Below are 144179 nucleotides of genomic sequence, written 5' to 3'. Positions count from 1 at the left end.
GGCTGTCAAATCCCATTTGAATTGCTCGATGAAACTTAAATTTCACACTCGGAATAACTTTTAGCCTTCTTAGTCTTCAATCTCTTGCTAGATTGGCAAATTCATTTTGGTTTTTCCCCTGATAATGGGTGAGTTTTTGTTTATAATGTCTTGAGGCATTAATGCCCCAGAATAAATGCCTATGCGAGGCTTAAATGTCTCATTTGGATATTGGAAGGGGTGAGCAAGTGATCATCCTACTTTTTTTTTTAATAATTCTTTTCATTTAGCATTTCACGTTGTTTTTTAGGAGTTAATGGCTTTGTAGAATGTTGGGAGTCATCGGATAAAGCCTCAACCTTACTAATTACCCCCTATTAAATCATAATCAAATGATTGTCTGATAGTAATTAAATTTTAATTATTTTTAATAAATCAGATTGACTTATAATTTTGTGGGTATCTGTGCCTTAATAAGGCGCAACTGAATAAAATATTTAAAAAATAATTTGAATACAAAAATTACCAAAATACCCCTATAAACTTTTAAAGGTATTTTCCATTGTATTTATCATACTATTTTTAATATTATATTTTTTTGAGAGCTAACTAAATGTTCACAAGCTTCAAATTTTAGATAAATATGATTTATAAAAAATTATTAAAATTTAAAAACTATAGACAGTAGATGGACAAACCTAAAAAGAACAAAAAAAAAAGAAGTTAATTTTGTGTTTTTAAAGATCTAGATCTCAATGCCTACCAAATAAAAGTTCTGGATTCATTACTGCTACAAAGCCTTTTGCATGAAATTGTCCCTTAATCCTTCAGATGGATAGAGTATTGTTAGGCTCACGTATCGGGTAGCCTATGCTGAGCAATTTAATAGTCATACGGCATGGACCAGATATTTAATCAAGGAAAAGTTTATATAAGGGGTCAACCTTATACTGTACAAGAAGGCGCACCTAAAAAACCCATTAGACACCAAAAAAACACATTAGAGAAATTGATCATCTTGACTTCGAGATTCATAGACATTAAAACAAAAGGATTTCTAGCCCTAAAAACTAGTTTATCTTCTAAAAAATTATCTGGACCGTCCATTTTCAAGATTTTCAAATGTTTATAGGTCTGTTTGATTGTCGCCATTTCTAGTACTTTAAATTGCATAATTGGGGGGCAACGATATATTTCCATATCATCCCATATCATCGCAAGGCTTTGTGGTATTGCAACTGCATTTTCGGCATAGTATTGAGGTGCACCTTACTTTAATCAAAGGCTTACGTGTTGCCCATGGTGACATGCCTAAATGCAAAAAGACCATGAAAGAAAATCCACAACAGAACCTATCAAGCTCTGGTGCATATTTATTAGTTACTTTCAACTTAGGGCCTATACATCATATTGGGCCCTACAATAAGTTAGGGCCTATACATCGTATTGGGCCCTAGGATAAGTACTATGTGTCAAGCAATTTAACGTCATGCATCAAGAATGATACATATGTTATTTAAAAAAAAACCTGACTAAGCTTTTCTCATATTAAGTGGTACCCCCGTAACATATCGTCAGTTTATATTCTCATGTGGCAAGAATCACAAACCATGTAGTTTAACATCAGGTGGCAAGGATGCTATATCATTCACATATTTAGCTTGGACTTGATACATGCAAAATGCATAAACATATAGAAAATATAAAATCATAAATCTTAATGAGATTTGTGCATGTTTGTAGGGCGCCTTTTATGTGAGGGCTATGATGTACAGTTTAGGTTCATATATTGAGGAGCACCACGTACTTTAGCCAGATGTGATTGACAGTATACATATGTGAGTTACATGAAGTCAACTGACCTTATGACTTTGGCATTTCAATCTTCTTTTAGGACCTAGTATTTAACACAGTTCGTCACACATATCTGCGAGCTTATGTGACTAATTTGAGATCATACATCATTGATTGTATGCCATGCAGTTTAACATCAGGCAGTATGACGATTACAATAAATTACATATAGAATTATCGTTCTCAAAATTTCCTCCATATGTTGTATATTCCTGACATAAGTTGTTTGTTAGTACCCTCATTACAAGAATTAGAATATATATAATTTATAGTAAAGAAAATGAACGGATCCCAAATAGTTGAGAAAAGACTCTAATGATAATTTAAATAAGGAAAATTAGCAAGTTGGATGTTGTATATGAAGCCATCACTAATGGATATATACATACCTTACCTTTAAACAATTTGACATAAGTAGCTTCTTTAATTCGAATGTAACTTCGAATAACTTCAGGCCACTCTGCCATATTACAGGAAGGACTGCAATTGCAGAGACCCCGCAAAATGAGATCACTCACAATTTTATTTTTATACTGAAGTATTACAATCGAATTTTAGACTTATTAAGCTCAAATTGAGACACAAACAATGTTGATTTCAATAGTTAAATAGTATACTCATCAATGCCTAAGTCCTACGTATTCAAACAATCGATGCCAATGGTCCATTCATTGCTACATAAAAATTGAACAACAAGGACAATCCTTCTTATGAACTAAGTAATAAAACTAGTGGATATTTCAACCACAACCAACAAAAGGGGGAAAAAAAGGAAAAAAAAAAGAAAGTATAGGACAAGGAAGAGGCAGCAAATAGTGTGGATTGAATATGATGCATCAACGGCCACCAGATAGTAGAATTTCAGCACATGCAGATGAACTAGCAGAGAACTCATCATGGAAAGAAAGATTTGAGTAAAAATAGTCATCATCAATTTCTTTGCTTCTCACCACCATATCATTAGGAGAAGGGTCAGGAAAGGTAGTGTCTCCACCTAAATATTGCAAAACCTGCCTCATGGTTGGCCTAGAACTAGGCAATGGGTGTGAGCACAACAAGCCCAACTTGAGCACCATTACCATCTCCTCTACCACATAGCAACCACCAAGCCTAGGATCACACACATCCAAGATCCTTCCTGCCTTGAAGCATTTCCAAACCCAATCAACAAGCACAAGTTTCTGAGGAGAGCTTTGCACCTCAATAGGCTTACGACCACACGCCACCTCTAACAAAAGTGCGCCATATGAGAAGACATCTGACTCAGTCGTGGCTCTTCCGATTCGAGCAAGCTCTGGTGCCATGTAACCTAATGTCCCAACCACTCGAGTTGTTTGTGAAGTGTCACCATGCTCATATAGCCTAGCAAGGCCAAAGTCCCCTAACCTTCCATTCATATCTGCGTCTAATAATACGTTGCTGGCTTTCACATCTCTATGTATAATTACTTGTTCCCACTGTTCATGAAGGTATACTAATGCGGAAGCCACGCCCTCGAGGATGTTGTGTCGTTGCTCCCACCTCAAAATTGGGCCAGTAACATCAAACAGGAGCTTGTCTAGGCTTCCATTTGGCATGTAGTCATAGACTATGAGGAACTCACCGTTTTGTTTGCACCATCCATGGAGTTGCACTAGATTCCTATGGCGCAGTTTCCCTATGCTGGAGATCTCAGTTAAAAATTCTTTCAGCCTTTGATCTGATTCGTTTGCAAGTCTCTTCACTGCAACTTGTAAGCCTGAGGTTTGCAACACTCCTTTGTAAAGCTTGCCAAAGCCTCCGATGCCTATGAGCTCTTTGTCCCCTTATCGAGCTCCTTGTATGAGAACCCCCTTATGGTTGTCCTACAAGGAATTGAGTTAAAGCCTTGTTGATGATTTACTAGTCTTGGGATATGAAGGAAGAAGACGGAGATCTAAATCTTGAGGTCTGTCATTCATTCTGGAGCTCCAGCCTAGAATGTAATGGCAGCTGGACCAATTTCCCGTGCTAGAAGAGAAACCCACATACATGAACTCTTGCAGGATCATAGTGAGATCAATCTCGACCATTTCTTCCAATTATCACTAGAGGAGATAACGTCACATTGAGCAACTTCTCCACTCCATCATACTCTATCCATGCTTGAATTGGCTCTTCACTTGTGAGATCCAATGCATGTTTAAGTGTGTTATGACCTTCTTCTGTGTAATAAGCTGAAAGCTCAGACGCATTGGATGTCAAGCTATTAAGATCAATACCTACATGTTGGCCGTTCTTGTCATCGAACTCCACATTTTGAACTGTGTCGAATTCTACTGCAAAGACATGGTTTTGAGGGTCGCCATTGCTTGATTTATAAAAGAGGCCAAAATATTGGGCATACCTGGCTCCTGGAAACTGGGTCGAAGGGGAAATCACAAAAGCGAGGCCTGCAGCAGGGGTGAAGATCGGCCCAGTAATGGCAAACACAAAATAAGTGGAGAAAGAAGAAACCTTGCCTGATGAGGTGTTCTTGAACCTTATAGGGTGAGGATAGAAAGCATGCCCAATTACTTGAAGAGAATTGTCTGTCAATTGTAGTGCTCCACTCTGTATTATCTCTGCATCACCATTCAAGCTCAAATTTGACCTATGGAAGCCTGAGAAAGTGAACCCAAAATTATCAGAGTTTGTAGAATTGAAGAAGTTAAGAAGAAAGAGCAGTAGAGCTTGAAACAGCAGTCCTACTCTCATTGGCTCAATTTCATAGCTGCAAGAACTTCTCATGTTGTGAAAGGTGGAAGAGGAAGCCATAGAAGAGGAAGGAATAGAATGCATTCTACATTTAAAGAAAAGGACTGTGATTTAGTATTTGTGGTTGTGCCTCCCTCCTTGTGATGTGAATGGAGGTAGATGAGATGTAAGATTGGATATGGCATCTATGCATGTGGGTTTTGATGATGGTTTTGTACGTCCCCAACTCCCTCTCCTCCACGGCAGCACCTTAGTTGATGTTCAAATAGTGGAGCCACTAAAAGTCTATTCTTGTGTGACTTTCACATGGCTTAAGGGGTGGGCCAAAAGATAAAGTGAACACACTTTCTAATGCCAGTAAGCAGTTTTACTGTGGCTTGGGTTTCCAGCTTCTATTTTGAAATTCTAGTAACCATTTATTTTCTTTTTTTGTGAACAGTGAATGAGTCCATTCTATTTTCCCCAAGACTATGATGGGTGTGCTACCAAGCCCAAGTGTTCTTTGTTGCACCCCATCCACACCTGCAAATTTATATTCATCCTTCTCTTTCTCTTTTTGGTTTGGTAGATGATGAACAAATATAATTGGAATTGGAAAGCACTTAGGGGTGGTAACGGTTTGGGTCGGGTCCTGATCTGGCCGGACCCGGACCCCGACCCGATCATAAAAATAAAATATCTATGTGTTCAATTACATTTAAATATATTTCATATATTGGGATCCGAAAAATATTACCGAACCTGGACCTGGACCTAGACCCAACCAATCGAATTTGGACCCGGACGTAGACCTGAATAGTGTTTGGGTCCAAGATTTGGACCCTATCCCGACTCGCGTGGGTCCAATTTTTTGACCCATATTCGGACCCAGATCGGGTATACCCCTTGAGTTCTGGGTTTGGTCTGGGTCCATTTTCCACCCCTAAAAGTACTAAAATCTATATTCGGAAAGACTCAATTGTCCCTGGTAGGAATGAAACTCAATATATCATGTTGTCTCACCCCATCATCCTGACCACCTAGCATTAAGGCCATTGTTTTTTTTTTTAATAGGCAGATCGACGAGGAATGTATCTTCTAATCACGGTATAAATGAAACTTAAGACGTCATGTTGTACTGCCCTGCCACCCTGACTACCTAGAGCTCATTCCCAAACTAAACGTATACTTAAAAGAAATTTATTCACGGGCCACTACATGAAGTTTCCTACAGTTCGTTAACTTTACTTCTTCAACATTGCCTATTTGTCATATACAAACAAATGGCACGATGGGGTCAGCCATTCCTCTTCTCAAAGTTTGTCTGCCGACTTTTATGAGGGTCATTTAATGGAGGAATCACACACCAAAGCCCCATGCTATTGAAATCCGATAGTTGGTGTTGTAAAAGCCATGTAGAAAACTATGAGACCCATTATTGATGGTTGCCCCAAAAGCTTTTTTAAATCCTTAAGAGGCCTTCGTTAAGGAAACCCATTATCGCTGTTTTTATTCACCATTTATGCGAAATGTTTTAGCTTGATAATATTTAATGTTGTAAACAAGAGTAATTTCGTTGGTTTCCAGGTGGGGCAGAATGGTCTTTATATTTCTCATCTACAATATACAGATGATACATTAATTTTCACAGACGCAAAGAAGGAGTAAATTGAATTTCTAGGCAGGTTTCTAAGGTGTTGTGAGGTGGCAGTAGGTTTAAAAGTGAACATTGCAAAAACATCAATGGTGGGTGTTACTTGCAATAGTGCGCTGACATAGGAACTTGTATTGTTGCTTGGAAGCAAGTGGACAAATTTCCCATGACTTATCTGGGACTCCTAATTTATGATTCTAAGTTTCCTATTTCAGTATGGGATAGAGTGATTCAATGAACTCAGACTAAACTGGATCTATAGAAGCCAAAATATTATCACTAGGGGGAAGAGTGACTTTGGTTAAATCTTGCTTAATGTCTCTGTTGAAGATGCCAACAGGTATTGTTAAGAAAATTGAGAAGATGATGTTGTGTTTTCTATGGGGGTCTTCTGAAAAGAATAGGAAATATCATTTGTTGAGATGGGATAGAGTGTATACCCCTAAAAGTAAAGGAGGTCTTGGATGAAGCCTTGCTAATGAAGTAGTGGTGGCAGAATTTGTTGTGTAAGGATCAGCTTTGGTGTAAAGTCCTACTTGAGAAATATGGTAGTGACAAATTTGGAGTGTGGATTGGAGGTGGCAGAAGGAGTGCATCTAAATCGATTTTTTTGTAAAGATATTTTCTTGTTCAAAACATACTTGCATAGAAATATTAGGTGGTATGTGGGGAATGATGCTAAAGTGTCTTTTTGGCATACAAAATGGTTAGGGGATAAGCCTTTGAAGTCTACTTTCCCTGATCTGTTTGCAAAGGTCTATTTTCCAAATGCTTTGTTATATGAATCTTATCAATTTGTTGGAGGGCAAGTGGCATGGAATGTCCAGTTTCCTTATAATAGATGTAATGAGTTTATAGAACAGGTTTTGAGTTTATTTTTATCTCTACAGGAGGTGGTACTGTGGGATTCTATTGAAGATGAAGTGATTTGGGAGCATAGTAAAGATGGCGTCTTTTCGGTTAAAGGAATGTATTATCTCTTGTTTCACGATCGTCATAGAAGGTCATTGTCTCAAATTTCACAAATATGGAAGTGGCCTATTCCCCACAAAGTTCATTGCTTTATTTGGTTGGCAAGGCAAAATAAAGTTTTGACTGTGGATAATCTCACTAAAAGAGGAAAAATGTTGCCAAATGTCTGCCTTATGTGTAAGGAGGATGGGGAGTCAAACTTGCATTTGCTAATCCATTATCGATATGCAACATACATTTGGAACCAATTCTTTGGGATTTTAGGTTTAATTACGGCTCTTCCTCAAAGGGTTTTGGGCATCATTTCTCAGCTGGCCTTTTTGGGTTTACCAAAATTGGGGGCAAGGGTCTGGAAAATAGTGAATGGAGCGTATGCTGGGAGGTGTGGAAAGAACGGAATGGGCATACTTTTGAAGGAGTTGGTCTATCATGTGATTGTCTAATTCAGCGTATTTTTCATATGATTTGGTGTTGGCTGTCTGTCATGGAGGAAAGGAGAGGTATTAGTGAGATTGATGTGTGAATTAATTTAGCCCATCTGATAGTCTTTAAGAGGGTAAAGACTATACCAGTTGGTTGTTGGATGCCTCCGCTACAAGGCTGGTTAAGGCTAAACTTTGATGGCAGCTCCCTCAGTAAACCGGAAAATGCAGGGATAGGAGGTGTGGTACGTGATTGGAATGGATATATTGTTATTGCCTATGCTGGACCTATCGGAATTACCACAACCAACATGGCAGAGTTTAGTGCCTTGATCAAAGGATTACTCCTTATTAAAGCCATGAATTTGGGTCATGATATTGTAGTCGAAGGTAACTCCCAAAATATGATTAGGTAGTGCAACAAAGATCAACGAGTTCCTTGATTGTTATATTCGATTTGGGTCCAATTGGTGAAACTGGAAGGAGAGTTATTTTTATCATTCCATCACGTCTATAGAGAATCGAATAGTCTTGCTGATGGTTTGGCTAAAAGACATGTGGCTATGAAGTCCTTTTTTATTTTAAATGATGTAATGAGTGAGTGATGTAACTGATTTTTTAATCATTAATAATAACTAATAGCATTTGTCAAAAAAAAAATAGAAAACCATGAGACATGTCTTTTTAGGAAAATTCAAGTTACAAAAATAAATATGTGCTAACATTTTTCTTTTGTTGATATATTAACGGTGGGAATGAAGGCTGACACTAACATACAAGAATTTACACAAAAAAAACGTGAAAGCCCGTGCATTGATCCGACAGACTATAAATATGAACTCACTTTAAAATAGAAAAAATATACAATGAAACTAGTTATCTTTGGTACAAGATCTTCGCAATTAATCTCGACCATGGGATGTAAAATTAAAGGGTTGCATGTACTACATTGATCCATATCAAACTTCATAAGTAAATTTCTCGAATTCGGTGACACACCCAAGCTATTAGATTTCATATCGAACGATTGTAAGTAATTGAGACATCTTTGTATAAAAAGTAAATGGTCTCATTATATACGATCTTCTTAAAATATAACAATTTGGAAAATTAATAATAATAAGAAAAAGCATACCAGTTCTTTAAAAAAAAAAAAAAATGAAAAATATGATGTCCATTGATTCGAGCATGCGTCGCGTCGATGAAATCTATTAGTTGAACCATGTAGATTCCACCGTGGCCCCACGACCTCTACCGTCTTACTGAGTTGGATGGTGCAGCTCTCATATGGGAATGCGGCTGCCCGCACAGAAAACGTGTTCGAGGGGAAAAAAAAAAGCACAGGAAGACGCATACGGATGCATATGAGGCGAGTTATTTGGGCAGGGCCAAAAATCATTGAAAATTTTAAAAAGAAAAAATGCAAGAAATATTAAAAATTAAATAAAATAATAAGGATCAAATCGAATAAAAAACAAGCTAGAAGGTGACAATTTATCTTAATTTTTTTTATATAAAATATGGTTTTAATAAAATTTGATTTGTAGTTGAGGAAATTTTAAATATCCAAAAAGAGTATAAAAATAGGGCATATAGCAAAAAAAAAAAAAAACTCACGAATCTTTGTCAATAATATCCAAATTATATATAAAAAAATTTGTACATCAATATCATATTTTTATAATGTTTTTAGAAATGTCTTCTTTTTTAATATATCCCAAGTTGCACCAAGTAACTCAAGGTAACTCGACTTGCCAAGGGAGTAAATACGAGTAACTTGGTTGAACCTGAGTGGACTCGGCAGAGTTTCAAAACACTTATATAAGAAAAACATTAGTAATATTATTGACATCAATTACATAACAGATTTTTTTAATTGAGAAGTATAAACTCTCACCTAATATGCATTGACATGTACATATCCTTTTTTTTTTTGGAAATTGATTTTGGAAAAGTTTCTATAAGTTTGCTATCTTTTACTATAAAAGTAAAGTACACCGCAAATATCAGTGTTCCAAAGTTGTAAAACCATCCAATTGATTATCTCGACCTCAAGATTTATGGATATAACGAAAAAACAGAATTTCAAGTCTTAAAAATAGTGCATCTTATAATAAGTTATAAGAACCGTTTATTTTCAAAAAAATTAAATATTTATAGATCTTATCGATCAGTATTATTTTAAAATTTTAAAAATTAAAATTGAACATTAATTTCGAAACCATTATAATGTTTTCAACATCAGAACTACATATTTTTACAAAACTTAAAAATGCACCTTACTTATACAGTATAAAGTTCGCACTATATACAAACCCCACTCTTTTACTTGCCCAAAGATACCAACTCGAAAACCCAAAATCTAGATTCCACAAGATAAAAATTGAGCCTAATTTTGTGCTCAGAGGTATGACCAGTACGCAAATGGCTACCCTGATTGTCTTTTTCAGCATGAGCCAAATACCCAATGAGACAATTAACTTTTTCATTGCCCTCCTAGAGAAGGAAGGACAACCAGACAATTCATGTTTTCATGTGGCATTTGGTTGAACTGTACGACACGTCTTTTGACACACGCCCATGAACAGTTAGGGCTTGCAATCGGGTCAGTCGACCCAAACCAGGCAGGTTGAGTTTTTTGAGCCGCAGGTCTGATACGGGTCTAGAAGTTTGGACTAGATGGTTAGGTCGGGCTAGTCCATCTAGGACCTAATCAGGTGGATCAGGTTCGACCTGTTTCAATTTTTTTTATTGTCTTCCATATGTTTCATGTATAGGTCCAAAAGTTTGGACTGCATTGTTGGGTCGGATTTGGTATCTAGAACCTAATCAGGTTGGGTCAGGTTCAACCTAACCCAATATAATCTATATATTTCAATTTTTTTTTATTTTTTTATGTTCATGATTGCATATCGTATTTTAATTTTAATTTTTTATAATTTCAAATTATTTCAATTTTTTGACGTGTGCTCTTTAAAAATAGCAGAATCCAATAAAAATATAAAAAAAAATATTTTGTGAAAATAAATTGATCAAAATACCCCCAAAAGATTTCATGTGTATTTTGGTTAATTATGTAATGCGAATTATTTTTTTATATTTTTATTATGTTCGGTTTGATGAGAAGAATTAACGCCTAAAAATTCACATGATAGGAATTTGTAGAAAAACAATTAAAACTAAAATATAAAATGAGATCGTGTCCGTCAGATCAATCGATATTGAATATGAGCCGTTAGGCTCATATGTAGCTATAGGCTCACTGGTCTACGCTATTACTTTCCATATATATTGAGAAATGCTAGTGTGTGTGTATATATATATATATATATATATATAAAAGGTTGAAACCTTAAAAATGTAGAACAAAGACCTCAAAAATCCATAGAAAAAAACTGCTTTAATGTTGAAAAACCCTCTAATTGGTCATCTCAACATAGAGATGTATGACTATGAAAAAACAAAAAAAAAGATTTTTTGTCCCATAAATAGTGCATCTTACAACGCATTATCTAAATCGTCCATTCTCAAGATTTCCATATGGTTATAGATCTACTTGATTTTAACCAAATATTGGAGTTTAAAATTTTATAATTAGATATAAAAATAGGTTTGAAGATAATCTTAAAAATATTTTACATCAAAATTATATATTGTGATAAAATTTGAAGGTGCGCCTTAATTTGGGTGTGGTTTGTTTAAAGTTGCAACCTTAAACAATCAAATTAAGGCGCACCTCCAAATTTTTTCATAGGTGTACTTTTGGTGTTAAAAATTCTTAAAATGGCTTGAGAATCTATTTTCATCTCTAATTATCAAATCTTAAACTCCAAAATAGCTCAAAATAGATAGATCTATAAATACTTGAAAATCTAGAAACTTGATGGTCCAGATAATATATTGCGAGGTACACTATTTTTTGAACTCAAAATCTTTTTTTCTTTTCATATCCATGCATGTCAACGTCGAGATGCATGGATACAAGGGTTTCAACATTAAAACCACGTTTTATGATGGATTTTTTAGGTGCACCTTAGTTCTACTTTTTAAGGTTGCAACCTTATATATGCCTTTTCCTTATTGGATTCATAATCGCCATGGTTAAGATCAGTTATTCAAAAGTCGGCGAGTCGAACCAGACTCGTTTGATTCGACTCGGGAACCGAAAGACGCGATCCGATTCCAGTGAAATACCGAAAATCGCCCAGTTCTAAAGAAGAACCGACGATTCCATGTCGTAAATCGCCATGTGACGTCATGATTCTCCCGATTCTTCGATTCATGACGTCATGGCCGACAGATTCTTCAATGGGTTTTTTTGTAAATTTTCTTTAATGGGCATTTTTGTAAATTTTAGATTCGACTCGGGAACCGGTAAACCCGATCCTGTTCAGTTGAAATACCGAAAATTGCTCGATTCTTCAAGAACTGGCAATTCCATGCGGTAAATCTCCATGTGGCCCGCCGATTCTTCAATGGGCATTTTTGTAAATTTTAACCAGTGAAATACTGAAAATCGCCTGATTCTTTACGGCATTAAATCGCCATGTGGCCCGCCGATTCTTCAATGGCCATTTTTGTAAATTTTCTTAAATGGGTAATTTTGTAAATTTTAACCAATGAAATATCGAAAATTTCCCGGTTCTTTCCATGCCGTAAATCGCCATGTAGCCCGCCGATTCTTCAATGAGAATTTATGTAAATTTTAACCAGTGAAATACTGAAAGTAAATTGTGAAATACTGAAAGTAAATTTTAAAAAGCACACGTACCTTAAGGTCCGTACACCTCGTCACGTGACTCTCATCACTTGGCACGCGTTACCCTCGTTAACTACAAAGAGGTATTTATTCACTACAACTTCCTTCTACCTCTTCGATGTGGGATAATGTGAAGGTATTAACTTGAAACATTAATATATTTTATATTTTGTTTGCGCTTTTAATATTATTAAGTCGCATGTGGCTTACTGGTTATAAAAGCGTGGGTTTCATTCTTTTTGGGATGAAAGAGGGTTCTTTTGTCAATTATTTTTCTTATCAATTTTATTTTTTTGAGATCAAATTTTTTTCTTATAAATAGTTTTCTTGTCAATTTTATTTTTTTGAGGTCAAATATTTTTCTTATATAAAAAATGAAAGGTTTTTTTTATCAATTTCGGTTTTTTTTAAAAAAATTTATTATCAAAAAAATGAAAGGTTTTTTTTTTATCAATTTCGCTTTTTGTCAAATTTTTTCCTTATCAATAAAATAAAAATTTTGTTATAAAAAAAATGAAACGTTCTTATCAATTATTTTTCTTTTTAAATTCCTTTTTTTTGTCAAAAAGAAAAAAGTTTGTCACAAAAAAAAAAGTAATAAAAAGTTATTGTCAAAAAAAAAAAAAAAGTTCTTATGAAAAAATAATAATACAACAAGTATTTTTGTCATAAGAAAAAAATGAAAGGTTTTTTTATCAATTTCGCTTTTTGTCAAATTTTTTTCTTATAAAAAAAATGAAAGGTTTTTTTTATCAATTTTGCTTTCTGTCAAATTTTTTTCTTATCAATAAAATAAAAAGTTTTTTATAAAAGAAAATGAAAGGTTCTTATCAATTATTTTTCTTGTCAAATTTTTTTTTTTTGTCAAAAAAATAAAAGGTTTTTGTCAAAAAAATAAAAAGTAATAAAAAGTTATTGTAAAAAAAAGTTCTTATAAAAAAAAAAATTAATACAACAAGTAATTTTTGTCAAAAAAAATGTTCTTGCTAAAAACAAAAAAAAAATGTAATACGACAAATATTTCTTGTAAAAAAATAAAAGGTTTTTGTCAAAAAAACTAAAATGTTCTTAAAAAAAAATCATTCTTTATTGTAGTCCATGTATGATTATATACTTCATCCATAATAGTTTTATGATTTTTATTTTGTGTAATGTAATTTAATGGTTAAAATAAGTTCATGCAGAGAAAAAATATCTCAATATTCACATATTGATGAAAAAAATGAAAATTAATAATATAGCACATTGAATTCTTATTGGATTCCTAAAAAACAATATTTATAATAAATTTTAATAATTTTTTTATACTTTTTTTACTTCTTAATCCGACCGATTCGGTCGATTCCTGATCCGGATCGTCGATCCACCGATCCGGGTAGATTTTAGGGTGCCCGATCCAAACCACCGATCCGTTTTTTAAACCACTGGTTAAGATTATTGACTTCTAAAGTTTTAGACCTAAATTCGATCTATAAGATCGATTTGAAGGGATGACACAATCAACAAGATGCATCAGCTGACGCACCAAAGACACCGCAGGCAGATGATCTAGAGATTTTAAACTAACTCAATCTATTGCAGAGAGATTTCAAAAGAAAATAGAAGGGGAAAAAGTGGCAAGAAATTCAATTCAAATTGCACAACTCTCTATATTCTCCCTTAGTCATATCGAAAATTAAACTCTGTGGGAATATTAGAACTCTGCAGCTGTTGCGTCTCTTACAGATTAAGAAAAAATTCCAATCAACAAGGCCGGTACTGTTACATTTCCCTAAAGCAAGAGGATGCTCTTCCAATATTTCATGGACAAACCCGATCCAAGTTTATTACCCCCAAATCAACTTTTGAGTTTCATGTCGATTCGCTTGTCGTGGATGGAGCCACAATCCTCATTTATCCGGGCCTTTGCACATTCACACTGTATTGAGCATGCAGAAATGGCAAAATATCAGCCGCAAATAAACAGATAGTGCTTATGCATAATTAATAATATGATTGATGATTGTACTAAATCTTGTCCACCACACTTCTTCCAGATTAGGATCACTTTGCTTTACTCTAATTTCTGTATCACCAACGAAGCAAAGCCGACTCTAATTTCTGTATCACCAACGAAGCAAAGCCGAGAATCGCTCACTATTTCATTCAGTGTTTGAAGAAATGGATTGCCATACTGAATCGTTCATTGGCTAAGCCGGGCTGCATATGTAATTTTTGTTGGGTTTATGTCGCATTTAAATGCTTTATTATGAGTGTGCATTGAAATACTTTTATAGCGAAACATAAATTCAGTGGGAGTGAGGCTCCTCATAGACCATACTAAGCGAATGATGTTTGTTTACATCGAACTGTGCTTATCGATCTAAGCCAATCGGTTGGAAAACCCAAGGTACTTGGGCATAAAAAATTAACCGATGAGGATTTTGGGTTAGCACTTGATGAGGTCGGAGCTTATGCCTAGATGAGTAGGTTGAGGGACTGTGTGATCTTTGTGTATGATGGTAGGCCTACTGAGACAGGGGCTAAAACCTCATCTATGTTCCATCACACGGCATGCATATCGATAGGTCGTTCGGGAAAGCCAAATATCCACCTTTAGGTAAAGCATATGCATGTGCGAGAGATACTCCTATGCATCATAGAGTTGTGGTCGCATCAGGTCGTGGTAACCTTAACTCGTCTTTGGGAGAGAACCTGTAATCCACATACTGGGATTGCGACCCCTTGATTCATCAGCCTGACTTTGGTGATCCGGTAATGAGTCCCTACTTGGACTGTGGGTCATGGGAAATGCTGGGTCAGTTCGACAAAGCTAGTGTGGTTTGTAGTCTACAGTTAAATGTGGAGTACCTCATAATTACAGATTGAATTCTTAAAATCATATGGATCATTTTCCCATCATATTAATTTAATTGTGTTCATTTTATTATTGAAATGATTTTAGTTTTATTTTTTGAACTTTTATAAAGTTTGCAATATTTTATTTATGATTTTTAGACTTATAAAAGTACAATTACTGATTTTACAAAATGGTAAAATTCAAATATATATATATATATATATATATATATATATATATATATATATATATATATATATATATATATATATATATATATATATATATATATATATATATATATTAAATTGTTTTATTTAAATTTAAAACTATTTATAAAATTTCATGGGGGCCCAAAGTGCACATGGGCCCACCATGTGGAATGTGGGTGGGGGCCCACATGTGGTAGGCCCTACCTTTTGAATTTTTGTTATTTACTTTGTGTTCAAGCATTTAAGATATGGTAACTTTGATTTGTGGCATGTAGTCAAATCTTGGAAGGGAAATATTGACCGTGGCTTACTTTGTTTTATAACAAGTTTGCTTTAAAGGGATATGGTCAATTTGAATAGATAGTAAAAATTGACCTTATCTTATTTATATTTGGTAGTATTTATTTACTTTATAATTTTTGACATATCCTTATGGAATATGTGAGATGGATCATGCAATTTTATGGAATGCATGATATTTATTTTATTTAAATATATTGATGGGAAAATGGTTTAAAGAAAAGGGGTTAATGGTCCAAGCACCTTCCAATATGTTGATGGCCCATCTATAGAATGAATGGCTCAGATCTCTCACCCCACAAGTCACATTGATCAACGGTCTAGATTCAATTTCATAATAGTGGCAAACTATAAAAAAACCTTAAGAAACCCTGAGCCTAAATATTTGATATAAATAGGGGTGCTCTCCCCCGCATCTCTACACAACCTCTCTCTCTGTCTCCTAATCTCTTGCTCATCTCTCTCTCTTAAAGGGGCATGCGCCACTCTCTCTCCTCTATATTTCTCTCTGTAACTTTCTCTCTCCAAAACCCTAGGTAGTATTCTCTCTCCTCTCTAGAACTAAGAAGAAACTAGGGGTTGAAAAAATTAGAGGGAGCCTAAGTTAATTTTGGGGGTTAATGTTTAGTAGAGATTTTAAATGTAGTTATTTAGTTTGGTTGAAATCAGCTATCTTGGTTCGAGATTGAAGCTAGACTGTAGATCTAGTGCCATTGGATATGGTGACTTGATGTGGGATGTAAAAAGCCCGATTGAGGTAATCTTCGGCATCTTTTCTTTTATTTGCTTGCTCTTTTATTTTATATTCTCAAGCACAGTATTAAGTTGTATGAATGACATCAAGTAGTTGAGGTTTATTTTATTGATGCGCTATTTATTTTTGGAATATCTATTGTTTGTCATAAGACCATCTGTGAGTGATCTTATTGCCAAAAACATAAGGGGTGATTATTATTAAAAAAAAAAAAATTGTATTTCCCTATAAAAGATCACATAGGTCTTTTTTTTTTCATTGGTCTTAAAGCTAGTTTTACTTGATTGCCTTTAGGAGTATTTTCTTATTTTTTGCTTGAGAATATAAATATATGGCTGCTCGTACCTTATCTCAGAGATCCTAAAAACCCAAAGGTTTGATGGGACCAACTTTGTTTCATGGAAAAGAAAAGTCAAATTTATGCTCCATGAGGAAAACTTGCATAAGGTACTCTTTGAGGACCAACCTCGTCGTCCAATTGACGACTCATCTCAAGTCATTAAAGATGAGTACACTAATTGGAAGAGGAGGAATCTGAGATGCAAACACATTCTTTTATTTACCATAATTGACTCATATGCTTCTGAGTATGAATCAATTTATACTGCAAGTGATATTTATGATAAACTTGAAAGAGAGTATGTTAAACCCTCTCTCATGAAGAAAACTATAGCTATGAGGAGGTATAATGAATTAAAGACGACATAAGGTACCAAGATTGCATATAATGTGCACGTGTTTCGTGAGTTAGTTAGAGAGCTAGAAGACACAGACATGAAACCTAATGAACCTATGCAAGTGATTCATCTTATGAATTCACTTCCTAATTCATGGGAGACCTTCATATCTTCTATCTCAGCTAGAAGAAAAACACCAAAACTGAAGGAGTTCATCACTACAATCAAAACAGAAAAGGAGAGGAAAAATTCAAGGCAACTACTGACAACAACTTCAAGGGAAGCCATGCATATGGTAAAATCTTTACCTTCTTTTAAATTTAAGAAGGGAAAGGGAAGAAATAATTTTGAAAAGAAAAGAGATTTCAAAATAAGAGATTTTGGAAATAAAGGAGCAAAGAGAGAGACTCGAACTTACTTTATTTACAAGAAAGTGGGTCACATAGCCAATAATTGTCGATTTAACAAATCTGGAAGGACCAATAAGGAATTGGCATGTGTGGTTTTTTAGTCTATGCTGACTGACCCCAAGGGAGCCTCTTGGTGTTTTGACTCGGGTGCTACGACCTATGTCACAAACTCAAAGGATGGTTTCTGTTCTTTCACTCCTATGGGGCCAAGACAATAGCATATTTACAATAGCATATGATGAAGTGCTTGGTTTCGGTTCCTAAAATGTTTATGGTTGGATTCATAACCACTTTCATTGGGAGAAAGTGGTGGTCAAAATGGGGAAAGATATGATCATGACTGGAAGACTTGTAGATGGGTTATTTACTATTGAAATAAAAGATAATATTGCTTATGTCTCGTCCCCTAATTAATTGGATGTTACTCTATGACATATGAGGTTAGGACACATTAATATCAAACGAGTTGAAAGATTAAAAAGGGACAAAATTCTTCAAAATTATAAGGGAGATTTATCGAAAGTGTGCGAGTCTTGTGTGTAGAAAATTAATAAGGAAAAATACCACCAGGACAAAAAGAGCTACTAACGTATTGGAAATCATTCATAGTGATATATGTAGACCTATGAATGTGACCACCAAAAGCAGAAAAAGATATTTTATCTCTTTTATAGATGATTACTTGCGATATGGCCAAGTGTACCTTATTCATGCAAAATCAGAAGCCCTAGAGAAATTCAAAGAATATAAGGCCCAGGTAGAGAATCAAATCAACCTGAAAATTAAAGTCATTTGAACCGATAGAGGAGTGGAATACTCATCTGACCTTTTCAAAGAATTATGCATTAAAAATGAGATCATCCATCAGTACACCATACCTTATACTCCTGAACAAAATGGTGTAGCTGAAAGAAAGAATAAGACCTTAGTGGAAATGGTAAGGAATATGATAGAGCATGCAAATAACTCATTGGAGTTTTGGGGAGAAGCCGTATTAACGGCATACATATTACATCCTTAACCGGACTTGCACAAAAGCTACCCCACTAACTCCTCACGAAATTTTCACAGATCGTACTTCCCTTGAACACCTGAGAGTTTGGGGTTGCTCAGCCCATGTCCGTATCCCACATCAAAATAGAACCAAATTGCAACTCAAAACGGCTAAATCCGTTTGCATTGGTTCCTCAGATATGGTAAGCGATATCGATTCTACAACCTTGAAACAAGTGCAATTATTGAAGCCGCAATGCTCACTTCTTTGAGGAATAGTTCCTTGAAGCAAGGGTGAGTAAAAAACTAGCCGACTTTTATGAGAAGGCCCAAAACAATGATGTAGTTCGAGACCCTGAACCTGAAACTTCTAAACCAACCCAACTTGATCCTGAACTCCCTATAGAAAGTAAACCTTTACCTGAACCAAGACGAAGTAACCGAGTCAGTAGACCACCTCTTTACTTAGAACAATTTATCTACTTTGGAGAACATTTTGATAAGGTTGGGGAAGATCCAGATTCAGAACTTAAAACTCACCGTGAAGGCCTGACCTGTCCTGAAAGGGAATACTGGGTAGAAGCCATGAAAGAAGAGTATGCTTCCATTAACCAAATCCATGTATGAGAATTAGTACATCTCCTTCATAAACGTAAGGCCATTGGTTGTGAGTGGATTTTCAAAAAAAAGTTGAACTCTGAAGGGGAAAATAAAAATATAAAAAGCTAGATTGGTTGCAAAGGGTTTCACTAAAAAAGAAGGGATAGATTATGAAGAAACTTTTTCCCCTATTGCCAAATTTCCATCCATCCAAATCCTTATAGCCATTGATTCAAAAGTCGACGAGTCAAACTGAACTCGCCCGATTCGACTCGGGAACCAGCAGACCAGTGTCAGTTCCAGTGAAATACCGAAAATCGCTCGGTTCTAGAGAAGAACCAGCAATTCCATGCCGTAAATTGCCATGTGATGTTATGATTCTCCCGATTATTCAATTCATGACGTCATGGCCGGCCGATTCTTCAATGGGCATTTTTGTAAATTTTTAAAAGTACATAAACCTAAGGTCCGCACACCCCGCCCCGTGACTCTCCTTACTTCACACGAGTTATCCTCGTTGGCTACAAAGAGGTATTTATTCACTACAACTTCCTTCCACCTCTTCGATGTGGATAATGTGAATGTATTAACTTGAAATATTAATATATTATATATTTTTTTTACGCTTTTAATACTACTAAGTAGCACGTGGCTTATTAGTTATCACGTGCCTTCTTAATTATTTTATCAAGTGCTTTTTTGTCAAATTTATTTTTTTGAGGTCAAATTTTTTTCTAATAAAAAAAATGAAAGGCTTTTTTTTTTATCAATTTCACTTTTGGTCAAATTTTTTTCTTATCAAAAAATGAAAGGCTTTTTTATCAATTTCGCTTTTTGTTAAAAAAAATTCTTATTAATAAAATAAAATGTTTATTATAAAAAAAATGAAAGGTTCTTATCAATTATTTTTCTTGTCAAATTTATTTTTTTTATAAAAACATTAAAAATAATAAAAAGTTATTATAACAAAAAAAAATTTATAAAAAAATAATAACACAACAAGTATTTTTTGGCATAAGAAAAAAATGAAAGGTTTTTTTATTAATTTCGCTTTTTGTCACTTTTTTTCTTATCAAAAAAATGAAAAGTTTTTTTTTATCAATTTTACTTTTTGTCAATTTTTTTTCTTATCAATAAAATAAAAATTTTCTTATAAAAAAAAATGAAAGGTCATATCAATTATTTTTCTTGTCAAATTTTTTTTTTTGTCAAAAAAATAAAAGGTTTTTGTCAAAAAAATAAAAAGTAATAAAAATTTATTGTCAAAAAAAAAAGTTTTTATAAAAAAAAATAATACAACAAGTATTTTTTGTCAAAAAAAATGTTCTTGCTAAAAAAAAAAAAATGTAACACGACAAACATTTCTTGTAAAAAAATAAAAGGTTTTTGTCAAAAAAACTAAAATGTTCTTATAAAAAGACCATTCGTTATTGTAGTTCATGTATGACTATATACTTCATCCAAGATAGTTCCATGATTTTTGTTTTGTGTAATGTAATTTAATGGTTGAAATAAGTTCATACAGAGAAAAAATATCCCAATATTTACATATTGATGAAAAAAATGAAAATTAATAATGTAGTACCTCGATTTCTTATTGGATTTCTAAAAAACAACATTTATAATGAATTTTAATAACTTTTTTAGATTTTTTTTAGAGCTTAATCTGACCGATTCGGCCAATTCTTGATCCGAATCGCTGATCCACCGATCCGGATAGGTTTTTGGGGTGCCCGATCTGGGCCACTGATCCGTTTTTTAAACCACTGCTTATAGTTATAGCTGCCCATTTTAACTTTGAGGTTCACCAAATTGATGTCAAAACACTCTCTAAATGGGGATTAAGAAGAAGAAATTTACATAACCCAACCTGAGGGATTTGAGGAGAAAGGGAAAAAGAACCTAATATGCAAACTTAATAAATCCCTTTATGGCTTGAAATAAGCATTGCGAAAGTGATATGTAAAATTCTAAGATACCCTTGCTCTTGCAAGGTTCTCCACAAGTGATGTGGTCTTTATATCGTTATATGTAGATGATATGTTAATTGTTAGTAGCTCAATTACTCTAGTAGTAGAGCCACAAAATTTTCTTGCACAATACCTCGATATGAAGGATCTTGGAGAAGCTTCATATGTGTTGGGCATTAAGATAATAAGAAACAGGTGAAAAAAACTATCTAACTTTTCCAGGCAACCTATTGTAAGAGGATACTAGAAAAGTTTGATATGAGTATGTGTAAGCTCATGTCTACCCTAATTGACAAAAAAACGAAGCTTAGTAGTAAGATGTGTCCTACCGAAGACGTGGATATAAGAGCCATAGAGAGAGTGTCATACAGGAGCTCAATTAGATCCCTTATCTATGTCATGATGGGAACAATGTCTGACTTGTCCTTCGTCATGAGTCTGGTGAGCCGTTTCAAAAGTAATCCAGGAGAAGAACATTGGAAAGCTGTAAAAAGAATTCTCAAATATTTAAAGAAGACCATGAACCATGCGTTCACATATAAGGGGGGAGCTGAAATAGTAATAGAGGATATTCAGATGCAAGATATCTCGCAGATTCAGATGATGTGAAGTCTACATCTGGGTATGTGTTTATGCTTTGGAGGAGGTGCGGTTTCTTGGAGGTCAAACAAACAAGATATTGTGGCCTTTTCCACCATGAAATCCGAGTATGTGGCATGCTGTGTAGCAGTCAAAGAGGCCGTATAGATTAAGAAGTTTATTAATCAATTTAATTTTCATCCTGTACGTTGTGAGGTAGTGCTAATTTTTTATGACAACACTGCGGCTATTTGTGTTTCTAAGGAGCCTCGATTTCACAAGAACTCCAAGCATATTAAGCCTTATTTTTATTACCTGAGAAATGAGGTGAGATTGAAAGAGATCATGATCAGCTACATATCTACAGATTTGATTATTGCAGGCCCTCTGACTAAGGGAGTTGTCCCTAATGTTTTTATAAAACATGTGAGAGAGATGGGGATCACAGAAAGTGAGGAAGATAGAATGTAAAGCCTTCAAAGGCCAAGTGGGAGATGTTGGGTTTATGTAACCTTTAAAGGCCTTATGAGTGTGTATTGAAATACTTTTATAGTGAAACATAAACTCAGTGGGAGTGTGGTCTGTCGAGGACTATACTAAGCGATTGATGTTTGCTTATACTGAACTGTGCTTACCGATCTAAGTCAGTCGGTTGAAAAACCCAAAGTATCTGGCCATAAATAATTAACCGATGAGGGTTTTAGGTTAGCCCTTGATGAGGTCAGAGCTTATGCCTAGATGAGTGAGCCGAGGGACTGTGTGACCCTTGTGTGTAATGGTAGGCCTATTGAGACAGGGGCCAAAACCTCATCCATGTTCCATCGCACGGCATGCATATTAATAGATCGTTCAGGAAAGCTAGATATCCACCTTTGGGTGAAGCGTATGCATGTGTGAGTGATAGCCCTATGCGTCATAGAGCTATGGTCGCATCAGGTCGTGGTGACCTTGACTCGTCTCTAGATGATGACCTATAATCCACAGACTAGGATTGCAACCCCTTGATTCATTGGCCTGACTTTAGGTACCCGTTAATGAGCCTCTGCTTTGACTGTAGGTCATGGGAAACACTTGATCAGTTCGATAAAGCTAGTATGGTCTGTATTCCATAGTTGAAGGTGGAGTACCCCGTAATTACAGATTGAATTCTTAAAACCATATAGATCATTTTCCCATCATATTAACTTAATTGTGTTCATTTTATTATTGAAATGATTTTTGTTTTATTATTTGAATTTTTATGAACCTCTCATTATTTTATTTATGATTTTTGGACTTATAAAAATACAGTTATTGATTTTACAAAATTGTAAAAATTTAAACATATATATATATATATATATATATATATATATATATATATATATATATATATGTTATATTTAAATTTAAAACTATTTATAAAATTTCATCGGGCCCCAAAGTGCACATGGGCGCACCATGTGGCATGTGGGTGGGGGCCTACATGTGCCATATAAGGGTGGCACGCCCAACCTTTGGATTCTTGTTTACTTTGCGTTCAAGTCTTTAAGATGTGGTAGATTTGTGGTATATGGTCAAATATTGGAAGGGAAATATTGACCATGACTTTGTTTGTTTTATAGCAAGTTTGCCTTAAAGGGATATGGTCAATTTGAATAGATAATAAAAATTGACCTTATCTTATTTATATTTGGTAGTATTTATTTGCTTGATAATTTTGACATATCCTTATGGAATATGTGAGATGAATCATGGAATTTTATAAAATGCATGATATTTATTTTATTTAAATATATTGATAGGAAAATAGTTTAAGAAAAGGGAGATAATGGTCTAAGCACCTTCCATAATATTGATGGTCCATCTATGGAATGGATGACTCATATCTCTCACCCCACAAGTCACCTTGATCAACGGTCTAGATTCAATCTTATGAAAGATGTAAACTATGGGAAAATCCTAAAAAACCCTAAACCTAAATATTCACAATAAATAAGGATGCTCTCCCCCATCTTTACACAACCTCTCTCTCTCTCATCTCTCTCTCTCCTAGAGGGGCAAGCCCCACTCTCTCTCCTCTATATTTCTCTCTCTAACTTTCTCTCTCCCAAACCCTAGGTAGTACTCTCTCCTCTCTAAACCTAAGAAAAAACTAAGGGTTGAAAAATTAGACGGAGCCTAAGTTAATTTTGGGAGTTAAGGTTTAGTAGAGATTTTAAGGGTAGTTACTTAGTTTGGCCGAAATCAGCTATCCCGGTTCGAGATTGATGCTAGACTGCAGATCCAGTGCTATTAGATGTGGTAACTCGGTATGGAGTGTAAAAAGCCAGGTTGAGGTAATCTCTGACATCTTTTAGTTTATTTGCTTGTTCTTTTATTTTATATTCTCAAGCACAATATTAAGTTGTATGAATGACATCAAGTAGTTGAGGTTTATTTTATTGATGTACTATTTATTTTGGAATATCTATTATTTGTAATAAGACAGAGTGATCTTATTGCCAAAAACATAAGGGGTGATTATTATTAAAAAAAAATATATATATTTCCCGACAAAAGATCACATAGGTCTTTTTTTATATATATGGATTGGTTGAGATGGACTGATCTAGGAAAAGGATTTTGTTTTGGAGCAAAATTTTTTTAAAATGTGATTCGTTGTTTTTAAAAAAACTCTAGTGTTCTTTATGAATTTATCTAAAACAAATGACATTGATCTTCTTATTTCTTCAATCGTGGTTTAGATCAAAAGATTTTTTATATGGATTGATTAGAACAACGAGAAAGGATGAATATGAACCAATAAAAAACCGGAAATTCGTGGCTTTGATTCCTTCACTTCTTGGTTCTAATCTCAAAATTTTCCATATAGATCTAATAGAGGTTTAAAATAAAAAATCTGTTGAGTGAGTGTGGTAATTAAAGGACTTATGAGTGCTTATAAAATGAAATGATATAATAGCATATGAACTCAGTGAGAGTGTGGTACCTCGTGGACCATACTAAACAAACGATGTTTGCTGATATAGACTGTGCTTGAAGGTGAAGTGCCTCAGATTATTTATTCCTAGGCCATATGGATCCTTCTCTCCTCTAATGAATTTAATCGTGTTTATTTTATGATGATAAGCTTTTAAAATTATTATTTGAATTTTTCTAGATCTTTGTATATTTTATTTATAAAATTTGGATTTATAAAAATGGATATATTGATTTTTAATGTTTTAAATATTAAAGTTAATTTTAAAATCATTTATTGATTTTTAAATACTTAAAAATAGCATTGGGGGCATTGTGTAGATGGCCCACCATGCCCTAAATTGGTGGGAACAACAAAAGCTACTACATAAGTGGCACGCCCCAATTTTTGGAGTTTCCTATTCTCATGGGGTGGCACGCCCCACTTTTAGGGAGTTCCTATCTTTTATCGGTTAAGTGGTTAAAGAAATTTGAATGAATCTTTTAAAATGGCTTGTGAATATTTTTTTTTTTTTGTTAAAACACAATATTATGATTTGTATTATTTTATTTTATTTATATTGATCGGATAATGGTCAAAGAGGGAAATAAAGGTTCTAGCACCTTGGATGGCTTATATGGCTCAAATCTCTAACTCCACAAGTCACCTAAGATAAACGGTTCATGTTTAATCTCATAAAAAATGCAAGTCAAGAAAAGAAAAGCCTTAAGAAACTAATATTTATCTTTCTACCTTATCTTTCTATCTCTCTCTTAAGAAAGCTTCTCTCTCGTATAAAAGTCCAAATAAGCATACCCCACTCTCTCATCTTTGATCTCTCTCTTCTGATAGAACCTAAGGGTTTAGGTTATGAAGTTCTTCCCTCTCTTATCTCTTAACTATAGATTTATGGAAAAGAGTTTTAGGGTATAGCAAAAAAGAATCAATATCTCTCAAACTAGGTTGCTAAATGAATTCACCTTCATCTCTCAACTATAGATTTACGACTAAGGGTTTAGGGTATAGCAAAAAAATAATCTATCGCTCTCAAACTAGGTTGCTAAGGGAATTCACCTAGGATTTGAGTTCGAGAGATCAAAGGGGTTTATGTTTGTGACTTGGCCTAAATTTGTTTTTCCGGTTGAGATTGAAGGTTGATAATTGATTCCTTGCCATTGGATGGTGGTGACTTGGTATGGGGTGTAATAAGCCCAGTTGAAGTAATATGGCACTCTCCTTTTGTTTCTTGCCATATTTAATTATATCGTTTTTATATTCCCAAGCATAAAAATTACGGATATTTTATTTGTTTAAATAAAATAGATTTAATGGCATCAAGGTTTTTAAGATATTGGATTTGTTAGTTTAATTTTCTTTGAAGCAAGTGTTATTATAATAAGATTTCTTATAAGTGATCTTTGCCAAAAGAAAAGAAAAAAAAAAAAGAAAAAGGGATAAAAAGAAGAAATAAATAAATAAATAATATATATATATATATATATATATATATATATATATATATATATATATATATATATATATATATATATATATATATATATATATATATATATATATATATTCACCAGCAAGATCGCATTAGTCTTTCTTTCAAAATCTGCCTCTAATTTCACACAAAATGAATGAAAAATAAGAGAGAAGCATGAAAACTGGTGGATCAAACATCAATAATGGCAAAGAAACTGGAAATTCATAGCTCAGATCCCTTGATCTTGGGGTTTTAATCCAAAAATCTTTCCACACAGATCTGATACAGAGTTGAATACATAGAAATGCCTCCGATGTCATAGAAAATGGGATGCAAAAGATAAATACCCAATTTTGCAGATCAGGAATCAAATGGGAAAAATTTGTCAAAACTCTCCTTCGATTTATATAGTTGAAAATGAGAGAAAAACGTGTATGTGGTCATATTTATGGAAAATCACGTATCCTCCAAGGGAATCAACCATGGTTCGTCACTTATCCCAATCTGGATAGGCGCTTCACAATCGATTTGAATCAACAATCTTTTAAACTCTAGCTTTATTTAAGGACCCGGTTTCTATGCTTCCAAGCCTGCATACATAGAAATGCAGGCCTCTTAATAAATCTATTTTTGAGATAGATTTTAAGACTTAATTTTAAGGATATGTAATCTCCAACATGGAGATCATGAGCATGAATAAATAAATAAATTTTTAAAAGTAGGAATAATAATTCTAGTAAGAAAACAATTGAACCGTTAGTTTCTTTTGTTTTTAGATTAAATACCTACTTGCATCTATCTTTAAGATAGATGCTTAACACTTTTTCGACCGCATATATAGAAATGCAGTCTAATCTGCATGAAACAATTTTCCTTTATGTAATACCTGTAATACCAAATATGAGAGGTAAAATATAGTGGGACTAGTTATTGGCATTATTATAAGAAAAAAATATATACAAGATCATTTATCTGTAGTATAAGGTGGTTACAGTTAATCTTGACCATTGGAAGGCTGCATTTATTCCATTAGCCAAATTCAAACTTAAAATAAAAATTCGTATTTTGTGACACACCCAACTATCAATTTTCATGTCGGAAGGTTATAAGTAACTTGGCCTCTTTCTACCAAAAGTGAATGGTCTCATTGTGTACAATCCTTTAGTATATTATATAAAATATTGTGTATAACCTCCTCTCTTTTCTAACCAAAATTTCATTCCTCATTGTATGGAACATGAGACCAGGGAACTTCAAAAGTAATTTTTGTTTCCTGAATTGCTGGGTTAACCTCCCACCTCCGGTACATTGAAGTCGTGAATGGTATAAAAAAACATCCAAACAAAACCTTGAGTCGAGGAAGGCTTCCACTGTTGAGAGAATCTGATGCATAAAATACTAAGCATATGTCAAAACCGAAAATAAAATTAAACAGCACCTATACCTAACTTTGGAATAACTGTTGGAAAAACCGTGTAATCTAATCAGTTTTGGTTTTGATCGTTTTTTGTAATCGAATCGTATTTTACAAAAAAGATTCAAAAAAATGTATATAAACTTTCAAAAATAAGGAATTTGGTTTGTAATGTAATTTTTTAATATACTTTACATTATGATAAAAATTTTAAAACAAATTGATCATTAATACTCACTTTTATATTTTCCCATCTTTTTCACAAAATTTAAAAGTACTCCTAGGCACAAATCTTTCAACGTCATTTGAATGTGTTTTGTTTTAATCATTCTTTATATGCTTTTCATATTTTAGTATATTTGGTTTTTGTATCTTTTTTATTTTTTTCAACACTTTTTTGACCGTCCGAGACTTGTCCCGTTAGAATGGTTGAATCGGCCGGTTAACCGATTAGACCGATTAAACTGCTTTCGGGCCCATATCCGGTTAACCGTTTCGGTTCGACTTTGCGAACACTGCTCGCAATATAACGGTATGTACATAGTGTATAGCATTGGAGATATAGAGCGACCATCTCTTGTCCATGCTCGTCATTTGAAGGTGGTTCTTATCCACCATATGTTGATGGAAGTGGACAATGGGTGATGGCTAGCCAGTGTGTCCTATAGTGCACAGATACACCAAACATGTATGGTATTCTCAAAAAAGATGAAACGACAATGCATGTAACTCAAAAAAGAGAAGGAAAAACAAGGAAAACTGGCAAGGGATACAATGTCAAAGGCCAAACCGAGGCAACAAGAGACAGTATGAAACGAACCTGTAGGCAATGGTTATCATCGCCCGGCCATGTAAGACAGCAAGGACTGTGGTGACAAAGGCACTACGCCCCCTCCTGAAGTAGGATATAAGCGCAAATGGTCCTCATCATATCCTCTCCTACTAGCATTAACCTCCCCCAACCCCAGCTCAGGCAATGGAGCATCCCCATCAAGCACCTGCACAACCTGCCTCATGCTAGGTCGTCCCTCTGGTGCTGAACTCGAGCAAGCAAGCCCAAGACGTAACACTGCCCCCATCTCACCCCTATCGTACATTCCCCTCAACCTCCAATCCCCCGCCATTACAATCTGCCCCTTTGCATGGCACTCCCACTCCCACACCCACTCTACCAATACCATCTCCTCCGGGGGGGCCTTGGCCTCGATTGGCCTTCGCCTGTCAGCCACCTCTAAAAGGAGAGCACCGTAAGCATAGACATCAGTCTTGGTAATCGATCACCCTGTGCATGTAAGCTCGGACGCAAGGTACCCAAGGGTTCTTGCAACATGAGTGGTGTGTGCATTAGCCCGAAGTCACCTAGTCTGTGGTTCAACAACGAAAGATAATGAGATTTTTTTCTTAATTTTAGTGAAAAATTATAGATGATAAATGATTCTATAAGACCCTCTCTCATTCATGCGTGTAGGACCCCAAAGGATCACCATTAAATTTGGTATGGATCTCTAAAAAAGTCAAGTCTCACACTCAGGTAATAATTTTTATAAAGATCTATACCAAATTTAATGGTGATCCTTTGGGGTCTTATACTCATGAGTGAAGAAAAGTCCTATAAGATCATTACTCATTATAGATACCCCCTTTGACTTAACTTTCTAGGCATCCTCATTTAAAAAATAACTTTTAAACAATACCACTAACTTCAAAACTATTAATTTTTGCATTGATGCCTCGAGTAAAAAATTAATTATTTAAAAATATAAAATGCCCCGTGTAAACGCATGATTTTTGCCCTCCTCTCTCTCAAGGAAAAAAAAAATTGTTGGCAACTTCAACAGGGATAAGAAGTCATACCTGAACATGACGTTGGGCTGGCGCAAGCTAGTAACATCATGTGCCAATTGACTTCAAGAACTTAGGTTCTAAACAATCAAATTAGAGCCTACTTTCAAATAGTATTGAGAAATACAATGTTAATATTGGAAATCTTTGTGAGAGTTTTAAAATATATTTTCATCTTTAATTATAAGATTTAAAGCTTTAAAAAGAGTGTAGATCGACATATTTATGAAAACTTGAAAATCTTGAAAATTGTCAGTCCAAAAATGTGTTACAAAATAGACTATTTTTCAAGCTTGAAATCCATTTTTTCTTATGCTCATGCATCTTGATGTCGAGATGATCAATTTGAAGATATTTGAGCATCAAAACAACATCTTCTAGTGAAAACTTTGAGGTAGGCTCAAATTTGATTGTTTAGAGCCTTGGCTCTATATAAACTTTTCCCTTTGAATAAATGAGAGAAATATGGATTTAGTGGGGGGTATTTTTGTCTTTAAATTTATTTTTTTGACTTGGAAGAATAGATGCAATAAAAAATATTGAGGACAAAAAACAAAATAGTAACCCAGCTTAGGCTCAAGCGACAAGGACCCTTAAAGTTTTTTTGAAATGATTAATTGCTTTGATTGATTTTATTTTTTTTTGTTTTTTAATGGTGGTCAGAGTTTAGGCTCTTGTGACTAAGTAGGCATGAATGATTTTCTGATTTTTTTTTTTAATTTTATTGGACTTTTGAATGACAAAAACAATTGATGAAAATTGAGACATGTATCTCTTTGAGAATTCTCTTTTTCTACCATTTTGGAGTTTTAGTTGGCCATCTTGATCTTGCGGACGAAGGAGATTTTTTTTTTTTTTTTTTGAGTTTCTTGAAATGGAGGTATCCATTAGGAAGATTTCCCTTTTTTTTTTTTTTTGTTCTTTTTTCTTTTTTTTTTACATTGCTGGAATTTGAAGGGTAATTTTGGACTCCGGAAAAAGAGATAGAAGGTTCTAGAAGCGTTCTTTAAATTAAATAGGGCCGCTTCCTGATCTTCTCAATTTAATCTTCAAAAGATTGGAATGAGAGCTTTGAAAGTACATATTTGAACAAGATTGGAAAAGTTGTTCCAATTTAAATCTTAATTTTGGAAAGGTGTTTCTCAAATCTAATGATTTGTAGTCTTTGAACCATTAAAGGTTGGCTTCACAGCCGTACTTCCACATCACTCATTACTTCTTTTTTTTTTTTTTTTTGGGTGAGTTAGTGTCAGAGAAAGCCCCCTATCCGAATTTTCATTAATATTATTTTATAACTTTATAATAGAGCAATTGCGTTAAATCATGTAATAATGAAAGATAAAAAAAATCTGGGAGACGACTGCACCAAATTGTTGTACTTGCAAAAGCCGATGCCCTCTTAGCTAGACCATAAGCTACCGTATTCGTCTCGCAAAAAACCTGAACAATAGACTACATATGATGTGAAACCCTTGAATCATTTTCTATTTGTATCAGGAAACAGCCTATCTAGATAACTAAGAGAATATCTTCCTCAAGAGCCTGAAATTCTGCATAATTATTAGAAGCAACTCCAAAATGTTTAGTGAACGCTACCACAAATCCACCATTGTTATCTTTTATGACCCCATCCCCTCCTGCGAAACCAAGATTGTACAACAATGCACCATCAATATTCAACTTATAATATTGATCCTCACGAAATAGCCATATAACTGGGACCAAGGATTTTGGCTTTTGCTTATTTACGAGTTGGTAACCATGGCCCCTCGGTAGTTATGCAACATGGTCTTTCACCAAAGGTATTTTCAAGGCTAATCCTTCATGTCGCTTCCGGGGTTATCCTTTTAGCTCGTCGTGGTTTCAGACAGTATAGGAAAAAATCGAATCGGAACGGTTAACTGGACATTGGGCCAGAAGCAATTGGCCTAACTGGTAAACTAGCCGATTCAACCGGCCTAACCAGACAAGTCCTAGGAGGTCAAAAAAGTATTAAAAAATAAAAAAAATAGAAAAAGATTTAATATAGCATGATAAATATATTTAATACATGATTAAACAAAACACATCCAAATGAAGTTAAAAATTAATGAAAAATGAATTTCAAATAATTAATTTGTGCCTAAGGATATTTTTAAAATTTTCTAAAAAATAGGAAAAATATAAAAATAAGTAATAATGGCTAAAAAAATTTCAATATTTGACAAAATGATTAAAAACATTAAAAAAATACATTACAAACAAAATCCCTATTTTTTGAGATTTTATATAATTTGGTTTGAATTTTTTTTAAATGTACCTGTAGGTTCACCAAAAGCGGCCGAAACTGAAACCGGCTCCGATCTAATTGGGCGGCTCCGATCTAATTTGGCGGTTCCGATATGAACCTTCCAAATTTTCCTACACTGGTTTTAGAAATGGTTTTCTATAACAAAAGAATTGATAAAACTGATGTTTCTTTTAATCGAGTTGACATGAAGCAACTTGTGATGAACTAGGACAAGCTATAGAGTGATACAAGGTGATTCTTATCACGTTGAGGTTTGTATAAGGTTTCAACCTTGTACCATTGTGGTAAGGTGCACCACAAAACTATGCCGCAAATGTATTTTCAGTGCCGCAAACCCTTGCGATGATGTAAAAATTTGTTGTTTCCCCAATTATAAAATTTGAAGTTCCAGGAATGGTGAAAATCAAGCAGGTATATAAATACTTGGAAATCTTGAAAATAGGTGGTCCAAATAATGTGTTAGAAGATGATGTATTTTTAGAACTAGGAATCCGCTTTTTTTTCGTGCCGATGAATCTCGAGATCGAGATAATCATAATTTGACGGTTTTCCAGCATCAAAACAACCTTTTGTAATGGGGTTTTTAAGTGCACCTTATTGGTACAGTATAAGGCTGACACCTTATATAAATTTTTTCATTCTTATAATGCTATCACGTCACGTGGGCGAAAGGGGAGATGAAACCACTTAAGGATTCATTGTATTTGATGAAGTCCACTCTCTCGTACTTCTTTGCTCATGTGAGCTTTCACATTGTAACAGAGGTTAATTTTGAGGCTGATGGGTGGTGTTCACCGATCATTGTTGGTGATTGTATTGTCTCTATATTTCTTTGTCTTGTAATGAAATTCGTCATTAATATTAATAAAAATTAACAATCTAGCCCAGGAGGTAGAATTAACGTCTTCATATGGGCTAAGTTTATTTCCGTCTAGAAGGAGAGCGATCCAAAGTGCCATTGGTTGCTTGCTTGCTTAGGCGTTAACATTGGTCCGACCATCCTTTTTGAAATGGGTCACGTTTATATAAGGTGTCATCCTCGTATTATTGAAGTAAGGTGCGCCTCAGTAAGGTGCGCCTCAAAGCTATGCCGAAAATACAGTTTTAGTGCAACAAAGCGTTGCAATGATACCAAAATGGATTTTTTTTTTCCCTTAATTATGAACTTTAAAGTTTCAAAAATGGTTACGATCAACAGATCTATAAATATTTAAAAACTTTAAAAATAGACGGTCCAGATAATGAGATAGAAGATGAACTATTTTTAATACTAGAATCCCTTTTCTTTCACGGCTATGAATATCAAAGTTGGTATGCTCGTTTTGAGGTTTCCCGGCATAAGAACAACCTTCACTAGTGGATTTTCCTATGTGCACCTTACTTGTACATTAAAACTTTATTTAAACTTTATTTTTCGCACGAGCATCCCATGGGGAGTACTTCATAGAGGTTTGTATAGGGGTGAGATCAGATCGGATCAGGGCCGGATCTGACCAGGTTAGGATCCAGATCCAAATAGTATGCATCGATCGGATCTGAGTTCAAACCGGATCCTAAATATTTGGATCCATATCTGAATAGTTTACATTAGATTCGGATCCAAAATTAGATCCAAATGGTATACATCAGATGCGGATCCGAATTATATATATGTTATTTTTAAAAAAAAATTACATATATAAAATAAAAATTTACCATTAAAAAAACGGGTTGGATCTGGATTTGGATTCTTTGGGATTCTGATATGATTCGGATAGGATCCACCTACACCAGGATCCAATCTAGATTTCAATTCAGATCTGACTTTTGGATCTGGATCTAAATTTAAGATCCAAATTTTGGATCCATAACCGGATCCATATCATCTGGAACCTGAGTTGTAGATCAGGTCAGGATAGGGTCAATTCTCACCCTAGGTTTGTATGTTGGCTTTGCAGACCTGGGCGTATGAACACATAGCCAACATGCTTTGACCTCCTGCAGTTAATGCGGTTGCTTGTGGGTGGCTTTACACAAGTAATACCTACACCAATCTCGTCCCAATAGCGCTCATGTTTGATTCTGACCGCCTCATATTCCATTGAGGGTCACATACGCACTGTCGTCGAGAGTTAAAAGACATTGCTCTTTTTTATTTCCTTCTCTTTCTCCCTCTCTCCTAAACTTTGTCTCTCTTCTAAAAACGATGAGGGTGTTCTTTCTATAACTATTTTCTCTGCATCTTCGCTCTCTATAATCTCTCTGCTTTTGCCTATCTCTCTAGCCCGAGGGAACCGAAAACCCATTTTATTCGATTTTTTTAAATAGATGTAGTTCCTCATGTGTCCTCTTTTTGCATCCCAAACACGTTGAATTTCTAATTATATATGAAGTAAATTGAAGGTTAAAAAAAAAAATCAGAAGGACCTTTTCAAATTTTTACATTCATTTATTTATGGAAAAAGTTTATATAGAGCCCAGGCTCTAACCAATCAAATAAGAGCCCACCTCAAAAATTTCATTAGAAGAGGTTGTTTTGATGCCCCAAACGTTCTCAAATTGATCATCTTGATATCAAGTTTTGGATATAGTGCATCTTGTAACGCATTCCTGATCCGTCAATTTTTAAGATTTTTATAAGTGTTATAAAAAATGGATTGCCTGCGGAGTCGTTCATTGACTTAGATGAGCCGGATGTGTGATTTTTATATGGATCAGTCGAGCCGGACTGATCCGGTAAAAACATCTTGTTTTGAAGCCAGAAAGTTTTTTAAATAAGACCACGTGTTTTGTGAAAAAGCCCTTACCGATGAATTAATATAAAACACATGATATTGATCTTTTCTTATTTCTTCAATCGTGGTTTAGATCAAAAGATTTTTGTTATGGATTGATTAGAGCAGCGAGAAAAGACCAAAATAAACCATTTTCAAAAAACCAGAGATGCAAACCAAGAAAAATTAGGGTTAATTCAGCTTGAGACAAAAAAAAGAAAATGAAAAACCCGGAATTCATGCCTTAGATTTCTTCACTTCTTGGTTCGGATCTTAAATTTTTTGACATTGATCTAGTAGAGGATCCAAAATCCAAAGGCTGCCTCTATTTTCGCACTCAAATTAATGAAAATTGCAAATCAAACATCAATAAAGGGAAAGAACCTGAAATTCATAGCCCCGATCTCTTCAATTTGGAGTTTGAATCCAAAAATCTTTCCACGCATACCTGAGAGAGGATCGAATATGAATAGAAATGCCTCTCATATCGTCGAAAATGGGATTTTGAGAGAGAAATACACAAAATTGCAGATCAGGCATCAAATGGGAAAAATGTATCGAAATTTGTACCACTAATTTGCTCGATTTAAATAATTGAAATGAGAAAAAAAATTGTCGGGTAATGCAATTCAAGACAATCAGCCATGGTTGTCACTAATTTGCCGATTCTACGAGACAATCGGCCATGGTTGTCACTAATTTGCCGATTCTACGAGACAATCAGCCATGGTTGGTCGCTAATCGCAATCCGGATTATGCAATTCAAATCAGAATTGACGTTTTTTTATACTCTGGTTTTATGTAACCCCATGACTTTTCAAAGCCAAATATGAAAAATCAGGCCAATTCCAGATTCCTCATACTATACAGGTACGCCAAATATATAGTATGTATCTCAAAAAAGATAGACGGATATAGCAATTAACTCAAAAACAAAAAAATAAAAAAACAAAAAACCAAAAAAAAAACATTGTTACAGAATGAAAGGGCAAAACTAGGCAAAACGAAACATAATCAAACAAAACTGTACACAACGGTTATCATAATCCGGCCCTCTCAGACAACAACGCTAGTGGTGACAAAGGCACTCCGCCCCCGGTGCTCCCTCCGGCCCTCGACTCGAATGACCCTTGATCCGTCGACAAAGTATACGAGTGCACATAGTCCTCATCGTACAGTCTACTGCTAGCATTATCATTATTAACCTCCCCCAACCCCAGCTCAGGCAATGGAGCATCCCCATCAAGCACCTGCACAACCTGCCTCATGCTAGGTCGTCCCTCTGGTGCTGAACTCGAACAAGCAAGTCCAAGACGTAACACTGCCTCCATCTCACCCCTATCATACATTCCCCTCAACCTCCAATCCCCCGCCATAACAATCTGCCCCTTTGCATGGCACTCCCACACCCACTCTACCAATACCATCTCATCCGGGGGGGCCTTGGCCTCGATTGGCCTTCGCCCGCAAGCCACCTCTAAAAGGAGAGCACCGTAAGCATAGACATCAGTCTTCGTGGTCGATCGCCCTGTGCGTGTGAGCTCAGGCGCAAGGTACCCAAGGGTTCCTACAACATGAGTGGTGTGCGCATTTGCCCCGTGTTCGTATAGTCGAGCTAGCCCGAAGTCACCTAGTCTGTGGTTCAACAAAGAAAGACAAAGAGGTTTTTCTCTCTCAATTTTAGCGAAATTTATAGGTAACTTTTAAACAATACCACTAACTTCAACACCACTTAGGCTCTATTATCTACAATGAAGTTGGGTGGGCACAAGCTAGTCTAGCACATCATGTGCCAAATTGACTTCATTTGATAAATGAGAGAAATATGATTTAGGGGGGGATATTTTTTGTCCTGAAATTTAATTTTTTTGGCTTATCGGATAGGTACAAAGATAAATAATATTGAAGTTATTGAAGTGATTTTAAAAGTGTCACGGCATATCCTATCCAAAACACATCCAAGCTAGCTTCAATACAGTAAATAACACAAGAAAGATTGAAAGCATACCAGAACTAGGGAAATCATAAAAGTGCTTTAATCTAAACAAGCAAAAACCAAATCATTCAGCTTGCTCATACAAAAAGAAGATGGAATTGAAAGATTCAAGACTAACCTTCCATTCATGTCAGCGTCCAACAATACATTACTCGCCTTCACGTCTCTGTGCACCACCACCTGCTCCCATTCCTCGTGCAAATACAAGAGCCCAGCTGCCACGCCTCTGATTATCTTGTAGCGCTGGGCCCATTTCAATACAGAGCCTTCTTCTGGCTCGAAGATGTATTTATCAAGGCTACCATTTCGCATGTAGTCATACACAAGCAGTAGGTCGCCCCTTCGTCTACACCACCCCTGGAAATAAAAAGTTTCGAAAATCTTTCATAACGGACGATAAAGCAGTAGAGGCCGTCATCATTATATTGTCGTGTAGCTCTTATAATTAATATATGAGCATAAAATGGAGAAAACAGATCATAGTTAAATTTGTAAAATGACACATTGCTTGGTATTTAAGAACTACGGGCATATATGGAGGGAATTTTTATTTATCAAAAAATTACTAATTTTGAATTTCTGGTGGATGTAAACTAAGTTATTTTGAAAAATTAACAGGACACCCTTCTGAAGGCTGTCATATGGACCACAATGGCACCGTTATATGGAGGTTGTTATCGTGCTTGTTACTTTCAAGGCAACGTTTTTTATATTCCATCATCGTTACTGAGTCGTTAACAGGTCCGTGCTAGCCATTGGGCATTCATGCAAGGCCTACTTTCGGGCTTGGTTCAACCTACATGCCAGTAAGGCTGGCAACGGCCAAGATATGACTGGGCTAGCCTTGGCCCTGGACCAGCTTTTGACTGCATATCATCAAAAAATAACAAATAAAATAAAATAGGGTCTTGCCAGGCCGAAGCGGGCTGGCATTGGTCCTAGCCCAGGCGGGGGCCATAGTTTGTGGCCAAGGCCCTACTTTATTTTTTACAACTGGACCGGGCCCCCAACCCACTGCAAGCCCTTCATGTCAGGGCTTGTGAGCCAAGCCCAAGCTAGGCCAAGAATTTTCGGGTTGGACCTGGGCTAGGCAGGCTCTGGTCCAGTTGGACCAAATTTTTTTAAAATATATATTATACATAAAAATAAAGAATTGTATATTATGAAACCATTTTTCTTTATTACAAAGAGGTCACAATTATTTTTAGCCTTGGATATTAAATTGGATGGCTTGAGGTGCCACGAAGTTCAAAAAAAATTTAATCCTTTTTGTTTTTTGGGTAATTCAATGGGGGACGATGAATCCCTACTCGTTTTTTAAATCATTTGTTGTTTTTAAAATGTTAGATGAGAATGAAAGCCTAGACTTGAGTTGGGGCATAAGTAGTACTATCGCTACGAAATCTTTGAGTATAATCATATAAAAGAGTGATTGTGACCTCTTTATACAAAAAATAAATTATCTTTTTTTATATGATTTTCCAAAACAAATATAGCCCACGGACTTCCGTGCTTCCTTCTTGGTGTGTCCACAATATTACAACAAACATAGGCGTGTTTTTGGGGGAACTCGAAACTCTGGCCTTCAAAAAATTCCACCAATCAAACACGCCCTAAATTTTCAACCACAAGCCGGCACAGGCCTGGCCTGTACAGTTACGGGCTATGGCTGTTCCAGCCCGGTAAATTAAGAGCCCTGCATGTAATTGCAATGTAACAGGAGGAGGAGGTTAGTTATAATATAACGGCCGTTATGACCAATGTTTCCAATGTCTGTCGAGCCATACCTGCAATTGAACCACATTGCGGTGCCTCATGCGTCCGATGCTGGCGATCTCGGCCACGAACTCGCGCAATCCCTGTTTCGATTCATGGCTAACACGCTTGACTGCAACCATGGTCTTTGAGCCCGGTAAAACTCCCCTGTAAACTTTTCCAAATCCACCAAATCCTAGCAACTCTTTGCTGCTAAAACTTCGAGTTGCCATTCGAAGCTCTTTGTAAGAGAATCTATGAGGGCCATAGGTCAACTCCCATTCTTCGATAACATCTGCTCGCTTCAATTTCCATGCTATATACAGAGAAGCTGCAATGGCAGCACAAACCAAAAGAGTTGCAGAAATTGAGACCCCAATTATGAAACCTTTGCTCCGCGCGATATTCTTTGTGTCTCGGAGAAGAGGGAGATGAGAAAGGAAAAGGGGTTGCGGCTGGCCATTCATTCTAAAAGCCCAGCCTGAGAGATAGTGGGAACTAGACAAAAGGCCAGTAGAAGAGGAGAAACCAACATACATGTAGTCTTCGAAGGCTGAAGAGAGATCAATCGTGGTCGAGATCAAGGGGATTTCAGGTTTATCAGAAGTCAAAGAAAGTGTTACGTTGAGTAGATTCGAAGGTGAATTGTATTCGATCCAGGCTTGAATTGGCTTGCCACCTTGTAAGCTCACATTTGTGGCGGTTATGGTGCCATTTCTGGCCAATTTGACAGAAGCGGGTTCAGCCACTGTTGAATTAAGGTTGTCTATATCAACCCCAACATGGTTGTCATTGATATCCCCAAACTCATAGTCTTGAACCGTGTCGAATTCAACGGCGAAGACATGGTTCGATAAGTTACCGATGGTTTGCGCATTGAAGAGGCCGAAGTATTGGCTCGGAAGAGCACCGATGAAGGACGTAGACGGAGATATTATGAAGGCCAGGCCATGGCCACCTTTAGTTGGGATAATCGGCACAATTGTGAAGACAAAGGAGGTGGAGAAAGAGGAAACAGAATTCAAATTCTTAAATCGGAGAGGTTCAGGGTAAAAGGCACGGCCGATGAGCCTCGATGTAACATTGGTTAGTTGAAGAATCCCACTTCTTTTGATCTGTGATGAGCCTGTTAAGGTTATGTTGGAGTTATGGAAGCCATTGTAGATGAAGTTTTGGGAGTAAGAGGAGGGGAGGTTCAGGGAGAGGAAGGGGAGGAGGAGAAAGCAGAGGAGCTTCAGGGTGGGTGAGGCCATGGAAAGGGATTGGAGAAGCTTAACCTGAAATTGGTTTCTGTTTTTGAGAGTTGGTGAGATAGAGAAAGAGGATTGGGATGTGATGGAAGCCGGTTTCTAAATAAACAGAGGAGGAGAGAGAAGACGCCAAAGGGGTTTTGGAGTTGCAGTGGTCAGCCATTTTTGACCAGGTATTGGTGGGGACACAGAGAAAGAGAGTGTGACTTCACATGGATGTCACTACAGTTGAGAGAGAGAAAGTGAGGCTGGGGACTTAGAGAGAAAAAGTTGACAGCTTTTACTCTCCCATTCGTCTATAAATTCCATAAAAAAGGTGTAAACTCATCGAGTTGATCAGGTGCACGATTTTGAGTGAGGATCTCGATGTTTGGGATTTTCGATTCCGTAAGCTAGGAGTTCTCAAAATCCTTATACCCCACATCAAAAATTTCGATTGAAGAGAGTGATTTGATGCTCAAATTGATAATCTCACATCAAAATGTACTGGTATGAAAAACAAAAAAATTGATTTCAAGTTTTAAAAATAGTGTATTTTTTAAGGTATTTTTTTACTGTCAATTTTCTAGAATTTTCAAATTTTCATAGATTTACTCAATCTACATTAGTTTTTAAACTTTAAATTTTATAATTAAAGATGAAAATATATTTTAAGGAAATCACAAATATTTTCAATATCGAAACCATATTTCTCGACAATATTTGAAGCTACATTTTACTTTGATTGTTTAGAGCCTCGGGTCTATACAAACCGTACCTACATCAGTGAGGCAGAAGATCACCCCTGGTCTAGGGCTAGATTGGCAGGATTGACGATTTAGATTATTCTTGAATCCTCTAGATCGATGATCCAAAAACTTTAAAATTAAATTAAATTAAATGAAAATTAAAATAGAAGTTCATATGGTAGGGATGCAATCTTTATTTTTACTTTTTCTCAATTTTTTGTATTATTTTTTTATTTGTTTGCAACCATGCCAACTCGGGGTAAACCATGCATGTGCACTCCTGACGGAGTCCACTCGCTTTCCATTAAGTCCCATTTTCTAAACACTGCTCTTCCACACTGTACGTAGAGATACAAGGAGATTTTAGGATATACAAAGATATTATTTACTTTTAGTATAAAGAGATCATAATCACTCTTTTCTATCATATTTCAAATTGGGTGTTTATAAAAATGTCATTGACTATACTCAAAGTTAAAAAAAAAAAAAAAACTCGAACTATGTGACATACCCCAATACCCCAAGTCATCCAATTTGACATCTAATCACAATAATTAATTGGAACCTCCATGTAATATAGATAAAGGTGTGGTTTGCATTGTTGGATACGGTGATATCCAAAATTAACAACATAAGTAAATATCATATTATGTGGGATTGAGATTGATATTGATAAGTTTACTAAAATAAATAGATATCCCAAAAGATTACGACTCTGGGATTTATCTCTTTCTTCTTAAGATATATGTAACATTTTTAAGAAGTTTCCTATTTGATGTGGATTTCTAACCTGTATATATGGGATGCACATAATTTGTGTACTATATTTGGGTCACCATATGAGAAATGTAGCTTCCTCTAAAGAGAGAGGCAGGGGCCTCTTGTGCATGAGAAGTAAGGTCCTCTTCAGAGATAGTAGAACTTTCTATGAAGAGAAACGCCCCGATGTGCCTTCTGTAGATTGAGAGGCTGATTGTTTGTAGATAATCAGTTCCCATGAAGATTTTGGGTGGTTTTCCCTTTTAAAGAGAGAAAGTCTTGGTTGCTCTCAAGGTTCTCCTCCTGGACAGTGGTTTAAGTGTGGAATGGAGATGGTCTCTTCCTAGACAATGGTTTAGATATGGAATAGAGATGAGAGGTCGACGATGGTGCTGATCGGGAGGTTCTTCTCCTAGACAGTGGTTTAAGTGTGGAATGGAGATGGTCTCTTCCTAGACAATGGTTTAGCTGTGGAATATAGATGAAAGGTCAACGATGGTGTCAATCGAGAGACTGTGTCTAAAAGGGTTTACTCAACTGAGTTTTGTCAATGGTTAGAGCGGTAACTTTATATCCCAAATCCTGTAATGTAACTTTCGTTGGTATAATAGATTTCAGTTCATAGTGCATGTGGATGTACGCCTCTTGGGGTGAACCACTTAAATTTTTATGTTCTTGTGATGTGTGTGTTTCATGCTTTATTTCTTGTATTATGGCTCATGATTTCTCCTATTTATTTTCTAGCTAGATAAGTACATGATTTTAATAGGATTCAACTTTTGGGATTCTTGTTTCTGCATCTAAAAGAGTTTTTAAATCTTAATGAGCACAAGGTTTCAACTTTTATAAAATCCAATTAAGGCGTGCCTCCAAATTTTATCGTAAATATAATTTTGGTATCAAAAATTTTTAGGAAGGCTTAAAAATCTCTTTTGATCTCGAATTATAAAATTTTAAACTCAAAAAATGTTTCAAACCAAGGAAATGTATAAACACGTGAAAATCTTGAAAATGGACCGTCCAAATAATGTGTTGCAATATACTATTTTTGGGACTCGAAATCTTTTTTTTTTATTATTATATTCAAATATTTCAACGTTGAGATAATCAATTAGAGGGTTTTCCAACACCAAAACATCTTCTGCGATGGATTTTTGAGGCGCGCCTTAGTTCTACATTTTAAGGTTGCAACCTTATATAAACTTTTTTCCTGTAGACAAATAGACGGATAGAATACAAACCCTAGTCTTTAAGTGACAAATATTGCAATATTACATGCATGATATATGGGCATGTGGAGAAGTGTATTTAAGATGATGTATGTTACACTTTTTCTTGAGTGGGATCACTATTTCACTTTCCCTTGTCGATAGGTAGGTGCGCCTTGGTTTCCCACCCCTCTACTCTAAAAGAGAAGATACAACACGCAAATATACTAAGATTCCTAACCAATAAGGGGAAGAGTTGAAATTGGAGAGAAAGATGTTAAATAGATGAAAAATAAGGTGTATTTTGATATATTTTTTATTTTTTATTTTTATTTTCAGGGGGAGGGTAGATCGGTGGGGATTACAGGTTGTACTACCACCATGACGACCCAGCCACATTCTCTAATTTCTGAACATTATTCAATATCAAAGTAAGCACTCTCTCTCTCTCTCTTGTATATGAAGATAGTGGTAGTTGCTTAAACTATACAATTGTTCCAATACGAGTGCCACCCTCTTTTTTGAAATTTCATGGACATCAGTAGAGACAGTTTGCGACTATATTCAAACTGTCTGCTCCCTACTTTTTGTGCACACCGCTTATCGTTCTAATGTTCAAAAAACCACTAACGATTTAAAAAACTATTAGGGGCTCGTCAACCCCACCGAATTACCCAAAAAAAAAAGTTTCAAATTTGATCTGATCACCAAAAGAGAAACTTGAGCAATATTGTGAGAGACAACATTGTACAATTTATAGCAAAAGTGTTAAACAAACCAAACTCTTCATCTTAAAGTTATATAGAAGGAAAATTCACCCAAAAACAAAATCTCATTGTATTATTGAAATTTAAAATAGTTCTCTATGTAACTTTTTTTGAAGTTCAGATTATATTTCAAATTTATTTTTATATACATCAAATTATTCTCTAAATTTGGGTGTCCAAACTTCTTTCCGCCAAACATATGTAAAAATGGAAAAAGAATTGATTTAAAATATATAAAAATATCCCCAAATTTTTATGGTTGGTTGTTATATTTTATTGAATTATTTATTGCAATTATAAAAAGTGCATGAGGATAAGAAGAATGAATGGGGAGATAGTTAAAATAAATTTAAAATAAAGAGCGTTTATACTTTGGTCCTACTGGAGCAAATAGTGTACACCTATTCCATTCGACAAATTGACTAAATGAGAGATTTTTCACAATCGGAATTCTTTTGAAACTCCCTAAAAATCACTAGATATATTTTCAAAAGGGAAAATTTAAATATTGAGTATTTTTAATACTTTCACCCTGTAAAAAATTAGATAGTCTCTGGACAATTTTAAGATATTGTTTTTTTCAAGTGCAGTGTGATTCGGAAATTATTTTTGCTGTTGATAGTCCATGGTTAAATACATTACATTTCCAAATTTTGAAATCAGTGGAGTGAGTTTTATTCCGGGGAAATCTTTTGGCTCAAATAATTTTTTTTTAAAAATATCCATACTAAGACACGTGGTCACGTGTGAATCCTAAGAAGTTTTTCCGTCAATTGCACGTCCAATTCTCTTCTTTTCAAGCCTCCGCCTTGAGTCCATTTTGCCCTTTTTTGGGTCTTTGTTTTTTTTTTTTTACTTTATGGGGCGTTACAATTTTGAGCCCTAGATCGTGGCGTTAGTGCCGGAGTCTCTCGAATTTCACTTTTTAATTCTAAAATAATGGTGGCTTTTTACCCAAGGTGGTTAGACTTATAATATGATATCTTGAGTTTCATTTTTATTATAGATAAATAATCCTTTCACATATAATTTACTAAAAAAAAAAAAGGTTAGAGAAAAAATAGTAAAATGCAAGTATGTTGTTCTAATTGTTTTAGATTTACAGAGTGTCTAAAAAATCAATGGTCCTAAATAAAACAATCCAATTCAGATTTGGCGTTGGTCAGGCTGATCTGAATCCCATAAAATATTGGAAATCGGATGTTCCCCCTTGAACGGGCTAGTTCCATCTTGTCTATATTGGTTCTCTGGCAAAACCAGTGGTTATATCAAAGAACTAGTAGCTCCATTTCTTATAATTATTATTTTTTTAATCATTGAATCAGCCGATTCGATGATAAAACTGGTATAAGATAACCGGCTTGAACTGGCCCTACTTAATTTTTAAATTTTTTTTGGATCACCGATCTGCCAAACTAGATTTAAAATCAAGAGCGGCGATCTGAATCACAGATTTGTTGTTCTTTTTTAGACCTTGGATTCAAGAGAGTGACTCGATGTTTCATACGATGTGGAGTACTCATCTCTCTCTCATATTTGAATTCTTAATGTTTGGCTTCTCTTTCGTTGAGAGCTCATCAAAGAGAAGCGAATGTAAAAGGTATGGCAACGGATCTCTAGGGATGCTGCCACAAACGACACTAATTCTGGGATCATCTTCTTCTTTTTGTTTTTTTGGAATGTTTACTTAGGCTATGTTTGAAGACACCGTGATAATTGGGATATTGAAGAATCTATAATATATGGAAGGGGATTGTGACTTATTTGATTGAGTAAAACAATATTTCCTAAAATCTAGATTATTGCTAATTATCTGAATCCTACTTGAATTTTACGGGATTCAAGTTCTTCCGGCCGATCTAACTGGTAATCGCCCAGTTAGATTGGAACCGGCCAATGACTGGTCTGGTTTTAGGTGGTTTTGGTGATCAACCGATATTTTAAACTTTACATGTAATATTACTTCAAATTTATGTCAGATATATTAGAATGTTTTAAACGGTTAAGCTGCATGCGAATCATGGTTTGAATCCCAGTGTTTTTATGCATTTTTCTTTTAAGACAGAGTTGGTCAAGTCGATTTTTTTAATACTATTTTAATATTTTTTACGGTATGGTAACGAAGAAAATTTTTTTGGTCAATGATACTTTTATATTTTTCCATCTTTTTCAAAAAAAATTTAAAAATACCCTTAAACGCAAATCGATTCGTTAAAATTCATTTTTTTTCATTAATTTTCAACTTCATTTGAGTGTGTTTTGTTTTAATCACATTCTTTATATGCTTTTCATATTTGAATAGATTTTTTTTCTTGTATTTTTTTTATTTTTTTAACATTTTTTTTATCGTACGAGATTTGCCGGATTAAAGTGTTGAATCGACCAGTTTACCTATTAGACCGATTAAATTACTTCCAAGCTCATATCCGGTTAACCGTTCCAGTTCGATTTTAGGACGCGAACCCATAAAACCCCTTCCCATTTTACCATCTCTCTCTAGGCGACCTTTGTTCTCTCTCACCCTCCCTCTCCATCTCCCCAAAACCCTATCCCTAAAAGTCCTGAAACGTCTCTCTCTCTCTCTCTCTCTCTCTCTAGAAGTGTAAATTTCTTATCTTTGCAAAACCCCTGAAGTTTCAGAATCCATAGATTCTCTAACCAGTAACTGGAATCCGGCACATTGGTGATCCGGAAAATTTTTATGGGGAACCAAATCCTATCTGTAAGACTTGGCTGGACAGTCAAAGATTTCGCCTGGTTTTATTAGAAAGTTTGTGGGGTAGGTCTTGACGAAATTAGTGGGTTTTGCGAGCTTCTAGTCTGATTTGAGCTTCAATCTAGTGACTGAACTGAACTGGTGAAGAAGTAGGGCGATGATATTTGTGGTCTTGGTTGAGTTTTGAGGCTCTTAGGCGCCAAAAAACCATCTTGAGGATCAACGACTCTGTAATCTTGCTTAAAGGCAATTAAGGATGTGGTCTCTCCCTTCAATGAAGAAAGGAGAAACCAAAAATAAGGGTTGAGGTCAAAAACTCATTTGGGTTTTGGTTGAAGACTAAGGTCAGATTCGTTAGAGATGAAGGACCATTGCTTCTCGTGCAAATATATATGGGCTGTCAAACATGCACCAAATATATATATATAATAAATAATCTTAACATATGGAAAACCTAGCAATGCTTTTATTCAAATTATTTTAAGGGAAATGATTTCATGCAACGGTTGTATAGTAGTATAATCCAATCATTTTCAAAAACTATGTTAGAAACTTTCGTTTGACACGAATTTTTAAATATACACTCTTTTCATTCTAAAGAAAAATCACAAACAAGAAAATTTTGAAAAAACACCCTAGAAAATGTTTTTCTATCCCAATTAATATAAGCTATCTGTTTTAGTGAGATAGTTAGATATAAGCTTCAGAAAGATTTTTTTTATTCCAAAAATTTTTATATAGTTTTATCATCATTGGATTAACAATGCTACAAAAGAAAAAGTGATTTCGAATTTGTTAAGAGCTAGATCTTGAATTTCACCAAATGGACGATCAAGATTCATTGTTGGAGGGTATTAATTTTGACCATATCTAGAGTGCACCCATAGGGTTGATTATGAAGATGAAGTGAATGTGTGCGCAAACTTTGGGTTCATACAAATGCCAAAAATATGGTTTTCTAGATACATGATTGCATTATATTTCTATATAACCATTGCTTGAAATCATTCCCCTTTATAAAGAAAAAGGCTAAATTTTGAATTTTAAAATTCAGTTTTATCAAACATACCCTTAGCTGTGTGAGCTTTCTTACACTTTAAATCTTACCCTTTTTTGTGGGAATGTTTGGTTTATTTATATGATGCTTCTTTCCTACAATCTTTGTATCCAAAGAAATGATACTATTTTATTTAGTTCATTAATGTTCTTTCTCTTTTGAGTTGTGATCTTACTTCAAGCCCATTTAGTTTAGTTTATTTATATGGTGCAACAATCTTTGTATCCAAAGAAATGATACTATTTTATTTAGTTCATTAATGTTCTCTCTCTTTTGAGTTGTGAACTTACTTCAAACCCATTTTCTTTTTTAAAATTTTAGTCATTGATGATCTCATCCGTCATTTACCATTTAAAATTGTTGTGAAGCACATCTTTTGCACAAAATGCAAGGGAGAAAATAAATAAAAAAGGAATATACTTAAAAAGTCAAATTATTAAAATAATATGAGCGAAAAAAAATAGTGAAGTAGTGAAAAACATTTTAAAAACTAAGTCCTTTATTATTTACATAAATATTCATACACTTTAACGTAGATTGTGGATAAATACTCAAAAGTTTGAGATAAATTTTGGTATTAAAACATTGGATAAATTTTGGTATTAAAACATTGGATATCCAAGCTATTTGCCTGTATAAAGTAGATATCTCGACTTATTCAACCAACATTAATACACATAGGACTTCAGCACTACTAATATATATTGTAAACCAAGTACATTGGGTTGAGGTTTGTATAAGGTGCTCACCTTATATTATACAAGTAAGGCACTATTAAATTTTGTCGAAAGGTGCAGTTTGGAGTCGAAAATCTTAGGATGGCTTAAAAATACATGTTCAACTCTAATTATAAAATTTAAATATTTAAAAATGATGCAAATCAAGCATATCTATAGACATTTAAAAATATATATTTTAATGTTGGGAGCAGATTGCATGGAGCGAAGGCTCAAAACAATCAAAGTAGCTCGCACCTTCAAATAATGTCGAGAAATGTGGTTTCAATTTTGAAAATATTTGTGATATCTTTAAAATATATTTTCATCTCTAATTATAAAATTTAAAGCTTCAAAAATAATATAGATCAAGCAGATCTATGAAAACTTGAAAATTGACGGTCCAAAAATGCATTATAAGATGCACTATTTTCCAAAACTTGAAATCTATTTTTTTCTTATGTGCATGAATCTTGATGTCGAGATGATCAATTTGAGGAAATTTGTCTATCAAACTAGTGAAATTTTTGATGTGGGTTCGAATTTGATTGTTTAGAGCCTCGGCTCTATATAAATTTTTCCTTTAATTTTTATTATTTTATTTTACTTTTTTAAAAAACTTTAAATATGATATTATTACTTAAGCACTTAACTAATACGGGTAACTAATCGACATTTTGAAGTAGATAACTAATCCAGGTTTTGATACAAAAGAATACAAGGCTCTAAGTTCTTTCAGAGGGCAAGCTAAATATCAAGTAGTGTTTTACAATCTCGTAATTCTTGACTCGGATCGCCAATCTTGATGGCGAATCGACCTAGACCGAACCGGTTCTGCGATGGTATCGGTCACAGCCAAATTCCTCCTCAAATTTTCTCTTTTTATAATTTCGCTTTTAAGCTTATCTAATAAACCGCACCTTCAAATAGTGTCACAAAACGCGATTTCAAAACTGAAAATCTTTGTGATAGCCTTAAAATATATTTTCATCTTTAATTATAAAATAGTGTAGATCGAGCAGATTTATGAAAATTTGAATAGCTTAAAAATTGACGGTCCAAAAATGCATTACAAGATGCACTATTTTCAACGCCTGAAATCCATTTTTTTCTCAAAGTCCATGTATCTTGATATCGAGATGATCAATTTGAGGATATTTGGGCATCTAGTGAAATTTTTGAGATAAACTCTAATTTGATTTTTTAAAGCCTAGGCTCTATATAAATTTTTCCCTCTTCTAAAATGTTTTTTAGATCACTGGTTTATTTAGATCCAATCTGAATAGTCCGCGATCCTACACTCAATCCGAATCAAGCACACAAGGCTGACGATCCACACCACCGACCCCGGATTTGAAAAGAGTGACATCAGGCGCTAGGAAAGCGTATTCGGGTAGTGCTCGCATGATATATGCTACGTCACCATATCACGTACTTGGGTGAATGCACATCTGAATCACTGCTTTGCAACGTCGGCCGCATAGTAGTCGCTCCACGACAGTAAGATGGGACCCATGTAGCTTATCTATTGCCACGTCACCTTTGAAGTGCCTAGTGCGTTGTTTGCTTTCATGGAAATACTCAAAATATCTCTACGTCTTACTAAAGACAACAACCTTTTACTTCCACAGCAAATGTAGGGGTTCAAAACCCCAGCAAAATAATAAGCCACAAAGTTCAGAAGAAGGAAGGGTCCAGACTTGCTGGGGTCTTGTACAAGGCAAAAAAGCACCAGAAAAAATAAAAAATTATAAAAATATTAAAAATTATATGAAGATAGAAAAGTAAAATAAAACTAAAAACAAATTTAAAATGTCCAAATAAACTTAAAAAAGTATAGGAAAAATAGATTTTAAAAAAGTTAGTTTCTAGATGGGAAGATTTAAAAAAAATCTAAAATGGAAAGAAAATAAAATATAGGAACTATGGCAAAAAATACTCATAATCCTTTCAAAAAGCATCCAATTTATATTAAAAAACTTATACACCATTTTATATTTTTAACAATTTTTTTATTTTTTAAAAATATTTTTATGCACCCTAAGTAGACACACAACTCAAGGATTCTCGAAATTGCCGCATAGGTGAGTCCAAGTAACTCACTTGAATTCAAATGCACTGGGGCGAGTCCCAAAGCCATGATAAACCATCATGTTTGCCAGTTGCTTAACATAGTTTTAAATATCTTTATGGGACATTAGTGTCCAAGAACTTTCCATTTACCAGTGCGAAAATTAATCCTGAATTGCAAGGCGTCTGGCTCTGAATCCCCAGGATTCCAATAACCCAGTTCCACTCAGGTGATTTTCAATCAGATCGGGCTATAATCAACAAAGAAACTAAATTAGATACAAAACCAAAAGATTAAAGGAAATTTCAGGGGTTCCTCAACCATAATCGCGTGGACCTCGGTATGTCAATCTCAGTCGAGCAATTTAAAATCGGATCTATAATTTCCAGAATACTGTTATTCAGAACTTAGTTTTTACTGAAGGACATGGAGTTCATTTGGGAATTATGGGTGGCTTAGTCACCTTTGACGAGTAAGTGGACTTAGCTTACTCTTGCTTTACTGAAATTTTCTGAAATTTCATCTAAACATTGCTTTACTGAAATTTCCAAATTAGAGCCTACCTTCAAATAGTAATACTGCAAATCTTTGTGATAGCCTTAAAACATATTTTAATATTTATTTATAAAGTTTAAAACTTCAAAAATAGCGTAGATCGATAGATCTATAAAAACTTGATAATTTTGAAAATTGACGGTCCAAAAATGCGTTACAAAATGCAATCTTTTCAAATTTTGAAATTCATTTTTTTCTTGTGTCAATGCATCTTGATGTCAAGATGATAAATTTCAAGATATTTGGGCATCAAAACAACCTCTTCTAGATAAATTTTTAGGTAGGCTCAAATATGATTGTTTAGAACCTCAGCTCTACATAAACTTTTCCCGAGAGAGAGAGATGGCTAGATTCAAGGGTTTGGAGATTCCAAAATGTGTATTCACAAGTTAGGTTAGTTAGGAGAACATTCTAATAATTGCAGTCAATGTAACATTTTCAGTAAAGATTGGGGACAGTTAGGTCATCATTATGAGGGTGGCAACGGGCTGGGCATCGGCCTGGGCTGACCTTTATTCCTGTAGACCCGGACGATGCCAGTTTGGGCCCTAGGCCAAAAACAAACGAAATAAAAATAACTGAAACAAGAAAAAAAGAAAGAAAAGTGGGTTAACTGGCCTGAACTGGGCCGGAATTTCCCTTAGCCCGGTCCCCCTTGAGCCACAATTTGTAAGTTGGACCCTACTTTTCAGGGCAGGGCCGGGCTGGGCCCGTGGCCATTGCCAACCCTAATTATTTAGCGAGTCCTCTCATGTTTGTTGAATTTAATCGTGAGATCATGTTAGTGTAAGATGTATGTGGATTTTGTGGTGATTAAGGTTCAAAATACCGAAATAAATATTTATAGCTGCGGGGTCTTGAATCGGTGTGATTACGTAGCGGCCAATTTGTAGGGGTTTAAATCCCGAATAGGATTCAACATTGAGTCTTTTAAGTATGGACATTGTTAGTAAAAGAGCTTACGCTTAATGGGTTAGTGCTTGATGATGTGTAATGCTATGTCTTAGGCTCAATTCTTATTAAAAAAATAAGTATTTTATGTACGGACTTTAAAATTTTAGATGTATTTTTTTATTTTTTTCAAAATTACCTCTTGGTCAACTTGAATTTTATATTTTTTAGTTTTTTCATTAGTAGAGCAGTGCCTCAAGCTTTAAGGCATTGTCCTACTAACAAATAAAATAAAAACAAATATATCAAAATTCCACTTGATTGAGGAGCAGTTTTGGAAAATAAAAAAAAGTCGGTTAACCGACCTTCTTTGTAATTTCGTATTTTATTTAAAATTTTAGGGTCTGTATGTAAATTACTAAAAAAAAAATACTATTGGGATTGTATACTATGAGACTGTTTATATTTATTACAAGGAGGTCACAATTATTTCTAGTCATTAGATGTGAAATTAGATGGCTTGGCATATTTCATGAAGTTCGAGATTTTTTTTTTTTTTTTTAACTTTGAGTCTAGTAAATACTCTTGCAAACACCCAATTAAAAATTTGGCAGGCAAAAGTGTTTGCGACTTCCTTGTACTAAAAGTAAATAGTCATTTGTACAATTTTCCTTGAATGTAACGGCTTATTTCGAAGAGTAATAGGTGATTTTTGAAAAAATATATGATGTAACAGACTTCACATTAGATATAACAATGCTGTCAATTTTCATCCATCAGTAAACTCCATAATAAAGTTATATCACATTTTTTGTCTTAAATTTTAAAAAGTGATAGATTGACCATCTTGTAGGGTTCTCATGAACCCATTCCTTACAGAACCGAGATTTCCAAATGCCAGGATCCGACTTAAGATCGTGTACACATTGGCTAAATGTAGAAGTAAATAAATACAACTATAAATATAGTACAAGAAATAAAGCAAACATCAAAAGCACACCACCATACGATTTACGTGGTTCACCCCGTAGGGTTATATCCACAGCGTCGGCAAGTAGAAATCCACTATCACAATAAAGATTATTACAGTTTTAGGGTTACAAGAGATAATACATTTCTCTAAACATCGGTAAAAGACCATCACCAATCTTCCCTTCTAAACTCAATCTCCCGTACCAAGTAATATCGTCGATCAATACCTTCTTTCCACCACAATAACGCTACTAGAAAGATAACCTTAAGAGCAACCGAGAGATTTTCTCCCTCTAGAAGTGGAAGCCTTACCAACCCAAAACTCAAGGGAATACCGCCTCACTTTTGGAAGCCATGTCTCTCTCTCTTGGAGACCCATCTCATCTTCAGAGATCTATTCTTATAATCCCCAAAGAGATAACCCTCAAAAGGATAGGATATCATGTCTTCATTGAGTCTCTTATATAGATATCACTTTCTTGCTTATCAATAAAGTTCATTTTCATTTTATCATAATACCTTTAATATTTAAAAGAAAATATGAGTGGTGATTTGGCTATCATCAAACCCAACAATCTCAGAGGGCATGTCTCTCTCTCTTGGAGATCTATCTTCTCTTCGGATGTCCATTCTCATAACCCCCAAATGGGTAACCCTCAAAAGGATAGGATATTATGTCTTCATTGAGTCTCTTATATAGATATCATTTTCTTGTTTCTCAATGAAGTCCAATTTCATTTTATCATAATACCTTTGATATTTAAATAAAATATGGGTATGATGATTTGGCCATCACCACGCTCTAACACATCTCACCTATATATAACATCAACTATAACCCTCAAGACCCCCAACTTCCTATGATATTATGCATTTTTTACTGGATGCCATGTCTCTCTCTCTTGGAGACCCATCTCATCTTCAAAGATCTATTCTCATAATCCCCAAAGAGATAACCCTCAAAAGGATAGGATATCATGTCTTCATTGAGTCTCTTATATAGATATCACTTTCTTGCTTATCAATAAAGTTCATTTTCATTTTTATCATAATACCTTTAATATTTAAAAGAAAATATGAGTGGTGATTTGGCTATCATCAAACCCAACAATCTCAGAGGCCATGTCTCTTTCTCTTGGAGATCTATCTTCTCTTCGGATGTCCATTCTCATAACCCCCAAATGGGTAACCCTCAAAAGGATAGGATATTATGTCTTCATTGAGTCTCTTATATAGATATCATTTCTTGTTTCTCAATGAAGTCCAATTTCATTTTATCATAATACCTTTGATATTTAAATAAAATATGGGTATGGTGATTTGGCTATCACCAAGCTCAACACATCTCACCTATATATAACATCAACTATAACCCTCAAGATCCCCAACTTCCTATGATATTATGCATTTTTTACTGGATGCCATGTTTCTCTCTCTTCGAGACTCATCTCATCTTCAGAGATCTATTCTCATAATCCCCAAAGAGATAACCCTCAAAAGGATAGGATATCATGTCTTCATTGAGTCTCTTATATAGATATCACTTTCTTGCTTATCAATAAAGTTCATTTTCATTTTATCATAATACCTTTAATATTTAAAAGAAAATATGAGTGGTGATTTGGCTATCATCAAACCCAACAATCTCAGAGGGCATGTCTCTCTCTCTTGGAGATCTATCTTCTCTTCGGATGTCCATTCTCATAACCCCCAAATGGGTAACCCTCAAAAGGATAGGATATTATGTCTTCATTGAGTCTTTTATATAGATATCATTTTCTTGTTTCTCAATGAAGTCCAATTTCATTTTATCATAATACCTTTGATATTTAAATAAAATATGGGTATGGTGATTTGGCTATCACCAAGCTCAACACATCTCACCTATATATAGCATCAACTATAGCCCTCAAGATCCCCAACTTCCTATGATATTATGCATTTTTTACTGGATGGGGTATACTGCCCTTTCTAAGATATATCAGGCAAGGTCTAGATCAATAAAAAGTCGTTTTTTTTTTCTTCATATTTTATTTGTAAGTTTTTTTTGTTTTGAAAAATACTTGTGTATTTCAAAATAACAGTATCATTTTTGTAGTTGTTTTTCCTAAACTATATTTTGTAGCGAGAGAAAGCTGTGAGTTTTTAGTTCCACATCGAAGTGGAGAGTATACATTGAATAATATTTAAATGTAGGCATTTTCATGCCTTAAACTTTTAATATAAAGGTGAGAGAGATAGTGCATGTGCAGAAAGCGCACGTGTGTGCATCAACACAACAGTGCTTGACGGTACAAGCTCACATCGACAAGTGAGGTGCCCCTCGCTAGAGCACGTGTACAACTCGAAGCTCGATATCTTTGGTACAAGGTAGTTATCATCCGATCTTTGGTACAAAGTAGTTATCATGCGATGAAGGCGGAAAATGGATGATGGCTAGCTTGGGTACCCCATATCATATATATGGGATTAGCTTGGATACCCCATAATATACATATGGGATAATCTAAACTTCACAACCCTTCAAATTACAACGGCTAAAAATAGAGAGAGTTGTGAAGGGTGAATTTACTAATTTTATAGTTTATTTTTTAAGCAAAGGCAGTTTTGTAAATATTAAGTAAAGGCATTAAGTAAAAGCAGTTTTGTAAATATTACTACAAGACTATGGGTAATTTTGTCATCTTCATAAACAATAAAGTTGAATTTTTTACTAAAAAAAAAAACACTACAAATAAAATTTCAGAACACTAACTTCCAAAATGCTATTGTAATTTTATAAAAATTTCAAATTTACTCTTGCATAATGGTTAAGTTACCTAGTAAAATATTTTTTAAAACAAAAAATAATGTTTTTTTTTTAAAATACGCATCACAACCTTTCTAACTTTAACTTTTGTATTTTGAAAGGTTGTTAACTCTAGACAAATCCTACGCATATACATCAAATATATAATATATATCTGAAAAAAGATAAAACTAATACAGCATGTAATTCAAAAAAAGAAAAGGGGCAAAGCTGAGGCAAAAAGAAACATAATGAAACAAACTTATACACAATGGTTATCACCGCCCAGCCCTTTCAGACAACAACGACAACGATAGTGGTGACAAAGGTACTCCTCCCCCGGTGCCCCCTCCTCCGCTCGACGCGAATGAGCCCTGGTCCATTGAGGAAGGATACGAGTGCACATGGTCCTCAACGTACACTCTCCTGCTAGCATTATCATTATTAACCTGCCCCAATCCCAGCTCAGGCAATGGAGCATCCCCATCAAGCACCTGCACAACCTGCCTCATGCTAGGTCGTGCCTCTGGTGCCGAACTCGAGCAAGAAAGCCCAAGACGTAACACGGCCTCCATCTCACCCATATCATACAATCCCCTCAGCCTCGAATCCGCGGCCATAACAATCTGCCCCCTTGCATGGCAATCCCATACCCAATCTACCAAAACCATCTCCTCTGGTGGGGCCTTGGCATCGATTGGCCTTCGCCCGCAAGCCACCTCCAAAAGGAGAGCACCGTAGGCATAGACATCAGTCTTGGTGGTCGATCGCCCTATGCGCGAAAGCTCGGGTGCAAGGTACCCAAGGGTTCCTACCACGTGAGTCGTGTACGCATTTGCCCCGTGTTCATATAGCCGTGCCAGCCCGAAGTCACCTAGCCTGTGGTTCAACAAGGAACGATAATGAGATTTTTTTCTGTTTATTATAGGAAAAATTATAGATACCCCTTTGAACCAATTTTTAAACATGTTTTTAAAAAAACTAACTTTTAAACCATAACACTAACTCTAGTATTATTTATTTTTGCACCCACCTTTCAACTAAATAAAGAATTGTTTATAGACATAAATGCTTCCTATAAACCCATGCCCTCCTCACTCTCTCAAGGAAAAAAAAATCTAAGTTGGTTGCTTCAATAGGACCTAGAAGCCAAATCGGCAAACTATGCGTCAAACTGGCTTTATTATACAGCACAGCATGTGCTGGATTGGCTTCATTTGATAAATGAGAGAAACATGGGTTTAGACGGGTTTTTTTATCATAATATTTACTTTTTGATTTACAAGGATGGGTGTAAAAATAAATAGTGTTAGAGTTAATGAAGTGATTTAAAAATTTCATAAGGAAGTATATCCTATCCAAATACATCCAAACAGACGGAAAACAATAAAATAGATTACACAAGGAGAAGTGAGATATAAAGCATACCAAGAACTAGAGAAATCATAAAATTGCTTTAATCTAAACAAGCAAAACCCAAAAAGATTGTACACAATGAGACCACTTACCTTTGATACAAGGAGGTCACAATTAGCACAACTATCTAACGTGAAATATGATAGCTTGGATGTGTTGCATATCGAGAAATCTTTTTTTGAAGTCTGATCTTGATCAATAAAATAAATGTAATCATCTTTACAATGGTCAAAATTAATTAAGGCCATTTTGTACCAAAGATAAATGGTCTCATTATAAACTTTTCCAAAAATAGAAATCATGCAACTTCCTCAAGGAAAAAGAAGAGAGAATTGAAAGATTCAACACTGACCTTCCATTCATGTCAGCGTCCAACAATACATTACTGGCCTTCACGTCTCTGTGCAGGACCACCTGTTCCCACTCTTCGTGCAAATACAAGAGCCCTGCTGCCACGCCCCTGATTACCTTGTAGCGCTGAGCCCAGCTCAATACAGAGCCTTCTTGTGGCTCGAAGATGTATTTATCAAGGCTACCATTGGGCATGTAGTCATACACAAGCAGTAGGTCACCCCTTCGCCTGCACCACCCCTGCAATTATTTGGTTTAAGAAGAGTGAGGACTTTAAACTTTCCGTTAATATGTTCCAAGCTCGAGTAAAGGAAGTAGGTTGTATTAGGTAGACATAAAACTTTGTGAAAATTTTCTATGAATCCTATGTAAAATGACACAAAATTTTTTATGAATCCTATGTAAAATGACACAATATAGCTTACAATTAATGTAAAAAAGAGAAGAGAAAGCAAATCATAGTTAAATTTGTAAAATGACACAATATTTGCTATTTAAGAAAGGGTTGGGTAAAGCTGGAATTTTTATTTATCAAAAAATTATTAAATTTTGATAAATAAGGGTATCCTAGTGGATGTAAACTAAGTTATTGTGAAAGAGTAATAGGCGTTAGATTACACACCATTGTGAAGACTGCTATATTCACTACAATGGCACTGTTACGTGGAAGCCGTTATATTAAAAGTGTGCCTGTTATTTTTAAGGCCATTATACTTGAAAACGGCGTTGTAATTTTTTTATAACTGGAACAATTTTCCCAAACTTCCTATGAGCGTGACCGAGTTAACAGATTTTCATGTCTAGCCTACTTCTTAAGGCTTGCGGGCCACGCCTGAGCTCGTCTTAGCAGACAAAAATATTTTTGGGCTGGGACTGGGCTAGACCAGGCCCGACCTTAGCCAACCGCAAATATTTTTATGTTTTGTACATATAAACAAGGTTTATGTTACTCTGCTTTTTATATCAATTTTAGACATTTATTTACCTTTCTCTTGCACAACGATTATTATTTTTAGTAAAAATATATTGTCTTTAAAAGATGTGTAACATCATCCATGTGGATAGGACATCACTCATAGGGAACACCATTTAATGTTCTATATGGACGATGTGACATCTTCATAGGGATAATTTCAAACCACTCTTAATAATTTAAATATTTTATTAAAAAAATATCATCTTACAAAATAAAGATATATAAATATCTAAAATTTTTTAAGTACAAATACAAATGCCTTAAGCACCCTAACATAACCCTATAAAAGATTTCATATTTATATATACTCAATCTTTTCCAATAAGGCTAGTCTCAAATCTTGTTATCATGGACCGGGCAATAACCTAAACTACGGCTGTGTTTGTTTCAGGAAGACGGGGTCGAAGCCATCGCATCCATCCTTTTGCATGGAAGGATTGGCCCCCAAAGAAACACCCATTTTGACTAGGGTTGGCAATGGGTAGGGCCAACGTTGGCCTTGGCCCGACCATATTCTTATGATGGCTGGGCCGGGCCGGGCCACTGGACATATTTTGTAAGCCGTAGTTCTTTTAGGGCTAGTCCAGACGGGCCAGGCCACCCAAACCATTGCCAGCCCCAATTTTGGTGTTACAAACACAGCACGGCGGAATGCACTGCTTCCATTTTGAGGCTTCCAAGTGATTACAACAAACACGGGCGTGTTTTTTGGTAGAACTTGGAAGTCCCATTTTCAAATAGTTCCACCAATCAAACACCCTGGGTTTTCAACCCCAAGCTGCGCGCACGCCTGGTCTACACAGTTAAAGCCCAAAAGGCCCACAGTTAAAGCCCAAAAGGCCATGGATGGGCCAGCCGGCGAGTTAAGAGCCATACCATTACATGTTTTCATTGTAATGTAACGGCAGGGAGTTCATTATAATATAACGGCTGTTATAACCAAAATTTCAGAGTCTTTTGAACCATGCCTGCAACTGAACCAGGTTGCGGTGCCTCATGCGTCCGACGCTCGCGATCTCGGCCACGAACTCACGCAATCCCTGCTTCGATTCATGGTTAACACGCTTAACTGCAACCACGGTCTTTGAGCCTGATAAAACTCCTCTGTAAACTTTTCCAAATCCACCAAATCCTAACAACTCTTTGCTGCTAAAACTGCGAGTGGCCATTCGAAGCTGTTTGTAAGAGAATCTATGAGGGCCAGAGGTCAACTCCCATTCTTCGATAATATCTGCTGTCTTCAATTTCCATACTATATACAGAGAAGCTGCAATGGCAGCACAAACCAAAAGAGTTACAGAAATTGAGACCCCACTTATGAAACCTTTGCTCTGCGTGATATTCTTCGTGTTTCGAAGAAGAGGAAGGCGAGAGAGAAAAAGGGGTTGTGGCTCGCCATTCATTCGAAAGGTCCAGCCTGAGACATAGTGGGAACTCGCCAAGACACCAGTAGAAGTGGAGAAACCAACATACATGTAGTCTTCAAGGACCGGAGAGAGATCAATCTCGGTCGAGATCAAGGGGATTTGAGGCTTATCAGAGGACAAAGAGAGTGTGATGTTGAGGACTTTCGAAGGCGAATCGTACTCGATCCAGGCTTGAATTGGGTTACCACCTTGCAAGGTCACATTTGTGGTGGTGATGATGCCATTTTTGGCCAATTTGATAAAAGCAGGGGCAGCCACAGTTGAATTAAGGTTGTCGATGTCAACCCCAACATGGTTGTCATTGATATCCCCAAACTCATAGTCTTGAACTGTGTCGAATTCGACGGCAAAGATATGGTTCGATAAGTTACCGATGGTGGTCACGTTGAAAAGGCCGAGGTATTGCTTCGCAAAAGCTCCGAGAAAGGATGTAGACGGAGAAATTGTGAAGGCCAGGCCATGGCCACCTTTGGTTGGGATAATTGGCACAATTGTAAAGACAAAGGAGGTGGAGAAAGAGGAAACACGGTTCGAGTTCTTGAATTGGAGAGGTTCAGGGTAAAAGGCACGGCCTATGAGCCCTGATGTAACATTGTTAGTTGAAGAATTCCACTTCTTTTGATCTGAGATGAACCTGTTAAGGTTATGTTGGCATTATCGAAACCATTGTAGATGAAGTTTTGGGAATAAGAGGAGGGGAGTTTCAGAGAGAGAAAGGGGAGGAGGAGAAAGCAGAGGAACTTCAGGGTGGGTGAGGCCATGGAAGGGAAGGGAAGGGAAGGGGTTGAAGAAGCTCAACCTTAAAGAAATTGGTTTTTTGTTGTTGAGAGTTGGTGAGAGAGTGAAGAGGCTTGGGATTTCTGGGAAGAGGAGAGAGAAAGTAGCAGGAAATAAGTAGAGTAGAGAGAAGAGGCCAAAGGGCTTTTGGACTCGCAGTGGTGAGCCATTTTTGACCAGGTAATGCTGGAGCAGGTGGGGAGAGAGAGAGTTCACATGAATGTGTTTAGGCTGGGGAGCTAGAGTCTAGAGAGAGAGTGAGAAAGCAAAGGCCGAGAATTATTAGCTACTAGCGAAAATATAGGACCCTCTGCTCTCCATGCGGGGGAAATGACCGACCTCGGAGAGGGGTCGAGGTCCTCGTAATATCACATCTCATATCTCAATTGCATGTTGTGGTTTTTATTTAAAAAATATTATAGGTTATTTAGAAAACAAACAAAATAGTTTGGATCAATGATCCAAAAAATAAATTAAAACTAAATGGATAGAATAAAAATAAAAATAAAAATTTATGGGTTAACCATTTAGGATGCGCCACAAATAGCATTAGATAAGATTAAAGAGAAATAAAAAATAAAAATAGGGGGAACCAGGTCAGAACCCATAATCGGTTCAGTCTTGACTGGTCCTGCATCTGGATGGAGGACCGAGATAGGAAATCGCGGGGTTTTAATACCGCTAAAAACAAACACAACCGTATTTCTTCTCTTAACGAAATCAAATGTTAGCATGTTCCCTTTGCCTACTCTTCAAACTGGTGTAATCATATTCGGCTCCTTCTACCGTGGCCTTCCGGTTTAACTTCAACTACCCTTACCATTTAACTTCAAACTAGTGTTTAAAACCTTAGTGTTCTTGATCCGAATCTTCCATTTGGATAGAGAATCGGCCGGGATTGAATCAGTTTTAAGATGGTATGCTTCGAAGCTCAATTCCCCTAGATACTTTTAATATATATTTTTTAAAATATTATCTAATATTTTCTTACGTCCTTTAAAATTCCCATCCCTATTAACTCTTATTTTAATTTTAACAATTTTATTTATTTAATGATAATGTTTATATCATTGGTTTAGATCGATCTGGATAACCAATATAGTGATCCGATGTAGATCTATGAAGTGAATGATCTACCCCACTGGGTTTTAAAAACAAGGGAAATGTCTTTATACTTCCCCAACTGTATAAGATATATGTTTTCCCACCCATTCAGCCATCCAATTTAAATCAACTGAGCCACCGACTGTTTCATCTAGATCCGACTTCACAGAGTATTTTATTTTTTGGTTTTTTTTTATAAATTACATGAATATGAAATTTGGTACGCATCATATAATGGAGCACACCTAAAAAAAATATTAAAAATAATTTTTCAATACAATATAATAATCAAATCTCCATTGAATCTTTCAAGGGTATTTTAGTTATTTTAATTTATTGATAATATTTTTTTTATATTTTTACAAATAAGGCATTAAAAGAGAAGTGGATGCCCAAAATTTGGTGTCAAAATAGTTTGTAAAAAAAACAAATAAAATAATGTAGAGACGTGACATTGTGATTAGAGCCATCTCGGCTGTCTATTCGGAATGGATCGTCAGGTAAAGAAAATCATTTAAGTTTTGGGTAGTAGGGGAGGATAGAAGCTTGCCCTTAAAACAATGCTTCAAACTGAATGGCATACCTTTTAATTAGTCAATGGTGTGTGCTTTGTATGAAGCAATAACTTAATTTATTCTATTTTTTATATCTTTTGAGTTTAGAATTTTAATTTTGTTTTGTATGTTTAACTAACTTATACCAAAAAATAAAATTACTAATTTTCTTAATTTATAAAATATTCAAATTTATAGCAATTTATATGTAGAATATTTCGGAAATGATTGAAACTTTTGGAAGGATTTTTAAGTCCATTATTAATTTACACTTTAAAAGCAAGAATATCGGACTTGGGATAGACATTGCTTCAAAAAATGTGGTTTCAATACTGGAAATTTTTATGATAGCTTTAAAATATACTTTCATCTCTAATTATAAAATTTAAAGCTTCAAAAATAGTGTAGATCGAGCATATCTACGTAAACTTGAAAATCTTGAAAATTGACGGTCCAAAAATGTAAGATACACTATTTCCAAAACTTGAAATTCTTTTTTTTTTCTCATGTCCATACATCTTGAGATCAAGATAATCAATTTGAAGACATTTGGGCATCAAAACAACCCCATCTAATGACATTTTTTAAGTGTGCACTGAATTGATTGTTTAGAGCCTCCCACTTGTAGAAATGTTTTCCTTGACTCATTGAATATGCTCATGAAAAGATATTAAGAATTGAATATGGAAAGATAGATCATCTACAAATTTTAAACCTACTCGTTCTTTCCAGAAAAGTTGGAAGAAAAAAATAGCATGGAGAGCAATTCAAAGTCGTAATCTTATTTAATTTTTGTGGATGTATCAGTAATAATTAAAAAAGAAAAACGTTTACATGAAGGTGAGGCCCTACACAATCAAATTAAAGCATACATCAAAAATTCACTAGAAGAGGTTGTTTCGATGCTAAAAAATACTCAAATTGATCATCTCATCCTCAAGTTATATGAACTTGAGAAAAAACGATTTCAAGTACAGGAAGTAATGCATATTGTAGTGTATTTTTTGGAGAGCCAATTTCAATACTTTTCAATTATTCATAGATCGATTCGATCTACACTATTTTTGAAGCTTTAAATTTTATGACTAGACATGAAAATAAATTTGTAGGCCATTACAAAGATTTCCAGTACTAAAACAAAATCTTTCGTTGAAGGTGTGCCTACTTTGATTGTTTAGGGCCTCAACTTTATACAAACCACACCCATTAAAAAATGCCACTAATATAATTAAAATATGTGAACTTACCTCAAGAATTTTTAAAACTTTTATAGAACTACCTCATTGATATTTGGAATTTAGGAAAATATACCTTATAGATTAACCCATTTTAAAAATGAATATTATACACACAAAAATAAAATCATCTTCCTTCCTTAGTCACTTTCAAAGAACTCATGCACATGCTATACATTTCTTCTCTTCCCTCTCTGATATTCTCTTTGCTCTTATGCGTTCTTTAAAAACTCAATGAATCTAAATCAGGCTCGCCCAATTTACTATGAATCCAACTTACACTCACCTAATTTTCATTGCAACTGTTTTTTGGGTACATCAATTGGAGAGAATGCCTTCTATCTGGTTTTTCATTAATTAAGACAAAGAAATACAAATCATGATTTTACAACCCTACAATAGAGCATTTGTGCCCAGTTATGAAGTAAAGACCTGCAATAAAGCGTTTGTGCCAAGTTATGAAGTAAAGAAAAGGAAATAAAGTCTAACGGTCTAGTATACCAAACCGTAGTATTAGAGGAGGCCGCAGCCTTTTTGACAAATGTATCTACAACCATGTTGGCCTCGCGATAGATATGAAAAATGGACCACATAAAATTTAAAAGGCATTTACTTGGCAACTTGTCGAGCCTAACATCCAACTCGCACTCCCCACCACCTCTAACCTTGTGACAGACTTGATATTGACTTGGTGGGTTTCTAAGAGACAAAACGAGCATAATATAACTTGACAAAGCATACACTTTTTTGCAATATAAAAGACTACAGGGAGAGGGGAGGGGGAATGACCTCCTTTATTCAAAATGCCTATTTTGAGTTATCTATTGAATCAAAGGCTTTTACCCCGAAATTTTAAGAAACGACCAATTTTATAGTTCACAGATGCCAACAAAATCAAATTTTATTATTTTTCATTTTGAATATAGGTATTTTTATTTTTATGATTTTTATTCTTTCTTTATTTTTACTTTTCCTCAAATTTTTGTTTTATTTTTTTATTTGTTTGCAACATTGCCAACTCAGGGTAAACCTTGTATGCCCATACGAGATTGACGAAGTCCACGCCCTTCAAGGTTCCAGTGAGTCCCATTTTCCGAACACTGCTCTTCCAATTTGCAGTGGACATATAGGGAGATTTTAAGCGATTAAAAAAATATACAAAAAAACCATTTACGTTTGGTATAAGGAGGTCATAATCACTCTTTTCTATTAGATTTCAAATTGGGTGGTTATAGGAGTGTCTTTGGCTCTACTCAAAGTTCAAAAAAAAAGAAAACTATCGAACTTTGTGATACACCCCAAACTATCCGATTTGAAATCTAATAACCATAAATAGTTGGAACCTCCTCGTAATATAGATAAATAATATAAAAGTGTACAATCCCTTAAAAATAAATATTGCATACATGCATGCGTGATATATGGTTATGTAAGCTGTATAAGATGCATGCACGATACATGGGTATGTAAGCTGTATCAGATGATGTATGCCACACTTATTCTTGAGTGGCATCACTATTTCACTTTCCCTTGTCGATAGGTAGGTGCGGGTTGGTTTCCCTTGTCGATAGGTAGGTGCGGGTTGGTCTTATATAAGTGCGACCCTCTAATGTCAAAAATCAAAAAATAAAAAATAAAAAAAGAAGGAACAGGAAAAAAGAAAGACAGGCTACATTTAGATCGCCTAATCTCCCCTTGTAGCATTGATCAGATCGCCAAAAAAGAGACTCAGAATATTGTCAGAGACCATATTGTACAACTGTAGCAAAAGTGTTGTGTTACACGGGTTGAAATTGGTTTATGAAAGGGAAAGTATAGGATGAAACCATTTACCAACGGTACAAGGTAATCATAATTAATTTTATCCATTAGATGTGAAATGGGTAGATGTATTTATTTTATTGATCAAGCTCAAAGTTTAAAAAAAAATTTGTCAAACCTTGTGACACACCTAAGCTATCAGATTTCACATCGGATGGTTGTAAGTAATTGTGATATCTGAAAATAAATGGTCTCATTGTATACAATCACTTACGAAAAACTAATGAGGCAGTTTTGTATGGTGGAGGGTGATGCCTTACAGTGGTGTAAGAAGGAACAACGAGTGCCCTGGTAGCTACGCTATTGTTGGCTGCAAATTGTGCATATGACAAATAATTTGAGAGTTTCTTCCCAACATAGGCCAATGCCCTAGCATATGCTTTTGGCGAACATAGGTATTTCCTTTTTTGGTTATTTCTTATGTAACATCTCTATTGTAATCTTATTGGTTGCATATCTTGATTACAACAATAAAATTCCTAAATCCTGTCGAAAAAAAATTTTATTTTTAAAATTTTTTTAACACTTTTTTGACCCCCCGGTTAAAAAAGGTTAAAAATTTTAAAAATAAAATAAAATACGAAAGGTACGATTAAACAAAACAAATCCAAATGAAGTAGAAAATTAATGGAAAAAATAAATTTTACAGGATAGATTCGTTCCTAGGGGTGTTTTTGAAATCTTTAAAAAAAAGATGGAAAATTGTAAAAATAAGTATTTATATGAGAAACAATTTTCAATTTTAGTCAAAATGATAAAAAAAATATGTAAAAAAATAAATTAGAAATAAAATGACTTATGTTTTGGGATTTTATATATTTTTTTATTTATTTTTTAGATGTTACGACAAAAAAGACCTTATTTTTTGAGATTTTATGTATTTTCTTTAAAATATCAGGACGGTTCAGCGAAACCAGCCAAAACGGGCGGCGGTTAGAATTTGAAGCGTTACCGGGGTTTGAAAAAGTGATATGAGGCGTATGGAAAGTCGTATTCACGTGGTACAGCCTTCTTTATCTGATGTAAGTGGGACGACGCACATCCGTCCACGTGGGCCGCATAATCGCCGCTTCACGACATAGAGATGGGGCCCATGTAGCTTATCTATGGCCATGTCGCCTTTGCACTGCGCAATCAGCGGCCCCGGCTTGCGCCTTGTTTGCTTCGATGGAAATATCTCCTCCATCTATGGGGTTCTAAACCGCCGCCAAAAAAAATAAACCACAAAGGACAAAAAAGCCTTAGAAAAAATAAAAAAAGTACAAGAATATTAAAATTAAATGACGATAGGATAAGTAAAATAAAACTAAAAACAAATTTGAAGTCCTAGTAAACTTAGTTAGGGAAAATAGATCTAGAAACAGTTGATTATCTTAAAAAATTCTAAAAAAAAGATGATGATGATGAAATACTCAGCAATCATTTTCAAAGACATTCAAATTATATAAAAAGACAATTTTCTTTAGTTTTTAAAAGTACTATTATGCAGCCCAACACAACTCAATGATTCTTGAGAATGGCTTGGGGTAGTATTCTCGGGCCAGCCCCATGAAGATGAGGCTCCGGACTCCTTTCTCATCAAAGAGTAACGGCATAAATTCTCACGATTTATCACTTTTATTTATCCAAAAAAAAACAAAGGTAAGGGATTCTTGGACTCGCCCCATGGGTGAGCTCGAGTGGACTGGGAATGTCACAGAACCATGTTAAATGACCATGTTTGCCAACTGCTTAAACATAGTTTTAGAGATCTTTTTGGACTCCAATACTAGCGTCGAGGGACTTTCAATTTATTGATGTGAAAATTAAGCTTGAATTCCAAGGCGTCTGTCTAGCTCTGAATCCCCATGATCCCAATAGCCCTGTTCAACTAAGGTGATTTCCAATCGGATCCGGCTATAATTAACAAAGAAACTAAAGTCGCTTTCAGGATCGAGTGGACCTCGGTATGCCAATCTCAATCGAGCAATTTCATATCTGATCGGTAATTTCCTGATTACTGCTGTTCAGTACTTAGTTTCTAGTAAAGGACATGGAGGTCATTTGGGCATTATGGGTGGCTTAGTCACTAAGTGGTCTTAGCTTGGGCCCCACAACTGCATGACTCTTCATATCTGATCTTCACTCTTGAAGAATTAATGTCACATCTAAACACTGCCTTGTGAAAATTCAAAGGCTTGGGGACTGATAATAGTGCATTTATTTCACTGCTTTTGTATTAAATTCAAGTTACATAATGATCCTTTTCTTATTGATTATGGACCTGACCCATTTTATTTTGGTTGTTGACTTTAAGAAGGCCTTTTTGGATTGTTTAATGGAGTGGGAAAGAGGGATGTTTCGCATTAAGTGAGAAGGGTAATAAGAAATGTGGATTCCAATTGTTTAAATAAATAACAGCTAATGAGTTGGGTAGAGATGAAAATACTCGAACGATTCTCGACTTGGACTAGCCTTACTATATTATCTCCACTGCGACCCTTGCAGAACCTGCTCAGAGAGAGACAGAGAGAGGTGGATTGGGATACAAGGAATCACTCCAAAAGGATTCCACATGTTTAAAGGAAAAAGTTTATATAAAGTTGTAACTTTAAAAATGTAGAATTAAAGATATACTTGAGAAATCCATTGGAAAATAGTATATTAATATTGAAAAAACATTTAATTGATCATCTCAACATCATGATGTATAAATATGAAAAAAAAAAAAAAAAAAAATTGAGTTCGTTAAATAGGGCACTTGCAACACATTATCTAGACCGTCATACGGTTATAGATCTACTTGATTTTAAATTTCTTTTAAAATTTAAAATTTTATAATTAGAAATAAAAATAAATTTTTAGATAATACTTACATCAAAATTACATGCTATATGATAAAATTTGGAGGTGCACTTTAATTAGATTGTTTAAAGTTGCAACTTTATAGAAACTGCACCTATATTTAAATGCTACATGTGTTTGATGTAAAAACATATTTAATACCTTTTTGTTTTAATTTACATATTTAAATTGTATAGTCAATATTTTTAAGGATATGTGTGTCATTGGGTGGGTTTCCAGATTGCTTACGTGCTGCACGAAATGGGAGAGAGTGAGAGAGAGAGGGGGCGGGGCGGGGCGGGGGGGGGGGGTGGTAGATTCAAGGGTTTGGGGATTCCAAACTGCTTATTGAAAAGTTAGATTAGTTAGAAGAACATTCTAACAAGGAAATAGTTTATATAAGGTTGTAATTAATTAAATGTGTATCCAAAAAATCCATCATAAAAGGTTGTTTAGATATTGAAAAATTTTGTAATTGATCATCTCGATATCAAGATATATGGATAGAAAAAAAAAAAAAGATTTCCGGTCCATTAACTAGTGTATCTTGAAAGACATTATCTAAACCGTCTATTTTCAACATTTTCATGTGTTATAGATCAACCTGATTGGAATCATTTTTAGTCTTTAAAATTTTATGGTTTGAGATGAAAATAGATTCTCAAGCCTTCCTAAATAAATTAATATCAAAATTATATTTATGATAAAATTTAGAGATGCACTTTAATTGGATTGTTTGTGGTTGCAACCTTTTGCAACCACTAATAATCGCGGTCAATGCAACATTTTAAGTAAACGTTGGGGAAGGCAAGTCATCATTTATAAGGGTGGCAACGGGCTGGACCTGGGTCTGACCGACCCTTGCCCCCTTATCCCCATAGGGCTGACCTAGGCCAGGCTAGTCCCATGCCAAAAACAAATGAAAAAGAAGAAAAGAGCGCTGGGCCAGCCTGAACTAGGCTAGAATTGGCCTTTACCCGGCCGTCAAGCCATAGTTTGTAAACCGGACCCTACTTTTTTAGGGTCAGGCCAACTGAGCCGGGCTCGGCAACCTTGGCCATTGCAAGCCCTAATCATTTAGTGAGTTCTCTCATTTTTGTTGAATTTATTCGTGAGATCATGTTAGTGCGAAATGTATATGGATTTTGTTGTGATCAAGGTTCAAAATACCAAAATAAATGTTTATAGCTGCGGGGTCCTAAACCGGTGTGATGAGGCAGCAGCCAAGGGGTTTAAATCCGGAATAGAATACAACACTGAGTCTTTAAATATAGATTGTATACTATGAGACCGTTCATCATTATTATAAGGAAGTTACAATTATTTCTAGTCATTACATGTCATATTGGATGGTTTGGTATATGTCATAAAGTTTGAGAAATTTTTTTTTTTGTAAACTTTGAGTCTAGTAAATGATGCTCTTGCCCAACTAAAAAAAAAATTGATGGATAAAAGTGTCTATGACCGTCTTGTAATAAAAGTTAATAGTCTCTTGTATACTTTTCTTGAAATATAACCCTTTCTTTGGAAGACTAACATGTGATTTTTGAAAAATACATGATATATCAGACTTCACGATAGATAAAATAGTGCTGTCACTTTTCATCCATTACTAAATTCCATAATAAAGTTATATCACCTTTTTTTACCTCGAATTTTAAAGAGTGATATATTAACTATCTCATCACCCACATATAACATCAACTATAGCACTCAAGGTCCCCAATTTCCTATGATATTATACGTTTTTGACTTTATAGGGTATACAGCCCTTGCTAGTTATATATTGGGCAAGGCCTGATCATCGAAAAGATTTTTTTTTTTTTTATAGATATATTTTATCTTTTTATTTGAAAGAAGGGGTCTAGCTCAGCCCTAGACCCCACAAGGCCAGCTTGAGCCTGGCCCAACACTGAATTTCCCAAAAAAAAGAAGGTAAAAGTATGTCTTCCCCACTTAATCACCCAAAAAACAAAAGCGAATGAAAAAAACTCTCTTTTTTTTTATGGGAAAAGTTTCTATACTTCCCCTACAACATAGAAGATCCATGCTTCACCTACCATCCAGCCGTCCAATTTTGATCAAGAGAGCCACTCATCTTTTGATCTTAGATCTGACGTATCAAAGTATTTTATTTTTAATTTTTTTACAAATTGTATGAATACGAAATTTAGTACGTGTCATATTCTCATTGGAACGCATCTATAAAAAATATTAAAACTAATTTTTCGATAAAATGTCATGACCAAAATACCCCTTGAAAATATCAGGGGTATTTTGGTTATTTTATTTTATTGAAAATATTTTTTTGATATTTTTTGCTAGTGCGGGTTTAATAGAAGATTGGACATACAAAAATTTAGTGTTAAAATAGTTTGTAAAAAAATATTAAAAATAAAATAGTGTAGAGACGGGACATTGTGAATGAGGCAATCTTAGCCCTCCATTCAGAATAGACGGTTGGATAAGGGGAAGTAAATAAATTTTATGCTGTAGGGGAAGCATAGAAAGCGTGCCCTTTTGTTATTAGAAAAAAAAAAGAGGAAAAGCTTTCTATATTTCTTTTATTGTATATAAATTCTATACTCCCCTTTATCAAGCCGTCCAATCTTAAAAAAAACTAAGATGGACCCAATCACAATGTCATGCCTCTGTTTTACTTTTTATTTTATTTTAAACTCTCTATTTCTAAGTTTTCAAACTTAAATTTTTTTTTTTATATTTATGATAGTCCTAGTTGAGATAATCCACCTCCGAAATTTAGATTGAAAACCCATCTTTAGGATGAATTTTGGAAGGAGACCGCGCTTGAATAGGGTCAGCTAAGGACGCACCAAAACTCATCCTTCAATAAATCTTAAAAGCTCATGTTTATATACTAATAAAATAACGATTGTAGGCCATCATTTTTAGAAGTTTAAAATGATCATAGTCAAGACTTAGCTCTTCAAGATAATTTAGCTTTCAACATTAAAAAATGGTTGCAAGTATCATCAATAAGAAAAGTATTAGATCACTATTGTTGCTACATAAAACAAAGACTAAAGCACACTCGAAGTCAACTATAAATTATGTTTGCATGGACTATCTTACTCAAGAACCCCACCCATGATCTTGGAGACTTTGAAACCCCCTTTGAACTAACAGGATTGAAAAGCGACAAACTTTTAAATTAAAAAGTTTAAATTCTGCCATGATGCTATAGAATTTAAAAAGGTCTTTGCATTGTTCTATGTGAACAAGTTAAATTTTAAGAAAAGGGGTGGATCGTGGTGGTAGCATCCCCATACCTAGTTACCACGTCGTTGTTTTCAATCCTGCTTATATTACCTACTTACACTTTCAAAAAAAGCTAACTCTCTAGTCTATATGAAAAAACAAGTTAGCATGCCTTCCCTATTGAATAACCCAAAAAAAAAAAAAAAAACAATTCTATCGCCAAGTAAAAAGCACATGCTTTGCACGTGACCAAAAGCATTGACTATAAAATGTAAAAACTTTCTAGAATAAAATATGCTCGAATAAGAAAACATATAAATGGGCACAATGATTATTTCAATTGCATTAGCTGATAGGAGAATTCGCTGAGGTTGTAAAGTATTCATATCAATCATCTGTTAAAATAACATTTAAAATCATAAAATTTTGCCATTAAAAATATGAATTTTCTTAAAAACTTTTGAAAATAATTTAGCACGGGAATCTATAGATAAAAGTTCATAAAAATTTGGAAACAAATAAATCAAACCTTAACAAAATTCGTTGAACAAAACAAGCTTTTGTCGGTAAAAAGGTCAAAGAATTAGCCACTAATAGTTTTTAAAAGTACATTTTTATTAATAAATAAGTATGAAAATTTTAAAATTGGTATCCTATCTTTGTAGAAATGATAAAGGTCATAGAACATTGATTGGTTTAGATCAGTATTTAAAAAAACGTCTGGTTCGACTCGGGAATCGCCATGGAGGGATCGAATCGCTGTTAAAAACAGAAATCGTTCGGTTCTAGAGAACCGGACGATTCTGCACAGTGACTCGCCGATTCACTGTACGGAATCGGTGAGTCCCGTGAAGAACACGGGTTGCACAGTGTTCTTCACGGGATTCTTCGAAATTTGTCATTTTTTTATCATTTTTTTTGTTTTTTTTTTCATGTGATTTAATTTGCAGGCTGTAAACAGCTTTATTCAGCTTTTACACGGATTAAATAGTTGAAAAATTTGGTGTTTTTGGATCACGAAACTTGCATTTTTAGGGTTTCCGCCTTTCCTTGTGTTTCATGCTAAATAGGGCATGAATCTTTCAAAATTTGTAGGCATTTTGATCGTAAAGTTGTGCATCAAAACCTTTTGTTACTAATTTGTGATAATCGTTGAGAAAAACAGAGTTTTTTTGGAGATTGAAGGCTCCGGTTCACAAAATCAGGTAAGAAGTTTGGGTTTTTTTTTTTTTCCATCATATGATTAATTTCACTCCATATTTTGAAGATAATGAGTTCAATTTGTAGGTTTTTTAATCTTTATTGTGTCTATTATGATTTAAAATTTTCAATTTTATGTAATTTGGTCAATTACAGTATGAAATTTGAGATGAACACATAGATGTCTGCGGAACCAAAATTCCGCGGTTTTTTTTTTTTTTTTTTCCGCCTTTTGATTTTTTTTCATGATATAATAGAAATAATGTGTTAAAAATTTAGGGTTTTGATTCCTTATATTGTTGTTTATAAGAAAATGTACTCAATTGGATGTAATTTATTCACTTAGAGATGGATTTTTGAGTTAAAATGGCTTATGTAAGATAGCTCTGTGAAGAATCGAATTTTTTTTTTTTTTTTATTATTTATAATCGATGATCGAATTTTTTGTTTTTTTTGTAGCCCATGATAGAATTTTTTGTAATCCATGATCGAATTTTTTGTAATCCATGATCGAAATGTTTGTTTTTTTTTCTTGTAATCCATGATCGAATTTTTTGTTTTTTTTTTTTTTTTTGTAACCCATGATAGAATTTTTTGTAATCCATGATCGAATGTTTTGTAATCCATGATCGAAATGTCTGTTTTTTTTTTGTAATCCATGATCGAAATGTTTGTGTTTTTTTTTTGTAATCCATGATCGAATTTTTTGTTTTTTGTTTTTTTTGTAACCCATGATAGAGTTTTTTGTAATCCATTATTGAATTTTTTGTAATCCATGATCGAATTGTTATTTTCTTCTTTTGTAATCCACGATCTAATTTTTTGTTTTTTTTTGTTTTTTTTTTTTGTAATCCATGATCGAATTTTATGTAATCCATGATCAAATTTTTTGTAATCCATGATAGAATTTTCTGTAATCCATGATTGAATTTTTTGTAATCCATGATCGAAATGTTCGTTTTTTTTTCTTGTAATCCATGATCGAATTTTTTGTTTTTTTTGTAACCCATGATTGAATTTTTTGTAATCCATGATCGAATTGTTTTTTTCTTTTTTTGTAATCCACGATCGATTTTTTTGTTTTTTTTTGTAATCCATGATCGAATTTTATGTAATCCATGATCGAATTTTTTGTAATCCATGATCGAATTTTTTGTAATCCATGATTGAATTTTTTGAAAATTTGTGATTTTTTTTTTTTAATCCACGATCGAATTTTTTGAAAATTTTTGTGATTGTTTTTTTTAATCCATGATCGAATTTTTTGAAAATTTGTTAATTTTTTTTTTAATCCATGATCGAATTTTTTGAAAATTTGCTGTACTTTTTTTTTTATATCTTTTTATCCATGATCGAATTTTTTGAAAAAGGATGATTTTCCGAAAAGATGTGAAAATCGTGATAAGGTTTTGATTATCATGATGTATTAAACCCAATTTTTAATTTTTATTGTTTGAGTTTGCTGTACTTTTTTTTTTTTTTTTTCCATGATCGAATTTTTTGAAAAATGATGATTTTCCGAAAAGATGTGAAAATCGTGACAAGGTTTTAATTATCATGAGGTATTAAACCATATTTTAAATTTTTATTGTTAAAGTTTTTGTTGAAAAAATTGTATGTTGATAGATTATTTATGCAAAAAAATGCATGCTATTATATTTTTAATGCAAAATTGTATTTTTTTTATCTGTTGTTCATGGATTTTTTAGTTGGAATGACTGATGTTAGCTGGCTCTATGAAGAATTGTTTTTATTATTAATTTTTTAATGCAAAAAATGTATGTTCTTGATAATTGAGTTGTAGCCATGTTTGGAGCTTGCATTTTGTATTATAATATCCTGAATGTTTGTAATTGATATGTACAAAAATATTATTGTCAATAAAGGTATTTTGCAATAACAAATAACAACAAATATGACTACATGAACTACCGCAACATATTATCACTACACATGGTGATTATTTTTCTTTTTTAACTGTCAGGTTAATCTTATACTTTTTACATCTTAAAACAGTTGAATCATGTCAAGATCTGCAGAAGACCCTGCATGGCAACATGGGGTCAGACTTGATCCCAACAAAAAAGACAAAATTATTTGTAATTACTGTCAAAGAGTGATAAGTAGTGCGGTACATAGGTTCAAGCAACACTTGGCAGGGGTTAAGGGAGAAGTTTCTGCATGCACTAGTGTCCCTAGTAATGTAAAAAAACAGATGGCGGCAATTCTTAATGCTAACAAAGGTAAAAAAATTGCCAAACATAGGATGAATGAGGAGATAGCTAGTTTATATACACCATCAAGCAGGAATGATACAGAAGAGCAATATAATAATGATCTAGAAGAGCAATATAATAATGAGCTAGACATGGCCACATGAGTTTACATGAACAATATCAGAAGGAACGTGGGTTTAGAATGCTCGGTGGGTTTAGCTCAGACATGCATGGTGGGCCTAGCTCAGATATGCATGGTGGGCCTAGTTCAGATATGCATGGCGGGCCCAGCTCGAGCATGTATGATGGGCCCAGCTCAAATATGTATGGAGGGGTTGGTGACAATATGTATCAAAGAGAATCAGATGTTGAAGAAATTATTTTTAGGTTACCTAAGAGTGCCAGTATTGCAGGTCATGGTCGTAAAGACCCATTTCTCTCAAAGCCTAAGTCACAACAGATGACCTTAAAAGGTATGGTTAAAGGTACAAGAAACATGTTAGGGAGATATGTTGGTAAATGGTTCTACGATAAAAGGATTCCCTTTGATGCAGCCAATAGCCCATATTTTCCACCTATGGTCAGTGCAATCCAGAGAGTCGGGCTCGGGGTAAAACCCCCGACGGCATATGAGCTCAATGGGCCAATATTAGATGAAGAGGTGGAGGAAGTTAAAAAGTGGATTGAAGAATATAAACAGAGTTGGCCAAGGACAGGCATTACTCTCATGAGAGATGGTTGGTTGAATAAAGTTAGCAAAAAAGAGTTTTTAAACTTCTTGGTCTATTCCCCAAAAGGTACAGCTTTTTTGTCTAGCAAAGATGTGATGCAAACTTCTACGTACGACTATATGATCAGATAGTGGAGGAAGTGGGAGATAAGCATGTAGTCCAGTTTATTACGGACAATACGCGTGCATGTGTTTCTGCGGGCAGCAAGTTGATGGATAAGAGGAAGCATCTAATATGGACTCCGTGTGCTGCACACAACATCGATCTTATGTTAGAGGAGATCGGTGAGATCAAAATTGTGAAGGAGACTCTAAAGGAAGCAAGGTTGGTGTCGAGATTTATATACAACCACTCTAAAATTTTATTTATGTTTAGAGAACACTCTAAGAAAAAAGAGATAATCAGGCCTGCCATAACCCGCTTTGCGACCGATTACTTAGATGTGGACTCCATTCGAGAATCTGAAGGTGCATTAAAGAGATTGTTTACCTGTGACGAGTGGTTAAATGACCGCTTCTCGAAGTCCAGTACCGATATAAAAGTAAACAACATAGTCTCAAATAGGCGGTTCTGGTCTCGATGTTCCAGTTTTGTAGACGCCACTGCCCCTTTGGTCACGGTGTTAAGGATGGTGGATGCTGACAAGAAAGCTACCATGGGTATCCTTTATGAAGGTATTGAGAGGGCGAAATCAGCTATTGGGGAGAAGTGTAATTTTGCTAGCAAAGTGATCGAGATTATAGAAAGGAGATGGAACACCAAATTTGGACGTCCAATTCATTATGCTGGTAAATATATATTTATATCATTACAATGTTTCAGTTTAAATCATTTTTTTATGAAATTGTAAATGACATTTTTCTACTTATATATTTTTTAGGTTACTACTTCAACCCAAAATTTTTCTATTTGATACCTGAACAACACCACAAGATTATGGAAGGAGTCAGATACATTATTGCAAGGTTGGAGAGAAGCCATCGAAACCAAGTAGCAGCAATACAAGAGGTATTATTTAATGTTTGGGTATGAACTTCATTTAGTTGTTATATTTGTGTGGAATAATGCACTAAAACGTAATATATTTGTTTTAGCTTGCTATGTATAGGGATGCTATAGGATCCTTCGAAATTAGACTTGCCAAGAATTCTCGAACTATGATGGATCCAGGTTATCCCCTCGCTAATATTTTGTTCATTCATATATTTAATCTTATGAATTGTTTTTGCCCTTACAATGTTTTTTACATTTTAATCCAGCTGAATGGTGGGAGATATATGGTACTGATGCACCTCACCTAAAGAGGATAGCAATCAAGGTGCTCTCCCAGACATGTTCTGCTACTGGCTGTGAGTGCAACTGGAGTACGTTTCAATGGTTGCACACTACTAGGAGGAATCGACTCGCTTCTGAAAAGCTTCATAAACTAGTCTACGTTCTTTATAATTTAAATCTTAGAGAGCGACAAATAAGAAGGAAGCTTGAAGACTATGGGCTGATAGACTTAGACACAATATTTGTCACAGACACAGCAGACCAATGGGTAGTAGAAGAGGAGGAGCCAGTGTTGCACAAGAGAGCGTTCCTTGAGGCTATCGGTGATGAAGATGTTGAAGAAAGTGATGAGCAGCATGAAAGAGGAAGCAGCCAGCCAACTTATCCACAATTCGTCGGAGATGTCGGTGATATTGCACCTAATGAAGGAGAGTGGGAAGGGGGTTTAAGAGAAAATGAGAGAGATGATGATTCTGAGGCCACCCTATCTCAGCCTTATTATTCACATATCGAGTCCCAACAGCAACAGTGTATGGATGAAGACGACAGTGCAAGTGAGCATGAAGAATGGACAAGCTTCGGGGATTTTGGATTGGAAACACAACAAAACACTAACACTCATGGATTTGAGAATAGTTAGACGCCTGTTAATATCGATGATTCGTTTTTAGATTGAATCAATGAATTGTTAAACGAATTCAATCAATGGCACCAGCGTGACTAAGAAGAACAACAACGTCGTCTATCATTTTTTTTTTAGATCGTATGTTACTAATTTTATGCTTTACAGTCCATGTATGTTGATATACTTATTCCATGATAATTCTATGTTTATCCTTTTGTGTGATGTAAATTAAATGCTGAATAGCGGTTCATGCAGGGAAAGAACATATCAATATTCGCATATTCATTCAAAAACATGAAAATTCTTAATGGAGTACCATCATTTCTTATTGAATTCCTAAAAAACAATATTTATAATGAATTTTAATAATTTCTTCGGATTTTTTTGAAGCTTTATTCTGACCGATTCACCCGATTCTCGATCCGGATCGTCGATTCGAGATCCGGATCTGTTTTTTGGGTGCCCAATCCGGGTCACCAATCCGTTTTTTAAACCATTGGTTTAGATAATTGATGGCTGAGATTGAAAAGCCTCTCTTCATCTCACAGATCTCCTTAGATTGACAGTCAAGATTAAGTCTCATTATGATGGCAAAGCTCAAACCCCATAATTCTAATTTACATCTATAAATGCCCCTTTTGGGATTGGCCTCTATAGCATTGTAGAAAAAATCAAACCGGAATAATCGGACATGGGGCCGGAAGCGGTTCAACTAGCTTAATCATGCATGTCCCAGGCGTCAAAAAAATGTTTAAAAAATAAAAAACTACAAAATAAATCTAATAAAATATAAAAGGTATATTTAATGTATGATTAAACAAAGCACATCTGAATGAAGTTGAAAATTAACGAAAAAAAAGATTTTAAAGAATCGATTTGTGATCAAGGGTATTTTTGAAAATTTTAAAGATACGAAAATGTAAAAAGTATTAATGGCCAAATCAATTTCCAATATTTGCCAAAATGATGAAAAATATTAAAAATACATTACAAAAAAAATCCTTTTGGATTTTCAAAATGTTTTTTGAATTTTTTTAAAATACCTCACCAATTCATTAAACCGGATCGAAATCGAAACCGGCTACTGACGAGTTCCGATCTAACCAGGTCTAACCAAAGGGTTAGAATTTGGACCGACCGATTTTTCCTCCCCTAGACACACTAAGACCTCTACTCTCTTTCTTCTCCCTCATTATCTCTTGTCCCTTGTCTCTAGCCCACTCAAAATAGGATGCCACGTGCCAACGTGCCAAACAATATACTAGCGGTGGCGCACCCAAGTTAGTTGCCTAGGAATGAGAGACAACACCATGGGTCCCATATTATTAATATCAAAGGTTTAACATTGGTCATGCTTTCATACTAGAATTAAGGTTTTCCCGGGCTTCCCATCTTGTGAATCAGAGAAATGAACATAGTAAATAAGCGGTGAACTTGAGATGCCAGTAAGAGGGCAGTACAAGTTTAAATCATTTTCATCCGAGTAAACAGACTTAATTCACCCCTCCATTTGTTTGAGTTAGTTAATGTACTTAACAAGATATCAATGGATATCGAAAGATCGATTTACCTAGAAATAAAATAAAGCTTTGTTCAATATCCTCCTCTTGTCAGGATGTTGTTTGTATCTATCTTGAATTGTGATGTGTTTTCTCATGAATTGCTTAAGAACCCCACAAACAAAACATCAAATTTCGTCAGATACAGTGCAATCTCTTCAAATGATAAAATTATATTGGGCATATCTTAATAGTTTTTAAAAAATGGTATGAACAACCAAAAAAAGAAAAATCACATTACAATGATTCACAAAGTAGTGAAAAATTAACCTATACTATACGAGTAAATAAGTAAACACTAGTATGATGAATTTATCTGAGAAATGGTTCATCCAAGTGATCCAAACAGTAGGAATGCATCTTCCAGAGTGCATCCAGATGCTATCTAAACAACAAAACCTCATTTTACAGAAAATGTTTTCCGCAAGAATTGTGTTTTACAAACACTAGTTTTTTAGGATCCAACAGAGCCTAAAAGTTTTGTTATTTCCCTCTAGTCATAGATGCCAAAGATTGGCAAGGAGAGGGATTCTCCTCATAAGAGAACCTCCATTTTGAGAGAGAAGATGTGGTTTGTTGAGTTAAAGATGCCTTCTCATAGCCTAATACTTGGATGGAATAGCGATAAGCAGTGGGTTCGATGTTTTGCAAAAAAAAGTCGATTATATCTCAACCTTTTCATGTGTGTTTTAATCCAATGCTAACTGCAAAAAAACCTGTTGCACGATAAGAATAACTCAAATGTAATCCCAAATTCATATGTGATTGAATATATGAACATTAGAGTGCATGGAACAATTATAATCATATTCATATATAGTTGAATGTAATCTAAAGGAACCTCCTTTACTGTCTCTTTTCATTGCAATTCACATTCATATGTAGTCTGAATGCAATCTGAAGGAACCTCCTTTCCTATCTCTTTTCCTTACAATTTCTTGGTCCCTGCACTACTCTCTCTACTTTCTTTTGTAAGATCTGTCCATCTAAGGGTGGGAGAAAGAGTAGGAAGTATCACCTCATTAAATGGGAGGATGCCAACAACCAAATATGAACGGAGGCCTCGGGTTTATAAAACTAATAGACATGAATGACACCCTACTTAACGTGCTGCTAAATGGAAGGATCTTATCAACGTTCATAAATGATAAATCATAAAACAGACTACCAAATTGAAAAAATTGGGTGCTATTATATACCTTTGTATTGGCTAAGATTATGAGCCGGTTATAAGTGAACTCAACCGTTGACCTCCGCCACAGGGTAAACCACCACCTCTAGGTCCTCCCTCACTGATTCTACAATAAAGGCCAACAATAGACAATAACTCCGACATGAACACAGCTTACACCAAATGGTGATGAAGATGTAGTCTAGAACTCACCTGCCTGTGGAAGGTCATGTTTGAGAAATATAGCATTGATGATGGTGGCCAACTCGGACAATACCACCACGAAAGTCTTTAGGGTGTGGAGAGACTAAACAGTTTTAGACCTTGTTAATATCATGTGCATTCAAGAATTTGTTCATGCCACGATCCATTCAACTTAGTAGCAAGGATTGATCAATAGCTAATCCATTTCCAATTAGCTGATCCTCAAAACAAAGTAAACAACGAGCTGATCCACTTCCAACAAACCGATTCACTACAATAGTTCCTTTACTTATTATTTTCAGTATTGTAGTGGATCAGCTCGTTGGAAGTGATTATTGCATGCAATGATCATTATCACTATCACTACTATTAAAGCAACTTACATAATAGCCGTAGAGGAAAACAAGGAGGACATAGTGAACCGGGCTGAGGTCGTGGTGTTAGCACTTAGCACCACATGAGCCTCAGCTATCGGTCTAGCGTTTTATTCCTATTGATGTATTTGAAAGTCATTAACTATTTTTAGAAGGTGTAGGGCCTATATTCCCCACTTATCGACCTAAAAAAAACCAATTTTTAGATACCCATCCCCCCAAATGAATTTTGTAGACATCCTCCCCCCAATACTTTAGTATCACACCCTAGACTCAAACACCGTTTTTTCTTATATTCATCCCTCAATCAAAAATTCAAAAAATTTGAGATTGTATTATTCTCCTCTCGCACTCTCTCTATCCACCCCCTTTCTCTTTCTCTCTACTTGCCATCTCCCTCTTTCTCTCTCTACCCACCCTCTGTCTCACTCTCTCTCTACCTGCCCTCTCTCACTTTCTTTACCAGCCCTCTTCTATCTCTCTTTCTCTCTACCTGGCCTTTCTCTCTCTCTCTCTACCCATTGGAAGGGATTGGGTTTTTTCTCTCAACCCATTTTTTTCCTCTCTTTCTCTCTCGATCTCTTTCAGCCCATTTTTCCCCTCTCTCTCTCCCAAAAATCTCTCTATCTTTCAATCTCTCTCTACCCATTTTTTCGCTCTCTCCCAATCTCTCTCAACCTATTTTTGTCCCGTCTCTCTACCAAAATCTCTCTCTGCCTATTTTTTGTACTCTCTCTTGAAATCTCTCTAGAAAGAGCAAGAGAGAGGAGAGAGAGGGTGGGTACAAAGAGAAAGAGAGGGTTGTGTAAAGAGAGGACAAGTAGAGAGAAAGCGAGATAAAGAGAGGGCAGGTAGAGAGAGAGGGTGGGTAGAGACATGGGGTATAGAGAGCGTATAGAGAGAGTGAGAGAGGGCAGGTAGAGAGATAGGGTGGGTAGAGACATGGGGTAGAGAGAGCGTATAGAGAGAGTGAGAGGGGGCAAGTAGAGAAAGAAAGAGAGAGAGAGGGTGGATATAGAGAGCGAGAGAGGAGAAAGGCATTTTAGTCTCAATTTTTTGACTTATTGACCAGGGGAGGAGGGGTAAATACAAAATAAAACAATGTTTGAGTCTACGTATGATATTAAAATTATTGGGAAGAGGATGTCTACAAAGTTTATTTTGAGGGATATCAAGTAGGATATATGGGTCTTGTGAGCAAGCTTGGGTGCATTTGGGACAAGCCTAAGTGTAAGCCAAAGTGCAATATGTTTGGAAGATAAGTAGTAAAAATCAAAGGTATATTTTGACAGCCAAAGTGCGACAAGTTCATAAAAGAATTAAGTTTATCAAGGAAGGACTGGACTTGTGAAATTGGGGTAACATTTTAATTAGGGAAGTTTTGACAAGGTTCAATTTTACTTATGATTATTATATATCAAGAAGACTGCTCAAAATATACCCATGATATTTAGTGTCTTTATGGTTGTTGGAGAAAAACTGTGTAGGTGTTCTTCAAGTAGGACAAAGCAAATATAAAACAAATTGGAGATCATTGTATGGTCTTTGTGTGGTGGTTTTGAATCCTCTCTTCCTTTCTAGTTTCTAAAAAACCTAAATTTATGAAGATATTTCACAATGGAATCCCATTGTGATTTAGGTTAGGGTTGGGGGTTTATAGAAGAACAAACTTCAAGAAAGGGTGTCCTTTGAAAGAGAAAATAGAGTGTGTGAAAAATCAATTTTCTCTATTCTTGAAAAGAAAAAGAACAAATAAGAAAAAAAAAAAAAACAACAACAAAGAGATCTTGTCACCACGATTCTTGGTGATTAATGGAACATGGCTTTTCCAAGAAAATAAACTACACAAGCATGGTTTTGACGTTGTATGTAGTTTGATCTTCTTTTTTGCCAATTTCTTATCTTATTTGTATATACATGGTCCGGCTGCAAATACTATATACTTACTCTTAAAAGACCTACTTAGGAGAATTTTCTCAATCTAAGTTTCTGGGATCTACTTTAGAATCACTAAATGAGTATTTTCAAAAAGACAAAAAAAAAGAAAAAAAAGAATTTCTAACCACTTTGATCTAACCATCCAATATTTGGGTTATCTCCATTCAAACATATGTTGTTATCTTTTCAGGCATAAGCAATGGCCCTTTTTTTCCTTTTTTCCTTTCTTTTTTTTTTTTTTTTTTTTTTTGAGGCCAGTTGCAAGGTTGAGTAGATCAATCCCCAAAAGCTTCAAATCCTACACATAATCGAGCACAAGAGAGCATAAAATCTTTTGATTTCCACATAATTTTTCTCGACAGTTGTAAGTCTCTTGGAGAAGCTTGGCTTTAGTGATAATCACCAAACAAATATTGCGATTATCACTTTCTATGCAAAGCCCACTCTCTAAACCCAAGCTCCCGCTTTGCGTTTGAAATCTAAGAAAAGCTAACATGCATAGTCTTTCAGATTCCAATGGATGCGATATTTTTGTGATAGAGCGGATGTGTGTGTTTGCGTGAGCTGCAATTTACGACATAACTATTTGGGTTTTCCATATGAACAGCAAGGATTGTCCGGCTCTGCAAATTTGGGAGATGGAATAAAAAACAGACTGATTACAGTTTATCCCATTTTGTCAATCATGCTTACTCCAAAAGTAGTGAATTGTAACATTAAACCATGTTTGACTTTGAACAATGCCTAAATAGTGTCGATTCTTAACTTGTTTCCCTGGTAAGTTGTAATCTCTTCTGACAAAGATAATAATTTCATCGGAAAAGCTCATTCCAAGTGACTCACTTCTGAGTTATAGTTGTGCAAAGTTGTCCACTTTACTAATGTCAGAAGATGTCACCCCATTCTTCAATCTTGAATGCAACATGGAAATTTTAGAACTATATGGCCATGTACACTTTTGGAACCAGACACTGCACTCAAATATGGCAAAACATTTCACAAAAAAAAAGGAGTCTAATATTGGACAAAGTATACATAAATAACCTCCACAAGATAAATACAACAGCACGTACTTATTTCTCCCTCATGATCCTCATGGCCACCAAGATATAAAGTTGTAAAATGAGCTTTAGAACTGATATTCGCAACTGCCATTGTCGCTTCTGGCCGTGGGATCGAAGTTTTTTGCGTTTGGGTCCGTGCAACCCTCTGGTACGGGAATGTTCACTTGTTGAGCTGCTTTCCCTGCAATCCAAATCAGTTATAAACACCATGAGCTTCCTCCCCCATATCTTAAAAGTCCTTAATTATGATCATCTATCTCCATGCCATTTGTTTGTCCATTGATTTCTTTTAACTACTCATTCTTGATAAATAACTACTATTTTCCATCCACTACATATAGAAGCCAGATGCAAACCTCCCATAAAGGCCCTCTAGGAATAGGAGTGCTAACCATAGAAAGTTCCTCTCTTAATTGCATCTTCATTTGCATCTCCAAGAGCAGCCTCAGAAAGGTATTTGTCAGCCAATTGGACCCTCTTCACATTTTCTTGCTCTTGGACCAGCATGTGCCCATACTCCAAGAGCTTCTCAACAGTCATCCTGGGCTTCTCAAATGTTGGGGGGGCCTCCTTTGAGTTCACAAGCCTCTTGCCGATGCTCTCGACTCCAACACTAGTGACCCAGTTCCTTACCTCATCATCATAAACTCTTGCCCTGAGTGCACCGAAGAAGTCTGTACACACACATAGGGATAACAACGTTGTGAGATAAGGTTCTTCTAAAACAGAGAGACAATATAGGGCAAATATATGCTTATATTTAGTGAAGTGCAGTTTATTTATCATGAGAGTATTTGGTTCTTGTGTTTCTCCCAGGGTCTTCATGAACAAGTGTGCATGCAGGAACAAGTCCCTATAGTGTTGACAACAAGCGTGTGCTAGGACACACCCACATAATCATTTGGAAAAACTCAGAAAAAATAAACGCCATAAGTAATGATATAAAAGTGCATCAACAGAGTAGGGGAATTCTATAAACAATGAAAGAAAATTTAAGTTGCTCCTAGTTAGCATGTGCAGAACGTTTTAGACAATTTATAAATTCAAATTATATTTAAAGAGCAAAGGAAAAATATTTCTTTAGACTTGATGGATGAAATAAGGGGGGACTATAATTCGAAGGGGATCTAATGCAGACAAAATCTAGGTGTTCTTCACAACTTTACGTGAAATGATGAAATTGACATGGGGTTAGAATACACAAGCAACAATGCAAATGATTTTATTTTCTTTCCATGAAAGCAATGGGATTGAGCCTTTACCTATAGACTGGCCGGGGAAGGTGTCGACGAGTTTGATGATGTCCTCCTTTGGCACCTCGTCAGCTTTGAAAATACCGACGCAAACTCCAATACGATCCTCTCTTGTTGGAGCCCAGTAGAACTTCTCCATACGACCATCACGGATAAGCGGGGCATACAGTGTTGAGAAATCGTTACCCGTTACTATAATGGGGACCCGAGCATTATCTTCCTTGTTATACATTCCAGGTAATTGAACACTTGTTGGGTTATCAGCTATGTTCATGAGAGTAGCATTAACCATTTGGTTGTTAACTGTGTATTGGGTGGTTCCACCGAGCCTTCCAGCTCCTGCATCGAGATCATTGATGAAGAGGCAGCACATTTTTCCCTTCCTGATAATGTCTGAAGCCTCCCTGTACCTTTGCCTAATGAGCTTTGCGGGCTCTCCTGCGTTGCCACTTTCCAATTCTCCAGCACTCATCATAATGGGGCTGAAATGCAAAATTGATATTTTATGAAAAGTAGAATATGGGTAAAGTAAGAGAAAAAAAAGGTTTAGTTTTCCTTATATGTGTCAGTAAGTTCGGTATTTTTATATGTATGAGCAAGTCAAGTCTTTTGTATGTACTTGTATATGAGTTTCTTTTGGGTCCCTCTGTGGCCCTCCTTTGTGTTTCTTTATTGTTTGTGAGGAAAAGAATGCCAAAACAGTAAAATAAGATAACTTTGAATAATATCTGGTCTGTTTATATGTGTCAGTATTGTGTTTCTTTGCAATACCATCTTGGTTTCCTAGAGAAAAAATAGCTGGGTTTCTTCTGTGTTTTTTATCTGGTCATATCCTAGAATGTTCACATCAACTACGCACAACAGAGTATTCCCATTAACAGATCAAAAAGAAACAAGATGTAAGCCCTTAAAAAAACCGAGGATGGAAGAAAAAAACCGAGGATTTGGTTAATTTGTCAAAAAATTCTGCACACTATCCGAATAAAGAGGAAAGGCTGAAAAACCTATTATGGGAACAAGAAATATTAGGAATTATTTGAAAAGGTGAAATCCAAGCACCAAGAGTAAACCTCATTTCCTTTTTTCCAGTTTTCCTTCAAACTAATTTCTCTTTTACTGTTTTCCTTTTTATAGGCACGATGCATAAATTTGTTGAAAAAGTTACAAGCCACTTATTATTTCTTTTTGTTGCATTCTTTTTGGATGGATAAGGAGGGAATTCAAGTCCAAAACCTCTTTATTGAAGCAAACTACAGTTCAAATAAATTGAGGATGTTCAAACTGCCCTTATATTTTTTTAGTCTCAATATACCTAACTTGATGTCTGAATTTGGGAACGAGAAATGAACATAGAAAAAGTAAGGAAAAGAGTAAATTGGCTCACCTGATGCCCATCTTGGCGAAGACAAGCTCACATTGGAATGATTTTCCCTGACCTTTGCCTCCCCAGACACCCAAAATCAGGGGAACCTGATGACAAGTTACAGGTTGTTAACTTGAATTTCAATTTCTGTGTAATAGAGAGAGAGAGAGATCACCTTAATGTTTGGCAGGGGCATGAAGTTCTTGGCGAGGTGAACAACCAGCTTGTCCATGAAAGCTGGAGCAATATAGAATCCATCCATGATGTTATCATACCTACACAAACCATCCACAAAGGAAAAGGAACATAACCACTGAACACAATCTAAAGGTCCATGATCTTATGGTTTAACAGTGTAGGAAATCATGAACTGGGAACAGAACCCGGCCCTGTGCGGGGCCAAGTAACCCAGACCAGGTCCGACTAACCAGGCCCTAACCGTGCAGGTAGCCATAAAGTGTTTAAAAAAACAAAAAATATAAAATACCCAAAAAAATATAAAAAAATATGTTTAAAGTAAAATTAAACAACACACATCTAAATGAGGTTAAAAAAGTAGTAAAAAAATAGATTTTGAAAAATCAATTTGTCACTAGAAGTATTTTAGAAATAATCCAAAACAGAGGGAAAATGGAAATATAAGTACTCATGGCCAAAGCACTCTCCAATCTTTGTCAAAACAATAGAAAATATATAAAAAAGAAAAAAAAACATATTATAAATAAATTTCTTATATTTTGGATTTTTTTATAAATTTTTTAACTTTTTTTAAGATCCCGAGCTCAAACGCCAAACTTAGATGTAACCGAGCAAACCCGGCTAACTGGCCAGGTTAAAGGAAACCCAACCTAGTAGGAGGCCTAATTGGGCAGGTCAGGCAAAGGCAACCCCTGGTGGTTAGACCCCCTAAACCAGCTAAAAACAGGCTTCCCAAGTAGGCGAGTCCGTGTAGCGCAGTGATTAAAACTCAATGAGAACTTCAAAAAAGAAGCTCACTGTACAAAAGATCCATTCCCTGCACAAAAGTTACCCAATATAGATGCCACAAAAATTCAGGCCAACAAGCCCAGAGAGAGAGAGAGGGAAGAGGGGGGATTCACTTACATGCGAAGACCGGTACTGATGTATTCGTAAGAGCTCATGATAGCATCGTGGGTACCAGCCCCTTGTGGAGCTTGAAAGAGAGTGTCCACCATTCCCTTTCCTCTTGTAATATCTTGCTGATCATCAGAGATGTCATAGGCCAAACCCTTCCACTTATCCTTCTTGGTTTGCTTCTCCTCATCAAGCTCCGCAACTACTTTGAAGCTCCCTGTTTGTTGCCTCGAGTGGATCGAACCAGAGTTGTTGATCTTCTTCAAGCCGCTTCCTAAGAAACCAGAGCTTGGAACGGAAGGGCCTGAACCAGAGCCCTGCAAGCTCAGCTGAAACAGAGAGCACGTTTTATCAATACCCAACAGCCCAAATTTCTCAATTGGAGATGCAAAAACCATTCTCTCTCTCTCTCTCTCTCTCTCTCTCTAACTACTGTAACTCTGTATTATTGAACTTTATCTCCAAAAGCACAAGAAAAAGACAGTGTGAATTGAGATATTTATGGGGAAATTTTGATACTAAGATATCGATGATACCAATAAACACTACATGATTGCTAACACAAAAACCAAGAAACCAAACTCTCGAACCCAACTACAGAGAACTCATTCTCTCTCCTCACAACAACACCAAACTCTCAAACCCATCTACACCAACCACTCTCTCCTCAACAAATTAGTAACAGTCGAACCCCATTACTAAATATTTATTCTCTCTAAAATCACATAAACACCATGAATTCTAACACCCAGTTGACTGCAAATATAGCTGTACAGTAATCAAATTGTAGAGAGAGAAAGAGGCGAAACCGATGATATCAAGGTGGGGGTAAAAGGGGCGTGGAAAACAGGCTACCTGTGCTATGTTAATGGCTCTCATTGAGGCAACAGAGGTCGCCATGGATGGGTTGGTGCTCAGAAGCTTCAAAGCAAGCAAGTCTCAGACAAGTTGCAGAAGAAGAGATCGATTTTGTAGAGAGAGAAAACGGGCACAAAGCTCTTATAGAAAGAGAGAGTGGTGGTATTTGCTTTGTTACGTAATGGGGGGTGTGGTGACATGGAATCCTGTGGATTGGCTCACGAATTCTTAACGGCCACAGAATCAGGATTGGCTGAGGACACGTGGCAGACCCCAGGGCCAAAGATGGCTAAGGATAATAAAAATTTTGGATTGGAGGTTTCTAGTTCTATTTCTTATGAAGTGGTTGATAAGTTTTGGGTTATTCACCTCCACTCATATTTGCATTTGCATTTGCATTTGCATTTGCATTTCTTGAAATGTTTTAGGGTTGTTTTCACATTAAATTTGGGTGGGGATTAATTGTGGTGTGTTTATTGATAGGAAAAAGTGTATATAAGTGTGAGGCTCTAAACAATCAAATTAAATTCACTAGAAGAGGTTGTTTTGATGTTCATATAAACTCAAATTGATCATCCTCACTAGAAGAGGTTGTTTTTTATGTCCGCATATACTCAAATTGATCATCTATACCTCAAGATGCATGTACATGAAAAAAAAAAAATGGATTTCAAGTTTTGGACGTAGTGCATCTTGCAATGCATTTTTTGACTGACAATTTTCAAGTTTTCATAAATCTGCTCGATCTACACTATCACAAAACTTTCTAGTATTGAAACCACATTTTTCGACATTATTTTAAGGTGCACTTTACTTTGGTTATTTAGAGTCTCGCCTGTATACAAACTGCACCCAAAGCCTCAATAAACTCGGCATTGTGAGTGAGAGTCGAAATGTTCCATCTACAAAACTTCTTTCATATTTCCTTCATTGATGAACCCACAACCAAGATTCGAATGTCAAGTGAGATCCAAACCCCTAGATTAATGTGGTAAAATCTATGCTATGACAATCTTACCAGCCACCCAACTAAACTGGTGAGGCTAATCAAATTAGTTGGGTTGGGATTTTAAAAATAAAAATATAAATTTATAATGAAGAACTACATTAATTCTATTTAGCATGTTTAATAAGTCAAAATTGACAGATCCAACAAATCAAAATAGTTAAAAAGTTAGTTTTAATTGATTTTCATCAAAGCCCAAATTTCGATATGGTCTATATGCGTAAACGTCTATGCATCTTGATGTCGAGATGATCAATTTGAAGATATTTGAGCTTTAAAAGAACCTCATCTTGATGTCGAGATGATCAATTTGAAGATATTTGAGCTTTAAAAAAACCTCTTCTAGTGAAATTTTCCCTGTAGGCTCTAATTTGATCGGTTAGAGCCCCGGCACTATATAAACTTTTTCCTTACATTGCATACTTAAAATGTAATAGACAAACTTATGGCGCAGGCCTCTCTTTTTCGCTAGAGTCAACAGTATGGGCAAAAAGGTCAGTAAAATTAATGCACATGCTATTACGAGGTATGGACCAAGTGCCTAGGCTCAAAGTGCAAGATATATTATTAAAAAAGGTAAAATCAATGTCTCAAACGGCCACTGGTTCTTGAATCCAGAGCCCTGGTCTATTAGAATTTTTTGGTCTCGCCTTTAGATTTTCTATTGGGGAATCGAATTTCTGCCCTTTTTAATCAAAATTAGGCCAAACTAATTAACCATCTGCACCCTACATAATTCAAACCTAAAACCAGGTTTCTAACTAAAGGGCTCCTTGTTTTGGTTAATTTTATAAAGGAAAAAGGTTATATAAAGTGTCGATCTCATATTATAGAAGCAAGGCACACCTCAAAAACCTGATAGAACTAATTGTTTTTATACTGCAAAACCTTCTTATTGATAATTTTAACCTATGAATATGAAAAAAATAAATTAATTTCAAGTTTTGAAAGTAGTGTAGCTTGTAGCACATTATCTGGACCTCTATTTTCAAGAATTTTAAGTGTTTATAAATATACTCGATTTGCAATATTTTTAAAGCTTTAAATTTTATGATTAAGGATGAAAATAAATTTTTTAGGGCATTACACAAATGTTCCGACACCAAACTATAGGTTTTAGCATAATTTGAAGAGTCGCCTTGAATTGTTTGAGCTTGACACCTTATACAAACCACATCTACGGGGTGACTAGTAGAGGGTTAATAAAAGGTTTGCACGATATATAATGGCTGTTATTTCCTTCATAACAGCCATTTTAGTCTCTTCGCTTTTTGACAATACAAGTAGGTAAAAAATCAGGAAAACTGCCCATTATTTTCAAAATGGCAGAAGTAACGATTGTTAAATTGAAAAACCAACCCTTTCTATAAAATGGAATAATACAATATTTTTAAATTCTCATCTGCTCTGTCCATATTTCCCCTTTTTTTATCATGTTCCCATCTTTTCTTTTCTTTCTCACCCTTATTTTATGTTTTCCTCCTCCACACCATCATTGCTCTAACGTAAACAAAGAAGCCCATCCGTTGCGTTATAAACATATTTTTAAACTAGTCATTAAACATTATATAAACATTATAGTTTAGGATTGCATATTATAAGATCGGTTACTTTTAATACAAGAAAATCGCAATCACTTTTAACCGTATCAAATTGCATCGGTTGGGTTGTATTCGAAAAATTTATTTTGAACTTTGAACATATTCAATGATATACTTATAGTCACCCGATTTACAATCTAACAAATAAGAGTAATTCTAACATCCATGTACCAAAACTAAATGCATCTATTTGTGTGCCTTTCATGATAATTCAAGGTGACTTGTAGTTGTAGCTCTCCATTCTAACCTAAACAGCATGGGTTTGTATTTTCTGCATATCTTTCCACTGTATTCTATTTTGTGGGATGGTGAAACGGAGAAGAATTATTGGTGGGAAAGAGTTCAAATGTGACACGTGCCAACAAAGTACACGTCCAGTCGTTCCCCTCATAAAAATGATTGGCTCTGGTGTCTCCACGTGGATGGCTTAAAAGAATTAAACCATCTAATGGTTGGTGGGCATGCTTCCTGGGTTTAGAGGTGCAAACTGGTTTGTCGCTGCTTGTACTGGATAAATTTGACAAATTAGGAAAGAGGAAATGTTAATAATAATAAAAAGACGTTCATGTAAGATTGCAATCTTATACGATTGAAGTAAGGTGCACCACAAAAATCTTACATAAGAGAAGGTATCAGGATTGGATAACCTTCGAATTGATCATCTCGACCTCAAGATATATGAACATGAAGAAAAAGAGAATGCCAAATCCAAAAATAATGTATCTCGTAAAAAGCCAAAGATTGTCTATTTTCAAGATTTTTTAAATATTTGTTGATCTGAACGAACAATACTATTTTTCAAATTTTAAATTTTATAACTAAAACTAAAAATAAATTTTCAAACTATAATAAAGTTTCCAACACCAAAAAATCCCTAAGCAAACGCTAGAGGTGTGCCTTACTTCTACTGAGAAACCCCAAAAGGAATATAAGGGAGAAATTGGTATTGTACAGTAAACTTAGCAAAATGTAAAAAATTTGATAAGAAACTGTGACTAGCTAGACATTGCGTATCAAATTAGAGAGAGAACGCCAAGCCAAAATTCATGTAGAGAAACAAATTGGTGGAGTATGCTATAGGACGTGGGCGTACGCCTCAGGTAGATCCACCGTTTATCATCGATGATGTATGGCCACGATTAGTGATACTTTTCAGTTACCTGGGCAAGAGTTTATCCTTGAGTCGTGCTAAACACAATAAACATGAGTAGCATATCATGAGAATGGGGTTGGGGTCGTGGTAGTAACACAACTAAGGTCTAGGCTTTTATTTTTACCTAACACATTAAAAAACCGCTAAGGATTTCAAAAACGGATAAAAGCTCATTATCTCTACTGAATTACCTAAAAAAAAATGGTATACCATGGATACCACTAAAGATTTCAAAAATAGATAGGTATTTGTCATCTCCACTGAACTACCCAAAAAAAAAAAAAAAGTATCATAGATACAACCACTAAGGATTTAAAAAATGGGCAAGGGCTCATAATCCCTACTGAATTACCCAAACAAAAAGTGGTATACCATGGATACCACTAAAGATTTCAAAATCAGGTAAGGACTCGTCATCTCCACCTAATTACCCAAAAAAAAAGTGATATATCATGAATACCACTAAAGATTTAAAAAACAGGTAGGAGCTCGTCATCTCTATTAAATTACTAAAAAAAAAAAAGTCGTATATAATGGATGCCCTGGACGTCAATGATGCGCCAATATTATACCTCATACTACTGATGTATCATATCTAAGTTCCTAGCAGCATGAATTTCGGGAGGGTTAACACAAAACGTGCCTAACAGTTTGAATTTCGGGAGGGTTAACACAAAACATAAGTGGCCTTAATCACAATGTCACATCTAAATACTATTTTATTTTAATATTTTTTCTAGAAATGATATTGACACCAAATTTGAGTCGTCCAATCCTCTCGTAAGCTCGCACCGATGAAAGATATTTTAAAAAAAAAACATTCCAGATAAAATGGAATAACCAAAATACTCCTAAAAATTTTAAAGGGTAGTTTGAGTATTTTATTTTTTGAAAAAAAAAATTTTTGTTATTTTTGGCGCACCTCATTGAGATGGTGAAATGCACCAAATTTCATGTTCATATGGTTTGTTAAAATAAAAATAAAATATTCTAAATTGTTAGATCTAGATCGAACGATTAGTTGCTCACTTATGACATAATGGCTAAAACTATCCTATCCATCCATTGGGATCTGGGAGAGAGCGAGTGAGCGAGAGAGTCGCATATAGAAATTTTGCTCACCTAGTAGCAAATAGAAAGCTTTCCCATCTCTTAAAACTGTTAATGTGGGATATAAGTGGTATCTTGTGAACTATCTCCTTATAAGTGGAAGAAATGTTTTCCTGATACTCCTGCAAATCCATGTATACATGCATGAGAGAGAGACACAGAGAGAGAGAGAGAGAGAGCATTAACTGTAAATCCTGCTTTGTATTCTTGAAACGTGGTGCATTATTTTTGTACCGAGGGAGATCAAACCAAACTTTATTAAGATAAATTACATTACAATTCAACCGAGTTACTGATAACTGAGTTGAGAATGGATGCCTCTGAGGAAAGCTACAAATATATTAGAATGGAGGCCACGCCATTGAAGACAGGGATTTCATTGTAAGACCTTCGACTCTATTTCTTCAAGGCTCAATCCTTTCGTCTCAGGGACGTAAAAGATGACAAACAAGAGCGACAACATTGCTATGCCCCCAAATAATGCAAATAGGTTGGCTGCTCCTAGCAACTCCTGCAAAATTTGTCAAATCACAAACAATCTTATCAATAACTAAAGGCAACCAACATTTTTCCCAAATGCAACAAAGAAGCTTCTCTAACTAGAAAAGAGATAATATCAACGTTATCAATGGTTTTGTTTGTTCAAAACAACAATATTCTCAATTTAAGAACATGATAACTGAGGGAGATTAGGAAAAAGGCTGGCAAAAAAACTGTCAAAGTAAACAGCTAAAAAAATAATACAATGTTCCCTCCCTTTTGTTGGATGAGGGGTGTAATGGCTGATGGTTAAATGACCATGATCGTTTACGCAAGGCACGGAAATAAAATTACTGCCCGAGTCACACGCAAACCCATGTTATCTTGGTCCAATGATGAAAGTTAAGGGTAGTGCGAGAAAGGGATTTACCGGAATTCTGAGATGTAATAGCACTCAAAGAGAGAGAGAGAGAGAGAGAGAGAGAAGGGGGTGAAGAAGTACCTTCAATGGTGAAAAAGCAAATGTGACTATTGCATTTGAGCCAAAGTTAGCGAGAACTGCTAGACTTATTCCACGCCCTCTAGTGTGCAGAGGAAAGATCTCCGAAACCATCAGCCAACTGATTGGGCCAAAGGATATCTGATATTCATTGGCCATAACAGCTCAGTGAGCTCCATATTATACTACAAATAAGAAAATTGCATACCAAACCTAATCAAACAACAAAACCAACCAAACATCTGAACATTTTCCATATTGGTTGAACATGAATGACAGATAAAACAACGAGACAAAAGGAGAATGATTAACTAGTGTAGGAACTCACTGTTGTACCCAATGGATATGGATCTAAACATACGATTATAAAAGACATGATTAACCACAGGTATAACTTCCTTAATGAGAAGTTTCTGATAAAATATTTTCCATTAAATATACACAAACTAAAGAGCCAACAAGCTTCAGCATCCAGATTGAGGGATATGAATGGAGATGCCAAGGAACTTCCTACAAGAAAAACTAAAATCCATCACTTGTTTTGCCCGAAATTTGTCCAAGATCCTCTCATAATAACAATTGACTCCACCTTCTCTCCCCAAAGCCATCTAATGACCCTCCAAGTGCATCCCTTCATGACACTACCAAGAACGGTCATTGAGGTGGTTGTAACACAACAATAAACCTTTCAAACAATACCACCATGCAATAAGTAAAATACAATGGAAGCCTTTCCATAAGCCGCTAGGTATAGGAAAATCATATGGACGGTTGCGGATAGCTTTAGCGATAATGTGGTATCCATTCCTACCGCTGCACCCCCAATTAACACCTTCAAAATGTTAACTCCCTAATCTATTGAAAAAATGGGTAGGGGCCTGTCTTCCCCACTGAATTACCCAAAAAAAAAAATGTCATAAATGAACCTCTGATCATTTAATCTTGATTTTGAATGGATGGCTCAGAGTATTTTATTTTCAATTTAGTTCTACAAATGATATGAACATGAAATTTGGGGTGTCGGATCCTCTCATAGGGGGGCACCTAAAATTTATAAAATCATTCTAACAAAACAAATGAACATGAAACTTGTCCGAATTTTTTTTTAGGAGCCCCCATATGAAAGGATCCCACACTCCAAATTTCATGTTCATATGATTTGTAAAAAATAAAAAAATAAATAACACAGTTTTGAGGCGGGACATTGTGATTGAAGTCATCTCAACCAATCAGATTTCACAACTGGGAGAGGGGAGGCATATATAATTTTCCCATATCTAATGGCACATAGAAAGGTTCCCCAAAATACAATGGACACCCTAGCTCATTTGAAAAACAAAAGAAAATAAGAAAAATTAGAAAGAGAACACATGCAATTCACCCTATGCATATTAAAAAAGCACTCACTTTGGCACACCCATCAAGATAGAAATTCACCAAAACAAATTATATATCTTTAATTGTCACAGCATCTTAAAGGGGGCAAAGACTATAAATTCCTTCCAGAAAGATCTTGACTTCCGTGGGGGGCCTCCTTTGAATGTTTATACAAACCCTAATGGGCTTAAGGCCTCTCAATGTGTTCTTGATATTACTGCAGGTAGAAAAAATTACCTGGCGACGATACCTTAATGAAAATGAGAATTACATCGTGACATTAAACAGAGATTCAAACCCAAGAAAATATTGTCATGACAGCATTCTTTTTATTGCCGATATTTTTGATAGAAAAGGAAACAATTGTACATCCTACTAAATTTGGCATAGATGACAAGCCAAATCTAAAGGAGATTGTATACTATTAGACTATTTTCCTTTGGTACAAGGAGGTCATAATCGCTCTAAACTATCAGATGTCAATTCTAAAGCTTAGGATATGTTGCAAAGATCGAGAAAATTTCTTTTGAACTTTGAGCTTGGTCAATCACACAACCCCAACTGTCCAATTCTAAATCTAACGGTTGCTGGCAATTTTGACCTCCTTGTATAGAGCGATAAATGGTCTTATTCTGTACTTTACCAATTTAAAGGGAGGAAAAGTTACCTGGTAACAACTAACATACAGTAACAGAGCCACAACTGCAGCAACTGGGAAGCCCTGGAGAATTTTGTAATAAGCAGCCAGAAGGAACAATGAGAAGACCTGTACCACATAGGAGTCAGTAATCGTCATTATATTTAATATTTTGAAGAAAAATAATTGTGGTCGACGTCAACATAGAGCTTATCCAAAAATAGTCTTCGACTGCCTTTTCTTCTTCTTTTTTTCTTTCCAAAAGAAGCTAGAGGCGGAGAAGAAATACCTCCACAGACATTCTAATAACTGTCTTAGGAAGTTGAAGGATGCTTACAATTCCACTTACACCCCCTATCAAGAGAGGGCGTCTTCCAAGACTGTCCACTTTTGCCACAGCTATGCCAGTCATTAGTAACTGCAGGAGTAGCAAAGAACAATATAATTCTATAAATGGAGCACTAGAAGACAAGTAAAACCATCCAAGCCTGCAACAGAGCCTAGACGAGGTAAGAGTACAAAGAATTAAAGAACCTTTAAAATTAAATAAACATCGAATAGAAAGTATTTTAGCATTTGTCAAGTATAATAACAGTATCATCTACATTAGCATAAAATGACTCTCCAAATGTAAGGAGACATGGTCCTCATTTCAATTTTGAAGCCAAAATAAGAGTTTTAATCATAAATTACATATAAACTAAAAGGATGTAAGTGCATCATGTAAATTAATCAGTTTGACACATTACAGCATTCACAGAGGTCTTAACAGACAAGGTTGCACCAAATTTCAAGGTAACCATTAGACACAATCATTTCAATTGCATAGAGAATAATCTGACATTTATCACATCTTTCTTCAATATGTTTGCAACTTGAAGGCAGTTTTTGCAAAAAAAACAAGCATGACGATGGAATATGGCTATGGAACAAGGTATTCCAATTTAGAGTGTTTGACTGCATAGCTTAATTGGAAGGTTTGTATCTCATACACACTCCTCAACAGCTTCTCTACTAAAAGGATCTTTCATGCCGCATCAGTAGCAGTGGTTTTTCTATACATGCAATTCTGTTTGATGTGAAATTTGACAGGTAATGTAGTTGGCTGAAATGAAACTCTAGATACAAGTAACTTAATGAATTCTGCTTAAAAAAATAAAAAATTAAGATTTCTATGCTGCAATGGTTGAGAATTGTGAAATGCTGAAGGTGAGTTTTTAAGGATATCCTACTAAAGTACAAGGGCAAGAGATGTCCTAAAAAATAACCAGAAAAACATAACGCAAAAAGAAAAACAATTATAGCAACACTGCAAAAAACAAGGGCTCTACATATAACAATTTTAGTATAAATAAGGAAAATAAAATCAACTCACACCTTAAAGATACCAATAATAACTGCAACACGTGCAGCATCAGATGCCGCTGAAAATCCTGCACTCTGCAATACACTTACACAACGGGCAGAACATGATGATTCAATTGATATATATATATATATATATATATATATATATATATATATATATATATATATATATATATAACTTATGACTAATACTTTAATAAGGAGGTGCATTTATTCAAAAGAAAAAATATAACTTCTATTAAGGTAGGCTGAAACATTCCATACAGAAACAGAGTACCTGGAGGATTGTAGCGGCATAATACAACACACTTGGTTGCCCAGTTATCTATCAAGATAGTCAAATTCCACGTAACCACATGATTAGGGGCCAATAAGAAACAAGTTTGATTGTGAAAAATTAGAATGTTTAACAAGCAGGAACTTTACCTGCTGAAAAAAAACCAATCCCCCACCAATTATGAAGGCCTTTAAACTAGCTCCTTCAAATACCTCCCATATACTGCCTTCCTGTTCTTGACCATCATAAACTGATTTCAGGGAGTCGAAAGTGTCCTCTATTTGACCTTCAGATGCTTTATCTCCGGCAGGACGTCCTCTTAACCTGCTTAGCGCAGAGATTGCTTTTTCTTTATATTCACCTAGGTTGGCCTTTCCCTGGACTGCTCTAAGAAGTAACCATCGAGGTGATGGTGGCAAAATCCACATACCAATAGCCATCACAATTCCTATTGATGCACTTAAGCCATACATATAACGCCAACCTCCAACAACATTGATCTCAACACTTCCCACAAGGTAACCCAACTGCAGAAAATATGTTCATAGTGAAAAACACATAAGAAAAGTTCCAAAAGAATGCACCATATAATACAGCAACAATAAGTGAGAGACAAAAAATGTAATTTCTGTATTTTGCCATATACCAGTATCCCTAAAACTATGAACAGCTCCTTTAGAGATATTAATGTCCCACGAATTTGAGATGGAGAAGTCTCTGCAATATAGAGAGGAGCTCCATGCATAGCCTGCACATACAATACTATAACAAGTCAGTTTAAGAACTCCCCATGACCGATGTAATAACAGAAAACCCCGGGGAAGAATTTATTTCAAGACGGGTATCTGACATAAATCCATAAGTTTCAGTATTTCACCTCAATGCTTTACTAAGTCTGACTTGACTTAAGTTGCCCGACCTAATTCTTTTGGGGGATGAGCAACTTCAAAACCAGGACGCACTTAATGTGGCATACAATGAAATATATTTTAATATTCTTTTATGAAGTTTCCTATTTTGTGAGACTTTTTCAGAAAATTTTGAAAATTCACCAACTTTTTCACAACGTATTATTTTGACCCACCCAGATGAAGTCATTCTTCCAAAGTCCAACTTTGTACTCAAATTGAACTTTTAGACCTTGTCATGGTCTACTAAACCTCAATTGCTAAGTTTTGTGCACACACATAAGAGTGAAGTAAATTGTCCAGAAAAAGTATAAAATAGTAGTTAATTAAAATGACACATGCTCGTTACAATGCCAAATAAATGATTAAAGATCAATTAACCTCACAAGGTAAGGATCCACTAAATCAGTGATACCATAGCATTAAATACCAAAGATACATACACCTATTAGACATCTCATCTGGTGGCATAGAATAAAAGTGTTAAGTTCAAACAATTGTGTGAAGCAATTATGGATCAGGAAACTGTAGCTTCTTCCATCTCAAAAGGATTCAACACAAATAAAGAAAGATAGCTGTCAAGAAAGCCAGTCTCGTATTCAAGCCAGCATCACAAAACTGTGTAGTTTTAGTATGAACTCTCCTAGTAAGGCTATCCCTAGGACCAACAAGATGCAATTCGTAAGAGAATCAAGTATTCCAAGACAACTCACCATGCCAATACCAAGACCATAAATAAGTCGCCCTATAATTAGAACTGCGAGGTCTGGAGCTAATCCAGTGATTAAACCCCCAAGAACATACAGTGAGGCCGCTACAATCAATTCTCTTCTCCTTCCTTCAACAAGAAATTTAAACAATGTCAAATTCTAGGTTTCTTTGAGAGTATCAGATGATCAGATATAAATAGAATATTAACAAGCAAGTTTCTACTTAAGTGTGAAAATAAGTTTCAGAGCAAAGAAAATGGAATCAGGAAGAATTCATGGGCAAGGCAAGTGATACCGAGAAAATCTGCAATAGGATATACTATGAGTGACCCGAAAAGAGCACCATATAATGAACCACTGACCTGCAAACAAAGTGCAAGGTATCCCATAAGAACCATAAACCAGCTTAGGAAGGAAAATTCAGGGTATATAACCATACTTTACAGACAACTATTCCACTCAGCAGAAACACAATGAGGATACTGAAGCCATACCACAAGACCTGTCTGTATTGCCGAAAGGTTGTACCATGTTGTGCCACTCAATTCAGCAGACTGGAACAAAAATCAAGTCACTTATTATATTATACAACTGATGTGAATATCCAGAAACCATGAAGAAATAATGATACCCTGTATTCTTTGATAAGAAACACCTTTACCCATGTATTGTACGACAAATTTTAGAAATTAGATAGTGGAATTTTTTTCATAGCAAAGGACCAACAAGAATAGGTTATAAAGTAAGGTCAACATTTAGCATCTAAGGATGTCTTATATAACAATGTGCCATGCCATTTAATGGCCAAATTACAATCCTTAATTTAACACAATTATTTCACCATTACCCTCAAAAAATGATGGAAAATGTCCCTAGCTGGAAATGTTCTGGTGCTGCATAAGTAATGGCAATTGCGTTGAGAGATGTGGACCATCTTCTTTAAGCCCAACATTAGGGAGGAGGAAGATAGCAAACCTCATATGCATGCACCCTGAGTTATTCTAGTGTTAATTTAGATCATTCAGTAGCCGGTACAATTCAAATTTTCACTTGGTGACAGAGGCATTTACAAGGTTAGCTGATGGTACCATGGAAGCATAGACCATAAAATTCCACTAAAAGATAAGGCCTATTGATGCTAGGGGAACACCTTATTATTACAAGTTATCAACTCAACAGTATCTAACACATGTGAGACATTCCATGTGCTAGGGGTCTCCACAGGTCAAGTCAGCTTGGGAGCTGGGTCAGCTTGCACTGTGACAAGATTGAGAAATATCATTTTGCAGCTCAACAGCCAAGCCAAGTCAAGCCAAACCAGTGGGCTCGTGTCTTAAACGATCCAAGCACAAGCGCAGACAAATTTGGCTTAATCTTGTTTAAATATGATAAATACAATAATTAAAAGTACAGAATCATATATTCCACCATATTAACCCCATCTCAATGAGGAGACTTCCCTTAAGACACTAATTACATAATGCATATATCATATTGTATATTGCCTAATTTATGATCTTGTGGTCACGTTTATGGCTTGGCTCGGCTCACTAATGGGCTTGTACAATTCGAGCCAAGCCATGGTAAACAAATCAAGCCAAGTCAAGCTCAAGCTTCCTTCCTGAATCAAGCCAAGCTCAAGTTTGGTGATTCAAGCTCAAGTCATGCTGGTCCTCCACCCATTCAAACCAAGCTTGAACATGCCCATGCTTGTTTCGACTAAGCTCGTTGACACCCCTGCCATGAGCGTCTCAATGGATGTGAGAGTTCTCGTGCACGATATTGGTGTTCTTAGCTTCTCCAGTCAAGCCAAGCTTGAACATGCCCATGCTTGTTTCGGCTAAGCTCGTTGACACCCGTGCCATGAGCATCACAATGGGTGTGAGAGTTCTCGTGCACAATATTGCTATTCTTAGCTTCTCCACTCCATTAGGAGAAGCGCATTTTTGTAGTATCATGCGTTCATGCATCTAAAGCTCACTTTGTAATAGAAGCATACAATTGTAGTATTTGTTATATAACAAGGGAAATTTAGTAATTTATAGGTCAATTGCATATAAGGCATTATCAGTCATTATTATGCTCAAGTACAATGCGAATCAATTTTCCATGAATGTCAATATTAAGTGTAACACATGCCACCTCCAGGAAAAGTTTAGGCACTACTTTATGACGGAAAAGATCATAAACAAATGTAACTTTTGGAGTGCAAGCCGGAAGGCACCTAAGTGCAATAGGAAAACGTGTTGGAATTATGTCCTTTCAAGGCCTTAAATTCCAACATTTTCAATGGCTCTTACCTTAATGGGAGTAAAAGAGCGGCATGACTCTAGGATCTTGGCACACAGGGACCAAGAGTCATAGAACCCCGATTAAGTCATGAAGAGGATTTATATGCATGGGAGCTACTGAGACGGTTGAGGGTTACCTCTTAGTCAGGGTCGGTTGTTATATTTGTGCCTCATGACTGAGTAATGGGCCAGGACGATACGATTTATGTATGAGCTCGATGACAAAAAAATCCCTGTAAGGGAAGATTAGAGCCAATAGACATTGACCTAAATCCCTAACTCTTATAATCTTCTCGTAGCATGTGCATGTACAATCACAGTGCATGGGAAGCCACTCTTCCGAGGATCTACTAGTTAGAGCTATGCACATGTGCCAAGAGAGGAACCCCTGCACCATGTGTGTGGATGTCCTCTAGGAGGTGCACCTGAAATCCACTTATACTTGAGGATTCAAACTCACACATTGGTTTGAATTTGATAGGTTGAGATCATGCGCACCTGATTATTATTTGTGGGTCATGAGTCTGTTGGGTCATACCAAGAAGGTGGCTTTGGATTTCGGGTCTAGCATAGTAAAGTGCTTTGTTTCGTAATTTAAACTCCAAAGATCCTAATTTCCCTTGTAAATGTTTTTAAATAATGCAAAAATTATTTAGTTTGATGGAAAATCATTAAAATGATTTTTATGGATTTTTTAGAATATTTCTGGATTTTCTGGGCAAGAAAATCCGATTTCCAAAATTGTTAGAACGTAATGACAAAAAAAGGACAGTCCCCAGGACCCACACGGGACACCCAAATGGCCGATGGGTGTCCACATGTTGGCTTGGGGGGTCTCACGTCCCCCCCAAGTGGAGGATGACATGGGGGCGACATCAACCCTTCAAGGACTCCCATGTCTTTATGCAGTTTGTTGTTTTAATTTAATGATAATGAATTATGCTCTTTTGTCAAATATTGAGTTTTTGAAAAAATTATTTTGGCACATGTTTAATATGCAAGGGGTTTGTGCATATGGGTAGCGGATTCTAGAAGGGGTATAGGACTTGTAATTACAAGTCTAACTCTAAGGGTATATGGTAAATATGCAATTAATCACCTAGCTTATGTGGCATGAATTCATTAGCCATGCTCTTATAACATTGAGGGAACTTTTGAGACTTGCTTTTCGCTGGAATATTTAACAAGTTATCATGAGGGTATACCCTCCATCTTGGTTTTAGTTTTATTAAATATAAAGTGTATGGATATTTTAATAACAAGGGAAATTGGAGTGAATTAAAGGAGGATAAAGGTGTTTAAATTCATACCACACATCTTGATGGCATGATGGTAGATGGTTCGAGCCTCTCTTTGTAGCTATTAGTAGATGACATGATGGGTCAAGATTCATCCATCTAGAAACATCTTCACACTTAAAGGGTTAGAAGCTTATCATTTCTCATATGAGTTCAGTTCACCCTTACTCTCTCCAAAAGTGGCACGAACTTGTCTTTATCTCTCCCATTTGGCTAGCATGCCCAAAGAGAGTCTCTTGTTCCTTTCTCTAAAATCCTCTTTCATATTAAGGTGAGAGAAGAAGTCTATTGAAGGTCTTATACTACTCCATTAATGGCGATCCAAAACTCAAATTTTAAGTTATGGATGATCTAGTCTTCAAGCCTTCAACAATTGAGTAAGATCATTTATATTTTCATTGATCCATTTAGTTTATCTTTGCTGTAAATTCTCAATTACCGCAACATCTTTTCATCCTTTGATGATTGGATCTTTGATCCTTTGAGCCTTCATTGATATCTCTTGATCCATATAGTTAAAGGCCTCATCCATGGACATTTTGACATATTGCTTCTAAAACGAGGGGTTTTACTGTTGCGAAAGTTCGAGAGTGCTTTGCTTCACATAAACATAAAAGCACAAGTTGAAGAGGGCTTTTTGCTGTCACCTACCAATAGTTTGACCTTGCAAAAAAAGCCCCTACACTATTAGAAATTGCAAAAAAAAAACCCTTATAAACAATTTACAGTGTATGTGTAGCCTATGCTACACAGAAATCTCTCCTTGAAGTTTGGAGTAACTATGGCTGATATTTCTCTGAGTTTTTTATGATCATATCAATCACTTAGATCTTCTTTTTTATCCCTTGTATTGTTGATTTTATAAGAGAAGACTACGCCGAAATTTTGAGAGCCGAATTGTAAACTCAATTGAACCGGTTTTGTGTTTTACAAGCCTGGTTTTCTCTCACAATTTTTTAATATTTCAATCTTTGCAAATCCTTCTATGTTTTAAGTGTGTATCAATAGATGCTTGGCTTCCCATTTGTTAGGTGATGAATTGACCCGATTTTGTGGTATGTCATCACAAGTCATGCCATCACATGTCACCAATGGTATATAGCTAAGACTCAAGGTCATAAACCGGGCACCTGAGAGCTCAAATGGCTTCCCATGATCATGTTGCATTGCACACTTGAGCAAATGTATGTTGATGTAAGGGAGATGATGTTGTGATGAGATTTTATGAGTTCATTGATGTATAATTTTGTCTTGTAAGTTTGAGCAATGCTGAATTTTCAAATACACATTATAAATGTATAGTTTGATGATTTCCTTTTGTGGCTTGTTTTGTTCATGTGGAAAGGACCCTAATTCAGTTGTATCCTCTCATTTGAGTGTATTTAGAAGTCAATAGCTCACTGTAGTCACAGTGATCTTGCTGTAATTTGATTTTGCAAGTAGTAATTTCAAATATATTGAAAATTTTCAAGTTGTATTGGCTTGTATTTTGTCTACATTGTAGTCCAAGTCAAGATAATTCGTTTCTATATACTCACAAAATGGAGAAAATTACCTGCAACGAAATAGAAGCCCCTGAAGTGGCACCAATGTCATATCCAAATAGGAAGCCACCCAGAGCCGGAAAGAGAAATCTACAGTGTGAAAAGCAAACAAGTATTATAAAAAAGATAAGGTTCACAGAATGTAAATTTCGTGGAAATCTATAGAGAAACTGTTATATTATGTTATTCTTTTTGTTTGCAAGTGTAGTCAACCAATAGAAACTCAGATAAATCATGTACCCACAATAAGGAAGCAGTTCATACTGAATCTCGTGGTGCAAAAATGCATATAAAGATAAATCTAATCACAATGGATGGTAAAATTACATATTGTGAAATTTCAGTAGAGGGGAGAAGGGAAGTACATCAAAAATGTAACTTGTTTCTCAAACTTGATCACATTTATAATTCATGAGCCTTAGATTGTTGGAAACAACAAGTCACTCGTGAGAAAAACACTAAGTTGGTAAACTGTAATTTGGAGAACTTGTTTAGTCAGAAAACTAAAAGGAAATGAAATTCAAAAGAAAATTCATAATTTAAGATATCATCATCATCATCATTTTAGCCTTTTCCCAATTAATTGGGGTCGGCTACATGAATCATGGTTCTCCATTCTACTCTATCCTCAGTCAAGTCATTAGTCCCCATATCTTTTCGGACTACTTCCAACCACATCCTTTTGGGCCTACCACCCTTGCCCTTTTTAGTCGTTCATTTGTTAGTTTTAACCTAAAAAAGGTGGTGATAGCAATCTTCCTTCATCTTGCCGTAAAAACCCTTTGATTCGCCGAAACTCTCTTAAGATGGGTGTTGGAGGATTTCAGAAGAAGGTGGGGTAGGCACTTATTAAGAGTTTGCTCCTAATTACTAACCAAGTTTAGCCTTCCTCAAAACATTGCCATCTTCACATTCAAAATCCGGATGACCAAATTGGCACTTACAATTCAGCAAAAAGATACACCTAACCTTTCCATTTTAACGTGGAATTCTTGGTCCTATTTGTGGTTGATATGTAATGGCATTCTTGGTCTCGGATGCAGAGGTACTCTGTGAACAGAGTAGAACTCAGATTGCATTTGTTGTATAGAAGAAAAGCAACTCAGATTGCATTTGTTGAATACAAGGAAAGCAAGCCAATCTAAGACGATATATTCTAAATTATAAGCAATGAGCCCTGCTATAAATTCTCACGTCTACTTGCTATCATCCCCTTCTTTTCAGGGCTATTAACAAGGACATTTGGGTGTTATTTCGTGTGTTTTAAGTAGTGGAACAAGTTGCCACTCATCACTAACAAATGGGACAATTATTTATGTCACCAAATGATGAATTGGTGCTATTTTTGTTTATTGACAAGTGGGACTACTTTTGGTAAATAATGAACGAAATTATTTATCACATATTGTAATTTCAAACTTCAAACAATTTACGTCGATCATCTTTTAAAATTGTATTCCTCCGAATACAACCTAAATTTGGATGACTACACTAAACACCTAAAGTGTACGACGTATGGAGCACCTAACGACTATTTCCGATGAAACTAACATTTTGAATTATAGAATAAATGGTAGATCCTAGGTGTAGTATAAATTATAGGGTGTGGTTTGTATAGAGCCTAGGCTCTAAACAATCAAATTAGAGCCTACCCTCAAATAGAGTTGAGAAATGTGGTTTCAATATTGGAAATCTTTGTGATAGCCTTAAAATATATTTTAATCTTTATTTATAAAATTTAAAGCTTAAAAAATAGTGTAGATCAACAGATCTATGAAAACTTGAAAATCTTGACGGTCCAAAAATGAGTTACAAAATACACCATTTTCAAAACTTGAAATCCATTTTTTTCTCATGTTCATGCACCTTGATGTCGAGATGATCAATTTGAGGATATTTGGACATCAAAACAGCCTCTTCTAGTGAAATTTTTGAGGTGAGCTCCAATTTGATGGGTTGGAATCTCAGCTCTATATAAACTTTTCCCTAAATTATAAGCCATTGATATATGGTCTAGTACACTCCAAACTAATAAATCTTGTGAATAATAAATAGTCCGACTATTTATTATTGAGGGGGAACCTATCGCACTCATTAATAAACAAAAATAGCACAAAAAATGTTCTAGTCATTAATCATTCTAAAAGAAAAAAAACCGGAGAGAAAGAGAGGGATTAGAAAGACAAGAGGTGAGACCTACAAATCAGGGTCCTAATGCTAAAATTTTAGAAAAATTCATCTAAGATATGTTTGCTTTTCTTATCTCTGGTATCAACTTTGGGCAGCCTAGTCTACTAATACAACTGCATTCACATTCAAACCAAGACCTACATTGCATATCAGCGCAAAATTATTACAGAAGATTCAATGCCAAATAAGCAAGGCTGTGAGTACCTCTTTTGCAATGTTGTCCAAATCAGTTATGCCACATCTTGAACTTGAAAATAGTAAATGTTCAAAACAAGACCGAGCACATTAGAGTAAGTAACTAACAATTATTCATTCATAACAATATTTAAAGTAGAGAAAAATCATCATCAAACCTTCTATATTTTCTTAACTGGACAAAAGAAAAAAGAAAAATGGTTATTGGGTACCATAGCTTTGTTTTGCCTTTTTTTTAAAAAAAAAACTAATTGATTACCATAGCTTCATTATAGGCAACATCAATGTTATTAGCATGTTCTTCCTTTTGTACGTGAGTCTTGATCTCAAAGGTAATAGAATCAACAGCCCTTTATCTTGAGATAAAACACCTCAGACTATTTGGAACCAACAAGAGGAGGGTGCTAGAAGTGCTCAAGCTTGATGAAATGGTGATATAAGGAGGCGATCTCAAGCTTGACATGAGCATGCATGACCTTGAATGTGGCAAATTTCTCGTCCCTCACGGTGTCCGTATCAAAGCCCTTGATACCATGGACCAAGAGAGAGAGTTGTGCACCTCACCAGGGCATTTTAGAAGGGAGGTCCCACTGCATCCAGTAAATGCAGAACTTGCAAGGGGAACCAACCAACCCATGTGGGTCCCATTACATTAAGCCCTCCAATTTCTCATTGGGTTCTCATCTAGGGACAGGAGTTGGGGTTTATTTTTCTTTAACGCTTGCTTTTCTTCCTCAAATGACTAGATTCTATTATGATAGTTATGTTTCACCCAGTGTTCGTAAAACCGTGCGATCTAACCACTAACCGCCCGGTTAGATCGGAACCGGCCACTAGCCGGTTTCGGTTTTGGGCGGTTTTGGTGATCAACCGGTATTTAAATAAAAAAATTCAAAACAAATGTATATAAATTCCCAAAAGTAAGGAATTTGATTTGTAATGTATTTTTTAGTATTCTTTACATTATGGTAAAGATTAAAAATTATTTTGGTCATTAATATTCACTTTATATGTTTCCATCTTTTTCAGAAAATTTTAAAAATACCCTTAAGTACAAATCGATTCGTTAAAATCCATTTTTTTATTATTAATTTTCAACTTCATTTGAATGCATTTTGTTTTAATCATTCTTTATATGCTCTTCATATTTTAGTAGATTTTTTTTATATATTTTTGTATTTTTTTCAACACTTTTTTTACCACTCGGGACTTGCCTGGTTAGAACGGTTGAATTGGCTAGTTTATCGGTTAGGTTAAACCGCTTCTGGGCCCATGTCCTGTTAACCGTTCTAGTTCGATTTTGCGAACACGGGTTTCACCACTACAGGAGGAGTATTTACTATTTGCCAATCTATTAGTAGGCATGAAGTCCAAGAAAAGTTAAATCGGGAGTATAGAACTACTATAAATATATAAATACAAGAAAGGGCCTGAGGAACATAGAATTGAACATTTCAAAATGCTGCTTCTCCAATCTATTGGTGTTGTTTAATGCATCACTTTAGGTGCAGATTCCTCGACAGTTTCTTGTTGTACAGAAACTGCAACTCAAATCGTCAAAAGTGCTGATTTCAACTAGATTAGGGTCATTTCTCTCTCTCTCTCTTCTTCTATAACATGCCCATCCCATCTTTCCTCAGCCATTATCCCCAAATGTGACCCATCCATTCCAAATTCTTTATCCTTCCATCCACATGACATCCATCCCCATCTTCACATCATGCCCTCAACTAATACCACAATGGCCACGCCCTCAAGAAGTCAAGAACAACCTAAACCCTTATTGATTTCCATGCCAAATCAAACCACAAAAACCAGCCACACCAGCATACACTAAACCCAAATCTTGCCACGGAATCCTCAGCTACAAACTCTAAACGTTATTGCCCAACCTAACATAAACATAACCAAAACCTACCCCAACACCCTATTACCTTCCGGCCAAATCGAGGTTTTGACACTCGTCTCTGACTCAAGACTCATAACTTTGACATGTCCAAGTGGACTTGCCCGAGTAGTGTATGAACCAAAAAGGGCTAAAAGATGAAATAGCAAACAAAAAATTTGTTAAAAATAATTTAAAAAGATCAGTAAATACCTATAGAGAGAGAAAGAGTGTGTTGAAAGGGGGGGCAAATTTCTAGCCCCCTTTTAGAGAGACAAAGAGAATGTGATAAAAAAGGGATGCAGATTTCCACCCCCTTTTATAGAGAGATGAAAATAGGGGGGCGGATTTCTGGCCCCTTTTAGAGAGAAATGAAAAAGCGGGCCAGATTTCTAAACCTCATTTGGAGAGGGTGAGAGTGATGAAAAGGGAAGGGGGACAAAGTTTTGGCCCCTGCTGAGAGAGAGAGAGAGAGAGAGAGAGAGATGAAAAGGGAATGGATTTCTACGAGAGATGCAAAAGGAGCGCAAGCCAACAGATTTCTGCCTCCCAATTTTGAGAGAGAGAAATGAAATAAAGGGGGGTTGCCCCCCATGTTTTTCCATTTATAGTACTTTGTCAACTACTATACGGACATACACGAGTACTTTAGAACTAGGGTAGTTTGCCAAAGCTCTATAGTACTTTGGGGAAGTCTGCATAGTACTTGCTAGAGTGTTATACAGATTCCCATATACTCGAGTGGATACAGGGGAACTGTCCTTGGCAACTAGTCAAGGCCGAGTCACTCGGCTAAGTTTTCGAACACTAAAAGAGTTTTCCAACATTGAACCAAACCATCCAAATCAAACTTTAAATCCAACCTATCATTCAACTAAAACCTACTATATTTTCTTATACCTCAAGTTGATTTACGTCATGCCTAGATACCAAACCCTACATCTTCTAGCCCATCTTTTTATCCTACATGATTCTCCTACTCGTCGCACATAGAATTAAAGTTGAACGAGCGAAGTAGAGATGTGCAACTAGAGTTGTATATGAAGTAGAGATGTGCAACTGGAGTTGTATATGATCACCGTATACCAATGAAGCTGAAGGGGAAGATCTATAGGACAGTTGTCAAACTGGCTTTGCTTTATGGGACAAAATGTTGGGTGGTCAAGAACAACATATGCATAGGATGAGTGCAGCTGAGATAAGGATGTTGAGATGGGTGAGTAGCAAGACAAGAAGGAATAGAATTTGAAATGAATTCATTCCAGAGAACTTAGGTGTGGCTCCAATAGGTGATAAGATGAGAGAACGTAGACTCAGGTGAGCTGGCCATATACAGCGGAGACCCAGTACAACACCTGTTAAGAGGTGCGAGTTGGTTCCAGTGGAAGGCTCAAAAAGAGCAAAGGGAAGGCCTAAAAGGATATCGTTGGAAGTAGTGAAAACCGATATGGGGACTTATGGCCTTACTGAGGGTAGGGAAGAATAGCAGACCAGGATCCCTGTAGCCGGGCCCAAGTAGTTGGGAAAAGGCCTTGATGATGATGAAGATGATGATCATTCTCCTACTCCTTGAGCATTGTTAGCTATTTGTCAGCCTTAGTTTTACTCATCGATGATCAGGGCCCCATAAACCACATTGTTGAGCATATCATACATGTATAACACCATATGGCCGTAGAGCTTCATTTCTTAGTCAAATTTGCGAGGATCACACACTAATCTGATCTGGTTTCACAATCATGGCTGCTCACCTTTCACTTTTAATGAAACAAAATTTTCTCAAAAAGCAATCCATTTTGAGAGAGAGAGAGAGAGGCAGAGAAAGAGTAGCAAGGTTAGAGACAAAATGCACTTAGAGAAAGAATATTGGAGCAAACGAACCTAGAGTTTTGTTCCTACAACATTGATGTTTAGGCAAATATTCATATCCTTAAAAAATGCTTGGGAATATGGCATCTTAGCATCTTCGTAAAAGTGTCATAAAAGTGCTATTTTCAGCATAAGCTGAAAGGTTACCAAAATGGAGAAACTAGCCAAACCATTTGGCATATGCGTTTGAACCTCGATAGGATTTTAGCCAAAAGATTGGCATATGAGAAACTAGCCAAAAACTACATTGGTCTTCCTTTGTGTCTTTCACAAACCTAAAGCAATGGATATTGGTCCCAATGTTTAAGTAAATCCAACAAAGAATTGCATGATATAGGAGCTAGTTATTAAGATTACTATTTTGATTAATTTCACTGAACGAAATTGATTTAAAATTAGGCGTATTCCTTTAAACATACAAATTGATCGCTTGTACAATAGACTCTACCAAACTCAAATCCTCGTCATGACCAAGGATGCCGTAGAAACCCACCCATGGCCAAAGCATCGCCTTCAAAATTAGTTCCCCTACTTAAGTAGCTGAGCTGCACCTTTAACCTTCAGACCTGCTCCCAGATTTGGTCAAACACAATTTTATTTTGCCAAGGGCAGGCATGCCATGACATAGCTACCCTCTAGCAATGCACAAGCCACACTTTTTTTTTGTTTTTTTTTTTTTGGGTGTGTGTGTAAAAGATACTCTTTCGATTTGCATTGTACAAGATAATGTTGCTCCTAATCCATAAAAGGGTACATAGGGAGTTCATACAAAGAAATGGCAATCAGATAAGTACGTATCACTTGGATAGACGGGTAGAGATATGTTATCTGAGGTTGTTGAACAAGGTTTCAATTGGCAATTGGACTCAACATTTCAAGGTGCATTCAAGGCCCTAAACTCCGAGCAAGGTTCAGTACCTAGGCTCAGAGTCTGGACTCGGGCCTAGCCCAAGCCGGTAACTCAGAGGAGCCTGGGTGGACTGTCCCGTGTAGTGTACCAGCCCTAAAATGAGCCAAAAACTAAAAATATTAAAAAACTGTTAAAAACTAAAAACGAAGGGGAAAAAAATGAAAAGCAAATTAAACTAAAACAAACATTTAAAGTCAAAACAAGACGAAAAAATATATAAAATATGGGAATTGAAATAAAGCTGGAAACAATTCGGGAAATAAAAAAAGAGAAAGAGAAAATAGAGAAATGTAGCATATCACACACGCACACGCACACGCACAAGCGCAAGCGCACACACACACACACACAATACCTAGAAATAAGATCAATAGACATGTTTCTCACTAATTATCATACAGTATGGCAATAGGCCTTAGGATTTAAACCCCAGGACCATTGATTTCTTAACAATTTATATGATCAGATATATAATTCACATAAAAGCAACCTTCCCATACTGCAACACTGAAACTCAATGAAAATCTTTCCTCACAAATTGCACATTTGCTAGTTCACAAAAAAGCAACCTTCCCATTCTACAATAGATTCACATAATTATTAAAGAAGAGGAAGCAAGAAAGTTGCAGCAAAAATGAAGTTCAAATGCACAAGAAACTTCTTGAACTCAAGCATCTCCACAAATAAAACTAGCTGCATTTTTCACTAAAACCTGGCTACCATCAGTAATCTTAATTATCCACACAGATTCCCGAAAAATACCCTAAAAATCTCAACTTATATAAATTAAATTAAGAAACAACCTATTTCCACTCATTTCTTCAATAATTACCAAAATTCACCAGAAAAACGCAAAAACAGAAACACACTGTCCCTAACATTTCTCAAAAACAAAAAAACCCAAATAACACAAAGGCTTACGGAAAAATCACAGAAGACCAAGTAAAAGCCTCATTTCTTGTCGAAGACCCAATCAGCGGCTTCGCCAACTCCCCCTCACCCGATGCATAGTCATCCATCGCTTTAACCTACTCACCAACCACATAATCTCAGAACCATCCCAAATAAAGAACTCCAAACATTTAATCCAAACCTCAATTCCAAATTCTCCATGAAAACAAGCTTCAATTATACCTGAAACCCTTGAGAAAGGGGCATTCCACAAATTTGGTGAGAGGAGCTCTTGAGCCTAACGGGTTTTAGTTTCAGGCCATCACAATCAATCGTCTTTGAATCGGGAGAAGCCTTAGAGCGAGAAAGATGAGATATTTTCTTAATAGGGTTAAAATATGAAGAAAGTAGGGTTTTTCCTTGAGTAGTAGCTGAGACATAAAATAATGGCGTTGTTGTTGCGGCGGCCATGGCCATGTTTAAAACATGCGGCGTTTTTGCCACGTCTGCAAAATGCACCTGCACTAGCGGCACGTCATGCAGCTCTCTGCTCCTGATTTTGCGAGGTTTTATTGCAAGCTTTAGAAAACTTTGTCCGATTAGCACGTGCGTTGCACGTAAAATTAATTATTAATTATTAATTACAAAAATAAATTTTAATAAAAAATAAAATTTGAAAAGGACATTCAATTATGGAGAAAGAAAATAGACCTATTTTACCGGTTTTCAGATAAAAACAATTAAAAAACAACACAGTAAATACAAAATTATGAATATTTTCTCTTATTCCGATTGAATGTACTTCACATATTTATGGGCCAAATCAAAGCCCAAAACTTCCTTATTATGTTTTTTTTCATTTTAATTATATCATTCACTAAATAAGTTTAACTTATATTAATACATATTATTTATTTATAAGTTAAAATTATTTTGATAAATTAACAAAACTAAATATGCAAAAAAATAAAGGGTAAGGTTTGTATAAGGTTGCATCCTTATACTGTAAAAGTCAGGTGCACCTATAAATTTTACTTAGAGATATCGTTTCAGCGTTGAAAATCTTATGATGGTTTCAAAATCTCTTTTTAAATTCTGTTAAAAAATTTAAAATTGTAAAAATGGTACAGATTGAACAGGTTAATAAAAATTTGAAAATCTTGAAAAAAGACGTTCCATAAGACTTTTTACTAGATGTACTATTTTTTGAACTTGAAATTCTTTTTTTTCTTCTTGTCCATTCATCTCAATGTCTGGATGATCAGTTGGAGGGTTCTCTTATATTGGAACACTCTCCATTGTAGGATTTTTTAGATGAACATTTGTTCAACGGTAGAAGGTTGCAACCTTATACAAACTTTTTCCCAAAAAAAAAAACAATAGAGAATTTGTCTTTTTCTTTTTTTTCATTTAGTAATATAAGTTTCACTATATTATTAACTTATATATTTTGTATTGTTATTAATTGTAGTTTGGTTTTTTATATTTTTTTATATAATTTATATATTTATTTTAAATATAATTAATTGTATTATTAATTACAAAATCATATTTATTATTCACATATAAATAAAAATTATTAAAAATTAGATAATATGAAAATACAAAAATATGTCACATGATATATATAATAAAATTATAATAAACATGTATCTATTGCAATCAAAACTAATCATATTGTTGGTATTATTTATTGTTCCACCTTTTATGATAGTAAAATTTTAGTAAAATTTTCTTATTTTTATTTTTCTTTTTCTTTTATTTTAAATTTTGAAAATTATCCAAAAAAAATATAGATAGAAAATGAAAGAAATAGAAGAAGAAAAACAAAAATGAATAAAGCATATCGGAAGAGTTTTTTCTTTTCTTTTCTTTTCTTTTTCTTTTTGCAAGAACTAATCATAGTGATACTATGATTTTTAAATTTTTTATTTACTGATGCAACTTGATTTTTAGGTAGTTATTTTTACAAAATAATTTCAATTATGTTAGTACCCTCTATAATTTGTATTTATGATTAATTATAGTTATGTTTTTTGCTAGTTTTGGCATTTACAATTATATCATTCTTTAATATAAATTAAATAATTTTTACGCAAAATATAAAAAAGTTCTTTAAAATTAAAACAAATAACATTAATGATTTCAAATATATGAAAGAAATTTACATGAGATAGAAAGCTACATTTTATATCATACATTGAACCGCTCACTAAATAAAAAAACCTTTTATTGAAATATGAAAGAAAATAAAGTACATATGGAAGTTACAACAAAGAGAAGTTTTGAAACGTGGGGGAGATGAAAGGACTTTATGATAAAGCAGGGCGTAGATATAAAAAAATTTCTTTATCCCTACACCAACAAAATCACTTACAATGTCCAATTATAATCGAACCACTCTTGAAATAAATAAAATAAAAATAAAATCGATTCTCAATTGCTACATCTTCAAATACAATTCTTTATTCAAGAAACAAAATTAGACTTTATTGCTTTATGGGAAGATAAGTAAGCATTTAAAAATGTAGAATTGTCAGAGATTACCTCAACTGAGCTTAGTACACCCCACACCGAGTCTCCACCTTTTCGATGGTGCTCGAGATCTATGATCGGTATGTTGATTTCCCTACTATGGCAAAAATCCACTCAATGGCTTAATCTTCATCAAGTCTTTTAGCTTGATTTTAGAGAGATGAGAGATGAATATAAAGAGAGGAATTTTGGGTAAGAAGAGAGAATCGTTAAAGAGGGAGAAGATAATACAGGGAACACATTTTTTTATATATTTTCTATGCCATAAATTTTGCCTCAATTCGTAGGGTCAAATTTCAACTGTCGATCTAAAGAGACTTATGGGTGAGCTAGAGCTTTATTCTCCCTTTCCTAAATCTATTTCCATCAAATAAAGAAAGCGTATATTTTAATATATCAAATAAGCTTATATTTTAATATATCAAATCCTTATTTATTTGATCAATCGATCTTGATTCAAAGAATTAGTGAATATCTCAAATATTCAACCTTATCACATAAGTTGACTATACTTAAAAAGATAAGCCAACCAAGATGATAAACATTATTCCCAATAATGTTACGTGCATGGGTGGGGCGTGCCTCCTTTTGGTGGCCACATGTGGGCCCCAAGTAACCCACGTCTTTGGGCCCTATATTTTATAGAGGTCTCATATATTTTTAGAAAATATTTTATGTCATTTTTAGAATTTTTAAATTTTATATTTTATTTAAAATATTGAAAAAAATTTATCTTAATTTATAAATCCAAGTGACAAAAATAAAATATCATAAGGTTAAAAAAAAATCAAATAAACATTTTAAAATCACATAACATGAAATTAATTAATTTTAATGGGAATCGGATATGTTAGATGTAGGAAATTATCAATACATGAGAGCACTCTACCTTCAACTGCGAATCACGATCCGTCTAGCTTTCTCAAACTGACCCAACAGTTCCCATGACTTACAGTCCACTGCAGGGGTTCATGATTGGACCACCTAAGTCAGCCAATAGACTAGGAGACACAACCACAGTTTATGAACTTCAGGTTCTCCCCTAGAGACAAAAATCATGGTCCTCCAAACCATGATGAAACCATAACTCTATCGTGCATAGGGGTAATCTCTCGCACATATACACGCTTCACGCTTATTGGTGAATCTCAAAATGACTATCTATGTACATGTCATGTGATGATATAACAATGAGGTTTTAGCCATGTTTCTAAAAGCTATTCATCACACACAAGGGCCACACAGTTTCTTGACTCTCATCTAGGCATACTTCAACCTCATCAAGGGATAACCCATTAAACCCTTCTCGGTAGATCCCTATACCCAGGTATCTTGGGTTTTTTCAAACCTGGACTGGACTGGCTCGTCGAGCCTAGTCCGAATATCATTAAAGAACATTTGCCTAGTATTGTCCACAAAAGGACCACACTCCCACTGAGTTTATGTTCCACTATATAAAATGTTCATACAAGCTCTCATAAGGCATTTAAAGGCCACATAAACCCAACATCTCCCACTTGGCATTTGAATGCCTTATATTCTCTCTTCCTCACTTTCCCTCGTCCTCATATGTCTCTCCCAATAACAATCTCTCTCAATACATTAATGATGGCTTTCGCCATCAATTTTTTTACAAAAGGACTCATAGAGGCAACGCCTTTTTCTCTTTGCTGCTCGGATCTCATCCCAAAAGTGGCCGTAGTCCATCTTTCATATAGCATCACGAATCATGGACCTACTGTTACAGAAAATCATTATGTATCCTTATCGCATGGGATCGTATCTTCATTGGCTTAGTGGAGTTCTTCAAACAAGCCATTTTTTTTATAGCTATACAACCAGCGCCACACATATGGGTTCCATGGGTGAACAACACTATAGTATGTTGTTCCAGCTGGCCTGTCAAACACTAGCTGCTCCCACTGGAATATTTAGTTTTATACACTTTAGAGTTATTATGGAATCGTGGCTCTTTTTTACATGCATATCGTCGCTATGTTGTCGTAGAAAATTATCACTGCCTCACAATGCATAGGTTGAAAGTCAAGTCAATTAAGAAATTTATTAATCCATACGGCCTCCTTGGCCGTCAAATAGCACACCACGTATTCTACCTCTAGGATGGATAATGTCACCGCATCTTATTTCTTTGACTTTCAAGAAGTTATTCTCCCTTCAAGCATGAATACGTATCCAGATGTAAATTTCACATCATCTGAATCCTTGAGATAGCTTGCATCTATATCTGAATATCCAAGCAGCTAAAAAAAAAAACGTGGGACTGTAGCAGCTCCCACTCAATTATTGCACATACAATATATACATTCTCAATATTCTTATGTCTATATCATGAGATAGCATAGCAAGACTCATGCAATACGTAATTCAATGCCCATTGGTTTCACAATATATAAAACCTTTATAAACGACAAAGGTTCAACTACACTAGTCATCTTGGTAATAAATCCATACAAACCAAGTTATCTTATCAATATAACATATGTCAAGGAAGCATAGTAAGATAGTCTTCCAACAACATTTCATATAGTTCAAGGTCTTAGGTAATTGAAGATTCGAAATAACTACAAACATGAGTTAAGGCATATCAGTATTAAAAAAAAAACTCATGCATGACAGTCTTTCTCTCAATTTTATAAATACCTTGAAGGCATAATGATTTTTTCCCTTTTAAAAAGAAAATTGACTTGGTATACACAAGCAATTGTTTGATAATAGTATGACAGTATAAAATGGTTTTTTCATAAAAAATTAGTGGATATAACATGATTATAGGGTTTTCTCAAAACATCCAATTTAATATTATAGTATATGTTTAGCCTTCAAAAATTATTTTACCGCATTCACCTACCAAGCCATGTTTACAGCTACAAAAACAAATCATAAAGTCCATATTACAATTTTATCTAAAATAAAACATGACTAAAAAATGGTTATCAAAATCTTGACAAAAATTTTTTTTTGGCAAATATGGAGACTTTAAGAAGAGATCATCATTATATGCAACACATCATATTACTGGACATTATCGGGAGGATGGTCGCTAAGACCGAGTTCCATCAGAACACTCACTCTGTGCTTATATATTTGAATGAGTCATACCCACCTCTTGTATTTCATACTTATGACTCAAAGCCCTTGATCAAATCACATCTCCATGTGTATCACTACCTTAAGTAGTTCATACTCTTAGCACAAGGAGGCACCATAACACATAGCATTCATAAACATACTCTTTCAAATTTGTTAGCACATATCACTCAATGCCCATATACTCCATGCATATTCATAAAACAATTAGCCAAAATATAACCAATGTATATAAAAAATAACTGGATCCTCTTTCCCAATATGATCTTACCATGTAATGCGGGATATATTTAATACCTCAAAACCATGTAGTGTGGTACCTGGGCTTTCTTGATTCATTACTTTTTATAATCGTTTGGTGATGTTGATACAACTGATGGATAATATATTGGTCATCGGTTTCACATGTCACGAAGTGTGCATCTCTTCAGTATTTGGATTCTTCTTTATATAGCATTATGAAGAAAAAACATCTTATTCATCCCATCATTTTAAATATCATAAATTTGATTATCATTTTTAGCTTTTCTTTGCTACCTGCAAGCCTCTCTAAGGATCCCTTCATTTCGAATACACCAAGATGTTGTTATAGGTATTGTGTTTCTTTTTCTTTTTATTATTCTCAGATCGAACACTCTTCATATAGTCTGTCGTATCTTGTCAGTTATGTATTACTTAGCTCTGAAGTTTTATTAAAATAAACCATATGCATGGCACACTATAAAACCATGTCTAAATGAACCCTAAAAAGGTCTCTATTACTGGGAATCCAAATATGTGCATTAACATGGCGCATGTTTTAATTTACTGCAAAATAGAACTTGAGCATCCCATGATAAAAATATGATATCTCTCAACTCATAAAGAGTTTCTCTCCAAATCCTTTTGAGTATTGAAATAGACTTAAAAATATAAAATAGTGCTTAGTTTTATCCCTAAATCACATCATTTAATGAGTCTACCTTTTAGTGACTTTTTATATCACAATGTAATTTTCTCAACAGAAAATCAGGCTGAGCATCTCTTAATAAAAAAATTGTTTCTCTCAAACCTCATAGAATGTCTTTCTGAAATCTCTTGTGTTGAAAACTACACTCAAAATCAAATCATAACATCATGGTGTGAATCCCAAATAATATCTTCCTTCATAGAAACAAATAAGATGACATACACATCGTAAAATAACTCATACTGCAGAATTCCAAGATAAACAATATCTAGTAAAATTGTATTTTATCTCTCTCCTTGTGGAGTTTTCCTTTCAAACTAATTTTATTTAAAAGTAGACACATAATGGTGGCACTTATATTTCACAAGCCTCATATCACTCTGTTAAGTAGGCTTGATAATTATAGCTTTCAAGTCTTAATGAAGAGCACACCATAATTGCAGAAATTCAAGATGACCTCTCTTCAGTCCAAAAATTTTATTCCTCTCTTCCCATAGATATTTCTCTCTCAAATAAATTTCATTAGAAAATAGACTCAAAATTGAAGTCTAAAAATTTAGTGTGAGCCATAAAATATTCTTTTAAGAATAGAAATAAAATCTTGACTTCTAAGTCATGTAAATAATTTTAGTTGCAGAAAACAATACTTGTGCATCCTTCAATAAATCGATATTATCTTTCAAACCACAAATAATTTCTTGATGAATTTTTGTTTTATTTGAAATTGACTCAATTTTATGAGTGGCAGTAAAATTTCAGTAAGAAATAAAATCCTATCATTGGTTGGAAAAATCACGGAATTCAATAGACAGTTCTTGGATTTTGTAGGGTCAAAACTAATACCCTTCAATCATGAATCTATAACTCCCAATTCCTTAGGATCTCCCACTGAAATTTTGTAGGTAGATCCTACTCTCAAAGATACACAAAATCACTTAAGTATACAACTGAGAAATACATAATTATCGTCTTCATCTAAATGCTCCAAAATAGCACATAATACTCGTTCTGCAAAGTGTCTTTCTCGATGTTTTAAATATTTCAATAATTCTTAACCGGGGTGTATTACTTGACCACAAAGATTAGTAGCTTTCTTACATCTCGTTACCAAGTTTGATCTTGACTCAATAAAGGGAAAAAACATCTAATGGCTTCAAATATCAACCTTGTTCTGATAACAATAAAAGGATTTTATGATAAAGCACAGTACAGATATAAAAAAAATTCTTTACCCCTATATTGGCAAAATCACTTACAATGTCCGATTATAATAGAACCATTATTGAAATAAATAAAATAAAAATAAAATCGGTTATCAATTGTTACATCTTCAAATACAATTCTTTATTCAAGAAACAAAACTCAACTTTATTGTTTTATTGGAAGATAAGTAAATATTTAAAAATGTAAAATTACCGGAGGTTACCTCAACCAGGCTTAGTACACCCCACGTTCGAGTCTGACCCTAAAGATTTTTGGCTCAGGCATCTGGCGAGTCGGAGAGACTTTTAAACACTGGTTTGGACATCATGGAGGAATTAAATTCAATATGGTACAAATGCCTAGTAGATGATCTTATGCACATAATGTATATTTTTGGTGTTTTAAAATCCTAGTCAAACCGCATTGGGAGCCAGGCGATTCTGCACCAAAATGCCTGGAATTGTCCAATTTATCCATATTTTTTATTGAACTTCTATTTTTTGCTTGTGAAATTCCCCTGTTTGACGAGGACTCCACGAGCCTCTGGTTCGGACCTGGCAAGTCAGAGAGTAGGATTTCTTAATATGTGCATTCATACATACATAAGAATGAACAAATGACATTTTGTTTACATGATTCATAAATGATTACGAAAACATAGTGCCCATATGCGCATAGTCACATACCATAGCTTCTTTCTTATATCCTGCAAGTGATTACTTTTTTTTTTTTTATTTGGTGATTTCAATTGTACGTGTGTAGGCATGTATGTGCTTATGTATGTATTTTTTGCAAGATATATGTATTTGAGGTTGATTTCAAGGGAGATGAAGGGATGGTACTCATATGCACATCTGTTTATGTATTTATTTGCACTTACAAACCCTCTAGCCAGTTGTGTCAACTGTCAACTTGAAGAAAGATCTACGGAATATATCATGAAGATGGTTCTTATATATATTACATTTCCTTTGTCATTTTATTTTATTTTTTTTCTGGAAGATTTTTGTAGTATGGTTTATCACTTTATTTGTTTCATGTGCATATGTCACTCATATTATTAAGTACTCAGAACATTTGCTCTGTGCTATTTTCCTATTTCCAATGTATTAGGTGGCATCAAACAAATGCTAGAGATGTGGACATGGCCTGCAATCAAAGGAATATCTTTTGAATCATTTACATGAAGTGGAGAGTTTCAATTATGATTGTTCAGCGCCTTGGGGGGATGATAAATATCTCCAACCTTTCTCGCAAGATGATGCCCTATTGCATAGTTATGGTGGTGATGGTGATGATGATGATGTTGATTTTTATGATGCAACCTTCTTGCCCGATGAAATAGATCCGATGGTTGAGGTGGTCAATGTTGATGAAGGTCTTATGAAAAATGTGATAGATGAGGAAGACATTTTGGATATTAATGCTACTGAAAATGGTGTTCAAAATGAAAATGTCAAAGGCATGGATGTGGGTCAAAGTTCTCAAGTGCCATCCAAGAAATCAAAGGACAAAAGCTTGAAAGTTTCTTCTGCAAATGTCATGGCAAGGGAAATTCAGAATGTTAATGAGGGTTACTTTGGGTCATACAGTTCTTTCAGCATACATAAAGAGATGATTAGTTATAAGGTACTTACCTATCCTTAGTTGGATTCAGTGAACTGTTTCTCTCTTTTCTTTCTCCTGGCAAGTAATGTTCCAGGAACCTCATTGAACGAACACATGGGACATATAGTGGAAAAGGATCTATTTTTGTAGTAGTTAGAAAGAAAAATTCGATCAGGTTCAAACTCAGAGAGTGGTAGAGTTTTTCAAACCGTCATACTTATGTTTCCCATCCTTTTATTGGCTGGTTTTGTCCGTCACTTGTGCACTGGTCTTCACATTCTATGTTATATTACCTTGGATATCCAATTTATCCATATTATTCGTCATGGATTTGTCCCTTTTAAACCATCTGATAACATGAAGAGAATCACTCTTCCCTTCCAGTTGGTAAGCGAAGTTTTTCCTATACAACTCAGGGCCCTAGCATATTCCACTGGAACACCTGCTTTTCCAAAGGATTTTATCCACCAATATTTGAAATTCTTCTAAAATCCAATCTCTGTCTCTATCTGCTCTCTCTTGTCTTAATCATCAGCATCCTCCTCATCACCAATTGGAGTTGTATGTCAGATCAGGTTACTTGATGCAGCCTAGCTTCTGGTGTTGTCTCCTGTTCATTGAGAAACATGGTTTAGAAAGTGGCTTTTCATTGCACAAAAAGTTGTTTTCCTGACCTGATAAGAATTGTCCCTTCTAAACATCCTCCACCTCTGCCCCATGTGTCATTGATGTTAACCTTCCAATTATGGTGGAATATCATAGCTTCTCCTTTACATTACAAACCTAGACTCATTCAAACTCCAATGCGATCTCCATTTATACATTTACTCCATAAAATTTGGACATCAAAAATTCATTTTTTAGAATCAGTCACTTAATGGTATCTACGCGATTCTAGATTCTCCACTTTTTCTTTTTATGCCTCCATAAAACTTGGGATGTTGTTAATGTGTTGCTGATGTGCAGTCTCTCTGTGTCCTCTTAAATTTCTCCTTTTTCTTATTGGCCATTCTCAAAATCCTAAAACTCCTAATTGAACCTAGCCCCAAAAAATGAGAGTGATCATTAATTTTCTACTCATTGTTTCATCTATCAAGAAAAAAAATATCTACTCAGGTTTCTTTAGTCAAAGGTGAAAAGGTAGGGGGACAAATGGTTCACTTTGTCTTAGACCAAGGGAGCTACTAAAATAGCCATATGCAGGTAAATTAGCGAGTATTGAGACTGATAGCTTCTAAGTACAAGCTTCCATCAGAGGAAGGGAAGACCTTTGGAACATCAAAAGTAAAAAAATAAAGAAAGAGGGTATGACCATTCTTTGTATGACTTAGAAGTTAATTAAGAAACTAACTTTGTGAAATTAATTAAGAAACTAATTTTGTGGCATTCTCATGTTTGATTATTATAAATCTTATACATAAATTTGTTTGCAGGTATGAATGGATGCATACAGGAAGCTATTCTTGGTAACCCTACCCTCATGAACCAGGCAACTGTCATGGATGTTGGTTGTGGCACTGGGATATTAAGGTGTGCTTGCATATTGGTCTTGTATTTCTTTTATTCAATGGTTTCTGCTGCCTTTTGTGTTTTTTTCTGGATTGCGAAGGTTTTTTTTGCAGTTTTCTGACATCAATTATACTTTTATTCAAATTTCCCAAATCAAGTTTCAAATACATGAAGCTGAGCATGCTTGACCATCCTGTTGCTATACCTTTCTAGATTATTACATCTTAGGAAGCTCTCTTAAGCTGAGTGTGTCGGTAATGCCACATCTTCTAATTTGGGGATACTCAAAGCTATTGCCAACAAATAAATTTGCAAGTCAGGTTGAATATTTAAAGCAACGTCTAATTGGTGCTCATAAATTGCATATGCTTTCTGTATCCTCGAGGATTGTTTGGTTAGTTGGAATACAAGCAAAATGGGAAGGGCAGTGGTAGTGTCAGGATGTGAAAATTAGCGGATAGGTGAGCTGCTTTATTTAATGAAAGGAAAACATTTGTTTATTGTATCTATCAACTTATGAAATAAGGTCTAGACAATCTCTCAAAGGCAATTCATCCAACACCTGAGCGCCAGCATCTGATGCCTAATGTATTGCATTGTCATCTTTATTTGTGTGCGCACTTATTGACAGCGCTCTTTTTGTTCATCAGACTGTTGTGTTTTTATTGGATGAAGTAGAATTGTGGACATGGTTTCGCTCATACGCCTTTTCTTCTGCTTCTCTTTTTCTTACCTGCAAATTTATAGTCTATTTGCAGCTCAAGCAGGGGCTTCCAGGTTGTTTGCTATTGAGGCAAGTGAAAAAATGGCTTCTGTAGCTAAGCAGGTAAGATATTCAAGCCTTCAATATTATCCCTAAATACATTTGTTGGGATTTTACTGGAAATCCAACATATTTGATATCAACTGATTTCCTCTTGCCATGGAAACATGTTCAGATTCTCCCTTCTGATTTGCATCAATCCTCTCATTGACTAAAGCTGCACTTAACCTTGCTTTGTTCATTCCCTTTATTGTTTCCTTTCCTTTTGTTTGGTGTGTGGGTGTATGTCTGTGTGAGCACCTCTGGGGCACGTGTGCATGCGTGTATGTGTGGACAGTGTGCATGCGCGCTTGCACTCCTGCGTGCATGCAGCTCTGCATGTCGATGGAAATCCTTCCATTAGCATCTGTGTATATTGGTTCTTTCTAGCTAACCATATCAGTTTCTTTTAAGTGTTACCTCGAACTATTCAAATAATATTTATAAATGGATACAAAGTATCTTGTGTGAATGTTTCTTGATATTTTTAGAAGGGATGACTAAATTACTCATGGCTACATATGGTTTATCAAGATTAACGTTACATTCCATTTCCAGTACTCTATTCATTTAAATACCTAGAAGGCCAGAACAAGGGTGTCGATAATAGCTTGGTCGTTATCTATTGTTGGTTGTTGTCAGAAAGGAAATCCAGTAGTTGTTTAAATGCTAGGGAAACATGGGCGGCACTGTAAAAGACCCCTTACCTCTGTTACCTGCAATGTTCTTTTCTAAATCCTGATGTCTTTTAAATTATTTGGCAGATTGCCAAAGATAATGGCCTTCTAAAGCAGAATGGAGAACCAGCTGGAGCAATCGATGTGATGCATGGCATGGTTGAAGAACTAGACAAACTAATAGAGATTCCACCACACAGTGTAGACGTGTTTTATTGAGTGAGTGGATGGGGTATTGCCTGTTATATCAATCGATGCTCAGCTCAGTTCTTATGCACGAGATCTCTGGTTAAAACCTGGTGGTGCAATTCTCCCCGACACGGCAACCATTGTGAGTTTCTCTAGTTTTCTCTCTGCCGATTGCTATCTTTCAGGAATTTTTCTACTTGTTAGTTTTTAGTTCTTATGATTATTATTGATACTTTTTAGAGTGGGTATGCTTACATATCGACGCTAAAATTGAGTATTGTCATTTAGCTGAATCTGTTATCTCTATGTGGTTTTAGTTTGTGGCTGGTTTCGGGAGCGGTGGGACTAGCTTTCCCCTTTGGGAAGATTTACATGGGTTTGATAAGTCTTGCATCGGCAAGGAGGTCACTGAAGATGCTGCTCAGCTTCCAATTGTGGACATAGTAGACAGCCAGACCTTAGTGACTGACCCTTGTGTTCTTCGTGTAAGTGGATATTGAATATTTCATTTATTTTTGTGGTTGCGGCACACATACAAATAATGCATGGTTTGATTCTCGAAACCTTGTTTATCTTCTGTAACTAAAGTTAGAGCAACTACCATAAGAGTTTTTATTGTAGAAATTCACTATTTAGAATCGTGCTTGTTGTGTCTCAAAGTTTCTTAGCTTAAACTCTGATTGTTCTCGCGAATACTTCTCATAAAACCTTGAAATATCGATGCCCCCATATATGGTTACCTACTGAAAAGTGTAAAAGAAAATGATTATCCTTTGCTTGACACTGTTTTTATCTAAGTTTTTATTTTAATCCAACTTATAAGACATGCCAATACAATCAAAGGTGCCTTCTTTCTCAGGACTTGAGAATTGTACATTTACTTAGGTTTATATACTAAACATGAGCTCTAAACTCCACATTACTTGATTTTCTTGTGTTATATCTTGCTTCTGATTCAATAAATGTGCATCTTGCAGATTTTCGACCTGGTGACCATGAGACGAGAGGATATGGACTTCACTGCAAACTTTGAACTAACACCCAAGTCTCAAAACAGTCCATCAAGCTCTCCCAATACGGCAATTTGGTGCTACGGAGTCGTGCTATGGTTTGATACTGGCTTCACCAGCCGCTCCTGCAAAGAAACGCCCACCATTCTATCAACCTCTCCTTTTGGCCCGAAAACACATTGGTCTCAAACTCTTCTCACATTCAAAGAACCCATTGCCCTTTTGTTGGAAAACTCGCTGCAAAATTCTGAGACTGCCTGAAAATCGGTACTGATGTGGACCCTGCTGTGAAGATCATGGGTCACATAAGCATTGCTAGGGCTTCTCGGCATAAAAGTATTGATGTTTCAATGGAAATCACAGTTGTTGGCCATGATGGTAGGACCCAGACATCTCCTGTTTAGATCTTTAACATGCGATGATGGGGTTGTGTATCAACAGTTCGGGATTTTCCTGGTCATCGGGATCTTGGTTTGGGAGGTGTTGGATCGAGGGATGCGATCACAAAAGGTGGAGGGTGATGATGGTGATGGAGGAGAGTTTGTGATGATGGGTTTGATGGCTAGGCTGGATCTGGTGCTTATGTTTTTCTTCCCATTATTGTTTTGTTCCCTAGAAATTTGAGCAGTTTAATTTTGTTTTGTTATTTTAGCAGCAGGAATGATTTTATTTTATTGAAATAAATGGTTGCACGTATCAAGTGGTGGTTTGGTTTTGATTTTGATTTTATGACTTGTGGGATTTGATTTTGGGGTTTGAATACAAGGAGTGCAGTTAAGGTATTGTGAGAATAAAACAAATCATCGACCTAGCTATTGGATGATGTCTGGTGTCGTTCCTCGAGCAATCCCAGCCGTCCATTGTTGACATCCATAGCCGTGGGTAGTCCCCTTTGCTCTGCTTCTTGTGTTCTTGCCCCTCGTACTTGATAATTAAGGGGAGCTCAATGTCTTTGATAGACACTTTTTGTTGAACTACAAAGTAAGTCTTATGATATCTTGGGATATGTTAAAAACGGTGGAATAGACATTATGTTGCGGCATCCGATAAATGGTATTTTTGTATATTTGTATGTTAAACAATGGGAATAGAGGGTGAGATGTTTTGTTGAGGCATCCGTTTACCCTACCAACGATGTCACATTCCTTCTCTCGAAGATGGGCCATTTTATCATAGAAATTCTCAATACTGTACAAGTATACCTGAAATGGTATGAGAGTATTTACATATGGAAAATTGTTTCATGCGGACTGGACCGCATTTCTACAATATGCGGTCCAGTGGTATAAAGTATCAATCTTAAAGATGGATGTAAATGGGTGGTCCATCTAAAAACAAATGTAATTAACGGTCCAAACATTTTTTTAAATAATTATCATTTCTAGTTTCTAATTCTTTTTTTTTTTTAATATTAATGATCTCCATGTTCAAAATTATATATTCTCTTGAAATCAAGATCAAATTATATTTAAAAAATATATTTCTTGTCAAGCCCGTATTTCTACAATATGCGGGTTGGCGGTATAGAAACTGTGTCCTTTACATATTGTACATATAATGCTTCTCATAGTAGAATGACGGACTATTATTTTTACAGTCGATCATAATTAGTTGGAAAAAGACTTTGATGATGATGATGATGTCGTTATGCTTCTCATAGCAAGAAATAGCACTCTCTAACTGTATTGATGGCAACTTGTAGAGGTATCACAATAAAAAGGGATTCTATGAATGCAATAAAATGATGTAAGAGAATGACACCCATCATAGAACTTACACCGCTAAGGAACATAATCCAAGGCTTCAAGGGGTGAGGTTTGTATAAAACGTTCACCTCACAATAGATACTAGTATACTATATAAGTAAAGCACACTTACTTTTTTCAGAAGATGTAGTTCTACTGCTGAGAAGCTTATGATGACTTGAAAATCCATGTTCAACTTCATTATGAAATTTCAAATATAAAAAACAATACAAGTCGGGAAGAGATATAAACACTTGAAGTCTTGAAAATAGACAGTCCATATAACTTGTTATAAGATGCATTACTTTTGATATTTGAATTTCTATTTTTCGCTACATTTATACATCTCAAGGTGATCAATTGGAAGGTTTTCTGACTTTAAAATGCTCTTTTCTAGTGGAATTTTAATTTGAACTTTAATAGGGAGAGAATAATGAGGAAGTTGATATGTGAGCCAAATAAGGTGCTAATCGTCACTTTTCCAAATATATAAATATATGAAAATGTTAAATAAAATAAGGCCAAGGCTTTATTAAAAGAAAGTAAAACCTCGCCTCAAAATCATTGAAAATTATAATTTAAGAGTCATAAGACCTTTGAATCAATCATCTTGATCTTGATCATTCTAGTTGTGAACAAAATTAAGATTTCAATCCCTTAAAATAACATGTATCCACACATTTTGTAAACCATCCATTTCCAAGTGCTTTTTGAGCTACAAATTTCATTTCGGGATTGTATATTATGATACCATTTGTCTTCGGCACAAAGATGTCACAATTGGTACTAGCCATTAGATGTCAAAATTAAATAGCTTGGGGTATATCACAAAGTTCGAGAATTTCATTTTTAAAAGTTTATGTCTTGTCCATGACGCATTCACAAGCATCCAATTGATAGACAAGAGTGATCGTAACCTCTTTATATCTTACAAGTAAATGGTCTCTTTGTACACTTTTACATTTTTGTAGAAATATATTTTTGAGCCATTTTAGAGATTTTTTATTCCCAAAATTTTTTCGATGGATAGTGTTGATATTATCTATTAGAATATGGGCATCAGTATTACTCCGAGTAGGGAGCAGGTGTTTTAAAGAAGCGAGAAGAGGTGTTTCATTTCGTAAAAATGTAGCTTTGCTGCTCACTCTTTCTACATTTCACTCTCTTTCTCTCTCTTTCCTTCTCTCTCTGCATTTCACTCTTTCTCTTTCCTTCTCTCTCTTCACCATGTATGCATTTCGTTGTGCATATCACACTTAATCTCTCATCAACTTATTTCCTTGTGCAGTTCTCTTTCTCCCTTTTATCTCATTTATGTCTCTTTTTCTCATCTCGTTCTATGTATTTTTCGTTTTCCATTTCTATCGAATTCTCTTCCCTTTTCTTGTTCATATTATTTATGCATTTCCTCATACATTTTGCTACCGTAATTTCCTTTTTTTGAAAGTCATTCGTCTCTCTTAATTTCCCTGCTACTTCCTATCTCTCTCATGCATATGGTTGTCAATTTCTCTCCCTTTGTATTTGCACTAATTTTTCTCTCTCTATAATGTGAGATGTCTACATTTAGTTTTTCGTTTTTTCTCTCACTTGATCCCTTTTCTTTGAGTGGCAGCAGTTGCAAGATCTTTCCACAGATACAAAGCAAGAAGCGAAAAAAGATGAGGTATGTGTATATATCAGTTGGGGTGTATGTATATCACCTAATAAAATTATTAAAATAATAATTCGAAAAATATAAATTGACCAAAATACTACCATAAACTTTTAGCGATATTTTGATTAATTTATATTTTGTGAATTATTTTTTTTATATTTTTATTAGATGTGTCTCACTAAGATGTACACCCACTCCAAATTTCAAGTAATTTAAATTTGTAGAAAAAAAATAAAAAATAAAAAATGAAATACTACCATACAATTGTGATCATGCAATGAAGTTTGGATAATGATGATGGTAGACGAAATCACTGTTCATTTTTTCTTATAAATGTTACAAAGAGTTTTCTTTTATATATATATATATATATATATATATATATATATATATATAATATGAATGTATTGTCATCATTGTTATTATGTAATATACGGAATAAAATATATTATATATATTTATGAGTAAATAAATAATTATAAAATTCCATTTTGGATAAGCAAACTTTTTTGACTTTGAGTACCTATGTGTTGCCCGTTGTTTTTCTTAAACAAAACAAGCTTACGGGTCAGAAAAAATTGCCACACCCATACCCTGCTAGTAATTGCATTGCTCCGAGGCAAGTACATGGAGGACTTCCATTTATTTTAACACTTGGAGAGCTTTCTATGTGGCCGCACCCACGTATACGGTGTACGTTACTTATGGTTGAGATGGCTTGAATCACAATGTTATAAGCTAGCATTTAAGAATATACAACTTATAGTTTTTTATTTTTATTTTTATTTTATAAATAATTTTAAAGTAAAATTTGAAGCTTGCATAGATCTGACAAGGGCATATATGATAAAAATAATAATAAAATATTCATGGTGATATAAAATTATTAGAATACCCCTAAAAATTATAGGGGCATTATGGTCATTTATTTTTCTATAAAATATTTGTTTTTCATTTTTCCAAGTTCTCCCTAATTTTATGACGAGACGCCCAAAATTTCATCCAAAAATATTTTGTAGAAAAAAATTAAAAAATAAAAAAGTGTTTGTAAGGACATTATAATATGAACAATCGTCGCCATTCAATTCAGATCGAACGGCTAAGAAGTAGGGTCACATATAGCTTATATGTTGTTGGGGCCAAATAGAAACATTTCCTTTTATGCTTTATGTTTATCGTTCTTATCCTATTATTTTCGTATTCATGAAGCGTAGTCGGATGCTCTTCAGGACTCATGTGCTTTTAATTCAAACCAGTAGTTTACACTTGCTTCATTTATTTTAGTAAAATTCAAAAAGATTTTAATATATCTTGTAGGTTATGATCCTTATTTTATTTCAATTAACAAAAAACTATATTTAACAAAAATAAAATTAATCATATAAGAAACAAAAAAATTCATGATCCTATAAAAAATAAAAAATTCTTTACCACATGCAATGCCATCTAAAGTAGTGTACAAGGCATGACACCAATATACGTTTTGAGTTAACCTTAGTCGCACATCGTGCTCTCCAATCCCACTAATAACTTCGAAAACCTAATTATTTAAAAACAAGTCGAGGATTGTATTCTCCACTAAATTTAATAGCACTTTTAATGAAACAAAACCTGCTTTATCATATTTTGAAAAAGCAAGATCATTATTTTGATAGTATAAGAAATAGAGAGCGGGCCGACCACGTAAGTCTACTTTGGAGAGAGAGGGAGAGCTCCATCTTCCTCAACCCTCATTTCGGAGGCAAATCAAAGTACTCATCCCACTTGTATTCATCCTCACCCTCCCTAACCTCCTCACTACAACACCTCGAACCCCTCCCCTTGCTCCAAACCCACCACACCTTCACCGCCCCATCCATACTCCCACTATAAACAACAAAGCCATCATCATCATCGTCCACCCTTAACCCCACCCCTCTAATCGGGCCGACATGCCCGTTAATCACTGCTAAGCACCGGTGGCCTCCACCCCTCAACCATACGCACACACTTGAATCGGCAGCCCCACTAACCACAATTTTATCCGAAGAAGCCATGCACATAATAGCATGAGTGTGGCCTCTTAAGAAACCAGTGTAACTCATGTGCCCTGATAGCTGCCCCTTTCTCCAATAATGAACATAGCCATCTGAGCAACCGGCATAAACCAAGTAGCGATCGTCGCCCTCGCAACCTAAGACCATGGCCTTCACTGGGGAGTTCTTCACCTACAAATGTTGATAGAAATGATGAGTCATTAGTTGGAGTTTGCAATGAGATTCTAAAAAATGTTGCTGTAAAGAACTTATGGATTGATAATATTCAAACGTGAAAAAAGTTTAAATAGGATCCCATTGAAATGTAAATCCCTTCCCTTCCCTTCCCAAACTCCATATTAGATGGATTTAGGATTTGGAATGTGTTCTAAATTATTCTAGATGCATTTCTTATGTAGGTCCATGTTTTGTAGATAAAAAAAAATAGTACAGATCTGATAATATGTAAAGAACTAAATGAACGGTAGGATTGAGAGTGTTAAAGAGTTATATTAACTATAGGGTTAAGTATACGAACTCATGTGAGAGGCTGTCTGGGTTATTTGGAGAGAGAGAGAGAGAAAGAGAGAGAGAGAAGGAGATTTCCAATAGCATGGGCTGAACACAATCCTCTTCTATTCATCGATAGTCTATAGTGCGAGTTGATTATCACTTTTGCAGAGAATAAAATCCAAGGTCTGGACAAAACAAAGGGAAAGAAAAATATTGCAAAATATTAAAAGAGCAAAACATCAGTATTTACATGTCTCGGCAATTGTCTATATTTAGAGGACACCCAACTTATCTTTCACTAATCAGAAAAATACCATGTAAATATAGAGAACATATGGGTTTCCAATCTCTCTCCTACAGGCTCTTAAACAATATTTCCCTCTCTCTAGAGCACCCATTCAAAGGACTGCAAGAAGTCTCTCTCTATATGTGTGCATACATTGTTTCTCTTTGTATAAAGCTTTTTTATAAATAAGAAAGCCCTAAGAGATAGCCCATTCCTAATCCCCTTTTCTATTCTAATAATTTCCTCAATTTGAGAGTTTAGTTTCCCGTATATATGAACACAAAGATTCACATAATTTAAAGTTAGGAAAACCGAACTACTGGAAAAAATAGTTTTACCGTCAACATTTCCCACTTGAAAACATGTTTCCATTCTGAATAGTCTGCTCTAAAAAATTGTCCAACAATTAGTAATCATCAAATCCCAACATTCCCTAAGGAAGCTTTGTACTAAGTAAACTTCCCCTTCCCAATGAGCTAAGTCACCATACCTACCGCATTATCATCAATATTAATATTTTTGCAATAAATTCTTCCATCTTCTACCACATCATGACTAAATTGATGTTGAACATTATTATTCTTAATTCTATCATGGAAGGTTATATTTCTTTCTAAAAATGATACTTTGATTATCACAAAGAAGCGGTTTCCCTTCTTGTACAACTTGGAACTCACCAAGTAACTATTTAGCCAAATGGCTTATTTCGATGTTTGAGCAAGTGACATCTACCCAGTCTCTATAGAAGACAAAGTCACCACAAACTACCCCTTGATAACTAACTAACTTGACAACCTTCCAAAAAAAGAGCTACCTGGTAGTAGACCTTTTTTTTATTCAAGTCACTTGCAAAATTTGCATTAACATAGCCAGCAAATTTTCCATGTCACTATAATAAACTCCAATATTACAAGTATCCTTCAACAAAGAAGGATCTACCTCAAAAGTAGTCTAGGGATCATGGTCAGGATTTGCCATGCATCTTATCACAACTCCCACTACTTGTGTTATGTTAGGTTTGACGCTAACCATAAGAACTTGAGCCTCCCTACTGCTGATGAAAACAACACTCAAGACATTCACGTCTTCTCTACTTTAGTGATAGGAAATTCTTTCAAAGAGTATTTCATATGCATGATAAATTGAGTATGAACTAGTTTAGTATTCTGCACATCAAGGCACCTCAAAACTTTTTCCCCCATAATTCTTTTGAGTTAACCAATTTTTTCTCTTCTTCCTGTCTCTAAGTACACTCTCTCAAAGAATTCGATTAATGGCTACCAAATCTTTCATTTCAAATTTTCTAACCAACCGAGTTTTAAATGTTGCAATATTTTTTCTATTTGGTCCTACAACGATCATGTCATTGACAGACAATAATAAGATATTTTATCATAATAGCTACGAAAATAGGCACAACGATCAAGTTCATGTTTCAACCAATACATTGATTCCTTGAGACTACAAATGAAATTTTCTTTACCTTCCTCAGTAAAACCACATGTTGGATTATAAAAATTTATTTTAGTCACTATGTAATAAAGTAATTTTCACATCTACTTGTTTCAACTTTAAATTAAGAAAAAATCCAAAGCCAAAGCAACTCAAAAGGAGTCATGCACATAACAAGAGAGAAAATTTAATCAAAATCAATATTTGGCCTTCTGAGCATAACCTTTCACAATCAATCGAGTTTTGTACCTTTCAATAACACCATTATGACTTTTTTTCTTTTTAAAGACTCATTGACAACCGATTGTCTCACTCTGATGGTAATTAAAAAAGGTCTCATGTTTTATTTTTTCTGCAAGGCCTCCATCTCTTCTTTTATATATGCTCTCTATTGATTGGCTTCGTCAACCTAACATGCCTCATGATAAGAAATCAACTCATTCCCATCCGTTGGGCAAGCATAAGAAAGACATAGTCATTAAGCCTCACATGAACCTTTTTTATGTCTTTCATATCTTCTTAATTCAATACCACTTAAATATCCTTCAAGCCCTTGGATAATTTTAGGCTCATGGTCATAACCACCATCTTGCTGGCTCTCATGGCCTTCAACCTCAAACAAATTTTGCATTTGGCACTTTTTTTTCTTTATGTATGGAATTTTTATTGAAAATAACATCTCAACTAACAATAATCTTGCAGTTAAAAGGATCCCAAAATCTCTATCCCCTTACATCATCTACATAGCTAAGAAAAATATAGTTTTTGTTAGTTCTCCTTTCTTTTAAAATCTAAAAATAGGTATAGCACATAAAAAATACGAATAAATGAAAAATAAACATATACCTGACACTCTCTATAATAATACGATTCATCCTCTCAACAATTCTATTTTGTTGAGGTAACCCAAGAATTGTCAACTACTAGCAATATCATACTCACTATAAAAATTATTAAATTCACTAAAACAAAATTGTCTCACATTATCAATTTTAGACACTTGATGCTATTAGTTTTCTGATATTCTATATTAGCCGTGAACTTTTTGAAACAACTGAAGGAATCTTATTTCTTTTATTAGTATATAAATGTACATTTTTCTTAAAAAATCATCAATAAAAGTTAATAATATATGCATGACCCCTCATAAAGACAATAGTTGATCTACCATGTATCCGAGTGAATCAATTCCAAAAAATCCTTACTTCTAATGGTGGATAAAGCAAAATGCAATTTATTCGGTTTCCCAAGTAAGTATGATTCATAGAAATCTAAATTAAGATATTTTAAACTAAAGAGAATATTTTAATCAAGAAGTACCTTGAGTCCATGCTCAATCATGTGGCCCAAAACACATATGCCATATCAGGATGGAGTTCACCTCTACAATACTAACATCTCCAAAGCTATTTCTCCAACATGTTCGTATAAATTGTATGCTAACTATCTTTTTGCGCTAATTAGTGCTCCTTTTGAAATTTTTAGACATCTATTGCCAGCTATAAACTTGAAACCTTAATCACAAAATTTTCCCCAAGATAAGAAACTCCTTATGAGACCTGGAACATGCTTGACACCCAAAACTATACATGTTTTGGATTATTGCATCTCCAACTCCCATTGCTTTATAAATTAGATGAGTCATTATTTATTATGTAACCAATACCTCTATCACATGGTTAGTATTCATTAAACCAATTGCTACATGGAATCATGTGAAAGGATGCACTTGATTCAAGTAGTCAATATTACAAAACTTCCTCCATATCTATAGACAAAACTTCTCCATCATCAGAAAAAAGTCAATTTCTTCCACTAGATTTTCTTTAGACCTAGTTGAACTAGGTTTCTAATTTGAACCAAATTTAGCGGCTTCCCGATTTCTTTTTGTGCCTTAGAATTTTTCGTCGCATGGCTTAAATTTCTATAGCCTCAATGCTTCACTTTCTCACACTCTCTTGACTTGGATTTGGAATGATCTTGATGCATTTTTATTTTTATGGTTTATTATTTTTTCTCCCTACATCATATTTCATCTTGTAGTTCTCTCCATTGATCTACCTAGTACTACAAATACATTCCCAGATGATTAATGATCAAACTTTTGCCAAGACTCCTTTATAAGAAGTGCTGAAATAATGGAATCAAATTCAAAAGGACTTCGAACTACTGATATTCATGATCAACCCATCCTATGATTATGGCCTAGAACAAAGTAATATGGTTGCTTTATATTCTTCATCAATATTTACATCTAGTGTCATCAACTTACTAATTAGGGCATTAAATTCATTTAAATGCCCTTGCAAAAAGCACTATCACTCTTCTTGAGATTATAAGGTAGCCGACGAAGAAATTTTTTATTAGAAAGATACCTTAGCTTCACAAGCATTTTTCAGCTTGTCCCATAAATCTTTTACTGATTTTTCTAAGGAGACGTTGAATAAAACATATTAACCCATGGTCAAAATAATATCTACCTTGGCTAATTGATCATTCTCACCAAATTTGTCTTCATCCATCTTTGCTGGTTTCCTTTCTTAACTATTTAAAGCTGTTGCACAACCATATTTTAGCAACATTACATGCATCTTCAACTTCCACTTTAAGAAATTTAAACCACTAAATTTTGGGATTTCGTATGTGGTTAAACTTCCTTCAGCCACCTTCAACAATTTGTGATATACTACAAACCTTTGACCCAATAAGGATCTCAAACCCTAGGACTCTTATACCAGTTGTAGTGGATAAAAACTAAGGTATGAGCAAAAAAAATAAAAGAAAAGATAAACAACATAAAAAATTAAAAGAGCAAAATACCAAGATCTATATGGTTCGATGATGGGCTACTTCTACATGGCTGCAAAGTCCCTTTCACTAATCAAAAAAATACCATACAAGCATGGAGAATATAAAGGCCTTCAAATACTCTCCAATAAACCACATTTTCTTTCTCTAAAACACGCGCCCAAAACACTAGAAGAACTCACCCTCTCTCTCTCTCTCTCCACACATTATTTTTCTCTACAGTTTTTTATGACATACTCACATGAAGCCCATTCATAAGCTCCTTTCCTTTTTTTTATAAGTTTCTTAAATTACAGAATTTAGTTCCCATATAATATGTGCATAAAGAATCACATAACTTCCTTAATGATAGGAAATCCAATGTATGGTTTCACTGCCAAAATTCCCCATTCCCCCTCCCCGCCCCTTCCCCCGGGGTTCTTCCCTCTTCCTTCTCTCTTTTCTCTTCATTTCTCTCCAGTAAAATACACACTTTTCTGTGATCCTGTAGGCCCACAGCTTCAAGGGCAGGTTGATCCCATGATCCTTGAACTCTTTTAAGTCATTTTCTGACATTTCTTATTTTCTCTCACCTTTACTTCTCTCTGTTCGGGTTAAAGGTCACTTCTTGCCTATCAAAACTGCCAGAAAGTATTCTACCTTCTCTTGGACAGGTTTTATGCTTCATCTATTTCAATTAAGTTCCCGATTCATTCTACCTCTAATCTCCATAACTAGATTTTCTTGCATTTTCTCTCTCGTCTTTCTCTGATGTTTCTCTCTCTATCAGGTCTACAATTGCTCGAATACAAACACCAGGGGTGCGATTCAACCATCTTTGACCTGTTTGTTCATCTTCAGAAGAAAATGTCATTATGGGCATATTTGGTTCGTGAAAATCTCTTTTCAAAAAGAGAATTCCTATGATATGGGATTGGAATCTTACCTCCCAATCCCAAAGCATCTGCTGAAACACGACTATTTTGTATAGAAGCATGAACCTTGTGTGCTTCAATACCCGCAGCTTTCCCATGAAACAAACATAAGGAAATGATGGTCCAATAGGAAATATCTTATGCAGGAATTCTTACAAGTGCCTTCCTTCTTCTTGGTACTACATCTAAATACTGAGGAATCAGGATTCCTTTGGAAATGAAAACCCTAACAATGGAGACCATGAACTCTAGGACAATCCAAACCAGTCTCGCAACATCAATAGCATGATTCTAACAATATGGGTTTAGAGGAACGTCTCATTTTGTTAACCAAAAATGTGGGGGTTTTTGTTAAGACTTGAGAAGAAAGTAAATGTTAGAGTATCATTGTCACTGCCAATGTTAGGAGTCTCTTGTAAAGCTGGTTATGCTCTAGGGAGAGATGTAAACCTCCCTATATTTTACTAGGAGTCTTAGTAAATTATATTGGTGGTAGTAAAAGGGTTAGGAATTTCTTGTTAACGCCTGCTTATGAGTTGGGGGTTCAGATAAAATCCCCTTACATTTTTTGATAGGGCTACTGTAGCAGTAAAGAACTTGAACCTCACCTTTACTTAGGTCACGTTTGGTACGCCGGAAAATATTTTCATATAAAAGAACTCCCCTATGTGATTAGATGTGGGAGCATAATTCACACCAATGGGTCTCAACGCATTTTTTTCGCACAAGTTGACAGCCAATTGGTATTAAAAAAACTCTCACACCCAATCACACAAGAGAATTTTTTCATGTGAAAATACTTTCACGAAAATATTTTTATAAGTACCAAACATGCCCTTAGTATTTTCTTTTATGTAGTTGTCTTATTTAATTACAAAGTTTGAAAACCATGATTTCGGGTATGTTTGATTTGTGTGAAATCTTTGTCTGAGACGAGATTTTGTACATAATGGCAAATTCCCCTCATTCATCCTAAATTATGGAGCCAATTTTTCATAAAACACACGACGGGCACCGTAAACATCAAGATTTTCGTATTTGCTACTTTTCTATGTAACAAACATAGGAAATCATATATACCCCTAGATAGATAAAAGTCCAACGGGTGCTTTGGCTAGTATGATCCAAAGTAAAACTCAAGTATGATCTTGAACCGATCATATACCCCTAGATGGATAAAAGTCTAACCGGTGCTTTAGCTAGTATGATCCAAAGTAAAACTCAGGTATGATCTTGAACCAATCATATACCCCTAAATAGATAAAAGTCCAAGTGGTGCCTTGACTAGTATGATCCAAAGTAAAAATCAGGTTTCATTAAAAACCGGTCAAAACCAACGTTTGATTAATTTTGATTATTCGGATCAACCAGTTTTTAACTAGTTTAACCAACTAAATAATATTGAATAAATTTTTAACATATTTTATATTTTTAAATATAATTACTTTTACCTTTTTTCTAAAATCCAATCCAACAATTTGATCAAACTGATTTTGACAAAACCAAATCTCCGATTCAATCCAAAATTCCAAATACCAAAGACTCCGAAAATGACCCACCACCCGAAGGGAAAAACCGGCAAATCCAACAATGTATGTAACTCCTTTTTGGGGCACGATTGCTTTTCGCAATCTCATCATCACTGTACATCTGCAAGGGTGATGTAACCGCGACCATATCTCAAGACCATAGGGTGATTTAACCACAACTATGTGATGTGTCTAGGGTTGAAAAAAGGAGGCACTTTTGAGTGTGGAGAGGGTTTGTACCTGCACTTTTTGTCGGGCTACACATATAGCACTGCTTTTCATTGCTTAAACCTTGAGCTGAGAAGAGCTATTTGACGTGAATCCAGCTTGAGTGTTCGGCCGGTTCACCTTGGAACGGGCCGGTTAAATGGCAGTTTTGTGTTTTGGCTAGTTTTGGCGGTCGGACTTAGTATTTTAAAGCACCATTAATAAAAACTTTAAAAAATAAATGTTTTGGTTTTTTAATTCCGTTTGGATGTGCTTTAATATAATTTTCATATTTTTATAATTTTTATGTATTTTTATATTTGTTTATTTTTTTTAACATTTTTTTTGCAGCCGTAGGGACTTTACAGATTAAGCTGATTTACTCGAAATTTGGCCTTTAGCCAACAGTTCAATTTTTCGAACACCGTTGGCAATGAACATAGCCAACCTTGGCCCTAGCCGGCTTTTGTTCAACCAAGCTTTAGTACCCATATGGAATCGAAAAGAGCCGGGCCGAAAAGGTGCCCCTAGCCTGGCCTCAGGCCATACTTTATGGCCTAGGCCCTACTTTTTTAGTGCCAGGCCGGGCCTGACCGGTCAGTCCATTGCCGGCCCTCCCAGCCAACATGATGCAATGCTCAAGCTACTCTGCCAAGTTCCATGATCAACTTAAGAAAACTTCACCTCCATAGAAGATGCAAAGTGAAGACAAAGCATTAAGGAAAGAGCTAGAGCTAATTCAGAGAGAAATTATGGACAATTATGCAAAATGAGCACCAAAACCATACGACCCAGTTTATTTAGAGAACATAAAAGAGTTTGTGAGAGAGACCCAGTTCAATTTTCATGATCGTGAAAGAGAGCTGTTAGTTAGAGAGAGAGAGTGCATAGTTAGAGAGAGAGACTGACCTGCAAATTGAGAACCAGGCTATGTGTACACCCGGCGCTCAGACTCTTCCTCCAAACCTTAACAGCCGTATCATCCGACCCGGTAAACAGCAACCCATCGGCTCCAACCACCAAAGCATTCACGGCATCTCGGTGCGCTCGTATCGTCTCCACGCATTTCATCTCTCTCAGACTCCAAACCTTGACAGTCCCATCCTTTGAGCTCGAATAAAGCACTTTAATTGCTGAATTGTAAGCCAAACAAGTTATAGTACCCAAATGCTTCACAGTACTTTTATTCTCCCTTGAAAACAAGGACTTGGGGTAGTTCCGGCAGGCATCGAGAATCCGGTCTCGGAAACAGGGCAAAGTCCCTGTTCTGAAGTGCAAAATACCAGAGCCATCAATGCTCCATGTCCTAATCTTGTGATCAGAATGAGCAGAGAAAACCAACTTGTCATCTGATGAAACAATAATTGAGGTTACAAAACCACTTCCAGATTTGAGTCGCGTGTGTTCGACGAATTCGGGTAGTTTCCAAACTGTTATGGATTTAGAATTCGAGCCTGCGTAAATTAGGCCATTTTCAGTCACAGCTAGGGAGAGAATTTCCCCCGACGGTTTTTGCGCAGAGGCCAAGCAGCGGTAGCAGCAGGACTCAGTGCCATGGTCGGTGGGCTCGACGGTTTGGAACCACGGGCTCGAGAGGATGTTTCCTGGAGACGAGCATGGGGAGATTAGTGGGCTTTGGTAGGTGCGGTCATCAGGTTCCGGACATGAGAAATGGTTCTCAGCCATGGCTCAATGGGTTCGCACCATGGGATCGCCTCGCCCCTCTCTCTCTCTCTCTCTCTCTCTCTCTTGGTTTTACCCCTCTTCTTCCTCTCTCTGATTGAATTCCCTTAGCTGTCTCCCTCTGTGTTTCTTTCTCTTCGACAGTCGAAAATGGAAAGCTGAAATCAGATAAAAGGCAAGTGGAGTCGTTTTTCTCTGTTTTGAGAGCTGTGGCCTAACTGTATCTAATGTTTTAGAGAGAGAAAGCTGGACGATAAGGTATCGAACAGGCAGGGAGGGGAATATCAGCGGAAATGGCGATGTGTTATGAGATTCAAAAATTGGAAGATTTCGAATTATGGTTTTTTTAAGAGAGAGAAACAGTGAATGCATTGCATACCAAGAGGAGAGAGAAAGCATATCGTCCTTATGTTACAAGGTTTTTGCAGGGGAAGGGAAGGGAAGGGAGGGGAATGTGTAGAGAGAGAGAGAGAAAGAGTGAGGAGAGAGAAAGCATATCTTTCTTTCTTATGAATCTGCACGGGAAGGGAAAGAGAGAGAGAGAGAGAGAGAGAGAGTGCATTTAATGGAATGGAGCGTTTTCAGTTGTCCGTTGATTGGGGTAAGTTCGATTGATTTTCCGTTCTTCTCTTCTGACAATTAGAGAAAGCTCTTCTCGCCCACCATGAACTGCAATGAAAAGGATATCACCAATGGACTGAAATACCCCTGAATTTCTCCCAAAATAGCATTATTTACCCTCACCTTTACGGGAAACCCATCGCTGGGTTTCCCGTAAACCCATGCCCTACTCATTACGGGAAACCCTCATATTTAACAACTCTTTTTTTTTTTTTTTTCGGTAATTAAGTGGGAACACAGGCCCTACTCATTGCGATGACTATTGTGCATTAGATGTAAAAATAGATGGCTTGGGTTGACGTTTGAGGGTTTTTTTTTTTTTTGAAATGGATTGCTTGTGTTGAAGTTTGAGATCTTTTTTTTTATTTGAGCTTTGAATTTAATCAATGACACGCTTCAGTCACCAAAATTAAAATATGACAGACAATAGTGATTGTAACTTCTTTCTACTAAAAGTAGGGGTGACAATGGACCCGATGGGTATACCGGACCTCAGGTTCGGGTAAGGATCCAAATTTGGATCCGAATACTATTTAGGTTTGGGTTTAGGTCCAGCCGCACCTGAATTGTACACGTAGTCATCGGGTATATGATGCCAATCATGTGTCTTTAGGCACGATCTAGGTGTTCATATTGTCACAATATTGGTAATATTTACAGTATTATTGACAAAAAAAAAAATATATCCACATAATCATAGGGTATATGATCGTAAAAAAAGAAAGCAAAAAACAAAACTCATAGTCATAGGATGGCAAAAACCTCGAGATTCGAAGGGTCCAAGTATGGGTTCAAATTTTAGATCCAAATACTATTCGGGTCCAGGTCTAGTTCCAGCCGTACCCGACCTTTTGCCACACCTAACTAAAAGCAAATAGTCTTGTAGTATAAAATCCCTTATATAAGGATTATGTACTGCAATAATATTTACCATTGTTACAAGGATGTTACAATCCCTATTAGTAATTAGATGTCAAATTAGATAGTTTGGATTGTGCCGTAAAGTTTGAGTTTTTTTTTTTTAACGTTGAATTTAGTGAATGATACAGTAGCCCCACCCAATTTAAAATATGACAGACAAGAGTGATGTGACCTCTTTGTACTAAAAGTAGATGGTATTGTAGTGTAAAATCCCTTATATATATATATATATATATATTGGGAAATGTTTTTATACTTCTCCTACAGCTTAGACGAACTATCCTCCCCCTACCATCCAACTGTCCAATTTTGATCAAGAGAGCTACTCACCGTTTGATCTTAGATCTGACATCTCAAAGTATTTTATTTTTAGTTTTTTTTTATACAAATTGTATGAATATGAAATTTGGTACGTGTCATCTTCTCATTGGGGCACACTTATAAAAAATATTAAAAATAATTTTCGATAAAATATAATGATCAAAATACCTTTTGAAGCTTTCAAAGGTATTTTGGTTCAAAAGGTATTTTGGTCATTTTTATTTTATTGAAAATATGTTTTTTTATATTTTTTTGGTAGTGCGAGTTTAATAGAGGATTGGACATCCAAAATGGTATCAAAATAGTTTATAGAAAAAAAAATTAAAAATAAAATAGAATAAAGACGTGACATTGATTGGGGCAATCTTAGCCCTCCATTCAGAATGGACTTTTGGATAAGGAGAAGTATATAATTTTTATGATGTAGGGGAACCATAGAAGGCTTGCCCATATATGTATTTGCTATCTTTATATAAAAAGAGCGAAGATGCTTTCAGAGGGAACATATTCCTCAGACCATATAGTGTGCTCCCTATGGAACACACTATAGGCTTCCACCAAAAAAAGAAGAAGAGATTTTTGAGTTCCTAAACACTTAAGATGATGTTGTTCTTTAGGCATATAATGAGTGTACGTGATTTTATTTTATTTTTATTTTCTATTTTTCAATTGTTATCTATTTTTTTAATCAAATTTCACATACCCCATCAACAACTGACACATCAGTATAGGTTTTAAAATATAGTGAAATAAACCTAAAGTAAAATGTTAAATAATTCAAATGATAAGTATAATTTGATAAATCTCTTCTTTTTTTTCCTTATTTTTTAGGTTGAAGAGGTTAAATTCCAATTTTCGTGATCCTAAAACTACTCTATATAAGGTTTTAGTTGACTAGTGGGTTATCCCCATCGGCTCCCACTAGAGCATAAAATATTTTTACAATGCTTGGTGACGTCATAAGAAAGGGTGCGGTTTGTATAAAGCTAAGGCTCTAAACAATCAAAGTAAAGCACATCTTGAAATAGTGTCAAGAAATGTGTTTTCAATACTGGAAATCTTTATAATATAGCCTTAAAATATATTTTCATATTTAATTATAAAATTTAAAGCTTCAAAAAACTTGAAAATCTTAAAAATTGACAATTTGAAAACAACCCGAATGTCAAGATGATCAATTTGAGGATATTTGAGCATCAAAATAACTTCTAGTGAAATTTTTGAGATGGCCTCTAATTTTATTGTTCCGAGCCTCGGCTCTATATGATCTTCTTCCATCTAGAAATGTAACCAAAAAGAGGTATTGGTGGTAACCTCAAACCCTAATGAGAAATCCTAAAATAGAAACTTGAATAATATTTTAAGAAAACTAGTATTCACAAGCGTGACCTTTCACGTGGGGTACTCTCATAAATAGCAAATATGTTGCAGTCGCACAAAATAACTACTAAGAAACAAAGATTCTCAACCGTTTTGAAACGATTTGACAACACTCCGAGCACACCTGCTAAGCAAAAGATGCCACGGTTTGTTATTCTTCTCATTGGCTCTATTAGAGAGAGTATACGGCCGGTTTCACTAGCATCCAAGGTCCGATTTCCAAAACTTAAGCATGCAGGTCCAATAAGGACCATCTCAAAAATAAGAAAGGTCACGGTGAGGCTCAGGATAATGTACAGGGCTGGAATCAGGTTGGGTCGGATGGACCCTATCTGAGTCCGGGTCTGGGTTCATGTGTTGAACTCGGTAGATGGGGTCCAGTCAGAGTCCAAGTAACTTGGACCCGATCAGGTCAGGTATAGGTCCAGGTTTGGCTCGAACCCTATAGGGTCAAATCAACCTGACCCAGTATAAAATATATACATAAAATAATTTTTCATTTTTTCAAACTCTTAGACTTATTTTGAGGTCGGGTATAAACTTGGTATGGATCCAAGATTTGGATCCAACAGGTCGGATCCACAGCCGAAATTTGGATCCAAATAGTATTTCGAATCATATCTGGGTACAGGTGATCATATCTACATTAGACCCCATTTATTAATATATTATTTATTATTTTATGTATAGCCAAATATTTTATGTAGTAGTTTCTGTTATATATATATATAAATAAATAATAGTATATAAAATATTTTTTTAGATTCGATAATGTTCGGATCCGGATACCATATATACTTTTTGGATCCAGATTGAGATCCGAGTTTTCTAGATCCAATCAGATACTAATCTAAATCTGGATCCCATGTATACTTTTTGGATTCAAATCCGAATCCTAGTGGATTCGAACCTGATCCGACCCATTCTTAACCCTAGTCGGGTATGGGTCTAAATGACTTGGACCCCACCCAGGTCTAGGCTGGGTCTAGGTCCATGTGAAACCTAGTGGGGTCGGATCAGTGTCGAGGTCGACTCAAACCAGACCCGTCCCGTTGCCACCCCTAATTATGTAGGGTTGTGAAA

The 144179-nt window shown here is 35.3% G+C and overlaps 4 protein-coding genes, 1 long non-coding RNA gene, 1 other non-coding gene and 2 pseudogenes across 11 annotated transcripts; 2 read left to right on the top strand and 6 right to left on the bottom strand.

Annotated features, from left to right (window-relative positions):
- Positions 1 to 2485: 2485 nt before the first annotated feature.
- On the bottom strand, positions 2486 to 4719 carry LOC110007427 (L-type lectin-domain containing receptor kinase IV.4 pseudogene; annotated as a pseudogene). The gene is made up of 2 exons (XR_016060790.1): positions 3700 to 4719; positions 2486 to 3639 (listed from the first exon to the last, which is right to left on the bottom strand). The product of XR_016060790.1 is annotated as an L-type lectin-domain containing receptor kinase IV.4 pseudogene (transcript).
- A 30443-nt stretch (positions 4720 to 35162) lies between these two features.
- On the bottom strand, positions 35163 to 39753 carry LOC110007417 (L-type lectin-domain containing receptor kinase S.4). 2 transcript variants are annotated; one of them, XR_016039741.1, is made up of 3 exons: positions 38181 to 39753; positions 36512 to 38089; positions 35163 to 36032 (listed from the first exon to the last, which is right to left on the bottom strand). XR_016039741.1 is itself a non-coding variant. In XM_020668394.2 (3 exons), exons 1-3 carry the CDS (start codon positions 39399 to 39401, stop codon positions 35438 to 35440), a joined length of 2055 nt encoding a protein of 684 aa, XP_020524053.1. In that variant the 5' UTR covers positions 39402 to 39753; the 3' UTR covers positions 35163 to 35437. The 2 variants fall into 2 exon arrangements, 1 of the variants encoding a protein (XP_020524053.1); XM_020668394.2 differs by having other exon boundaries at positions 36512 to 36750.
- A 15025-nt stretch (positions 39754 to 54778) lies between these two features.
- LOC18436240 (L-type lectin-domain containing receptor kinase S.4) lies at positions 54779 to 59695 on the bottom strand. Its single transcript, XR_016039740.1, has 3 exons — positions 58338 to 59695; positions 56395 to 56633; positions 54779 to 55505 (listed from the first exon to the last, which is right to left on the bottom strand). It is a non-coding gene; the product is annotated as an L-type lectin-domain containing receptor kinase S.4 (transcript).
- A 22883-nt stretch (positions 59696 to 82578) lies between these two features.
- RCA (rubisco activase) lies at positions 82579 to 87389 on the bottom strand. 2 transcript variants are annotated; one of them, XM_011625832.3, is made up of 7 exons: positions 87253 to 87389; positions 86407 to 86726; positions 85478 to 85577; positions 85324 to 85409; positions 83949 to 84421; positions 83043 to 83360; positions 82579 to 82867 (listed from the first exon to the last, which is right to left on the bottom strand). In XM_011625832.3, exons 1-6 carry the CDS (start codon positions 87295 to 87297, stop codon positions 83074 to 83076), a joined length of 1311 nt encoding a protein of 436 aa, XP_011624134.1. In that variant the 5' UTR covers positions 87298 to 87389; the 3' UTR covers positions 82579 to 82867; positions 83043 to 83073. The 2 variants fall into 2 exon arrangements, with proteins under 2 accessions (XP_011624134.1, XP_006846329.1); XM_006846266.4 differs by having other exon boundaries at positions 83079 to 83360.
- A 4917-nt stretch (positions 87390 to 92306) lies between these two features.
- Positions 92307 to 111993, bottom strand: LOC18436245 (D-xylose-proton symporter-like 3, chloroplastic). 2 transcript variants are annotated; one of them, XM_088845647.1, is made up of 14 exons: positions 111698 to 111993; positions 111485 to 111591; positions 103526 to 103604; positions 98876 to 98935; positions 98677 to 98743; positions 98385 to 98509; positions 97410 to 97511; positions 96913 to 97290; positions 96764 to 96811; positions 96496 to 96558; positions 95456 to 95536; positions 95149 to 95247; positions 93108 to 93245; positions 92307 to 92636 (listed from the first exon to the last, which is right to left on the bottom strand). In XM_088845647.1, the coding sequence occupies exons 1-14, from the start codon at positions 111929 to 111931 to the stop codon at positions 92502 to 92504; spliced, it is 1716 nt and encodes a 571-aa protein (XP_088701773.1). In that variant the 5' UTR covers positions 111932 to 111993; the 3' UTR covers positions 92307 to 92501. The 2 variants fall into 2 exon arrangements, with proteins under 2 accessions (XP_088701773.1, XP_088701774.1); XM_088845648.1 differs by lacking the exon at positions 96496 to 96558.
- Positions 111994 to 112575: 582 nt separating this feature from the next.
- LOC18436246 (putative protein arginine N-methyltransferase 3) lies at positions 112576 to 125578 on the top strand (annotated as a pseudogene). Its single transcript, XR_016060789.1, has 7 exons — positions 112576 to 112593; positions 120384 to 120878; positions 122291 to 122387; positions 123114 to 123192; positions 123933 to 124176; positions 124352 to 124519; positions 125012 to 125578. The product of XR_016060789.1 is annotated as a putative protein arginine N-methyltransferase 3 (transcript).
- A 2359-nt stretch (positions 125579 to 127937) lies between these two features.
- Positions 127938 to 136956, top strand: LOC148780737 (uncharacterized). Its single transcript, XR_016039739.1, has 2 exons — positions 127938 to 128455; positions 136290 to 136956. It is a non-coding gene; the product is annotated as an uncharacterized LOC148780737 (long non-coding RNA).
- Positions 129994 to 140641, bottom strand: LOC18436247 (protein JINGUBANG). Its single transcript, XM_006846269.3, has 2 exons — positions 139080 to 140641; positions 129994 to 130653 (listed from the first exon to the last, which is right to left on the bottom strand). Exons 1-2 carry the CDS (start codon positions 139854 to 139856, stop codon positions 130177 to 130179), a joined length of 1254 nt encoding a protein of 417 aa, XP_006846332.1. The 5' UTR covers positions 139857 to 140641; the 3' UTR covers positions 129994 to 130176.
- Positions 140642 to 144179: the final 3538 nt, after the last annotated feature.

The sequence above is a fragment of the Amborella trichopoda genome, chromosome 8 (assembly GCF_054954075.1).
Source record: "Amborella trichopoda isolate Santa Cruz 75 chromosome 8, AtrichopodaSantaCruz75HAP2 v2.0, whole genome shotgun sequence".
Taxonomy (NCBI): domain Eukaryota; kingdom Viridiplantae; phylum Streptophyta; class Magnoliopsida; order Amborellales; family Amborellaceae; genus Amborella; species Amborella trichopoda.
This window is presented reverse-complemented; position numbering and strand designations above follow the sequence as displayed.

Bases quoted from the DNA above. Each gene is read 5' to 3' on its own strand.
- LOC18436245 (XM_088845647.1), bottom strand. From the start codon at position 111,931: ATGGCCATGGCCGCCGCAACAACAACGCCATTATTTTATGTCTCAGCT. The intron at 98,510-98,676 runs GTATCACTTGCC...TTCTTGTTGAAG, and splicing joins TCCTATTGCAGATTTTCTCG to GAAGGAGAAGAGAATTGATT. The intron at 95,537-96,495 runs GTGTGAGTTGAT...CTACTCCTGCAG, and splicing joins TTATTATTGGTATCTTTAAG to TTACTAATGACTGGCATAGC.
- LOC110007417 (XM_020668394.2), bottom strand. From the start codon at position 39,401: ATGGCCTCACCCACCCTGAAGCTCCTCTGCTTTCTCCTCCTCCCCTTC. The intron at 36,751-38,180 runs GTATGGCTCGAC...TTTTATTTCCAG, and splicing joins GCAATGTGGTTCAATTGCAG to GGGTGGTGTAGACGAAGGGG. The intron at 36,033-36,511 runs GTTAGTCTTGAA...GTTGAACCACAG, and splicing joins GACGCTGACATGAATGGAAG to ACTAGGTGACTTCGGGCTAG.
- RCA (XM_006846266.4), bottom strand. From the start codon at position 87,297: ATGGCGACCTCTGTTGCCTCAATGAGAGCCATTAACATAGCACAG. The intron at 85,578-86,406 runs GTAAGTGAATCC...TGGTTTGTGTAG, and splicing joins ATCAGTACCGGTCTTCGCAT to GTATGATAACATCATGGATG. The intron at 85,410-85,477 runs GTGATCTCTCTC...ACTTGTCATCAG, and splicing joins TGCCCCTGCCAAACATTAAG to GTTCCCCTGATTTTGGGTGT.
- LOC18436247 (XM_006846269.3), bottom strand. From the start codon at position 139,856: ATGGCTGAGAACCATTTCTCATGTCCGGAACCTGATGACCGCACCTAC. The intron at 130,654-139,079 runs GTCAGTCTCTCT...CAACATTTGTAG, and splicing joins GCCTGGTTCTCAATTTGCAG to GTGAAGAACTCCCCAGTGAA.